The sequence below is a fragment of the Thermobia domestica genome, chromosome 3, assembly GCF_964235325.1.
Source record: "Thermobia domestica chromosome 3, izTheDome1.hap1.1, whole genome shotgun sequence".
Taxonomy (NCBI): Eukaryota; Metazoa; Arthropoda; class Insecta; order Zygentoma; family Lepismatidae; genus Thermobia; species Thermobia domestica.
In genome coordinates this window covers 273,354,871-273,499,049 of record NC_137456.1, presented here as the reverse complement: position 1 = coordinate 273,499,049, position 144,179 = coordinate 273,354,871, and the positions used below count along the sequence as shown (strand labels likewise).

The following is a 144,179-nucleotide window of genomic DNA, read 5'->3' as shown; positions in this document are numbered from 1 at the left end:
TTTGTGCCCGAAGTTTAATGTTCAGTTGATATTCAAATTTGTAGAGAATGAAACGTAATATCCCATTACCGGGTTCTGTTCGTGCGTGTTTGCTATTTTCTTTATCATTGAAAGAGTTTTATTGTTAAATGTATAAGGAGGCATTTCATACGAATTCACCAGAGGCATGTTGCTTCATAGTCACAGATTTGGCTGATATTTATTTTACTAAAAGCTAGCGTTACATAGGTAACAGTAATGCAATATGAAGTTATCCTACCACATACTGCAGAAAATACAGGGTGCTTAAAAAAGTGATTAATCTTCCCAAATTGGTCGTTTCTGAAACACACCCAAGAACAGGAAAAGAAGCACATTTCAAAAACTATATTTGGACAATTATACAATGATCTTTTTTATTTGAAAGCGAAAAACTTCCAGTTTTACGTCCCACGCTTATACCGGATAGGCTAAAGAAGACGACATATTTGAAAGCGAATGATCTGTGTAAACTAAAAATGGAGTTTTTGCATGTCAAATCCCAAAAATCCGAGAAAAATATTGGGCAGTATACTAAAAATATTGCCCCAAATTACATCCGAAGTGAGACCTTTTTTAATGGTGAATCCCGTGTGGTAGAACAAAATTTAGTACATCACATTATCTAGACATACACAATAACATACACAAAACATAACAGATAAAAAAAATTAAAAAGGTAATCTCTCTAATAACTGTTCTTAAAATTTCTAAATGCGAAAGCAAACCACGGGTTAAATATAGTGAGTAAATTTACATCCTAAAACAAGATATCATGAGCCGTAAAGAAAAATGTGTATCAAACCGTGAAAATATAGGGCAAAAACGAAGTCTGGGGTCCGTCCGGACTCCAGGTATATGCTATAAAGTTAAAAAGTACCTTTTAAAATATTCAAGGTCAAACATTATGTTACATGGCACGGATAACAAAATCCTGTTTAATATCATTATGTTTATTTTTTATTGAAAGAGTAATGTTTTGGCTTTAAAATAAGCCCTACACGCCGTTTGTGACGTACCTATAGCCAAAGTTATGCAAGGTTTCCTTCGACCTTGCATGTTAAAATTTACTTTACCTTTCAAGGTTGGCAACTCTCCAACATGAAAACTGTACGTTACAGGGAGCTGTTATTTTGGAAACACTCTTCTCTCATCAAGTAATTATTATATCCGAATTTCATGAAATTCGGAGATGGTGAGGTTTAAATATATATATATATATATATATATATATATATATATATATATATATATATATATATATTTGTGATTTGTAATGGTAGTTCAAGCCGTGGAATGCACTCTGTCTGTGTATGTAAATGCCATCAAAAACTCAAGTTGATGCCAAAAGCCACCCACATATAAGATTATATTGGTATCTCGACATATTAGTCCCAGAGAGACGAGAAAAAATTGTCTTTGCTGAAATATGGACAAATCTTGTGCTTCAGACTGCAACTACGTAAGGGTATAGTAAAATTATAATAATTTCATTCTCAGAAATAATACCCTTTTAATTTCTTGATATGTTATTGTGTAAGTCTTTATAATGTAATGTACTAAATTATTTTGTTCTATCACCTGAGATTCACCATTAAAAAAGTTCTCTCTTCGAATGTATTTTCGGGTACTATTTTTTGTATAATGCTGAAAATTTTTCTCGGATTTTTGGGATTGGTTTACGCAGATCATTCGCTTTCAAATAAAACCCAAATCATTACCGGTATAATTGTCCAAAGAGTTTTTGAGATCTGCTTCTTTTCCTGTTCTTGGGTGTGTTTCAGAAACGACCAATTTGGTAAGATTCATCACTTTTTAAACACCCTGTATTTTCTGCAGTATCTGTTAAAATAATTTCATATTGCATTTCTTTTACCTATATAACAGTACCTTTCAGTACTATAAATATCAGCCAAATCTATGACTATGAAGCAAGATGCCTCTGGCGAGTTCGTATGGAATGCCTCCTATATATTTAACAATAAAATTCTTTCAATACTCTGTGATTACTGTAGATATTCAAGGTATAAGTGAAGCGATTTCCACAAAGTAGAAAAAAATCGTAACGGATACAATTGTTCAAACTTATGGAATTGAAAACTCTTGCTGGATGGAAAAATGAATGTATATTGTCTCAGCTAATACTTAGAGTAAAAGCATATTCCTATACGTCACATTAAATTGGCTATTTTTCGATTTTAATTAAGTTTCCAGTCGAGTATAATAAGGAATTATACCCGTTTCAATTAATTGTTTTGCGTAAAAATTCGTTTAGTCAGGATGAGCGGGCAAAATGTAGATAAAACAAGCCTTGTCTCCTTGTATGTCTTGGAAACTTACGTTAGTGTGTGTGTTTTTTTCCTTACGTTATATATATGAATTGTTGCTTTCTTTGCTTTTTTACTTTTTCTTTCAATCGAAGTTTCTGGTGTCCCGTTTCAAAACGTCCACAACTTTCTGTAGCCGTAGACTCTGTTTGAAAAGTGTCAATGTTCTTCCTCATGAACAAAGCCTTAAATTCACAATCACAGTGTATGTGGGGTGGGTGGGGGGAATTTCACCTAAGAATGGTATCACTCACCGTATCGACTTGTCTGAGTGATACCATCCTTCGGCGAACCTTCCCCCATACACGATGATTGTGAAAGAACATTGACATTTTATAAAGAGAGTCTACGGCTGCAGAAAGTCGTAGACGTGTTTTAAAAGGGGACACTAGAAAGTCCGATAGAAAGAAAAAGTACAAAGCAAAGAAAGCAAGATGTGTGTAAAGGAACAGCCGCAATGTTAGATGGCTGCACTAGTCTCGTATACAACTAATGTGTTTTGGGTTTTCTGGTGCTTCCACAATAGTGCACACCCCTTATGTAGCAGTGGCTTCCGCTTAAATTGTCTGATTTTCACATACGTTGTAGCCCATGACGACTACATCAAAAGTTGTCATGGGCGCAAGCTCTGGAAAACTCATATGCGCGCGCTACAGCGATTCAAGTTTACATATGGCCGAAATATGGTTTAGGTCAAATCGCTTTGTTTTTTATTGGCCTTCGCCGGTCAGGTTGGCTTTCTTGTTAAATGGTTTTTAAACTGGACAAGCTCTACAACATATGTGAAAACAATCTTATTCCAACTGAAGATTACATGAACACGAGCGCGCTGTAGCGCGCGCATATGAGTTTTCAGAGCTTCCAGGTGTCGATCGCTACAACATATATGAAAATCAAGTGATTTACACTTCAGCCACATGTAAACTCGAGCGCGATGTAGCGCGCACATATGAGTTTTCAGAGCTTGCGCCAGTGACTTTTAATGTACTCGTCATTGTCTACATTTGTAAAAATGAAGCGATTTGACCGATGCCACATTTCGGCCATGTGTAAGCTTTAAGCGCACTGTAGTGCTCCCAGGTCATATGTAAACTTGAGCGCAAATGAGAGTTTTTCAGAGCTTGCGCCCATGACAATTGTTAATGTACTCGTCATGGACACCAACATATGGGAAAATCAGCAAATATAACCGAAAACCAGTGCACCACAGAGGGTGTGCGGACTACTGACGGATTTCAAACATTCAACAAAACCATTTCAAGGTGTCAATTTGTGCCGAATGTTTACTTTATTTTTTCTTCACAAGTAAAATTGCTTTATTGTTATACAGAGAAGCTCCAGCTTGTTATCAAACTTAATCTAACCTTTTAAAGAAGTCGAATATCCAAATTCGGCAGCGATCGACACCTGAATTTAGACTCCCAGCTCTGAAAATATGAACACTGTAGTATTATATTTGTTCTGATAACGAAACACTTGAAAGTATTTCAAACGTTTTTCACACCTCTGAATTTCATTACCGTCTTCATACCGTTTTGGGTCTTTTGACTCAGATTTATTTTTCACATGACCTACTGAAGGCAAGAAGAAAGCTGGTACAGGCCCAGGATGAATCGAATCTGGAAACTGATAACGAAATTACAGGGCGACCGCAGAGGAAGAAAAAGCGTCCGAGTAGATTAATTAGTGATGATGATGATGATGATAGTGAGGATGAATTTTATGTAAGAGGGCATTGTCGTAAGAATTGCAGGAATTCATCACTAAGTTTACCTTCACCGCCTCGTTCATTACCATCAGAACCAGCTTCATGTGATGCAGGTGTGTATTTTTTATATTCTCTTAATTAGTACCGGCCATTGTGTTGTTTGTCTGTGTGTTCTGCCGAATGCATAAACTGAGTCGAATGAAATTTTCACAGATTGTTTATTGTTCAAAGTACAGGTCAGGCTCGTTGGGGAAGTAAATCTGACAGTAGGGTGAAACCCTGGTCTGAAAGGACAAAAATGTATGAAAAACAATATTTTTTATTAAACACAAACTTAATACATTGTCTTCTATTAGAACAACCTTATAAATGTGCACACATACTTTGGAGATTCCAGGCTATCTGTGTGGACGGGAGGGGGCTAAGTCAAAGAAGGGGAGGGGTGGAACCCCCTTAAAGGGCAAAAATGTAGAAAAGGAAGAAAAAATAATTTAAAACGAATTTAATGGACTGTTCCAGGGACCTTTGGGTCAAAGACCTGCCTTCGGCAGAACACCAATCATCATCTTCGTTATAGGAGCCTTATAAATGTGCAAATATACTTTGGAGATTCCACCCTGCTGGTTGGGATGGGGGTGGAGGGTGCAAAGGAATACTCGATAAATGAATTCGAATAACATTTTTACAGATTTATCGCGAGGTCAACTGTTAGAATAACCTTCATACTAGTTAGATTTGAGCACAGTTGCAGACAGGGTGCAGTTTCCTGCCGTTTGTGATCAAATATTCGATTTTGACGATAAGTCTTTCTTTTTCTACCTGTGCAGCGTGACTGATTTGTGCAGTTGGAAGTGCAATGTAAGGGCATCTAAAATGTACCAAGGTTTATCCCCGGTCCTGTCACATAGTTTTCAATCTTTAAAATAAATAACTGCACCATACAGAGTATTGGAACAAAAAAAAAAAAAAAAAACACCAAAGCAATTCTATTTAAAAAAACGCACACCCTTATGTGACAAGTCAGTGCGTCTGAGGAAGGTCTTGTTACAAATTGCATCTTGTCAAGTAAGGCATTTTTGGAAATAAATAAAATTGCTTTGGTCATATATGTTTGTTTTTAGTGAATAATATTCCAAAGTGGTATACAAGTTCACTCAGAGTCGTTCCGTGCAGAGTCCACACTTTATTATTGTTAAAATTCGATTTGTTTCCCTATTTGCATACATTGGCGAAACGAATCCTTGTGTCATTTCAAAGTGCGTTAACGTAGATACAACTATAGAAAAGCAGAGTGGAACTGAAATTTAAAGCTGCTGAAATTTTAAACATTATTCATTGTATGCCAATAGGCAGATTTCTTCAGGAATATACATATTGCAGATACCCTCATGTCTGAAATTCCAGAAAATTTCTAGACAGTTTTTCTGATCACATCCGGACACGAAAACTTTCCTTGTGAACGATATAGCTGTCACAATTTTGAAACGGCTTAAAACCAAACTTGGCTCAAAAGTCGGTTTGTAAAATATTACAGATAATGGTGCGTTGGCCAAACAAACGCAAAGCGGACATGCCCAACCATCGTTTCAGCGGTTGATAATTGGTGATGTCAACCAAAAATCAATATTGGGCCAACCATTTTTGGCAACATAGGTAACGGAACGCTTCCCACATTGCTCTACCCGTTTTTAAATTTGCGTACACCTATTATGGGCAATTATGTGTCAATAGAATTACCTGCCGGTTTGTTTACAATCCTAGAGAGCACAACACGGGAATTTATGTACGCCGAAAGTTTTGATTGCGAATTGAACTGCAACCACTTATTATATATATAAGTTAGGCATGCTACTGAACATATCTACAATGACATGAAATAATTATAAAATTGCATGAAAACTTACCTAAATCCAGCAAACGGAATCCACTGCTGGGCGGATGTCTGGCGGTTCACCTGATGCACTCTGGGTAGGAATCACTCCTGCCTCCTACCGTCCACAGTATGAACTAGACGTGAAAATCTGGTAATTTCAACATGAAAAATATCATATCTAAATTACGTAATTGTGTTTACTTCTGTTTTAATATTTGTTTTACTTTCAATTAATACATATTTTATATATAAAAAAAATACACCTAAAAATCAACAATGACCTACTGTTGCAAAAAGGTTGATTGAATTCAACTATTATTTCAACGTAAAATGATGTTGGGCCAACAATGGGACTTGGTTGGTTGCAAATAACGGCGTAAACAACACTGGACCAACGTTGCTTTTGTCACCAAAAATCAACGCAACCATACTTTAACGTTGGCCTAGCCATCTTGGTTACTTGTGTGTCGGCATGGTCTTTTCACTATTGTTACATCTAGGAAGTTTATTCGAGTTTCGTCTGTTTCCATGGTGAATTCTAGTCCTCCTTTGTTTCTTTGTAGGTTTTCAATATATGTTTCAAGTTGCTTTTTGTTACCTGGGAAGATTCCCATAATGTCATCTAGAAATCTACATTCGTGTAGAGGTTTTATGGGGCCCGTTTCTGTCTGGGTTAGCTACATGTGAACATAGATTTTCGCACACGCCACCGACACTGAGGCTCCCGTGGCTGTGGCCTTGCGTTGGAGAAACATTTGGTCACCAAACCTGATGTAGTTGTTACACATAAAAATTAACAGTCCTCTACTAGACCGGGGGCTGGTCCTTCTAAGGTTTTTCTTTTTTTTTTTAGCCATACATATCTTGAAGCGTGATACGAGTTCTATGTCTCTTTTGCTTTCTATGCTTGGGTATAGGTTTTTTATGCTTGTGGTGTATATGGAGTTCGTGGGATTCGTTTCTCCGATTTGTCTGATTCTCTGGAGGAAATCTGTGGTGTCTTTTAGCCATTCTGGTAGTATTGGTATGAGTTTGATAAGAAAGTGTGTTATATATTCGTCTAGGCTTTTTATGGGACTGTTTCAGGTTGATACTATTGATCTCCCTGGGGGAGATTCGTTTCTGGTCTTGGTTGTTTATGTATTTTTGGTGGTAGGTAAAAGCTTGGTAGGTTAGACCCTCTGTTTATTAGTCTTCCTGCATGAAAGTGTTTTAGTGCTCCTGTTTTAACAGTAGGTTCTCAAAGAAGGTGTATTTCTTTTCTATCATTTTGCTGATTGCTTCTTTGATTGTTTCCTCTGAATGTGGTTTTATCTTCCAATTGGAGGAGTGCTCCTTTTTCATAGTCTCTTGTGTTCATTATTACTAGGCCTCCTGATTTCCCAGTGGGTTTTTATATCTTTTTGTGTTCTGAGTTGGTATAGTGCGTGTCTGTGGCGTAGAGATAGATTTGATTTGTTTCTTTTTTGTAAAAGTTTCATAATTTATTCTTGTAGCTGACCTATGTGTTCCTGAATGCAGTGTATGGTCATGTCTGGTTCTTTGTGCTCTCTTTTTTAGCACGGGGGGTTTGGTTTGTTTTCTGTTCTGGCTCTTTCTTTTCTTATTGATGTCTCGTAGAGCTTGTTTAGTTTCTGTGTGAATTTTTTCAGGTCCTTTCTCAGGCCCATTGCATTTGTTATATTTGTTGGGCCATCGCCGGCTACGATCTCTTAGCGCCTTCCCAAATAGCACAGACAAGCGAACAGGGTCTAGTTCCTTTAGGAGCCACAGTGGCGCTAGTTATGTGTACCAATATTTTCTCTGTGTAGCAGGGAAATGATATAGCTAGCTATAACAGGAAAATAATTCTTAAGTCCCCCCGCATAGTATCACAAAAACTAAACTGTTTTTAAAATTGAATACAATTAGTACCGATTAATTAAGAATAAAAGATAATACAAACAAACCGGGAAGAAATCTTACAAATTACATACGAAGTACTACCCCAGATAATAGCTTGGCATTTAGAAATTTTGCATGTTCAAAACATTCTCTTTCAACATCTGCTATGTCCTTGAGCAATACTGGAACTATTACATCGCAAATTTTTACACTTAATTTGAATGAATGATTGTCCGAAAAGAGGCACTGCAAATACTAAACGTGTTGCAGAAAGGAAACAATATAAACGGAAAGAGTTTCCGAAATTCGGGTGTTCACTTACCGATGGGCCTTTTCACAACGTGAATCACCCATACTAGTTCTTTTGTAGGATAGCACATTACGTTTCTACTGTCTTGTTTATATATCAAGTTCATAAGCGTGGAATTGCATTTGTCCTGAATGAAAAGTTGGTGATATGAGGCGCAATCTATACCTGTGTCAAGTTGGCCCGCAAAATCGAGATAAAATTTAAAGCTCTATATAGAACGATTGCCCATCGTTTGCCCATGTTTGCCTACCCAAAAGTTTTGTTTGCCCACAAACAGAACCTAAGTTATATGCACAAAATAATTTTAGGGCCAACTTCACACTGGCACAACAAAGTGTGAAAATAATATATTGCAACATGCAAATCGATTGCCCATCAATTGCCCATGTTTGCCCAACAAAAATTTTTGTTTGCTCACAAACAAACGAAAAGTTATAAACAAAAACATTTTTACGCCTAATAAACTTTACAAGCAAAATAAAAGATTTCTAAATATTTATATTCTTTCTACATTTGGGTACTTTACAATATTAATTGCTCATATTTCTCTATCAAAACCAACAAATTTGTGCTACATAAACGGAAAATTATGGAACGGACTATGCATCCAATAGTAACAATGACACAATCATGGTACTGCATTTGTAGTATGCAAATTGAAATATTGCGGAATCTAACTTTTTCTATATGTTTAAATACAAGAACTATTATTAAACAAACAAAAACATTTCCTGGGTAAACGCAATCATTTGCTGGACAAACTAAGGTAATCGTTGGGCAAGTCAAACAAGGGCAAACATAGGGCAATCAATATTTGTGATTAGAAACATAGACCGATTGAATTATCACATGTAGTCTCAAAAACATACGAAATTAGGTTCCAGCTTCTTTTCAATCGTTGGGCAAACAAAAACAAATGCTGGGCAAACGAAAAGAAGTGCTGGGTAAACAAGGGCAAACATAGGACAATCAATATTTGTGATTAGAAACAGCCCGCTTAAGTCTCAAAAACGTACGAAATTAGGTTCCAGCTTCTTTTCTATCGTTGGGCAAACAAAAACTAATGCTGGGCAAATGAAATCAAGTGCTGGGCAAACAAGGGCAAATATAGGACAATCAATATTTGTGATTAGAAACATAGCCCGCTTAAATTTTTACATGTATTCTAGTCTCGAAAGCGTACGATTTAAGGCTTTTCTATCGCTGGACAAACAAAAACTAATGCGGGGCAAACGAAATTAAGTGTTGAGCAAAAAAGGGCAAACATAGGACAATCAATATTTGTGATTAGAAACATAGCCCGCTTAAATTTTCACATGTAGTCTAGTCTCGAAAACGTACGATTTAAGGCTTTACTATCGCTGGGCAAACAAAAACTTATGCTGGGAAAACGAAGTTAAGTGCTTGGCAAACAAGAGCAAAGATAGGGCAATCAATATTTGTGATTAGAAACGTAGCCCGTTTAAGTCTCAAAAACGTACGAAATTAGGTTCCAGCTTCTTTTCTATCGTTGGGCAAACAAAAACTAATGCTGGCAAACGAAATCAAGTGTTGGGCAAACAAGGCCAAACATAGGGCAATTAATATTTGTAATTAGAAACATAGCCCGCTTAAATTTCCACATGTAGTCTAGTCTCGAAAACGTACGATTTAAGGCTTTTCTATCGCTGGGCAAACGAAATCAAGTCCTGGGCAAACAAGGGAAAACATAGGACAATAAATATTTGTGATTAGAAACATAGCCCGCTTAAATTTTTACCTGTAGTCTAGTCTCGAAAACATTCGAGTTAACGCTTTTCTATCGCTGGGCAAACAAAAACTAATGCTGGGCAAACGAAAACAAGTGCTGGGCAAACAAGGGCACATATAGGGCAATCAATATTTGTGATTAGAAACATAGCCCGATTGAATTATGACATGTAGTCTCAAAAAGGTACGAAATTAGGCTCCAGCTTCTTTTCGATCGTTGGGCAAACAAAAACTAATGCTGGGCAAACGAAATCAAGTGCTCGGCAAACAAGGGCAAACATAGGGCAATCAATATTTGTGATTAGAAACATAGCCCGCTTAAGTCTTAAAAACGTACGAAAATAGGTTCCAGTTTCTTTTCTATCGTTGGGCAAACAAAAACTAATGCTGGCAAACCAAATCAAGTGTTGGGCAAACAAGGCCAAACATAGTGCAATCAATATTTGTAATTAGAAACATAGCCCGCTTAAATTTTCACATGTAGTCTAGTCTCGAAAACGTACGATTTAAGACTTTTCTATCGCTGGGCAAACAAAAACTAATGCTAGGCGAACGAAATCAAGTGCTTGGCAAACAAAGGGCAATCAATATTTGTGACTAGAAACATAGCCCGCTTAAATCTCAAAAACGTACAAAATTAGGTTCCAGCTTCTTTTCTATCGTTGGGCAAACAAAAAGTAATGCTGGGTAAACGAAATCAAGTGCTGGGCAAACAAGGGCAAACATAGGGCAATCAATATTTGTGATTAGAAACATAGCCCGCTTAAATTTTCTCATCTAGTCCACCTCTATACATTTACGAGTATTTGCTATATTTTTTCTCCGCGCGGTTGTCTCTAATCACAAATATTGATTGCCGTATGTTTGCCCTTGTTTGCTCAGAGCTTGATTTTGTTTCCCCAGCATTAATTTTTGTTTGCCCAATGATAGGAAAGAAGCTCGAACCTAATTTCGTACGCTTTTGAGACTTAAGCCGGCTATGTTTCTAATCACAAATATTGATTGCCCTATGTTTACCTATGTATGCCCAGCATTTGATTTCGTTTGCCCAGCATTAGTTTTTGTTTGCCCAACGATAGACAAGAAGCTGGAACTGAATTTCGTAAGTTTTTGAGACTTAAGCTGGCTATGTTCCTAATAACAAATATTGATTGCCCGATTTTTGCCCTTGTTTGCCCAGCACTTGATTTCGTTTGCCCAGCATTAATTTTTGTTTGCCCAACGATAGAAAAGAAGCTGGAACCGAACTTCGCATCTTTTGAGACTTAAGTGGGCTATGTTTCTAATCAGAAATAGTGATTGCCCGATTTTTGCCCTTGTTTGCCCAGAACTTGATTTCATTTGCCCAGCATTAGTTTTTGTTTGCCCAGCGATAGAAAAGCCTTAAACCGTACGTTTTCTAGACTAGACTATATGTGAACATTTAAGCGGGCTATATTTCTAATCACAAATATTGATTGCCCAATGTTTGCCCTTGTTTGCCCAGCGCTTGATTTCGTTTGCCCAGCATTAGTTTTTGTTTGCCCAACGATAGAAAAGAAGCTGGAACCTAATTTCGTACGTTTGTGAGACTTAAGCGGGCTGTTTCTAATCACAAATATTGATTGCCCAACGTTTGGCCTTGTTTGTCCAGCACTAGATTTCGTTTGTCCTGCAATCTTTTTGTTTGCCCAGCGATAGAAAACCTTGAATCGTACGTTTTCGAGACTAGACTACATGTAAAGATTTAAGCGGGCTATGTTTCTAATCACAAATATTGATTGCCCTATGTTTGCCCTTGTTTGCCCAGCACTTCTTTTCGTTTGCCTAGCATTAGTTTTTGTTTGCCCAACGATAGAAAAGAAACTGGAACCTAATTTCGTACGTTTTTGAGACTACATGTGATAATTCAAGCGGACTATGTTTCTAATCACAAATATTGATTGCCCTATGTTTGCCCTTGTTTGACTTGCCCAACGATTGCCTTATTTTGTCCAGCAAATGATTTTGTTTACCCAGGAAGTGTTTTTGTTTGTTTAATGATAGTTCTTGTATTTACACATATAGAAAAAAGTTAGATTCCGCAATATTTCAATTTGCATTCTATAAATGTAGTAATATGATTGTGTCATTGTTACTATTGGATGCAAAGTCCGATTCATAATTTTCCGTTTATGTAGCACAAATTTGTTGGTTTTGATAGAGAAATATGAGCAATTAATATTGTAAAGTACCCAAATGTAGAAAGAATATAAATATTTAGAAATCTTTTATTTTGCTTTTAAAGTTTATTAGGCGTAAAAATGTTTTTGTTTACAACTTTTTGTTTGTTTGTGAGCAAACGAAATTTTTGTTGGGGAAACATGGGCAAACGATGGGCAATCGATTTGCATATTGCAATATTTTATTTTCACACTTTGTTGTGCCAGTGTGAAGTTGGCCCTAAAATTGTTTTTTGACTAATTGAATTGACTAATTCTTAAAAATATTATGAGTTGACTAATTTCTTATTCTGCATATAGTGTGTACAAACTGAACTGTTAAGGATTGGAATTCATTAGCGTTATGATTTAACTGGATTTCACTTTTAGTTTACACTTTAATGAATATGTCTATTTTTCTCCTAGTGCAAAATGGTTATATTTTCTTTCTTAGCATTATCATATTAGTAGGTTTCATATGGTAGATTGTCAGAAATACATAAATATCTTTCTAAAACATGGGATTTTTGTATATTATTATTATCTGTTTTAACAAGGTGTAAATAGAAGTCTACTAATATATTACTATGATATTTCACAAAATAAATAAAATCATTTTATCTATTGTAGATAAATAGGAAAATTTGGGGTTACCACTGGCACACCAAATACTGGGATAGTATCTGAAATGCAGGCTCTGGGTTGTTCTTCTATTCCATTAGCAAGGGCATCAATTTTGGGAAGCTTTGTAGGCCGAGCCCACGAAGTTGAAATTGGCTCTCCTAATGGTGGGGAATTCTAATTTGAAGTAGGTTCTCCAGTTTCTACAGTACATGGTAATTCGTTTTCCTATTCTACTAAAGTGTATCTGCCTTAGGGCTCCCCAAAAGTTACACAGAAATCGGCACTCTTGCCAATTAGTTAGAGGTTTTACGTCTGTTTTTTCTTTAGAAAAGAACTATCCTACGCACAGATCCCATTACTAATCAGAAACATAAATAAATAAAATTAATTATACAAGCAAAAAAACAACACTTACTAGGATCAGTATGAAGACCAGTTAACAATTCTGTTACTGTATGTGGATATATGCTTCAGAATCAGGAAAGTGATCGGTAATATTTTCCTTTGAAATAGTAGTAGACGTAGAATTTGCAGTGAAAGGCAGCGATAGTAATCCGGTTTTCAAAATTTGATTTATTGTATATACAATGTCTCTGCTAACCAACATATCATTGCTCCCAGACAAAATGATACACAATAATATACCATAATTAAAACAATAAAAGAACATTTTTGTGTTGTTAATTTTACCACATAAAGATACTGCAAGTATTATACAACTATAGTGCCTACACACGCCACGTGACTTCTTTTTTTTTAACAAGGAGAAAAATCACGTAAAACACCACACTAAGGGTTCCCAAATGTCCCGGATTTTAAGGGACAGTACCTTATTTTATGATTTTGTCTTGCGTCCCGGGGAGCTTCGATACGGAGCAGCAAAAGTCCCATAGCCCTATTTTGCCCAAATGACAAATTTACCTTAGACAACGACTTTAAAGCCCGCAATTTTTAATGAGTCGTCATGAGTGTGGCCAGTAAATGGCAAATGCTATTTCAGAAAAGCTCCGAGTTGCCAAATTTATTTAAAGTCGTCTCCTTTTGCCTAAGGATCCCCCCGTCAAATTCATTTGTGTAAAGAGTTTTGTTGGAAGTAAAACACTGCGTAAGTGCGTTTCGAATCTCAATTATTTTTTGTTAGTGCTGCTCTCTATTAGCAAAAAAAAAAAAAACTGCTGTGTTCGCATATTACAGAAGTGTGTGTGTGTGCTTGTTGCATCAGTACTGCTCATATATTTTTGTGGTTATTTCTGGTGTAAAATACCTCACGCTGAGGTTTCCTGTGTTAATAAATATTCATGTAACAAAGACTGTATTCTGCCATAATTTTGTTTTTAGAGGTTATGGGCCCAGGCCACGAAGTACATTGCGCTTAGTTAACTGTTAACATCTTTGTGCTTTTGTTAACGTGAAAAATGGCTTCTTCTAGTGAATTTAAAGTAACGTTGGACAAACTTGAAGGACCTGATGATTGGGCTAAGTGGAAATGGCAGATGAATATCGTGTTACGTGCACACGGACTAGAATCCACTGTTGATGGCACAAGGAAATGTATAGAATTAACAAATAATGCAACTCAAGCACAAAAGCTAGCGTTCACCGAGTGGCAGAAGGACGATGCAAGGGCAGCAAGCATTATCGCGAGTGCATTAAGTAAACCTGTCGCGGAGCTCTTGTTAACGTGCAATCATTCAAAAGAACCATGGGACAAATTGTGTGCCCGTTTCGAGCGCACAAGTAAACAAATGTTAAATATGCTTATTGAGTCATTTTTTCGGGTTCGGCGGGATGACAAAAAATATATCAGCATGCATGTGGCAAAACTGCAAAAACTTTTTGTCGATTTCAATGATGAACTGACAAAACACGGTGAGAATACGTTATCAGAACGCATGCTAAACGATCGGATCTTATCCACGTTGCGTAACGAATATGACAATTTTAATGATTTGTGGGATGCTATTCCAGCTGATGAACAAAAACTTAATTTGCTGATTCAAAAGTCGTGTGCGATCGTGTAGCTGGTCGACCTGTAGCTCTTGAAGAAAGACAAAGTAGTGATGTTGAACTGTGTACAAAATGTAGAAATAACAGTGTGTCAGCTATATTAGATGTTTGTGCAGCATGTATCATAAAAATTCAAAACAAAAATACCAGAATAACAAGATCAAGAGCCAAAAACAATATAAGTGCTACGAAAACAAATGACGATCAAAATATATTGAAATCGAGCTATTCTATTGGGGTTGACAATATTGAAGCGTGTTTTAAACTGATAATAGAAGACTTTAGTGAGCTTAAGAAACAGGTAGACGTGCTTAGACATGAACAAATAGAGCTTACAACTCAACTTTTAAAGTTGGCTGAAGTACGTGTAGGGCCTACAAGATACAAGTTGTTTGGAAAACGCGAAACAAATCCAGGGTAAGGAACACAAACGGCAGGTTTCACACTGTAACAGCAAAACGTACAGTGATGTCTTAAAGATCAATAAAACACATACAAACAGTAGGCTTACTTCCGGGAACAAATATGGTGTAAAAAAAACGATAGTGCAAGTGGGAAATACACGATACAGAACGCGCAAGTTCAAGTACAAGGAACAATGGTAAGTTCTGAGAGTTCTCACAATAAAATAACTAGTACAGAACGGTCCCCTACGGAAAGTAAACACATAACCAGTGAACAAGGTGATAAGTGGACCGTAGTTGTGAAAAATACAAACAAGTGTAGTGCGAAGAAAATCAATGCAAGGAATAAAGTAGAAGACGAAGTAGTACTGGCAAACAGATTTGGTGTTCTAAGTGAGGTAAATGATAAGTGCAAAGAAAGTGTCGAAATAACCGGCACAAAATGTGACATTAGTATGGTAAAGAAAAAGGGTCAGTGGCAGTCATACTGTAAAAGTAAAAAAACAAGAAAAATACATCTTTACGCGGACAGTCAAGGAAGAAATGTAGGCTTGCATCTCAACAACTCAAGTAATTGTGAAGTAAAAAGCACTATAAAACCAGCTGCAACTTTCGATAAAGTTAGTGAGGGAATTGATTCCAAATCGGTATCAATGGGCGATAATGATGTAGTAGTTTTCTTGGCTGGCACGATTGACATTTCAAAAAATCAAGTAAATGCATTTTTACGGTGTCTAAAACAAAGGCTTCAGGCCTTGTTACATACAAAGGTTATAGTTTTCACTGTGCCATACAGACATGATTTAGCCACGTGGTCATGTGTGAATAAAAAAGTGGAACGTGTGAACAAAGAAATATATAAAATAACAAAATACTTCAGAAACGTTCGTGTAGTAGACATAAGTGCGCTAGATAGGAAACTATACACATCACATGGTCTACACCTAAACAGGTACGGCAAAAAACACGTGTGCGCAGAAATAATTAACAATGTATACGAGATGGTAAATAGTAAAGGACATAACGCAATACCTCTGTACTGGAACACATTAGTTCCTTCCAAGGAAATTACAGTAGGAAATGAACATTTTTTAGCATTGAATACAGGAATAACATTGAAAACATAAAACCCGATAGAGAAAGCAATTCTGATGGAGATGTGAGAATCTGTTACTTGAATGTACAAGGGTTAAGTGACAAAAACAGTGTACTATTAGATTTTGCAATTGAAAATTCAGCAAACATACTATGTATCAGTGAGCACTGGGCGACAGAAAACGAACTTGAATTTTATAAATTGGATGGGTACATTTTGGCTAATTTTTATAGTAGGAAACAACATAAAAGGGGAGGGGTAGCTATCTTTTTGCGGTCTGACATAGAGTATAGTAAACTAGATTTGGATTTTTTATGCGTAGAAATAGATTTTGAGGCAACTGCGATATGTTTAGAAGATCTGAGGATAATAATCGTATCACTGTATAGATCGCCTGATGGAAATCCTGACATATTTTTGGAAAAATTGGAAGGTTTATTGACATATTTAAGTTATAAGAAAAAGTACAAGGTAATAATAGGGGGCGATATAAATCCTCATTTTGATGTAAATACGAGCAAAAAAAAAGTGTAACGGAATTTTTAAATCTACTAAGACAATTTGACTATTGTATACAAAATTATAAACCAACAAGACTAAACGCATGTCTAGATAAAATTTTACTAATTTAAGTAGAAATAATGTGAGTAGCGAGGTAATACCTTTTCATTTTTCTGATCATTGTTCGGTTTGGATTGTATTGAGAAACAATATATATAAAAACTGTCTCAGGAAGGCTCCTGATGACAATTGAAAAAATGAATAACTTCATTATGTCACTGTTACAGGAAGATTGGGAGGGACTAAATAGAGATATGAACATAAATGCGAATGATACATTTAACTATTTTTTCAAGACTTTCATAAGTAAATTTCAAATGTCATTTCCGGAAAGAAAAATGGTCATGAACAAAAACACTGGTAAATTAAGCAAAGGGCATAAAGAAATTCCGTGGTACAGTATGCAATTAGCAGATATGAAGAAGAAAGTAATGACTTACTATAATTTATATAAAAATGAGAGGACAGAGCGTAATAAAAGAAATTATACTACTACACGTAAAAGATATAAAAAGGCTGTAATAGAAGGAAAAAATTAATTTAACCAAATAAGCATCGAAAACTCTCATAATAAATGTCAAATGGTTTGGAAATTAATAAATAAAGTAGCAAAAGGTAATACGATAGATAAAATGAATATTGCACCTGATGAATTAAATAAATACTTTATAAACTCTATAGATATTTTGAAAAATAATATGAATAAAATAGGATCTGATAACCATGAAAATAACCTTAATAAATACTCACACATATTTGATTTTAAATTGGTAACACCGGAAGATATCATACGCATAGTTAATAGATTTAAGCCATCAAATAGCAAAGATATATATGACATATCGAATAAGTTCATTAAAAATGTAATTAACTATATTGCTGAGCCGCTTACATTTTGTATTAATAAATGTTTAAGTGAAGGGATTTTCCCAGATGTTCTAAAAATAAGTAAGGTAATACCAATCTTTAAAAAGGGAGACAGATTATGTCTAGCCAACTATCGACCAATATCTTTAGTACCCATATTCTCTAAAATTATTGAAACGGTGGCGAAGGAACAGGCATATCATTATCTAAATGAACACACAATGCTTAATAATTCACAGTTTGGATTCAGAAGCGGTAGCTCAACGATAGATGCCATTGACAATCTAGTGAAATTTATTCATGAAGTGTTTGAGAACAAGGGTTTTGCATTGGCTACCTTTTGTGATCTAAGAAAGGCATTTGACTGTATAGAACATTATACATTGTTAAGAAAATTAGAATGTTATGGTTTTCAAGGTAAGGGTCTGAACTTTTTTAAAACATACCTAGAAGGTCGTACTCAGATTGTTAGTGTTAATGGAATGAAATCTGATAGTATTCAAATAAAACATGGGGTTCCTCAAGGTTCTGTACTGGGGCCGCTATTGTTTATATTAATGATAAATGATCTACCAATAAATATGTCAGCTAAATCCTTTCTCTATGCTGATGACACAACCTTTCTAAACACTAGCAATAACTCTATAGATCTAATGCAAATGAATGAGAAAACTTTTATAGAAACTAAGGAATGGTTCAAGGCAAACGGATTTCTTCTCAATGAAGATAAGACTACCCAGCAAGTATTTTCATTAAATGAATGTCCGGAAATGTCAAGTAATGTGAAATTTCTTGGCATTATTCTCGACAGGCAGTTAACATGGAAGGCACATGTAGAATATGTATGTGTAAAACTTTCAAGAACAATAAGTTTAATACGAAATTTAAGAGATATTGTACCGAACAACTATATAAGATCAGCCTATTTTGCCTTTTTTCAGAGTAACTTAGAATATGGAATATTGTTTTGGGGGAGTAGTAACTACATAAATGAGGTTCTGTTACTACAAAAAAAGGTCATCAGAGTAATCAACATACAAGGAACACTGTAAACCATTATTTTGTAAGTTGAAAATTATGACTGTTGTAAATTTGTATATATATAAAGTTTTAGTTTATGTAAAAGAAAACATTTCAGATGTTAAACGTAGACAGAATAATCATTCATACAACAGAAGATATGCTAAACAAGTTGATGTATCATACAGCAGGCTAACAAAAATTAAAAATAGCTATGCAATACAGGGTACAAAATTTATAAATAGGGTACCAATAGACATCCAAAAGTTACCGCTCACTCATTTTAAAAGCAAACTGTATGATTGGTTAATTACTGTACCATATTATAATATTAAGGAATTGGAAGAAGATAAGAGTATATTGAAATAGGGATTAAAAAACATAGTTGTAAACTTGCATTTGACGTTGTCTATTGTCTGTATACAGACTTAACGACAATAAAAATATTCTATTCTATTCTAATAGTAACTGTATTTCTTGACGAAGCCATGAACGCTAAGTTCTTACGGTGGGTGAGCAGTGAACGCGGTAAAACTAAGTTCTCAAACTCTAAGAAGGACAACTCGAAGAAAACCGGTAAAAGTGACCTCAGTCGTGCAAAAAATAAGTTCCCTTGTAAAAAGTGCACGGAACTAGGGCACTGGGCAGACGAATGTCCACAGAAGAAAACTGTACCTAGTAACATCGCTTTCCTATGTGCTATGGGTGCGTCAGAGACAAATTACGTCAGTGCAGATAAGTGGGTTTGTGACAGCGGTGCATCAAAACATCTGACATCTAATAAACAACATTTTTCGTCATACACAAACTTTTCAGTTCCTGAAATAATTTCGTTGGGAAAACAAAATGTTGTTATGAAGGCTTATGGAAAAAGGACACTCAAGATTCAAATACTTAATCATGATGTGTGGTATGATGCTGAAATGACTGATGTGTTGTATGTTCCTGATGCTAGTGCGCATATATTTTCTGTGAAAGCAGCTGCACAAAATGGGTATAGTACGACAATGGAGAACAAAGGTGTTACTATCCGTGATGTAAACACTGGCAATATTGTGATGAATGGATGTGTTGGCAACGGGCTGTGTTTTATAAATGTGCGTGTTGTAAAGCCAGAACAAGCTGTTGAACTGCATTTGGTTACCCCTAGTGACACACTACAGGTGTATCATGAGCGTTTTGCTCACCAAAATAAAAAAACATATGAAACAAGTATTAAAACAAGTGAACATTGATGTGGATGAGGGCAGTGAACTATTTTGTAATGGGTGTGCTTTAGGTAAAATGCATCGGTTGCCATTTAAAACAAGAGTCTACAGAGCCGAAAAGGTTGGTGAAATTATTCATGCAGATGTTAATGGACCCATGAACATTACATCTATGGGCGGAGCACGGTATTATGTTTGTTTTAAAGATTACTTTAGTCGATTTCGTAGACTGTTTTTTCTAAAGCATAAAAACGAAGTTTCTGATGTTCTTGAAATTTTTTAAAACGAAGCACGTACAAAAGGTCATGTCGTAAAATATTTCAGGTGTGATGGGGGAAAAGAGTTTGACAACAAAAAGGTAGCAGATTTATTCGCAAGTCGTGGTATTGAGTGTCAGATTACTCCACCTTATACGCCTGAACAATATGGAGCTGCTGAACGGGAGAACCGTACAATTGTCGAAGCAGCTCGTTCTATGCTTAATCCTACGAATCTACCGAAAGCACTATGGGCTGAAGCTTGTAATACTGCAGCGTACATTTTAAATCGTACCGGTAAATCATTCATTGATGGTAAGGCATCGTACGAGTTGTGGTACGGAAGAGAAGTTGGCATGCTTAACTATTTGCGAATTTTTGGAACACAGTGTTATGTTCATGTACCAAAAACCTTTCGTTCTAAATTTGATAATAAAAGTATTTCCGGTTATCTCGTTGGCTATTTCAATGACAAGGATGGTTATCGTATTTGGGTACCGTCACAAAAGAAGGTAGTTCTTAGTCATGACGTGAAATTTAAATCCGAGGTTGTGTGTAACCTGCGCAATGATCTAGTACTAGGAGGAACAATCGAAGCTGATAGCCATCAATTCAAGAAAAGCATCGATGTTACAGTAACAGAGAATGTGGAAATGAGAGGTCTGCAAACAAATATTGATCAAGATAATGAAGAGGACGAGAAGCAAACAATCCTGCATCCACATTCGAAGAAAGAGGAGACACCAGCACAGAACAATGAAGACAATCAACGGCGCAGAAGCCAGCGAGAGAAGAGAAAACCGAAGTGGTTTGGAAAGTGGCAAGTTTGTGTGAGAAAATGACGAACTTGTGTGCATGGCTGATTTTCAAACTAAGTATTGTTCAGATCCACAATCGTATTGTAATGCCATTCGATCTAGTGACAAACAAAAGTGGATGGAAGCTATGCGTGAGGAATTAGAATTACTGCAAGAAAATGAAACTTGGGACTTGATTGATCGTCCATCTGGTGTACAAGTGTTGAAAAAATGTTGGGTTTTCCGTCGGAAGACGTCAAACGACGGTACGATTCCAATCAAAGCTAGGTTAGTAGCGAAAGGCTTCGTGCAGAAGGAAGGAATAGATTGCGGTGAAACCTTTCGTCCCGTTGTTCGCTATGACACAATCAGAATGTTGTTAGCATTGGCCGCAACAAGACAAATGAAATTAAAACAGTTCGATGTAAAAACTGCATTTTTGAACGGTACTCTTGAAGAAGATGTGTATTTGAAGCAACCGAAAGGTTTTGATGATGGTAGTGGTCGTGTATGTCACTTAAAAAGAAGCCTGTATGGGTTAAAACAAGCCCCACGCTGCTGGAATAAACGGTTTATTAAATTCATGACGGACGCTGGTTTCCAGAATAGTTCAGCTGATCTGTGACTTTTTACCGGAAACAAGATGGATGAGAGTTGTATGTTGCGCTTTACGTTGATGACGGACTTGTAGTAGGAAGTAACGACAAGGATATTGACGGTTTCATCAATTAGTTACAACTTGAGTTCAGAATCTCGATTGGTTCCCTCGAGAATTTTCTGGGAATGGAAATAAAATGTGCGGATGACGGATCAATCACTGTAAGTCAAGAAGCATATACCAACCGAATTTTGGCACAGTTTGGAATGTCTGACTGTAATCCTATTTCAACACCAGTTGGTCGGGAGGAAGGTAACAGCTCTGAAGATTTTACAGGAAAGGTTCCTTACCGTGAAGCGGTAGGTTGTCTCATTTACTTATCAATGGCAACTCGTCCCGACATTACATTTGCTGTTGGTAAGGTCGCACGAAAAATGAACAAGCCATCGGGATGTGATTGGGGCAATGTAAAACGAATTTTCAGATATTTGAAAGGTACTACGGGTTTCGGTTTTAAGTACAAGAAAGAACCTGCGGAACTGAAAGTTTTCAGTGATGCCGATTTTGCTGGGGATAAAAACACAAGACGTTCAACTACGGGTGTTATTGCTACATTTGCTAATGGAGCCGTAAGTTGGACAAGTCAGCTTCAGAAGGTAGTTGCGCTCTCTACTACAGAAGCAGAAATAACTGCTGCTAGTGAATGGGCTAAAGAGCTGGTGTGGTTGAATAAACTTTTTAGAGAACTGTCGCAGCTTTCAAATTTGAAATCTTCGCCTATACTCTATGTGGACAATGCAAGTGCTGTGAAGTAGTCGAAAAATCCTGAATATCACAAACGATTAAAGCATATTGAAGTCCGGCATTTTTATGTACGTGAACGAGTTTTGAATAATGATATTCAAGTCGAACACATTAGTGGGAATGATCAGTTTGCTGATCTTCTTACAAAACCTTTTGAACGTGTGCGATTTAACAAGTTGCGTGTAAATATTGGTGTTCATTACATTAAATGTTTATAAATGCAGTGTTTTGAAGGAAGTGTTGGAAGTAAAACACTGCATAAGTGCGTTTCGGATCTCAATTGTTTTTTGTTAGTGCTGCTCTCTATTAGCAAAAAAAACTGCTGTGTTCGCATAATACAGAAGTGTGTGTGTGTGTGCTTGCTGCATCAGTACTGCTCACATATTTTTGTGGTTATTTCTAGTGTAAAATACCTCACGTGAGGTTTCCTGTGTTAATAAATATTCATGTAACAAAGACTGTATTCTGCCATAATTTTGTTTTTAGAACTTTTCTCACATGAATTTGAAATGGACTGACACAGAAATATGTGTTTCTGTCCAGTTGATGACAGCTGAGCTTTTCCACAGCCTAAAGACAAAACCAAACTTGAAAAAGATTATAAGTATAATTAAGTCAAGCGTGAAGTAGAATTTTGGAAATAGTTTAGATTACGTAAATCCAATCTTTTAAAAGTAAGATTTACGTATTTTTTTCTTAGATCTCTATTAACTCTTAGTATTACTTCATACTTTTGTATTTCTTTCAGTCTAAAATGATTACTTTTTTATGTGATGCCCGGTTCATTTTCTACCACTAGATCAGGTTTATTAAAATCTTCTCGTTAATACTCATTGAAACTCGTCAACCCATCCCTTGTTTAGACTATTTTTTTGGCAATCCTGATCACACTACACGTGTCTAAATGCACTCAGACTTACGTGACAGACAACCTGTCCTTCTGTTTAGTGCACATTAGTGGCGCCACAACGGTCGAAATGTCAACTATCCCCTGTACGCTAAATCTCATGTTACGAGAGGGATATGGTAAGGCGCTAAGGGAACGTAGCCGGCGATGGTTAGGCAGAAGGATAGTCCTTTCCCAAGCACTTCAATTTGTCGGGGTTTATAGTTTTATTTGAGAGGTTGTGTATGAGTGATTCTTTCGTTTTCATGTTTTTTTTTCTGAGTTTGCTCTTTTCTTTCTTCTTATTTGGTCATTACTTTTGTTGAGCTGTTTTGTGGGTTTCACAGGTCTGTTAGGGTTTGGTATGTTTCTTTTGACTCTTTCCTGAGATTTTTGTGGTCCTAAAAACCTTTGGTTTATGTTGGGGTCTAGCATATTCAGTTTTTCTCTTTCCTGAGCTTTTGGTGCCCCTAACGAGGATCAATGGTTTGTGTTCAGGGTGGCATATCAGGGTGGCATCAATGGTTTGTGGCATATTCACCTTAACTCTTTTCTGAGGTTTTGGTGGTCCTAAAAGAGACCTTTGTTTCGTGGCGGATTTGTATTTTTCTACTTTTGGAAGTTCTTCAAGAACTCTTTCAGTTTCTCTATTGAGTTCCTTCTTTTGTGGGATGTTTCGTCCTCCACTTTGGTCCTCTTCTGTTGTTCGTTTGTCTGCTCTTCGCTTTTTTTGGGTTGGATCTTCCTCTTGGAAAAGTCCAGAGTTTCTTTTTTTTTTTTTTTTGCTCTCTGCACTAACTCTTTTGTTTCTTGTGGCCTAAACAGGATTTGCATTCTTCTAGGGCAAACTCTCGTTCGTCTTCTAATTTTGCTCCTAGTTGCTTGTAGTGTTTTATCAATTGTTTGTTTATTTCACTTTCTGCTTCTTCTCAATAATAATAATAATAATAATAAAGGGAAAGGAAAAAGAACGATATACAAGGGAGAACTAAAGCCCCTCCTTGATATTATATAAATCACACACACACACACACACACATATATATATATATATATATATATATATATATATATATATATGGTGCCTTCCATTTCAATTCAGGCAGAGCATGTACCATCACCATCTCAGATATTGTTGAAACTTTTTTTATAGCAACTAGACATGTTTTTAAGAGACCCATATTTTTTTGTTTTGTCGAAAAAAATTTTCCCGCCAAGTAATGGGCCATCAAAGACGGGGAGTACAATTTATGAATTGTGGAAGACATGGAAAATGGTCAAGTTCAGAACCTCACCATTCGGCTATGGAGACAGGTAGAGTTATAATTCTTGTTGTGGTGTGTACATAGGGATATAAATAAACTATATTTTATTATAGTTTGGTTTGCGCATGCGTATCTTTTTGTACATAAATTAACAAATTAACGTCATTTTATCTGAAAAGTCGAAGTTTGCGAATTTTTTTCGAGCACTTCTGGTTCGAATTTTAAAATTCTGTTTTCACGGTTGGTAAGACCTAGTTACCCACTTACCGAAAATGAATTTTTATCGCTTCTGTGTGCAACCGTTTTGTCGCAAAAAATTCGAGAAATTGTAAAATTTTCAAAAATTGCCATTTTTCGGCGCCATATTCTCGAAAACACTATCTTTTAAAATTCTGAAATTTTGTCAGATGGTTCAACTTTACATGAATAATAAACACACCAAATACCATTCTCGACCAATGCTTCATGAATTAACTGCAGCCTTTTAAAGTTAGCGAAGTTTCGTTAACTTTGATGTCACAGTTAGCAACACTGGAAACAATGAACGTGCAATGATTTGATGATGTTTGTGGTTCACATTCATTAAATGAAGAATAAAAGGTTTCCTTGACTGGCTTTTTATTATTTTGATCAAAAAGGCTCTCTGAAATAGTAAAATGAGCCTCCCCCTACTCCTCCGTTTTCTTAAACCGAAATAATCTGAGGTGGAAATTACGATTACGAAACCACAAATTTTAAGTTTACTTGAAATGGCCATCCAATGAATCCTGATGATCTATAAAAAGCCTGAACTATTACCTCAGTATGATTTGGAATGCTCCAGACAAAGTCTCAATTAAGTGCGATGTCATTACAGTGATCGAAAAGGGACAAAAAGTTAAAAAAAATCTAAACGTTTTCTTACGCGTTCCAAAGAAATTTACTGACTTTTTAAACAGAACAATCTCAGCATAAGAATGGGTCACTCGGAATTTTATAGTATTCGACTAAAGTGTGTCAGTCCGCAACCTGCGAGGGAAGTGTGTGTGTGTGTGAGTGCATTGTGCAAATTTTAAGTTAGCTGCTACAAATCAAAGGTGCAGCCTGTATTGAAGCTGTCATAAGTGACCTATTTCCTTTAGTAGTATGATCCACAGAAAATGACTGCTGTCTCCAAGAATGTGGTGAATGTCCTGGAGTGGAAGGAATAAGTGTGGAGTCTTTAATTATTGATCCTGATGAAAATGAGTGTTACTTATGCCATATGGGAAAACAATAATCTCGTTAAAAAACTGTGCCACTTTCTGTTTCCGTATCGTACATTGCTGATTTACCTGTAAGAATTGTAATTCATGACATCAAGAAAATCCAAAGAGAATTAATTGCTACCGAAAAGCACCGTATAAAATTTCAAGATAAAAATTCTATTTTACTTTATGTGGACTTCGTTGAAAACTGGACTGTTATTCTGCAAAGTGAAATTCAGAGTTATCACCGGAATATGAAACAGCTGACAGTTTTGTTGTAATGAACGACGATAAAACACACGATTCGGCTCATGTACTCATAGTCATAGACAAGATTCTAAAAATACTCGAAGAAAAGCGAAAATATATTTTATAGAAAAAGGTTTGAATACGTGAAAATATGTGTCTACAATTTCCCAAACCGTGTCAGTGATTTCTGATGGTGCTGCATCCCACTTTAAAAATCGCGTTCAGATGTTCGAGATGCAGACAGGTTCAATAAAGCAGTGGTTTTGCAGTGAAACCGGCCATGCAAGGGTCTCTGCGACGGTATTGGGAAGGGGTAAAGAATGTGGCAAAGCGGCATAGCCTTAGGCTAAAACAGATACACAGTATTAAAACCGCAGAAGAAAAAGTGAAATGAAATATTTAAGTTTTACGTCCCACGATAATGCCGGTTAGGCTAAAGGAGACTGTGATTATGAGAAATGAATAAAATGGTGGAATGCAGAAAGTGGGAGGAAACAGAATAACACCGAGAAAACCCACGAGCACGGTGTTTGTCCACCACAAATCCCACACGGCGCGAGCTGGGATCGAACCAGGAACCCCAAGCACCGGAAGTGAACGCTCTACCACTGAGCCACCGCTTCCCCACTAAAACCGCAGAAGAATTCGTGAGTATAGTGCAAGTACAAACTCCGGGTATTACTCTCGTTTTGTTGCCTGGAACTGAATTCGACGACTTCCGGAACAAAAAAAGGGAAAGTATGCGACCGGTAACTGGTATTCAACGAAGTCATCTTCGGAAAATTGCGAAGTTTTTATGGCAGTAACGGGTCACCATGAACTAACTTCATGCTTCCCCCAAAATCGAACTTCTGAAATTCAAAGTGTAGATTTAAGAAATCTGCAAGAAGGAACTTTTGTTACATAGATATATGTATGGTAACCAGTGGTGCGTAGCAGAAATGTGAATAAATCATGAATTATTTGAAGTTGAAGTGCTGTTTATGCTTCCACATGGACCTTCAACAGGATACAGGTTTCCAGAAGAGCATAAGAGAAGTGAAAATAAGTATTTTGTGACTATCGACAATGTGCTACGCAGGGGCGGATCCAGGACGGACTTCTGGGGGGTTGCAATACTGCTACTTAGAGCTACTTTTAAGAGCTCCAAACTCTGGGATGAGTTTTATTTATATATAAAATAAGAAAGTTTCTTCTTCTGCGGGGGGAGGGGCAATCTTCCCCCTAGATCCACTCCTGGATGAGCTGTGAGTGAACCAACACGTATTGAAGCACCTGCACGGTTACATGCTATTAGCGAAGAAGACACCAACCAAGCAAATGATTGGTCCATGTAAAGAAAAAAGTAAGTGAACTTGAAATTTGTGTGTTTCGTAATCGTAATTTCCACCTCAGATTATTTCGGTTTAAGAAAACGGAGGAGTAGGGGGAGGCTCATTTTACTATTTCAGAGAGCCTTTTTGATCAAAATAATAAAAAAACAGTCAAGAAAACCTTTGAACCACAAACATCATCAAATCATTGCACTTTCATTGTTTCCAGTGTTGCTAACTGTGACATCAAAATTAACGAAACTTCGCTAACTTGAAAAGGGTGCAGTTAATTCATGAAGCATTGGTCGAGAATGGTGTTTGGTGTGTTTATTATTCATGTAAAGTTGAACCATCTGACAAAATTTCAGAATTTTAAAAGACGGTGTTTTCGAGAAAATGGCGCCCAAAAATGGCGATTTTTGAAAATTTTACAATTTCTCGAATTTTTTGCGACAAAACGGTTGCACACAGAAGCGATAAAAATTTCTTTTCGGTAAGTGGGTAACTAGGTCTTACCAACCGTGAAAACAGAATTTTAAAATTCGAACCAGAAGTGCTCGAAAAAAATTCGCAAACTTCGACTTTTCAGATAAAATGACGTTAATTTGTTAATTTATGTACAAAAAGATACGCATGCGCAAACCAAACTATAATAAAATATAGTTTATCTATATCCCTATGTACATACCACAACAAGAATTATAGCTCTACCTGTCTCCATAGCCGAATGGTGAGGCTCCGAAGTTCACCATTTTTCATGTCTTCTACAATTCATAAATTGTACTCCCCGTCTTTGATGGTCCATTACTTGGCGGGAAAATTTTTTTCGACAAAACAAAAAAATATGGGTCTCTTAAAAACATGTCTAGTTGCTATAAAAAAAGTTTCAACAATATCTGAGATGGTAATGGTACAATTTTATATTTTTTTGCCTGAGTTGAAATGGAAGGCACCATATATATATATACAAACGCTGGTAAAAACAAGAAACCGAGCTCTAGTAACAAAGGAAAAGGATGGTTGGTGTACACGGAGAAATCTGACTTCAAGTCCCGCATGCACACTTGTATATATAAAGAATAGTATATTAAATATTCAAATGGGAATATAAAAGCTATGGTAGTTATATTGGTTTAGATCCTGTGAAAGTATATGTTAGAACATTACAAAAAACGTTATTGAAATAAAAAGGATTTATGGTAAAAAGTTGAAATGAATCTATTTACCAATGAAGTAGAAATTTATAGAAGCTTGAATACTTGTAAAAAGTGAGAGAAACTTCAATGATTTACCACCAGCAGTTGGGAAACAAACATATTGAAGTGAAATTTTCCAAGGATAAAACTGATGTGAAAGATAAGTTAGAAGTGAAAGATGAGTTAAGAAAATATTTGCAAGAGGTATAAAGACAGACGTGCAGTACTACATGTTATGGAATGTTGCAAACCAAAGATGACGTAGTATCTCATTAATCAAATGCCGTTCACAGCAAGTTAATGTCTTAGTGCATTCGGTAGAAATGAGAAAACACTGCATTTTTTCTTTTTTTTAAAAAAGGGACATGTTTGTAAAACCTTTTCAAATAATTTTTGATTTACCTTGCCTTTTTGACATTACTACATTGATAAGCGTACTTACAATAAATTCTCGGAGGTACACTAATCTCCAGAATTATTGTCGCATGTCTATAAATACGTTGTTGAAGGAATATAATTTGATAACGAATTCTCTCGGTATTTCTTATGTCAGTATGTGTATAATCGGCAGACATGTATGTCGCAAATTTCATGTCAAAAGAGCATTAAATAAGAACAATAGAACGAAAATAAAACTTTCTTCTCCATTTAGCAACATTTTGTTTTACTCATTCTAATTTTCGTATTTATAATTCTTTTCCTATGAAATTTACTACAAATATACATTTCCCAATTATACACATAGTATTAGTATTAAAAGTACCGAAAAATCATTATCAAATTATATTCTTACAAGAGGACAGTCATAGATATGCGACAATCATTTTGGACATGAGTGTACATAATTTTAATGTGTTGAAAATTTTTAACAATATTCTCCAGAATGGTATGAGATATTAAATTACTGTAAAGGGTTTTGTTAGCTTCACACTCATAGAAAGCCATCTATGCAATAGAATGTCGTGTTTATCGTAATAAGGATATTTGAAAAAAGACAAATATTTTACCCACTGTAACTTCCATCTTTATTCTAAATCCATCATATCATGATCGTAGTATTAGACAATAAATTACTTTGGATGTTCATTGTCTCCTCTGTGTAATTTGCGTTCACTCCTGTAGAGTTCATCATAATTTTGATGATTATGATTTTTTCCTGACTTTGCAACACTGTATGGCAAATTTATTGTTGAATTTTGTATATATAAATTTGTAATATGCAATAACACTACGTAGTTACATTTCATATAAATTTGTGTTTGGAAAGAAACAATGTTGTATTATAGAGTTTGGTAAAAGAAAATATCTGCTGGCTGATCTCCATGCTACAAAATTTCAGCGACTTTTTAAAGTTCAGTTTCTTAATTTAAGAATTAGAAGTGCATATAAACTGTCTATCCTATACTGTATTGCATGTCGTGTGAAAGTTTCAGTTCGCTACTTCCTCTTGGATATTTTTTCGTCATTCGAGAGGTTGAGAAATCGTTATCCAATGTTAAATATGATTTGAAGGTTACGAATTGAAAGCAGAATAAAGATGTATAGTAGCTGTAATTTACATAAAATTCGTCCTGAAATGTGATTAATAATTCACGATTGGATATATGTGAATTTGCCCGTATATTCAGCTGTTACCAATCTATTTCTACCCAAGTTTTATAATTGGAAGAGAAAATATAAAATTTGAAGGTTGACATTATCCTTCCGATCTATTCATTCTTGCAAAATTTAAATTGAATGTTCCGTAATCTTACAAATCTTTATTCAATGAGAGGCTTATTTCTTCACTTTCAAATTTGATTTTCTGAAATATTGTACAGTGGTTCTTTCAGATATGTTTTTGGGGCCACTTCACTTCCAGACCAAAATAATACTTTTATAATGTAATAATAAATACCAGCAGTGGGAGACGTGCCCCTGCGAATACAAAGTTTGCCCCCTGGAAATTTTTTTTCTGAAAGACATTGATACAGTATTACCTAGTAAGTGCAATTATGGTAAATTGAACTGCCGCAATAAATAGGATGTGAATATCAATATTAATAGGTAAGACAATAGGATTATCTACGTCTTTCTACATTCATATATATAGCTTCGCGTTATACAGTCGCATGCAAATGGTGATAGTGAAATTATATCACAGCAACAGTAATATTTGCGTGCCGCAGAAATATCTTAACATAAATAAACATAAGAAAGGTGTATACAATTATCGTAATGTGTTGCGTAATGATTCGATTATTAGATCTTTCCTTTCCATTGCCATCACATTTTTAGTGTTTCTTAATGTTTACATTGTAAGAAGTGTATAGCATCCTACAAAAAGACACACTAATACGTACTTTGTTTCTACGAAGGAAGCTCAAGTCGTCTTCAAATGGATACAATTTATTGATGGTAAAATATGTTAAAAAGTCTATATTTCCCAGTACATGAAATATATTGGTTATATATATTTGCAACAACTTAACATTCTAATTGTCAAATATTTATACCAAGTAGATTTGATTTAGATTAAATGCTAGATATAAAACAAAAAAGAAGATAATCCTCAACCTATTGTTGTGATCCTTCAAATAAATACATTATCATCGGGTGAAATGTTGCTATGTAAATAATTAGGGCCTACTAGCCTGGAACATTCTTGACAATAACGAAGTCACTGGTAGTCGCCTGTTATCCAACATAATTTACACAATAAATTTCTCTCTCCCAAAATTTTACAATTCACTGGTGTTTGCGCGTGAAAGGTATATCTATGTTAATATCCAGAACAAAATTTGCAATATCTGAGCACTCTAGTTCTTCCTGCTTGAATAAAGTTTTGCATCCAAGTGAGTGTTGACATGACGATTTAAAATTGCCTTTTGATGGAACATTGCTCCACAATCCACACATTTATGAGGTCTTTTACATGTTGTATTAAAAAATGTACCTGCAGAACAATATTTTGAATTGAACTGTTACCACATTCTTAGCAGCGAAGGGATTTCTCATTTGTGTGGGTTAAACTATGGATGTTTATTTGTGATTTCTGAATGAACCCCTTTCCACACACTTCGCAATAATGACACTTTTCCTCCGTGTGGGTAAGCAGATGCGATTCTAAGTGATGTTTCCGAATGAATCCTTTTCCACATTTTTCACAAAAATAACCCTTTGTTCCTGTATGAGTTAGCATATGTATGTTCAAACTTGATTTTTGAGTGAAGCTCTTCCCGCAGATTTCGCACTTCTGTGACTTTTCACCTGAATGAGAAATCATGTGGAAATTCAAACTTATCTTTTGAGTATAACCCTTACCACACATTTCACAATAGAATGGCTTCTCATCCATATGCATGTACAAGTGACGTTGCAAGGTAGATTTGCGACTAAATCCCTTTTTACAATTTTCACAGTGATAAGATTTAACTTTCGTATGTGTTCTCATGTGATTCAGTAGCCCTGATACTTGTCTAAACTTTTTGCTACATTGTTCACATTTATGAGGCTTTGCTTCAGTATGAGTAAAAACGTGTATTTTTAAACCTGATTTAGAAATGTATCCTTTCCCGCAATGATGGCAATAATGAAGATCTTGCTTCTTCTGCGCCTCTAGGTCCGACTTATGATTTAACTCCTTACCACAGTTAACACAGTATTGATATTTGTCCCTAGAATGAACAAAGTTGCAGGTTTTCAAATTTGAGTTAGATCTGAAAGTTTCGCAGCAGTTCTGGCAGTAATATTTCTCATCCATTTGAGTGGCAAGGTGATTATTCAAATATAATTTTTTACTGAAGCTTCTGTTACATTTTTTGCATACGTAACGTTTCTGCTCTGTATGTGTAAAGGAGTGAGATAATAATTGTGCTCTTGAAGCGAATCTTTTTTCACACTTGTCGCAAGAATAATGCTTTTCGCCCGTATGACTAAAGATGTGTCTTCGCAAACTTGAACTCTGAGTGAAACCTTTTCCACACTCTTTACATTTATGAGACCTTTCACCTGTATGCGTATTCATGTGTTTTTCCAAACATGTTTTAAAATTGAAACATTTGCCACATTCATTGCAGCGATAGGACCTTTCATTTAAATGGATTCGTAAGTGACTTTTCAAGTTTGAACTGAAAGTGAACTTTTTACCGCAGATGTGACAATGAGCTTTCTTCTTACTATGTGTAAATAGGTGAGCTCTTAAGTTTGATTTGCGACTGAACCTTTGTCCATACTCTACGCAGTTATGAGAGACGACATCCGTATTCACTGACATGTGACTTCCATCTGTAGGTGAAGTAGTTGTTCTGAAGAAAGAGAAAAAAGAATTCATGTTATTTGCTGTATCTTACATGATGCTTTTACCTAGTTTTCTTTCATCTCTAGAAACATTTTTCTATACTCAAAAAAACTCTAGAACTATTATATATTAGTCTATTGTGATTCGCCGTCTTTTACAAGCTGTGTGTTAAGGAATCTCACAGTGTGTGTAAGCAGACTGTAACTTAAGGCAGTGGAACATTTTCAAGCATAATTCTCCACAACATATACTAGTAGAACAAAATCAGATAACAGAATCATATCAGAAAGCAAACTGCGGGAATCAAATTTAGTGCTGGTATACAGACACGAAGTTAAACATGTTTATATCTGAAGCATGAAATAAGGGACTCGTGAACTCTGAAAGTAATTGCTTGGTCGATATTACAGTAGATATCCCCCTGTTCATGAGCGTGGGAAAATTTTGGCCGTCGGAACGTTCACACGGGGCTTAAACCGGTGTAAACCAGTATGTTGCTATGCTAGTATAAGGAAGAATACTCTTGGACGCCTACGAGATGTAGAAACAAGATGAAACATGCCGTTTTCGTGTTCTTGTCGTGTATTGGCTAGTAATTTAAATCCGCAAACCCCCACCTCTCCTGCGAAGAGCGTAAGCGGAACGTATGTGCTTGTGTAGATAATTCTGTTAGCAGCTGTTGTAAAGGAAGAACGTCAAATTTAAAGATGTCATCGTCAATGAGTTTATTAGATAAGCTTGATAAGCCATCAATGGTACCCTTTACAAAAATGCAAGATTTGGAGATCGGAGTAACATTTCGTATTGTAAACTGTGAGATAAATGCAACGGTATATGGTAGGAAGGCATGTGTGACATTTGAAGGAGGCGAAAATGCGATTTTACCAGGACGATGTACTGAAAAATTGGAAGCAGATAATGGTGCATTATTAACGCATTTACAAAGTGGGAATGTCTGTTTAATATATAAAGGAATGAACATTAATGTATCTGGGCGTAACATGCACGATCTTGAATTTACTGAACTGGTATACTCATCGTAAGTGTATGGTAGCATGTACAAACAAGACGAAACAAGAATTTTCCTCTTCGCCCCCCTTCCTCTTCATGCAGGCACAGTCATCTGTATGCATAGTGTCGTTATTCTGTGTTGGCCAGCGACTAGAGTAACATGTCTTTGAGTGCTTGTGCATCAACTATGGATACCAAAAAGAGTACTTGTTAAATGTTGAATATGGACTTAATTCAATGAAAACCAAATTCATTTGTATTGGACTGGATAGTGATACATTTGAGCCAGTGATTCGTGTTGGCAAAGGACTATTGTTTGGAGTGGAGTTAAATTTCGCCGAGTGAGAGAAACTTGTAAATTTGACCCCATTTGTTACGGACTATTTAAATTCTCAAGTGGAAATTACATTTATAAAATCTCTTGGTCGAAAAAACGAACTGGTGGTGCGAAAACTAATGGGTGAAAAATTAGTGATGTTAGAGAAAAAAGGAACACTTCATGCTCCTCGAAACACTGTGTACTTAACTTCAAGTGATTGGCTTTATTTCTTGGAAATATTACCGTGTATTGAACATGCTGTGAAAAACAGTAAAGTTTGAAGTGTTGTGCTACGTGAATATTTTAACTTGTGTACAGATACTATTCGTAATCATGTACAATCGCAGTGTCTTACATGCAGAGGACTTGCCGGAATCCATACCTGTGTAGATGAACAGAGTATTATTAGTGGTATCAACATCAGTTTTCCAAGTGTCTCTCTTGATAAGAACAGTGATGTGAACATTGATGGTGAAAGATTAAAATTGGAAATGAAAGTATTTTGCAAACAAAAACTCATAGATTCAATTATGGCTGATTTATTTGATAGTGTACAGACACAGCCATGGTGGAGGAAAACCGATACTCAACCTTCGGAAGGTATCAACGAAGTGAACGTCTTTTCATAAAGAAGAAGATTGATTTGTTTTTTTTATGTATACTAAACAACGTAATATCAAATGTAATAAAAATATATAGAGTGAAAGTGAAATGTTTTATTTGTGTGTGTGTTTTGTGTTCGTTTAATACACCTCAATATGATAGGATTTTTAATTTTTATGATAAGAAAAAAATGCTAACATTTTTTCCTCGTATACTATTACTGATACGTATAATAATAATAATAATAATAATAATTATAAAAATGAATTCAAATTTTTGAAACTAATGTTAAAATAAAAGTTAGTATTTGAAATTATTATAATTATTATTATTATTATACAACTTTGTCTTAAGTATGATAGGACTTTTTTATTTTTTTAAAAAAAAGGAACTAAAATAATTAATATTTAATTCTTAAAAAACAAAAGTCCTATCATAATAATATTGAATTCACATAGTTGGTTTAATTTACGAAAGAATAACTGATTAAGTATTTGAATTCATTATTATTCTTATTATTATTATTATTATTAATATGTAGTTATGTGATTACATCGTTGAATTAAAAAATCAGATTTAGAATCTTTTTTAAAAAAACAGTATGAAATTCTTCAATTCAATGAATTAAAAACGTTTTGTGATGTGTGTATTTAATTACACAATTCATCACAAAACATATTTATTTATTTATTAGAACATGAAGAAAATAAGAAACAAAACATTTGTTTTCAAAGAGAAAACAGAATACAAAGTATTTTTTGATGTTGATTATGTTATTTACAAAATTAAAACGAGATTTTTTCATTGTTCAGGTGGTGATAAATTCACAGTTGCCATATAGTATTCACTGATGCTGTCCATACACATGTACACAGTTGTGTTGTCTTTTTTTTTACACAGTTGAATTAATGATAAATTCACAGATGATACTACTGCTGTTGATGGTGATGAAACGTAGATAGAAGTCATACTGTACAATGATGATGTCCATACACACGATGAGGATCTTTTATTCTCTGAAATGAAAAAAAAAATGAAAAACATAATTTAAAATTTATTTTATCTATAATCATGAACAAATAAAACAACAAATGATAATACATACAAACACATTATAATAAAGAAGAAATGACTACCTGCAATAACAATAGCTAGAATTTTATCTATAATGAAAAAAGTAATCAAAACAAACGAAGAAGAAGAAGAATGAAGACATGATATGTATACAAGAGAAATGATTACCTGTAAAAGTAAATACAGCAAGCGACGATAATTTTTTTCTGGAGTTGATGAGAAAGTGTAATGAAATTCATTTAAAGACTTTCCTTTAGCTTTGAAGCATAGGAGAAGATATGAATAATGTCCACATAGGGACGATTTGACACTTTGAATTTGTTTATTATTAAATGTATAAAAATAAAATTTCTACGTAGAAATTGAATATATTGCATTACATATGGAGCAAATCCAAATGTATCGAAGTAGTGGGCACGTCCATCAATATGAATATATACGGAAATCCAGTGTGTGCCAAGTTTGTTCGAGGGATTTGTGTTTATGATGATACCTGCAGGTAGTGGAACATGTGTTGGTAATTGATTGGCTGCATATACGCCAACGAAATGATTGTGAAATAAAGAATTTGTTTGAAAGCATTCAATAAATCTAGTGTAGAGGACATCATGTATAAAAATGGAGACATGTACATATATGGTATGGTATTTAAATAACGTACCTTTAAAAATTCATGATGATGTTCCTTTGATGATCCACTTCTAAGAGAGATTGGAACTCGCCATACGTGATGCATGAGATAATTGCTGGTAGAGGATTCTTAAAATGAACTTTCAGACGAACACATCCATGTTTCATTAGATTCCAATGCTGCACAGCGCTGGCTTCTCTATCTTCAGTAATGTCGAAAACAAAGATAGTGTATCCTTGAGGAAAGGCAAGGCGAGGAATATTGTTGCCATGATTGGAAAAGTGAATACCTGATCCACAGAATAAGGTATGATATGAGGAAACATAAAAGTTGTTTTCGAAAATTGGTTGTAATGGTTTTGAATGTACAAGTGTTCCATCAATGTATAGAGAGAAGAAATTGATGTCAAAATGTTTGAAATGAAATGGATTTGAAGTTATTGTTCCTGCATAGGCATCATTTTGTGTAAACGCCACAATCACTCGAGTTGGTAATACTCCCATAAATAAATTATAAATTGTTTTTGATTGAAGATCCTTTGGAATGACGAATGACTTCATTTGCACTCCTGTGAGAGGATATTTGGCTGTTGTTGATTGTAGAAGCTCGTTATGTGCTAGTTTTATTGTAGGACTAACATTAATATTTTTAATATGTAAAGCAGCGTCTAAAATATTCACTTTAGCCTCAACAGACGAATCACTAGCAATGAGACAAAAGTTTGGCTTTGCAGGAATTAACTTGAGACGTAATTCTACTCCTTGGATTAAAAATTTATCTTGATTAAAAATATCACAATGAAGATGTTCAAGCATGTCGAATTTTGCACTTTTTTTTGTTAATTCATAACGTTGTTGAAATCCTCTATTACCACTAGATGTTGCATCCATATGTCCAGCAGTATCTTGAAACCAGAATGCATATTGAAGATGAGTATTTTTAGCAGAATCATCATTAATTTAACAGTTTTTCAATGTATGATCGATATAGATGATTATGAGATGGAAATGAAATCAGTTTGTTATTTAAATACACTTCCACTTCCCTGAATATAGAATTTAAAAAGTCTTTAATAGGAGCCACAGCTTTATCACTTTCAACAAATGCTGATCCATCAGGCTTAACGATTTGAGCGTCGATTGAAAGAAGAGTATGTGGTAGATCTATGTATTCATCACTTGTTCCTGGGATGACAAATTCTATAAGAGCATTATCAGCTAGTGAACTGATTGGTTTGTATGTAACCACATGATTATCCAATACACTGGTTTACGTTGGTTTTGTAGAAAAAATATCCAGTTCACTTTTTCACACTCGCAGGATTGATGCTGTAAGAAAGCCATGATGGTGATGATTTAATCAAAGATATCGTGTGATAAATTCCTCTTCTTACAAGACTGACTTTTCTTTGTTTTCTGTGTACGTTTCCTCTTTCCCTTCTTCTTGGGCTTGATGATGTGTAATGATGAAGGGTTAAAGATGGAATGATGTGTAATTCTTCTTTTCCTTCGTTGATATCCAGATCCTAGCATAGATTTCAGTTTATTTTTTGCTTTGTCTTGCAAAACGGATCTTGCTTCACCTATTCGTTGATGAAAGGATTCGTTAATAGGTTGTTTATCGACGATCACATCAGTAATAACGTTTGCTCCAGATTTTAATAATTTCTTTCCTACAGATTTAGCTCCTTGTTTTACTAATGGCATGACAGAAGGAAATAATCCACCAAGAAAACTTCCAATACCATGTCCAACTTGATAAGGGGATCCAACAGAAACGTTTAAAGTTCCAGAAAGAGCTTGTTTTTGTTAATATTGTAAATATGGATTATTCATATTTGTTTATGTTGACGCACTGGTCGAAAATGTAGTTTAACGCATACAGTTCCGAAAGTGAATGCCAGTAGAGAGCCTGTACTATCTCTTATATCCATTTTGATGTGTTCAAAATGCATCGTTTCTATAGGCACATGATGTGGAGGATTAAAGAATTGTATAACACTACTTCCAAATGTATGATTCACAGGATTCATATTTATGATACGTAATAATGGTGCTACTGTATCTCCAATAAATACAGATTGAATAATATCACAATACACATACATTGTAGATGGAAGTCCTAAACGTAAATTTGGAACGCTTTGGCCTTGCTGCATATCCTTTAAATCAACGTTTGGATCAAACCCCAACATCGCACTAACACTTGGTGATAATGCAACGTCTACATCTATGTCTTTATGAAGACGTCGTATAAAACAAGTATTACTCTCATGAGTATAGGAAATATGTAAATTTGTGAATCTGTTGTACGTATTAATTAATGTCAGTTAATTCTGATATGTCAGTGTAATGTACAGGAATAGTTATAAATTTCCATTCATCAATTTTTGCAGGTTTGTAAAAAAAATATTATTTTCTTTATTAATATTTAATATTGAATGAAAATAATGAATATCAACAATAGCCACTTCCCATTTTTCACGGAATTCCATTCTTTGATGAAGTTTCGTAGTGTATGATGTTAAGGTATTGTCAGGAAAATATTCCATAGCACTATTACTGGGAAGCGCAACGTAAAAATTTCCATCAGGTTCCATTGTACTTCTCGATCTTGCAGGTATCCTGATGCAAGTATCCAGGAATCGAAAGAGGAAGAATATCCTTTCCAATGAACAAGATATTTTTTTCTGCTGCCTTTTCTTCTTTTACGTATGATTTTATCTATGTAAAACGTCTTTGATAACGTCACAGGTTGTAATTCCTCTTTGTAAAATAATCCATCCAGTGGTTCCTTGTTTAAATCTTCAATTTCATAAACAGGCGGATCTCTTGGTGTTATCTTCTTCACTTTAAATATTTCCCAAGTCCAATTTTGCATATATCCTTTATCAAATGTACGTTTAGTTTTACTAATTCGTACTGTATCACCAATCTTAAGATGTTTTGAGAAATTTGGATTCTTCTTCATCTTCTTTATTTTATTATCATACTGATTTTGCCATACTTGCAATAGGTTATTTTGAGAAACATTTGCAAGTGGTATCTTTATGCTTGAATGGTAACCTTCATTGTATGATTTCACTAGAAGAGGTAATACATTTAAATATTTATACGTTTGATACTTTGTGAAATACTTCCACATTTCTCCTTTTAGAGTTCTGTTAAAACGTTCTACAATACCAGCTTTTATATCAGGATTTTTAGTTGTAATATGTTTTTTTTTGTTCTCCTCTAAGTACTTCTGTATTGTTTTATTAGTAAACTCACTTCCTATATCTGTTCGGAACGTAATTGGTTTTCTGTCTTTGAACACAATTTTCAATGCTTTTAAGACATTATTTGTACCTTTAGATTTTATATGGTACAGCCCATGCATATCGACTTAACACATTTATCACTAAGAATATAACGATATCCATCATTAAATTTATGAAGAGATTGAAGATCATTAATATCACTTTCCCTCTCATCATCAATGTTATTCACTACATAGAAAGCTCTTTTAAAACGACGACGTACAGGTTTGTGTAACGTATATGTTGTTTGTTGCAGTAACCATCTTCTTATACAATGTATAGGAATTTTCTTCTTTGTAGCTATCCACAATTTTTTAACAGTTGAAAACGAGGCAGCATGTGAAGGGTTGTAGTAAATCTTGCTTAAATGTTTGTTTACGGTTTCCACCTTGACCATACTGGACGTTTCCTTTTCCTTATAGGAGATACTACTTTTTCCTTTTTTTCTTCTTCTGCTTCTTCTTCGTCGTCTTCTCGAAACGATTTCAGAGATATTTTTTCCCTTGACGATGATGCTGTTGGTGATGCTTTAGTTCGTCGTAAAATATAAGACAAACGTTTTGGATTTCCAATAAATTCTTGAGGTGTGTTATTAGAAGATAAATAATTACAAAATTTCTCCCATCCCGGAGGATTTGTGTTTCCGGGATCGCGACACATCAGAAATTAAATCTACAATGTGAGATCCTTCTTGTTTATCACCTCTAATGTAAACAGTTCCTTTATTATCCCACATGATATTATCACCATGTTTCATTCTATGTAGTAGTAATTCAGCTCTTTTACGAAACATTTTGGGTATAGATAATAATATTTCTTATTCTACTTCAGGCTTCTCTGATTTAGTTGACGTAATCGAAAGTGTCGCAGGTTCTTGTTTTCGTATTAAATGTAAATATTTTTGAAGATTATTATTATATTGATTCCACTTTTCTTCATCACTAAGCGATGATAACTGTAAAATCTCTTGCATTTCTTGATCCAATTAGATTCACGGTTCTCCAGGGCTGATGATGCTGGTGTTTGTATACGATTAAGAACAACAGGTGGAACTAAAATCATCTCCTTTGCGTGTTCCATTGCACTAACAGAATAGTAAACTTGATAATGCACCAGTTAAAATAGGAGCTAATAATGCCGGTAGGAATCCACCCTGCTGCTGCACTAATAAATGCTTCTTTTCTTTTGGATGGAGTTTCCTTTCTTCACAAGATATCGAAGCGTCCTCTGGTATCGCTTTAATCTTTGCTTTCTATGTCTTTGTAAGAGGTACATTCCCTTTTAATACATTATAACAACATTCGCAAATATTACGAATCACTGAAGAGTCTGCATTGGCCACTATAGCTTTACGTAATTTAGGATTTGCTTTGCTCAGCGTACGAAGATCTCCGTGTTTTACTCTTGGAGACATATTGTCAGAATGAAGAAAGACAGTTTAAAACTATCATTATAAACATATCTTCTTCTATTTCGTTGGAACATAAACGTAATGATAAATATCATCAGGAAAGATATTTGTTTGAAAACGAAGTTCATCTGGCGTATCCTGTTTTAAATCAATAAACAAATATCCATATGGTAACTTTGTTGCGTCGTTAAAACTTTCTTGAAGAAATTTTGGATTCTCAGGAGTTAGTTGATAACTCAAATGTTTAATTTGTGATTTATCTCTTGGATTTTTAAATAATACGAGATAAGAACAATACAAGCTCATATCTCTGCTTCGTTTTCCCTGATGAAATATGTTTTGTGTAATAAATAGTATACTAAGATTTCTATGATGAGTACCCTTTGTAAAGAAATCAACTATATTGCGGTTCACTTCACACATGTGATCATCAATAATAATATGTGGTCCAGTTTCGGGTAAAAAGTCTTTTGTTCGAGGTAATCCTTCAATAAATTGTACTTTTGTCGAAATTTCTCTGTATGCATTTTGCCATTTTGCATAGTACTAATAAATATGACGAAACGATGTGTTAACCATATGTGATAAATTGGACAGGAATCGTATTACAAAAGAAGTTTTTCCACATCCACTTGGTCCGGCAACAATACATGAAAAGAGATGTTTTCACGTCGTATCCATGTTAAAGAGTATGATCATTCTTTCTTCATACGTATATTTATAAGGGCCTTATTACATTTCTTTTCTTTTGTTGGAAGTAGTGTAGCCATATGGAAGAGTATCATATGAATTTGGTATTCTACGTCGTTTAATATAATTTATCTTATAAATTTTTGTTTCTGGCATGCTGACGATAGTATGGTCTTTCCTGCGGCATTTTTTTTTCTCATTGGTAATTTTGACTTCAGTGGGACGAGATGATTCTTCATCTTCGGCCTCCTCTTCACTATCTATCATTTTCTTCATTACATCAAAATTTACGTGTTTTGAAGATTCATAGTTTAATGAAAAGCCCCGTATCTTGCATACTTGAAACTCCTTCTTCGTGCTGGGATCAAAAATACGTAACCCATAGTTCTTGGGTTCAGCCGAGACGTATTCTGAAATATAGGCCTCTTTACTATACTCGAGTACTTCGTTTGTTAAATAGCTTAAAAAGTCACCAGTTGGGATTGTAGTTTCACAAGGTTTTTGCGTATAAATGACTGAATCTGTATCAAAATACAATACTCTTTCTTGCAGTTCTTCTAAATACTTATACAATTCTAATTTTTCTTGTGCTGTTGTGTACGCGGCTATGACGAAGTTTACTGTTGGTAGTGAAACAGGAACTTTATCTGTTTATTGCCAATATACGTATATCATCATTTACTGGAAATATTTGATGAACGTCTATATCATGAAATGTTAATTTCTCATATAATTCCTTTGGATTATTAATAATGCTTACATGACCCATGTTCTCACGTTGTCCAAATTTTCCCCAAAATGAATTTAGCATTAATTTAGCTAAACTTCTAAGTGCTGGCTTATGTTGAATTTTATTTTCATCAAGACGTATTCCTTCCTTTTCATAAAATTGCTGAATGTACTTCTGCTTTAGTTCATGTTTCACACCATGGTGGCCATCCACTAGCTTCCGTTTTTGCTCTCAAGAAGATGTTTATGTACTCTGCAAATAAGACTCCACTTTTTGTTTCTTCATCATATTGAACATCATCATATGCCCAAATTTCATGAATATCTTTTATTTTGTATCCTTACTCTAATGTTTTTCTTACTTTATCTGCTACCCATGTACCATGTAGAACTCGGTCTTCATCGCTGTGATTACAAGATGACTGGCTTAATTCATCACAACATGTACGACAAAGTGGAAACATCAATCTATCACTTGTTTTCTGAGTGTAAGATGTTTTTTGGAGGTAGAATACTTAGTTTAACTAATCCTTATACTTCTTCAATGTTGGGAGTATTTGAATCTCCAGGCAATAGATAGTAAGATGACGAATTGGAAATTTCTTAGTCTTACAGATATACGGAAAAAGGGATATAACATCTTTGTATTGGATTGTTTCTCTTTCAGATTCTTGTGCTTTATGATACAAACGTATGGCATTTACACGTCCTCCATAAAAAGCGTCACGAGGATTTAATGGTGATTTCTTTGTATACGGATGATTACTAACATACTTCTTCATCTCTTCATTTCCTGCCAATTTTTTTTTTTTAAATTCACAGCCCCATATTTCATGCACTTCACAGCCAAAATGTTTTAATTTTTGAATTTTCTTCTTTGTTGCTTCATATCGAAATTCTATGGTATCTAGCATTGATATAGATGAGTTTATCTTTGTCGTTAGGGTAACAGTAGATACATCCATGGACATCCATCGCCCTCATATTCCCACACGTGTATTCTTCCTGTGTTGGGATCTGTCCATACACCATTTACTTTCATTGATGCAATTCGTTTTTCCTTACTACGAGCAGCATTGGTAATTTGTACGTTTCTTGTTTTTTTCTTCCCTAGCTATTCATTGCATTGCTTCAACTGATTGGACATCTCTCCACGATACCCTTTCTTTGGTCTGATACCAATCGTATTTTCCTTTAAGAAATTTCTTCGATACACCAAATTACATGCACTGGCGATTGTAATGCATTCAAGTAAGGGATTTACATTTGTTTCCGATTCAAATGTATTCATAAAGGAAATACATGCTTGGCGCAATACTTCAACATCCTGTACACAATATTTGATGAGTTCTTTCATTTTAAAGGTATCATTTCGATGTTCAGTATACCATTGGAGAAACTTGCGTCTTTCTTCTACTTTCATGGTATCTGCTCCATAATATTAAATGTCTGGAAGTGTACCTTCATATGTTTGGTTCTCACGTCGATTGAAAAAGTGTGGGAAATATCTTTTGCACTATTGAAGACCAAATGCACCACTTAATTTAGTTAAGGGCATAGGAAGAAAGCTTAGTGAATCAATGAATGTTACGTTCCCTATTTTAAGAGATAGAATTTTCGCTCCATTCATGATTACTTCTGAAGTCCAATTCATCTTTTCAACCATGGTTTTAATGATGAAATGTGCATCATAGCCCTTAGAATTATGGGCTACACATGTTACTGATTTAATGTTTGGACGTCGCTATTGAAGGTGTTTTAGAAAGTCTTCTATTACATTTTCTCCGTCAAATATATTTTCTCGTTTTCCACAAACGATACAATTATTTTTGATGTTATCTTCATAACAACGGTAACATGAATGTTGACTAAACAAGACATTAGGTATATGTTCATATATGTTTGCGTCCTCTTCTATTTTCGTGTATTGTGTACATTCAATATCATAAAATACAATCATAGTTTTCTTCTCCATGATAATTTTTTTATTGGCTTTTTTGATTTTCTTCTTTCTTTCACTTTCATTTAACATTCATGATTGGGTGGTACTATAGCATAGTAAATGTTGCAATAAGTTTCTCCACATACGTGAGAACCTTTTTCTTTTACTACATAAATTTTCAAACACTGGGCACAACATCTAACAATGGAACATAAAAGGCTTTCCATTTTGATACGGCGCTGACTTGTGATAATCATAGCATGACTGGCCATAAAATTCTCGATTACAATCATTGCAAGTAATATGGGATTCTTTAAAGTCACATGGTGGCTTCTAATGACGATTACATACAGCTGTACAATGTTTCAAATGTTCACGCTTTTTTTCATATTTCTTATGACAGCTTTCGCAATAAAACTTACAGCTAAAACATGCTGTCAAGCATTCAATAACGTTGTAATGGTTATCTATGAAGAGTAAGTAAAGGTGTTCTTTCATTATCGCTTGGTGGTGCTTCAAACATAACATCCCTTCCTGAAAATCCCCTATACACTGTAATTTTATAATTCTTTATGTATTCCTGAAATTTACGAATTTCACGAATTCACCACCATGACTGAGATCTACATCAGATTCACATAGGTGTTCTGGTTCTTTTTCAATTATATATTTATATTGTTTCACAAATCTGCTGTATTCAGCTTGATTTCTTCCCTTGTATTTTTTAATCCAATGGCAACGACGACTGCATGTGCTAAACACCTTGTACCTTTGTTCTGAAAAAGTACCTTGTAACAATACCACGTTTTGCCTTTACATATTCCTCGGTATTCATAACATGTTGTTTGAATCCACCTTGTCCTCTAGTCATGCGTACATGATGAAAATTCACGATGCAATCTTCATTTATAAGAAAAGCCGCATTACTTTGCAGTACTTTTTCTTAACTTGTCCATAGAACTTCTGCTGATAGATTTCTTGCTCCTCTGAACCTGCTTTTCTGAACGACAACCAAAAAGGGCGATGTCCTTCTCTCTCATTTGTAATTGTTATTCCTACGTAATCATGCTGGTCCACATTACGTAGCAAATAATCTATTAAAGCTCGTAGACTTGTTTCAATTGCAGTAAAAGGAATTTCACCTGCACGCACGGGGGCTAGCCGGAATCTTAACATTGTACCCTCCATATTGTATCTTATGTATTGTCTTCTCCGTTCTTCTATTATATGAAATCTATTGTTTCCATCATTACATCTGTTATTTCCAAATCCTACTTGCACATTTAAGTTTCGTTCTGCTACAAATACGGATAGCAACTCGTCCATTCTTTATTCTATTTCCTCTAAATCGATTTGTATTTCTGTATGTTCTGTATTAGCCTCTGCTAATATTTCCATAATTGATGGATATATTACTTCTTGTTGTTGTTGTTCTTCTTTTTCAGGATTAGGAAATAAATTGGTAATCCATTTTTCTAGCTCAGTTTCGTAGAACTCATCTTCTTCTGTCTTCTTCTCTTCCTCATTGTAAGTCTCCCCTATTATTTGGGAGAACGTTAGATTTAGCAATTCCTCTTTTTCTTCTTCTTCTTTTGTTCTTTCTTCGACGTCTTATTCTTGTTTTTGCTCCTTGTAACCATTTTTTAATTTGGGCAAAACGGTCGGATGCTTCCTCTTCTTCTTCTACTGTTATCATTCTATTACCTGCACTCTCCAATATTTCTAATAGTTCTTTTTCTTCATATTATTCTTTTTCTTCTGCAATTTGAATTTCACTAGCTGCATCTGTTTCTTCTTCGGTATTGTTGATCATCTCTTCTTCTTTTTCTTCTTCTTCTTCTATGAGTTCTTTTTCCTTTTGTGTACCTTTCTTCATTTCATCTTCTTCTTCCTTCCTTTCATGATGATCTTCTTCTATTCCGATTACGGCATCTATTTTTTTTAAAACTTGCGTCTATTTATTACGATCTCCTCTTCTTCTTCTTCTTCTATGTCATTAATAAATGCAGTAATCTCTTTTAATAACTCTTGCGTACACTTATTTTCCATTTTTACTCCCCAGATGTATATACGTAATGCAAAAAAATTTCCAATATGTATATGTAAATAGTGAATAGAGAATATAAGTATTATTTAAAATGGAATATAAATAAATAAAAGTGCTTTAAAAGAATATATGAATAAATAAAAAAGGGCTCTATATAAGTAATTAACAAAGAAATAATAATATCAGGAAGGATAAGGAAAGTCTAAGACACGTATTTTTATTTCTATTCAACCTAAAATAAAAAACGAAATGCATCTGGTTACTTATAACCATATTCCAAATAAATATAAACAGTATATATACATAGATTTCAATTTGTTATATGCAAAAAGCAGAAGGTTCAAGGGAAAAATAGCATACCTTTTAAGTAGTTAAAATGAATTGTAAGTTTTTTTCGTATTCCCTGGGAGTGAAACAAATGTATGTTCACAGTTTTCTTCAAGTGTGTTGTCTAATGTATAAAAGTTCTGTACGTGAATTTTATACTTATTCTTTCAGAGTTTCAGCGACCACGAAAAATATGTATTTGACACTAATATCGTCCGTTTTACAACGTAAGGAGCATATTTGTGGGAGGGTATGATTTGAATGATTACGAAAGCTATCACTTAACTCAGTATGATATTTTTATTCCGTAGCAAATACGGAAACTAAATTTAAAGGGCCATCCAATTCCCTTATATGATGTGTTATTGAGTTCAGAGTGTCATCATTGAACACAGAGGCCCCGAAAACTATTTATTTGACACTAATATCAACCATTTTAAATTATTTTTACGTGTCTCGATACCAACCCTGGAGACCCCCCAACTTCAACCCCCTTAAATGATGTGTTATAAAAGTTCAGAGTATCATCATTGAACACAGCGGCCCCGAAAACTATGTATTTGACACTAATATCGATCATTTTAAATTATTTTTACGTGTCTCGATATCAACCCTGGAGACCCCCAACATCAACCCCCTTAGATGATATGTTATTGAGTTCAGAGAGTATCATCATTGAACAGAGCGACCCTGAATGAGTGTTGTGGTTTGACCTCTCTCTCTTGTTTTATGGATCTCGGTTGTTCGGTGATAGAGCGTGGGGGTCAGAGGCTTAAAACCCTGTTCCCAACAAGTGAACTTTGTGATGAACAAACACCGTGTACGTGAATTTCCTTGCACTTTCTCCGTTCCAACATTTCATTCATTTCTCATCATCACCGTTTCCATTAGCATAACCGACATAACTGTGGGACGTAAAACTCAAAAATTTCCAATCGTGGAACGCAAAACTCAAAGATTTCCCATTAACCTTGTTGGCATAACCGTGGAACGTAAACTCAAAGATTTCATTTCATTGTTCAAAGATTTCATTTACAGACAGGTATGATTGATATTATCATAATTAAAACACATAATATACCTCGGCTTTTTATTATATTTTAACGTTAAATTATAAGTGATACGGCTTTAACAGTACATTCACTATCTGCTTTCCAGACATTTCGTACGTAAGCTGTAATCTAATTGCAATGCGAGTCAGAAAACATTCAAGAATTCCATCTTATCATTTTCTCATAATTCAACGTGGAAGGAGCAGAATCAACATACAGCTCTAGACATCCAACGGATCAAGCACGCACAAAGACACACTCACTATTACAAATATGAAGTGAAAAACAACGGACTAATACAACTTCTCTCTTTGTTCACAGCTTACACTCAAGTTTTAGCGTTGAACACCAACGTTTTTACCCGGGAGAGGATCCACACACGTTTACTCTTCTAACTCTGAATCACAAATGTTCTCTGTATAAAACACACACACACACACACAACACACACACACACACACACACACACACACACACACACACACACACACGTGTTTGTCTCAGAGAAATATGTGACAACAAGTTCGATCATGCCTACCATAATCGAAAACATATCTCGTTACGGTTTCAATTTATAAGATAATATCTTTCACATCAAGACTTGGGAAAGTCATGTTTCATTTTGTTTATAGAGGTATCTCTATGGGACTGTATTTCAATTCTAAATTTCGATGACGTAGTTTTTTGTACTATGGGAATATGTTATAGAGCAATATCTCATCACGGGTTTAACATAAGCAGCAAATTCATTTGGCATAATTTGATCTTTGATTTCTCTACATAAGTGATTTTAATTACTTGTCATAACAGACATCATCATGTGAATATCCATATAACACTTTTCACATGCAATACAACCGACCCTGCTGATTTGAGTATACAAATTTTTCATCCTACCTTTTTAAAACATTATGATATGCTATGAGAAGCTTCCGCTACTAGAACATGCTCAATCAATGCAATCCAATACGTTTTAAAACAATCTTGAATTGCACTATTTGTCTTATCAACTCAATTTCCTGAGAAGGTTCCAGACGAAAATTTTTCTACAGGCGTTTCGTGAGAATAAGACCAGGGCTAAATCCTCACGCTTTTGTGTATGAGTTTGTGTTTCGTTATGACACTCATATATTGTTTCTTATCCCACGTTTTTTAAAAAATGGTGAAATACAATATTTACCTTAGCAACTAAGGCCAATTTCGTACAATCTGCTGAGAAGCTTTGATCATTTGAATATCACGTATTCAGTTCATAACCTACAGGCACTTCGTGGGAATAGGACCAAGGGGCTAAGCAACACGATTTTGTATGGGTATGTGTTTCGTTATGAAACTTATATATTGTTTCTAATCCCACGTTTTTTTAAAAAAAATCATGAAATATAATATTTACCTTAGCAACTAAGACCAATTTCATACAATCTGCTGAGAAGCTTCGATCATTTGGATATCATGCCTTCAGTTCATAACCTACAGTCATTTCGTGGGAATAGGACCAAGGGGCTAAATCGCTTATGCTCTTCGGCTTTCCAGGAGGAGCAGGGGTGGCTGGTGGTCAAGTAACTAGACAATATAAGACAAGAAGACGAAAAAGTCATGTTTTATCTTGTTTCTACATCTGGTAGGCGTCCAAGAGTATACTTCCTTATTCTAGCATAGCAACATACTGGTTTAGGCCGGGTTAGGGCCAAAATTTGGCCAAAATTTTTCCACGCTCATGAACAGGGGGATATCTACTATTACAGGGAGGTAACGTAAAAATTAGGAATTAACATATAACATAAAATCTGAGAATTAACACAATCTAACCGAATATTAAGAAAATATAACTTTCCAAATCAACATAAACCACATGTCCGGTACATCTTACACTTTCGTTTGTAGCTTATAAGGTATATCTATTGTATAACTAACAATAATCACCTTTATAGTTCTCTGAAATTTAATGTAGGTAATACTGTATGCAAATATGTTGTCAGAGAACAGAAAAAAATTACTGGAAAATAAATTTTACTGAGAGGAATTAACATGAAAATTCTAACATGACTAAGTGCCGTCATAAATTATTATTGGTAGGTAGCTCTAAATCCAATTATTATTAGAAATTGGGAGAAGAAATGTTTTCGGCTCTTATGAAGTATTTACAGCAAAGCATAGGGAAGTACGCGCCGCCGATTTTGTTCATCAATTTCTCCCGTTCAACCTAATTTTCAATTATAAAATGATTATTGAAAAAGTGTGATATTCAAAGTCGAAATTTCGGAATATTAACTCACCGGAAAACCACCACCGATTAGCAATATTATAGACGATTAATTAAATCTTCCCCGTCTCATATAGCCTCCATGCCGAAAAGGACATTAACCTCAAAATCAGATGAAGATAAATATTCATTTAAAGAAAAATAACGCACGAAAAGGCGTGGGAAAGTGTGGCGATGAAATGTTCGGATTTCAAAGTGCTACAAACGATTTGAAAAACGTCTGTTGAAATGTAAAAACCTAAAATTAAAGATGATATTCTACAACAAAAGGAATAAGTTCCAAAGTTTTTAAACTTATAAGACTTCATATATAAAGGAAAGTGATGAACTTGTTACACATACTGAAGAATCAATCTGATTGTGTCTGCAAGTTTTCGCGTGTTTTCGGTTTTGACAAACTCGAAATCGTTCGTGCCGAGATCAATAAGTAAGTTGAAAGAGGCGCCACTTTTTCAACAAGAACAGTTCTTCTAACGTGGTCGTGTTTAAGATCGAACATGGACTTAGAACACAGGAGGATGCATTGGGAACAGGAAGTTATGAATAAATACAGAACCAAACCTGTGCACAGGACTGTATCTGCAACAAATAGGTCAGGAGTGAAAGAACCTTTTAAAGAAGATAGAAGACCGAGAAATATCTATGCAGATAAAATTCAGTATGAACAATATAAGATTTTTCTTTTACCGTAAGTAGAACATTAATGTTGGTATCGGTACAAATGTGCTATAATACCGTGGATACTCTGCTAACATTGAACATTGATCAGCCGTAAATGAACACGTGCACCAACTGAAATATTTACAACCTACACTGGTTATGGGCCCATTAAGCTTACTTTGGACGGTTTCAATAGTGAGTTTATTCTTCACATATACAATGTTCAACGTTATGTAATTAGCTAAAGATTTATGCGAAGTGCAAGTTTATATCCAGTATTCGAAGTAAACTGATTTTTTTTTCTTTTGGTGATGGTAAAATTGTACCGAACAGGAATATGTGTTGTAGGTAAGACGATCATTATATTTAGTAATTTGCAATGTTTAGTTGTAGGCGCGGAAATGGATTTATTGAAGAATATAAAGCAGTGAACAAGTGATAAAGACGCCCTTGTGAAAACGGAAAATTCGGGATCTGTTAGAATGTTATGAAGGAACTCTTGAAGTAATTGATGGTATATTACGGAAACCAAAAGCATTAGAAGAGGGTGCTTCAGAGGCTCCTAAGAAGAAATACAGGGGAAAAGCCGACATTTATCGGAAAGCCAATAGTTATGTGAAAAATATGATCACAAGTGCAGTGACTGCTGAGGTTTATGAGAAAATTACGGAAAAGGAGACCGCTGAAGAGATGTGGTTGTCACTGAAACAGTTATTTGATGCTACTTCTAAAGATCAGCTAATTAAAATAAGTATGGATTTATTGGCTTTTTCGTGGAACGAAAGTGAAGATGTTTCTATATATGTTGCATAATTAAATACTTCTGGATGGAACTTAATAGTATTTGGGGAACTTCAGTGTATGTATACGATAAGAGCAATTGCGCAAAAGACACTAATCGACTCTTGCTAGATCGTCACTAAAAGGATGAATGCTATCTAAGCAAGTTACGGTAGGAGCGCAGATCAGTGATCCGATCGGTAGCGAGGGTGTGTGTTAGCGAAGGTGGGTATAGAGATAAACGAGGATAGTGCAAACACTATATATGGCATCAAATTACCTTACATGTTGAATAATGTATTTGTTTGTTACTAAAAACGTTATAGGTAATATCCTGTTTTTTATTGCTTGTATATTTGTGTTCCAAATTTAGGGTTAATTGCTGTATCGCCGGACCAGTTTTAGGAATTTACCGGGTAAATTGGTTAATTTATTTTGATTTCTGACGAAGAATTATTGAAAGTCATATGACGGGAAAAGTTAGAATTAAGGAAGTGTCTATTATTGGTTGTTTTCGATGTGAGCGGCATTGCATATGGAGGCGGAAGGGACTATTTGGCGGAGAGATACACTTAAAATGATTTAGTGCCAGATAAGGCAGTGTGGAAATGGAGTGTATGTGTCAAAGTTCAGACACTCGTATCGAATCACAGAGTTCAGACACTCGTATCAGAGTTTTATCGAATTATATCCTAACTAAATGTAAGTTAACCAACCTAACCTGCTAGGTGGCCACTACGACAATGTGTTTCTGCAAACAGTGCAGACAAAGTATTTTATGCTAACTAGTGGATAGTTATTAGTATCAATCCATGTTTTCACTACAGTCGCTTGCGCGCATACACGCCGTCGCTGACGCGCCTGCTCCTTTCAGATGCACTTGTGCAATATCGTGTGGGTCCACTAACTTCGCCCTTTCCCGCCTCTGGTAGCATTTGTGCTTTATAGTGGCCACCTAGCACAAGTTATTTATGTTTATTGCACTGTAATTTTTACGCCTTACCTATATCCGGACTCCATATTTATACGAGTATACTGGTTTTTTATTCTAAAGTGTAAAAGTTTACACGTATCTGTTTTCAAGATAAATGACTTGTAACTTATCCTAACCTAAGCCCCCTCAAGTTTCATACCTACAAAAAAGCAGTAAAAACATCAAAACGTGAGTTTTACTATCCGAATCCATAGTATAACTAGCAACAGTAGTAAGAGTAGAAGTAGGAACGGGTTAGAAGCCCCGCAGGGGTTCATTGGGTTATGTTTTTGACATAAAAATGGGCACGCTGCTGAATCATCGAACCTTCTGCGTCTTGGAAATAGTACCCACTTCCACATATCTTTTCTCGTATTAAACATAACTTCACTGCCAAAGTTACACACCTAAACAACACATAAGAACTCCAAATTATCATTTCTTACCTCATTTCCCTGTAAATTTTCCTAATTTTTATATAAAAAAACGGAGGGGTAACTCTAAACTTAATATAATGTTATCTAATCTAATGTAACGAAATGTATTTTTTTCTTATGATTTTCGTGTGGTCCGACGATACAGAACAAATGCTCAAATTAACATAATACATTACTAATGTAAATTTCACAATTATGTGAACCTCTTAACGCTCAGACATTTGTCGTTGCGCAGCATGAATTATCACATTGACTTCAGATACTTTACTTCATATACTATGGTTAATAGCTACCTTATAGTAAAGTCCGCGGAAAAGGTTCTAGATTCCTGGTCAACCATGTAGGTTAGTAGCTGGGTTGATTTTTTCTGTACTAAAGTTTATACATTTAATTTACACAGTACTGCTGAGCGAGCGTTAGCGAGTTAAGAAGGGTTAGAGTCCTGCAGGGCAGGTTGATTTCTGTCTTTATTACTGATCAATGGGAAGGTGACCAGTAATCTAGAACCTTGCCAAGTCCGCGCATAACAGGTTCGACTTTCATTAATATATTTTTACGTATCTATGTATTTGGGATGTCTTCAGGTAAGAAGAAATCATATTTCGATTAGTAACACATTAGTCTGTTAAAATATTATTAAAAATTTGTTCTGTAAATTTTACAAATCTATGAATGTGTGCAGTAAATGTGCACCGGAAATTCTAGTGAAAATTCGCTTACATTTTTTAAAAATATATACACATCAAGTAATTACTTACGGTGGTTACTGCATGACTTATTGGTAGAAGCACGATAGCAGCAATCAATTCATATCATCATGCCTGGTTTTGTAAAACACATGATTTCATTGTTTCCGAGTTTCGATCAAGACAGGGGCCGCGGTGGCTCAGTGGTAGAGCGTTCACCTCTGGTGCTTGAGGTCCTGGGTTCGATCCCCGCCCCCGCCAAGTGAACTTTGTGGTGGACAAACACCGTGTGCGTGGGTTTTCTCGGGGTTCTCCCGTTTCCTCCCACTTTCTTCATTCCACCATTTCATTCATTACTCATGATCACCGTCTCCTTTAGCCTAACCGGCATAATCGTGGGACGTAAAACAAAGATTTCATTTCATTTTTTCGATCAAGACAATGAAGAAAATAGACATGCTCAAACCTTGTCTTCTGGGCGCTGCAGTTCCTTTCCGGAAATAATTAAGCGTGTTTATTTCGCAAATTGATAAGTATAAATGAAGATTGAGAGGGAGGAGTTCACTAAACCAGTTATTATCACTAATAGTTGAGTTACAGAATATTTTTTTTTTTTTTTTTTTTTGTGAATACACCTCATTTTATTTTGAACATTAACCTAAGTAAAAGTTCCTGGCGTACGTATTGATTCCCTTCTTAGTGGGAGGGTGCGCTTTTAGTATATGACGAGTTTGTAGCGGGTTTATATGTAAAAATATTCGAAAGCGATTGATATTAGTGTCGAATTCATAGTTTGGGGCTTTCCCACTTTTGTGCTGTTTATGAAGCGATTTTTATGAAGATAGTGCTGAGTGCATGTATTTGTTGTTCATAAGCCATTAAGCTTGCTTTTAAAGTAAAATATATATTGTTTTTCTGTGTGTTAATAGTGAAATATGCCGAAGAATACACGAAGCGAGAACACCGGCACTCCAAATGCACGGTCATCCCAAAATGTAAAAGATGATCTTGTGAAACAGATTTGTAGTGAAGTGAAATCGGCCGTTCAGTCTCCAGAGGTAACGAAGGTCATTGTAGATTCCATTATTGAAACTGTAATAAAGGTGGTTATTGAACGTTTGGAGGAAACTATGAAATTTAATTGTGATGAGGTTAGCGATCTGAAAACAAATATGCACAACATGAAGACTGAACTTAAAAAACGTGACAAAACAATTGCCGATCTAAGTGACAAAATTGTAGAACTGGTGCAGTACCAACGGAGGAATAGCATTCGAATTTTCGGTTTACCGGAACGTGAAGGAGAAGATACGGATGCAATTGCTTCGTCTCTGTTTGCAGATCGTCTTGGAGTCAAACTTCAGAATTCTGACCTGTGTCGAACACACAGAATTGGCCCAGTGGTTGCCGGTAAGAACAGACCTATCATAGGGAAATTTACAAATTACAGAATCAGATCATTGGTATTTAGAAACAAAAGGAAGTTAAAGAATTCAGGTATTACAATCAGAGAAGATCTTTGTAAGGCTCGGCTGCAACTACTCAAAAACGCAACACAGAAGTTTGGTACAAGGGACGTTTTTACTCAAGACGGTAAAATAGTTGTTGTGAAAGGGAAGCAGAAGCACTTCATAACCACTGTAAGTGAGCTAGAAGCCATTTAAACTCAGCGTAGTGTACTCTGTCAACAGCAAATGTGGGACGAGTTTCGTCTATTTGTGTTATGTTGATTAGTCTACTGAACACTTCTCTTAGTGACTGCTTCATTATGCTTTGTACAATACAGTCTTACGATATATTTGTTAGTGTCCATTGTGTTTTTGTATATGTCAATATTCAGGGGTGTACTTGTAGAGAAATTTCTGTTTTTGCAAAACGTAGGTTACTTATTCTCTATGGAGGTGATGGATCAGATTTATATTTCTGTTTTTCAAAGCCTGAGACAAAGGTGGGTACCACTCTAACTTTAAAGGGTTTACTAGTTGGTACATTATCGCTATATTGTAGTTGTATTGTAAGAAAAGTGTTTAACAATAATTATGAGTAACGTAGATATAGTACAAGGGAGCATTCATGACCACTGGCATGGTGCAAGGGAATATTTAAAAACTAGTATCAACAAAACTTTTCAGGAAAGGTTTGAGTTTACGTCAGGACAACAGTCTCAATTTTTAATTATGCATGCTAATGTTCGTTCCATTTTACCTAAAATAGATGAAATACGTTTATTAATGTTAGAATCACAGTGTGCTATTTTTATAGTTAGTGAAACGTGGCTTGACAATTCAACTGATACAAGGCTCATTAATATACCTGGCTACTCCATTCTTCGGCAAGACAGAGAACATCTTGCTGGAGGAATTTTAATGTATTATCTTGAAAATTTGGATGTAAAACTGTTTGAAACACCTAACACAGATCAAGTAGAATGCCTTACGGTAATGGTGAAAATAAATTCGCTACGCATAGGTATCGTATCAATGTATAGACCACCAAATATCCCCTACACCAAACTGTCTATTCTTGAGGATCTGATTACATATGTATATCCACAAGTTGATTGTCTTTATATAATAGGTGACCTCAATTGTGATCAGCTCTGTCTTGACAAAGCCGAAACAAAATATTTGAACCGTATCCTGAATATGTTTGGTTTTGTCCAACTCATTAAAGAACAAACCAGAATAACAGAGTTCGGTGAATCATTACTCGACCTCATTATTACCGATAAAATTGACATGATAGCATCAAGTGGCGTTAGTCCACCCATTGGATCATCCGATCACTGGGTGACACATGCTATCTTAAACATTAAAAAACCGCCAAGAAAGTCATTTGATATTATTCGTTATCGCAACTTTAATATATTTAATCAAGACGCATTTCTACAAAATGCTGAAGCCTTGAACTGGAAACAAATTGAATCTCAGGAATCTATAAATGCTAAAGTTAATTTTCTTCAGACTTCTTTAAAACATCTGTTTGATCAGCACGCGCCAATAAAAACAGCTAAAGTTTCGAATAGCAAATTGCCTTATGTGTCTAGTAATACGAAGCTGCTAATGAAAATACGCGACCGTGCGCTCCGCAGGTTCAAACGCACTAAGTTGAAGCAACACTGGGATGAGTATAAAGAGCTTCGTAATTTTACTACGGCAGTTATTCGACAAGAAAAGATTGCGTATTTTTCCTTTCGTGTAAATAACGCTAAAAACAATAAAGACACTTGGCGTACGTTACGTAATTTGGGAATAGGTGGAAAAAATTCATCGTTGAACCTCCCTGAAGAACTAAATTGTCCTGATGTCATAAATCGTCATTTTGCTAAGGTTTCCGACATCTCAGTAACAAGTGACGATACATTTGATAAACAAATAAATCGGTACAGTTCACTGAAACACACTGCTTATGGAACTCCTTTCATGTTAAGGCCTGTTCATGAACATGAAGTTAGAAGAGCAATTGTTAACATTAAATCCAATGCAGCGGGTTTTGATGAAATAACCCCACATATGCTTAAAATAGCTTTACCTGTTATCACATCTCCCTTAACTAATATTGTGAACTACTTACTCCTTATCGAATGGTAAATTCCCTGATCCCTGGAAACTAGCTAAAATTCTGCCATTACCAAAGAAACCTTGTATTAAATCAACTAGTGACCTTCGGCCAATAAGTATATTGCCAGTTCTTTCAAAGGTAATTGAAAAGTTAGTGCTTCAGCAAATGATTTCATATATTGATAGCTCTGGCATACTTCCATGCGAACAATCTGGGTTTCGTAAATTTCACAGCACTTCTACTGCTTTGTTAGGTATTAAAGATAATGTGCTTCATGCACTAAATGACAAAAATGTGGTCATACTAGTTTTATTAGACCTCTCAAAGGCATTTGACCTTGTACAGCATGGTGTTCTCTTAGTAAAAATGAAATACTATAACTTTTCAGTAAATACCATAAAATGGTTCGAATCTTATCTACATAAGAGAAAACAGCAAGTTACTTTACGGAGTTCCTCTCATTATATAATTTCTGAAGCTGCTGTACTTGACAGAGGTGTTCCACAAGGCTCAATTTTAGGGCCAGTTTTGTTCACCTTATACACTGCAGATCTGGTATATGTTGTACAGCATTCAAAGATGTACTGTTACGCAGACGACACTCAATTGTTTATAAAAGCCTTGCCTCAGGACTTACCACAAGTTGTTCGACTCCTTAACCAAGATCTTAAGGCTATCAGTGACTGGTGTATTGATAACGGTCTTATTATTAATCCCTTAAAATGTACTTATACTGTTCTAGGTTCCGCTAATCAACTTAATAAAATTGCTCCGGACAAATTAGAATTACAAATAATGGACTCAAACATTAGCTATTCACCTTGTGTAAAAAGTCTTGGAGTACAAATTGATGATAAACTTTCTATGAATAATCACATCTCTACTCAGTGTTCAAAAGCTCTAGGAATACTAAGAAACTTGTACAAAATACAAGACTGTCTGTCCAAAGATACCAAGCTACTCCTGACACAAACGCTGATACTGTCTTTGTTTGATTATTGTGATGTTGTGTATGGCCCGCTTCTAACAAAAAGCAATGCCATTCTGATCCAAAACGTACAAAATTCATGCATCCGCTTCTGTTACAACATACGAAAATTCGATCATAGTTTGCCTATTCTGAACAGCAATAGCATGCTGACAATGTCCAGAAGACGACATTTGCATTATTGCTCTCTCATTTATAAAATTCTTAAAACAACACGTCCCGCGTATTTATACAAGAAACTGCTAGGTCAACTATTCACACTCACTTAACACGCAAAAGAAATACGTTTGATATTCCACATCATAGACTCAAGCAAACCACTGCGGCATTTTCAGTATTAGCACCAAGGTCATGGAATGCTCTACCAAATGTAGTAAAAGAAGCTAACACATTTAATTCTTTCAAGAAAATGTTAAAAATTTATTTACTCGGCCAACAAAATTTAAGTTCAGGTACATATGATTTGTATTCTATCACTTGAACCACGTAAATGAAATCAGACTTGACTTTGTACATATTCTTTATTAAATAATCATGCATTGTAAAAATATTTCATCACCCTCCTCCCTGCATTGTGAATCACAAGCATAGCTTATTTTGTCTCTATGTTATTGATTGGTATGTTTTTGTTTTCATGTTTGTATTTGTATGCTTTTTTTTCTTTCTTCACTTGTACTTGTGCGTGTGTGTGTGTTTTGTTAAAAGTACCACTTTTCTCTTTTTTTTTTATCATCTTACTGTATACCTGTATTTTTCTTGCATGTAACCGTATCTTTTGTACTCAGTTGATTGTATGTTTTTTGTATAACACAATGTACTTCCTTGACAAGGGTTAGGTGGTAGAGCAGCAATATGCTGAACCTCGCCCGCTTGAATAAAGCCTTTTTCAATTCAATTCAATTCAATACTGAAGTGAATAGGAACTGTCCCGAACCTGTTCAAGTCTAAGCTTAGCCCCCATCCATGTGTTGGCGATGAAAATTAAAATATGCAAACTCACTAAGATTAGCGTATAACTCATACTTTTCGGGGTCTCTAGATGATAAGTGACAATCTCCAATCTGTCAAAATAGTGTTGCTTACAAGACGAGAAACAAAGTTTCTTCGCCTCGTCTCGACTATGGAGGACTTATTTCTCGTCTGAATTATCGAAGAATTAGTTTTCGTGTAATCTCAAGATTTATTCGGATTGTTTTGCGAATTTATTTATACCCTGATTTTTCTTAATTTCATCCACAATTTACGAGATTCCCTCCTCATCACGAGAGGTTTATGAAAAGTGTAATATAACGAAAGTTTAAACTATCTTAATTTTTGTAGCAGTAGTGTGGCCAGGGAGGCTTCGGGCTGTACATCCCTTTCAATTCCTGCATTATTTTTTTTTGTCAAAGTTATACGTAGCCACCTTAAAATTGTCACAGATAATACCCTATTGTATTCTTATTATCAGTGCACTGCAATTTTTATGTATTTTATTGTTATTTATGATGTAAAACCTGTCTAAATGCGCTTGCCCTTTCTCTATTGAAAGTATTTTAGCAAAACTAAGTTTGCTTGAACAAGTCATTGAAGCGGTGAAGGAATATAAAGGCTAAAATTTGTAAAAAAAAAAAAAAAAAAAAAAAAAAAGAATTCCGAAACAACGTTTACGGAGAAGGGTGCCGGACCACCCATTGTCTTGCGTGGTATTCTATACTACTGGTGCGAAAAGAAATAACAGTTTTCAGTTTTTAACACTAGAACTACCAGAAAATTAATTATACAAGAACTACCAAAGGGTTCAGTTTGACCCCTTGTGTTTTAGAGGTTTTTAGGTTGAAATTTAGTGTTCCTTTGGCAATCAAGACTTGATGTGACTTGATATAAAAATTAATGTGCTTTATAGAATCCACATTAGATTTAACCATGCTCTCCCACGCCCAAAATGTTGGACAATATGTGAATAAATGTACACTTGAATCTTTTAAAAATACAAACTCAGGAACATTTACTATACAATAATTTACGCATTTATTTTAAAGTATTAGATGAGAACATATAAACGAGTACAAGTTTCAAGAGTAAATCAAAATTTTGATAATAGTATTATTTTGAGGCATATAGGTATTAATTTCAATGCATTGATTTCACTACATGTCAGGATTTAGCACTTCTTCCTTTCTCCGGTGGAAGCTGTTGATGCTGCTGGCAAGTCTTTCAAAGCACGCTTTTGTCTCACTTTCTCAGAATGTTCCATTCTCAACTTGAAAAGACAGAACTGCTCCAAATTTCTGTCTACCATTATGCCTATTTGTAATAAACTTGTATAAGATATAAGATTTTCTGGCGGCCAAACCAAGTAGGTTATAAAGGAGCTATACCGGCCATTTAGTTCTAACAGCCCTCACAGAATATTTACTATCCATCTGGTCTACAATGTCTACACCAATTTATTGTTGATTGTAAAACAAAACTTTCAGTTTTCTTATTTTCGTGACCACTCATTACATGTACGTTATTGTGAAGGGTGCTAAATATCAGTACTATTTTGTTTTTCTTGCATTGATATGTGGTGAGTGTGATATCATCCACGGTTTTGAGTAGTCTGGTATACAGATCTTTATTATGAAAACGTACGGAAGCTAGAACTTTTCTCCTGTTGCTTGGGACAGTACGAAGCAAATTTATTGCGATAATTTTTAGTTCCCTTGCAACATGTAGAGACGTAAAAATGTTGTCTCAAGTTACCTGCAATCCCACGTTTCAAAAGATGTAAAACTACATGTTTGGGAAGAAGGATGTTCGTTGGCCTCTTTTAATCTTTTCCTACATATGGAAACCTATTTACTATATATTTGTTCTTCACTTCAATAAGCATCCAAAATTTGTCGTCATAATTATTCGGCTTGCTATCCATGAACTGAAGAAATGGACCGCGAGATTTCATTGGAAGGAGCAGGTCACCAATAGTGCAATAAGTATAAAGATTTAGCTTCTTTGGGCAGGAAATATACAAAACCTGTTAGTTTTAAGTCTTTGGCTTCTCTTAGATTGAAGATAAATTTTATAAAACTCATTATTTCTTCAAACCTGTTTCTGAGCCTAACATTCCGAAAAAAAGCTGTAGCCCAAGCTTTCCAGACAGAAACACTTTACACTTAACGCTTTTCATCCTCATTGCTCCACGGAAATACAGGAAGACAATAATTGTATCAAACTCGACAGAAACTGACCAGTTGGGATCATCTAAAACTCGACGGGCCTCAACTTCTGTATACTTATTTATATTTCGCAGTAGAGTATTGGTTACAATCAGTCTAAATGCACTTACACAAGCATCATCCATATTACGCGTAACGAGTGATGTGGGTTCTGGTTTGATACGAACTATATAATGTTTTTGTAATCTTCCGCATGTCTTATTTACATTAACTATCGTCCACACAGTCGGATTCGGAGTTCACTAGGTCTACCAGTAATTTCTGTTGAATTCCCTTGCTCAGAATCTTCACTTGTATCATTATTACTAGAATCAGAATCAGTATATTTGACTTCTTTGTCATAACTACTGGAAATCACTACCAAAAATCTAATTTTTTAAGGTTTGTAACATCTTCCTTTAGAACCCAGCTCTTACTGTCCTCATCATCAGAAGTACTATCGTCAATATCCTGTACCTATGCTCGAAACTCTGTTGTGCATGTCGTTTACCACTTGAAGACTCAATCATTCGCAAAAAGTGAAACACGTTCTTCAAAATAACCACCACAATTCAATGGTTGTTCACAATTGTTTCGGGGACATAAATATTACACCTTGATAAAAAGTAAAAACAAGAATCAAAAAATGCATTTTTTTATCCATGTAAAATAAATCGGAAGTGAACTTTGTGGTGGACAAACACCGTTTGCGTGGGTTTTTTCGAGGTTCACCCATTTCCTCCCACTTTGTTCATTGCACCATTTCATTTATTTCTCATCATCACCGTCTACTTTAGCCTACCCGGTAAAATCGTGGGACATAAAACTTAAGGATTTCATTTTCATTTCCAAAGTAAATAGGTATGTGTCAAAATGACCCCTCTGGTGTCAAAATGACCCCTATGTGACTATTTTTGGTTTTTAAAGAAAACCAAAAATAATTGAACTATGGTATTTAGGATATAATCACACTGGTTACAGAGAAGAAAAGTGGTGCCATATGTTTTGCATATACTAATTAAGGTTCAAATTATAGAATGATCAATTACAGTGAGGGGTCAAAATGACTCCTTTGGTACTTCGGCAGAGATTTTTGAAAAACAGCGAAAATTAGAGAAAATTAGTTTCGTTTTTTAGAGAAAATTGTTTCGAATTTAAAAACTGTTGCGTTTGTAACTGAAGCCGATTTTTAATAGAAAACCAAACTGTTTTTAGTAGCAAAACGAGCCGGTTTAAAACCAAAAAGGTTTTGGTGAATTCGGTTAGTGTTGAAGATTGTGGTAAAAAAAAAAAAAAAAAACCCTTCAGAGTAGACTTGCACGGCAGTTCAGAGTTGTTCATGTGCCCAGCGTAGCTGATATGTTGATTTAGCATATTAACATAAGTACTTGCAACCCTTGTCAGATTTACTCTCACTCAAATATTAGTGTATCGAAAACCTTTTTATAATGAAGCTACTTTTGCAGTAGATACACAAAGAAAGTAAGACTGACTGTTATAATAACAATAGAGGTATGCAAACTTATTCTTTATCAGTTAAACTTCTTACGATAAGGTAAGTTTTGGCAACATGAGCTCAGTTGTTGCCACATCGCCAGAAGCGGGATGACAGTTTTGATTCATTGTGTTCTGTGATAGTTCAATGGATTTTGTTGCGGGCGTATTTCCGTTTTGTTTTATTTTATTATTTTCTTGTTGTAGTTATTCCGTGTGTTGTCTGTTATTGTTAGTGCTGCTATTAGTTATTTTTTTGTTTAACTGCTATAGTGCTATCTTTTTGAGAAAGTGGCTGAAAATTCCCACATTGTTATAAGAAGCAAAGAAGGGAAAATTCTTTACACTGGTAAAAAATCATGCTATTAAATGTTTATTCATATTTTCCAAAGCAGGCAGTGAAGCTGGAGACAGAGTTTTTCCTTAGGTGTCAGGGCACCTCTGGAAAGAGGGGGGGGGAGTATAGTCATTTATACCATGACTGAGAGTGGGTTAATTCCTGAAGCTAACCCCGTCTTTCGCAGAACAAAAACACGTGATTACCACGTAGAATTAGATGCAGAAGAGACATTTCCAAGAAATGCCCTTCCAAATGTACCATCAAGTTCCGTGGTTGTTATAGATAATGACCCCGCACACTCAATTAAAGACGAAAAAATCCCTACGAAATCATGTACTAAAAAATAAATTGTAGAGTGGTTAAAACATAAAGGTGTTGAATGTGATTTAAGCTGGAACAGATTTGAAATAATAGAAATGTTAAATAAAGTTGCTTCTAACATAGAAGACTTCTACAGAATAGACAGCATTGCAAAGGAAGCTAGATATTAAATTTCTCGTCTCCCCCTTATCATTGCGAACTCCCTCCCACTGAACTTGCGTGGAGTAAGACTTGGGTGTTTCTTGCCTCCGGAAGTTGATTACGTATGGTAAATAATTACACTTCCTTTCGTATTATTATTATTTTTAAATTTGCTTACCGCTGCACTGTTTGGTTTGTGTTCTCGTTGTTTTATTTTCTGAAATTGGCGTCATACTCATAATAAGTGGCAACATCGAGCTCGTTGAACGTCATTTCCGTTTTATAATCTTCCTAGGGGGGGGGGGCAGAGAGTAGAATTTGTAATCTTTTCCCAGTTCTAGGGATGTTTCTAGATAAGATATGTTTTTAGTTTTGATGATTGAGTTTAAAATTATTTCACCTATCATTAATTTATTGTGTGGGAAAGAAATTCAATACGTATTCAAAGAACATACCAATTTATTTTTCTTTCTTCACGTTGATTTGATTTTCAGTTTAGAGTCTCTTATCAGGAGCAAGGCTATATGAAACGTGAATTTCCAGCTTAACATGGGATCCGAACCACACAAACAGCAGCAAAAGGGATTTCTACTTACAGATGGAGATTCCATCTATATTTCGCATTTGTGTTTATCCCTGTAGAACCTCAAAGCCTTCCTCTCCATCTTTTCATTATTATATTTGTTGAGTTCATATGTGCCAATTCTGATCCGATTGCGATAAATTTCAGCATTAAGGGCCTTCATTCTTTTTTGAATGTGTATCACGCGAAAATAATACCGCTTTCGTTCCTGTTTCATTTGATTTGTTTGTCTTAATTTCATGTCTTTTACTACCTACTACATTGTGTCGTTTTATTGTCATACCACCCCTTGTAGTTTCTTCACAATACAGTTCTAGGAATAATGAAATTAGAAGTAAATTAAAACGGTAAATCAACTGATACAGTGTATAGAGAAAGATTCAAGTCGTCGCAGAAGGAAGCTGCTTTACAATTACGATATTTCTTTAGATCTTAGTATGAACTGTCGTAAACACAACACGAAATGCATACTAAAAATGTATGTTAATACATATATTAGCAAGCTTTACATACCAACGGAAAAAGATAATAGAATCTCACGGTACAACAAATTACTACAATTTGTGAACTCCTATAAAATTATTTTTTAAGTTGAAGAAAATATAAATAATGATTTCTACATAGTTTGGTTCAACATAGTTCATTTAACAACAACAAAATACCACCTAATATAGTTGCAACTAATTTAACTCTCATTACTAAATTTCGTAATTTATTTAGAAATAAATTACAATTCGAAAATAAATAAATATTATAACATTTTAAGGTATAGGACAATTTCTGACTGAAGTTTACAGAGATATCTAAGTAAAATTAGTGTATCGCGAAATGTTTACTTAACGTCGCACGGAAAAAAAAATTACATTATGTAAACAGCGAGAAGAATATCCAAAGAATACTTTCACTCGTATATATTGCATTATTCTATTACACGATTTTCAATTCGTAGATACTTAGCACTGTCATTGACTCTCATTACATTCGATATATCAGTAATCTTGAGTGATGGTTGTGTGTGTTGAAAAACAACATAGTCCTGATATTTTAATTAACTGTTCGTATTTTACCAACATTGTAAATGTTGTTATCTTAATTTTCGGCGTAGAAATTGGATATGTGTCACTAAAGAACTAAGTGTATTTACTTTATGATGTATTTAGTTTCACAGCGTCTTAACATAAATTTTATAATACGTGAACTTCAATTATGGAAGGTTATTCAGACGATTAGTTCAGTTATACGGATACACTTTAATTAAACAAAGACTCTTAATATTTAACTTAAATTATTACTGGCTTTATTTACTTAATTTTAAATTTAAAAAAAAAATACTTAGTAGTTAAATCTAGTTGCACATTTTAGAAGGATCACATGTATTAGTAAATTTGCTTTATACGGTTACTGAGATGGATAAATGGAAATAAGACTTTTTCTTCTTTTTTTGGTCTACCTATATATGAATGAAAATTTATTTAATAACCAATAATACCGGATAAAAAATTGTAGTAAATTGATTGGAGTTGTGTTGAAAAGCTACCAGTCCGATCGTTCTGCGTAAAGTTTGGACTCAAACTTGAAAGGGGAACAAAGGATTACCGTTAAGCTCCTTGTGAAACAAGATAACAATAATCATAATAATAACAAAAATTGAAAGCATAGTGAGAAATGCACATGGACATACTTGCATGTACATAGTACAAGTTTTTAGCGACATACACGTTTCTAGAAGGTGAGATCGATTAGGGACACAGCTATCTTTGGTTACTGACACACACACAGAGTATCAGATGTGATCACAAGTGACCAAAGAATGTGTGTGTATACAGTGATTGAAATGGGTTGACTAGATTAAAGTTATAACATCAATGATACAGGAGACGTGGATCTACAACTTCTGTCAACCTCACGCCGCGAATAGAACCCGGCTTTTCGCTCCGAGTATTTGTGACTAACAATATAGCTACGAGGGGGCTTGTGTTGGTACGATTATCGGAGATCTGAACGTTGAAACACCTGTGATGAACTTGTGAGGAAAAAATCTCTCGGAGCACCAAAAATATAACAGTCAGAATTATATGTGCTCATGTTAAAACGCATCGAAAATAAAACGAACTCGTAAAAAATTGTAATAATCTGCAAGGAACATTCTTTTTTACCCACGACCCTAATATTAAACAGCAATCTATCCAGGATAATACACAGACTTTACCAATTAAAAAAAAATACACGAATTACGTTAAAATTTTAAGGAAATGCGGTTTCCTTTCTCTGACATGCATGAATGTGTCATATATCATTCGGTTCCTAATAGAGGTACAGTCAATCAGCACAATTTGAAAATTTGACAAGACTTAAGGAAAAATATGAAGAAAAGATGCTTCGATGGTGTTAAAATGAATGGTTTTCTCATCAACACATTGGAGAAACTCCTAAAGTTATGCTTCTCAGGCAATTTTTCATGCGTGAAACCATCACCCACATGGAAGTTCCCGTCTCCAGCAACTTTTGCATTATCTTACTTTCTGCTTCTCCAGAGACAAAGGAACTCAAGGGGATTTGATTTGCCTCAGTTAAATATTCCAGAGCATAAAGAGTAGATTCTGTATCTCAACTCCCATAAGGAGTGCTCTTACTAACAGTAGAAGAAACAAACGTAGAAATATGTGAATGACAATGAGGACTCTTTGGGACCTGATGATCCGGCGATATAGGAATCCAACAAGAAAGATAAATTATGAGTCTTCCCTTTGTTTGGGAGGGAGAGTTTGCGACTTCTCTAATTTCAGTGGTATTAAAATAACAAGGATGGCAGGTATCTCTCCAAATAACAATAGCGAGTATAAGACTGTAATAGAAAAAAGTAATCGGTAAAACACGACTTCTGTAATATACTTGTCCCGCTTAAGTCTAAGGAAAGACCTCATTAGAAACAGGAAGCATTTTTGAAACTTAGAAGTGCGTAACAAAAAGAACCAGGGAAATAAAATTAAAAGTACTTAGAAATAAACTTTCCCACATACACACGCATAGTGATGGGCAGTGGGAATATTCCCGGTGGGAAGGAATTTAAAAAATGGGAATATTTCCGGGTTTTTTCCCTGGCCTATAAATTCCCGGAAAGGAATTTATTTTCATTTGTTTATCTTCCAAATTATAAGAACCATATGACAAATTACTTTATTTTAATATAATATGATTTACTTCTAGATTTCAAAGAATTTGGAGGTTAAAAACTTAAAAATTCTTTGACTGTACTTTATATAACTACTATTATGATTTTTTGTTTCATTTTCATTTGCACTAAAAAGTAAGATAATTGTAATAATAATACTAATATTGGGGGGCCAAAACTAGCAAAAAGTAGGATGATTTACGGAAGAAATTAGTTGATAGTGGTCTTCAAGTAGTCAAGAAAGAATCGAACACATTTTTTTAGGGCAGTAAGGGATTTATACAAACCGTAAATGTAAGTGGAAGTGATTTATGTGAGAAAAAAAAGTGAATTGTTGGTAACGAAGATAGAAAACAACGTGCAATGCTGGGCTCTAACCGATTTCACTTGCTAACGCTAGCTCTGCAGTGCTGTCTGAATTTAATGTTTGTAACGTAATTTAACGTATGAAACCATAAAACAACCGCATCGGAAAAGAATATTGCAAAAAAAAATAGGTGCAAAAGCTAGCCCCCCAATGCTAAACAATAGCCAAAATTAGCAAAGTGCTAATTTACAAATGATGAAAAGGAACCATTTTGTATAGTAACGTAGAATTATGTAGGAATAGAGACGAAGTACTATTAATAAACCCTGAACCACCGTTAGTAATAGACGTCGGTCTGTCACCTATCTCTGACTCGAATTTCTGAAGAGGTACTCGGACTTCTCTTACATGTGAATTAATGCATGAAATTTTGGGAAATAGGTAGGAAGAAAGGTCGTGTATGCAATGTTACGTGCTAAATTATAAAGATAAATCAGTATCTTGCAAACTTTGTGAACATAAATGCGTATGCACAAATGTTGATAAGTTAGTGAGATATGTATCTTACAGCAGTTACCCAATCTAATTTGTTTCTAACATTTAAAAATTTAATATGTTTATAATATCAGTAGTAGAGTCGAGTGTAGAAAATCCACTTACTTATAAATTTAAACCGTTTAGCGGTGTAAGAATATGTGGACTTACTATACCATTTTTTCCACATATTTACTTTCATAGAGTATATTGTAAGTAAATATACATTTATGCGTATTATCTAAACATAATAAAATATTAATAAAGCAACATAGTACCGTTCAGAATATACATTTTAAGGAATCCCCTGGAGACAAGTATAATAATATACTGTAATAAAAAACGAATTTAACTTCGAAATCTTAATATAGTAATAGAATGCACTTTTCTTTGTGATTGAACATAAATTCCCGGAGATCCCAGCCCTCGCCAAGTGAACTTTGTGGTGGACAAACACCGTGTGCGTGGGTTTTCTCGGGGTTCTCCCGTTTCCTCCCACTTCCTTCATTCCACCATTTCATTCATTACTCATCATCACCGTCTCCTTTAGCCTAACCGGCATAACCGTGGGACGTAAAACAAATATTTCATTTCATTTCATAAATTCCCGGAAAAATTCCCATTTTGGGAATCTTCCCGGGTATATTCCCAAAAAATATCTTCCCGGGAATTTACCCATCACTACACACGCACGCATAACACGTACAGGTGAAGACACACTGAAAGACATTATGCTATCTTGTTTCTCGAAGAAAAGTAGTTTAGACGAACATATTTGTTCAAAATTTCAATGAGTATGTTAAAAATAGATTATGCTCTAACCCACTGTATTACTATGGTGTGATTTGAACTTCCATATTCAAGCTTTTTTTAAAGAAAAACAATTACTCGAAGCAATTTTCATCGAAATGAAAACCAAAGATTTAAATCTAAAATTACTCGAGTTACAGATTTGCGGTACGGGAAGAAGACAATACAGAATCACACTGGAATATCTACACGGCATGCTTCAATCTTGCAACACTACAAACGATTTCAAGAAAATAAAACTGAAATTTGCTAATAGGGAATAGAACGAAAAACTATGTAAGTAGATTTCTCGTACGAACAGGACAAATAACCTCAAGAATTGTGTGTGTGTAAACTTTACAACGAACGAATAACGAATAAAATCCGTGGGTTTTATAATAATTTTGGGAAACAATGATGTTTGTCTTTGACACGTATATTATACCTCAATCTATGTAGTGGAAGTACAAGATTTAACCAGAGCAAGAGAAAGAAACTTATCACGCTTAACGTTGAGGAAATGGAGCTTTAGCAACCCGATATAGAGAGAAACGTAATCTATGAGAAGTTCTTTTATTTATTTATTTATTTATTTTTTAAGTACAGTCAATCAGTACAATTATCTTGAAATATTAAAAATACTTCGCAAAAATTTGGGAAAAAGATGTCTCGACGTTGGGAAAATTAATAATTTTTGAGCAGAATACTGTATAAGCACATAAAGATCTGTTTGTCATGCAATTTGTGGCTCATAAACGAATGACAGCCTTGCAATTCTGCTTTGTTGCTGGATCCAGCACCATAGAACTCTTTTTTTCGTTTCCTGACACTAAGGGCTGGCTTCAAAAGAAAATCTCCTGTCTCAATTCAAGATGTCAAGTTGGTGCACACAAATCCTTTAGGTGAATTCAAAAGAAACTACTATTTCTTTTAATAACGGTGAAAGCATCTAACACACAAATCTGCACATATCGCAAAGAACAGTTTCGAAGTTGGTATTATATCAGACAAAAAAGGGGTAACTAACAAAAGTACTAAGTTAAGCACTGTATATGTGACTTGTATATATGATTTGTGTATGTGTTACACCCCAACATTGAAGTCAGTATTAATTGATATAGTATAAAAGCGCAAGGAAAACAGGTGTATCAAAAAGACACCGAATACAATTCAGCAAATAAACAAATCGAAGATACACGACTAATGGAATAGAATCCCTATCCGTGCAATTCCCATTTCATTCAGAAAATAATAACATGATACTATAAGGAAAAAGAAACACTCGCAAATAACATGGAATGTTAATTTAATAAAAGGATGAAAACTGTGACCTAAAACTAAAAATGCTTTCAATTGTAAGGCAATACTTTATATATACACACACAGAGGTAGGGACACTTCATCAAATATTACTTCTTTCTTCATACCGTCTTGAAAAAATAAGTGATCCAATACGACCTTTTCTCTTTGAAACGTGTATTACTAGGAAGTGCTTATTCGAATCAGAAAGGAGAAAAATAATTGTTTTTATTATTATATGCTTCTTACTATAAAAACATAGACCGTCTTTAAGAGTAAATGCCACACAACTCTCTTTCCACAGATCTGCGTTTTTAAAAAAAATGAATTTTCACTAGATTTTTTCCATATAATAACATGCACGGTATATAGGAAGACGATTATCTAGATGGTAATACCACAAAATGGATATATGATTCGCACATAAAGAATAGTAGGATATGGAATAACAAGAAACGTGATAAGTCAAGAACTAACAAGATTATTTACAGACTGTCGAATTCGATGTATCTCAAGTAATCAAGAAAGGAAGAGAAAGAAACATAAGGTGTATAGCGTAGGGTATACGGGAGTAGATACTATATATTGACGTATTTCTTCGCATAGCTTCAAATGCAATCTATTCGAAATTATATAATTTTCTGTTAAGAATCTGTGTTTGACAAAGAGGACCATGTATAAATAATAATTAAACAGAGCACGATAAAATGTGTGCCAAATATATCTAATGTAATGTATTAGAACACAATATTAACTAAATTGAAACTTCTAGGTGGTACAGTAAACAATGAAATACACCAGCATCTTGGTCATCTAAACAAAAATTCTGGACTTTCATGCAACAGAGACGAAGCAAAAAAAGAATTCACTATCTATCTTTATAATCACTCACCAACTTCTGACTATGAATATGTTCAAAAGACCTTATATTTAATAATTTAATAAACGGTCCATTATAGGCAGTTATACCATGTTCTTACATATTTCAGGGTACAATTTACGAATTAGCATTTATAAAGTTTCTTTCTCGCTCTTGTCCCGTGTATCATTGTTAAATGTTGTATGCATAAAAACACACGAAAACGTAACATTAGACTGCATTCTATTATTTATTCAAATTCCTTGCAATTAAAATACTACAAATTTACCCAAAGAAAGAAAATGCAAATAACGTAATATTACAAGTAGATGAATGTCTAAAGTAGATTTACATCACGATAACCCTAAATGTGATAAATGTAATCGTACCTGAATTCCTCAGAATTTTCCTCCAGTTGTCGAGAATCATGTTCTTGAACGTCCTCTTCGTTCTTGTCACTACTACGGCAAGACCAGTGATTACTTACATCTTCATCCCTACAACAAAAATCTCAGAATATTAAAAAATTGATTTTACAGTGAGATGTTTAACACTTTACAATCAATTATCTATTTATATACTTCTCATTAAACATATAGCTATTAAACTCTCTTTGCAAACTGCTATTATCATTTTTATTATCTTCTAGACGATAGCCTAAATCACTTAACTCGGAAAATTTAACATTATTATATCCATCTTTTAAATTTTACTGATCTTCAATATTCCAAAATATCGATACACATATCTGAAATTGATTACGTTCCAGGTCCTTAGTTATATATGACATAATTTGGAATCGCAAAGGTAAATAGTCTCCTTTATTAATTTCCTGTGCTGAATCCGGCGAAATCAAATGGCATCGAGTTCTGAAATTTTGTAAACGAATTTCCGAAATGAAAAATGAAATCTTTACATCGAGAATTAAACGAAATACCGGTAATCACATACATGAACACCAACATTTCAGATAGAAAAGTGCATTTAATTCAAGCTGTATCTTTCAAAGTTTCAAGGACACAAATCACAACACATTAAAGCTAATTGCAACAGAAGAAATTAAGGAACAAAAATTTTCTCTATTTCAAAATCATATAAGCTGTTCTTACTGTGAATAACTTGTATAGAGCTTTCGAAATAACAAGTAACATGGTCTTGAGCAGGATTTCTGCTCTGTGTAATTGCAGTTATCCAGTATTTTGAATTTCCAGCCGGCGATTGTATGAAGTGATTTTTTTCCACTAATATGAATGTTGTCAATACTACACGTGCTAGCTGAAAATATTATATTACTGCAATAATTCCTATGTTTGGCGAATAGGAAGATGAATTATGCATAGAGATGTGCAATTCAGATGTTTCTATGCCAACTAGTTGTATTAATGCAGACTTTTAAATGTTTCTATATGAAACAATTGTACCAATCTTTAAAAGAAGCTGTTTCGGCTGTAAATTTGGACTCAAGCTTCTGCTTAATATTTTCTTATAAGAAATCGAACTCATACAATATCACACAATAGTTAATGAAGTAACTTATTAACTGTACTTCGGTTCATTTTCCTGCTAGATATACTTAGAATTGCATTTTTCTAAAACAGATTTCTATAGTATAATACGAGACAGAAAGTAATAACATTATCTCTCTTTCGTAAAACATTTTCAAAACAAACATGTTTACAAACTACAGACTATTTTCTTTTTTTGGCTCGGTGTTCAGACTGACTACTTATTAATACATTCCCCCTTCCTTTTAACTTGACTATCTATTAAAGATTGATGAACAAATGTGTAGACATTAAAATAATACAGTGAGTCGTTTGTTTCGAGGTAAGTACGAACCAAATTGATTTTACATAATTGGACTGTGGCGTACTCAGTGTTTCGTTAATAAGGGGGTTCAAGATCCGAAGTTCATAAAATTCATATATATATATATAGACAGATAGATAGATAGATAGATAGATAGATACCATGATATGTTGAATGATTATTAGTGCATAATATATTGCATAAGTTGGGAGGTAAAACAACGAGTCCCCTTAATATGCGACTGTAATCCGGCGGGAACATGTCTTCTTGCCTTTACTCGTACAACTCGAACTCTTCTTCAGTATATAGAGTTCGAATTTGTTAGCTGTATAAAATGTATTTTAAAAAAATATCAGGAGGCTTCAGAACTAATTTCATTTTTATCAAGCATTTGTGCTAAATGAAAGAAGTCTTCAAGGAGGGAGCCTGTCACTGTTACAACAATAAGCTAACAACGTAGTAAGAGTATAGTGTGTGATCCTGTGCAGGCACGCGTGCAAGAAATTTAGAAAAGTTTAAAATTTCTGGGGATTCAAAATTAAATATAATGTTTAATTACATTAAAATTTGTAACGTAAGCATAACTTTACAGTTAAGACAAGAATTTTGGGGGAAGTTACATCCTCAGGACCCACTCCTGCATACATCCCTTATCCTTTGCATACCATGTAGAAAAGTTACAAGAGAAAGGTTTCAAGGAAATGTGAATAAAATCTATAACGTTATAATTAATTTAGAACAGACTGAGGCAGAGACAAAATATAAAGTAGACGGTAGTCATAGTAGGATAAAACAAATGACGGGCTTCCAGCAGTCCTAGTGGAATAAAATAAAATGTAATTAATTAAGCTGTTATTTATACTTCTACCATGCACATAGTATATTCTAAATTTATTGCATTATGATTTTTGAATAATCCTGCCAATTTTATCTGCAATAACGCTAGATAGAGAAACACTAAGAAGGGAAAGGGGAGTCTCCAGTCCGGCAAGTGCGCTAAATATGGTGTACCATTGACTACTGCTCACGTTCATTCTCATGTGAATAAGAGCTATAGGACCATACAATTAATTATTTAATAAAATGACCATAATAGGCGTAAGGGAAACATTTTTTCCCATCTCAAGATACAATTCATGAAATAGTTTTTATACAGTCTGTAATTCAAAGTTTTTGCCGCGTGTAAGTATTAAATGTTATATACAGAAAACACTACGAAAACATTATAGGCAATGTATTATTATTTATTCATATTCCCTCCTGTCGCATTAGTTCCTATTTACACTGAAAGTAAGAAAAGAGATTAGAAAGTATCTTATGGAGTTGAATATCCAAATGTTAGTGTCATGCATGATCCTGAGAACTAGCATAAATATAGATATACCTGAATTTCTCAGATTTGTTCTCCAATTATGAAAAATCATCATTTCCTGGAGTATCTTCTTCGCTTTTATAACCAATCTGTTTAGATGAGTGATCACTTGACTTTTCATCCCTACGACTAAAGTCTCTAACTATTCTATCAAGAAAACCTACTTTACTGTGAAATGGTTCCATATAAAAATAAACTACGAATTCATGAATAACTATTTAAGTATATGGTACTTAAACTTAGTAAAATTGCTATAACATCATTTCTGTTGCCAAGTAAAGTGATTCCAAACTGAAGGTAAAAAAAATTGCTTAAAAAAGAAACTTTAATGCAATTATATTCAACGGTATATTTTTTACTGATTTTTTACATTTCAAAATTTTAATGAACATGTTAAGAGATTATTTTTATTTTCCATTCCATTAATATTACTATGACAGAGTTTGTATGTGCAATGTTCTACAGGTTTGTTTATAGTTATTGTATAATGTTAAGCAAAGTAATTCTCATAGTATCGAAGGCAAATTATGTAGCTCCAAAATTGTTTAAGCTGTAGATTCGAGGTATGAGGACAATATAGTGAAGAATGTGGCGTGACGAGCTTTCTATATTTAGTAGTGCAATTTAAACTTTTATTTAAATTTCATTTTTGTTTATCGTATATAGGAATTTAAATTGCACTATTAAATAAAAAAAATGAATTTCCCCACAGAAAATTAAACGAGAATCTATTGTATCAAATATATGAGATCCAATGTCTGTGTTAGAAAAGCGCTTCATTCCTGCTATATTTTTCGAAGTGAAAAGAACTCAAAATTAAAGGTATACCTATAGACAACGGTCATTTGTTGATATAGTTTAAAAATTGTAATTTAAGTGCACTGTAATTACATGCTGCGTCTGAAAGCGTAAAACGATATTTTCAGTGTTCATTTTCCCCAAAAGAGTAATCTGATCAATTGAAAATAATTATTTTCTTTGTGCATTTGATTTGGGAGCTTGGAAAATTAAGTATTTTAATATTCCATTGGAATATTTATTGTGTTACTTTCAACACTAAAGGTCTAGTTTATGAACTCTATTGTTTCCTACTACGCGGTTAGCGTATGCGCCTTTGGCGTGGGAGACCCTGGTTCGATTCTCTGTGGGAGCTAATATATTTCGGATTCCAAGTTAATCAGTAGGACCCGTGTCACATAGCCTCGCAATAGTTCGGCACATGACGCAGAAATGCGTGCAAAAGGAGAGTATTTCGTAATCGATAAAACCACTAGAAAGGAATGCATTAAGAAACGGAAGTTTGGCATTGTTTTCTTTTTTCATCTGTTTTACTCCATGCATAAAACTAAAGATGAATCAACACTCTATGACAGTTTTCATTCTAAACAGCAAAGACGAATACAACACAATAGTAGAAAAAGTCATCAAATCAAACACGGCTTGTGAAATATAATCATTATTCATGTAATCTTTGTCTTAATTAAGGAAAAGGAAAACATTCATAAGGTGATTTCACAATGCACTGGAAGTTTGTTTCCAACTAGGGAAAAGAGTATTATAAACGGCGAATAAGGAGGATGAAAAAGTCAGTAAAATTGAAGCAGTTGCATTAGCAAGATGACTTTTTCCACATATGCGTACATGGAAAGGTATATTCGTTTACCCAAATGTTATTTTATTTCATATTTTTGACAACAAAAAAGAGGTTGTTATGAAGATCGTTGTTGTTGTTTGGAAAGTAGACAAATAGCAAGTGTTGAGTCGTACGAGAAAATACAAATACATTTGTTATTGATCTTGTACGCTCCTTATCACGATACCCAAAACATTATCAAGAGTACATAGTATGTCAGAAGGATAACGGAACTTATTAAATTAAACATAGCAAGTTAGGTATTTTACGAACTGTACTTCCCTTTATTGAAAAATACATCCCTTCCGCATCAATATACCGGTGGACACGTTCAGTCAATTCTAGCAGAGACTGTTTAATGTCCTTTTTCAAAATCGCCTTAATAACCGTCGTTACGAAAAACTTGACGTGTGTAACAGTCACAAAATGTTCCTTTCATGGCCAATTTTAATTTCGGGGATGGAAAATTGTCACACGGTGTTAAATCAGGTTAATACAGAGGATGTGGAAGCACACCGATTAGGCTTTTAGTCAAAAAGTTACGAACTGCGACGGTTGTGAGACATTATGCATTGTCGTGCAATAAAGACAAATGTATGCTGGTTGATACTCGGGATTTTACGCGAACGATTGCTTCCACAAACGTTCCATAACATCCAGATAATATTCACCATTAACAGTTTGACCTTGTGGAATTCCTGAAGTCGTATAATACTTTTGGAATCGTAAAAACAAATTATATTTGTTATCTCATGTGACTTTTAAAAAAGCAATTTTCCGCTTTCGGAAAACTTGGGAACTCCCACGTACTATTTTGGCGTTTCGTTTGCGGGTTGTACTTGAAGCATCAAGTCTCATCACCAGTTACAATCGATTCCAAGAATGTTTTGTTTCGTCTAGCTGTTTTAATCAGGTATTTGCAATGTTAAACTCGAGCAAGTTTTTGGTCGTCAGTTAACCTGTGCAAAACAAACCAAGCAAAAATTTTCCGTTTCTTTAAATCGTTTGTCAAAATTTCGTGAATTATGTCTTTCGTCGTATTTAATTCCTCTGCTAACAATCTCATAGTCGAATTCGCATCGTGGGCGATCATTTCATACACTTGTTCCACCAACTCATTGCGATTTTTGTTTTTTGGTCTGCCTGACTTTGAGTTGTCTCAAAAGGACTCACCACCGCCCCGGAATCGCGTATACTATTGGAACCCACGTATGCGAGATAAGCACTCATCACCATACATTTGTTTCATCATTTCCAATGTTTGTGTAAATGTCTTACCTAGCTTGAAACAGAATTTAAAATTGGCTCAACTAGGTTAAAACAGAATTTAAAATTGGCTCTTTGCTCCATCGTGTTTTTGTGACAAAGTGATGCCAGATACAATCATTTTCCCTTATATAACTTGACACTCTTTTAATCGATTCTCATGACTGTGATCTCGTTTTGTTGAGCAGATATCGAGCTTTCCGATGATATGTTGCTTCAATACATGGAGCTAATAGTTATCTATAAAAAAAAGCTCCGTTACCTTTCCGACATATTGTGTATAAGTCGCAGAACTGGGCACAGCTAAACCTCTACTTCCACAAATCTGCATAAAGGAAACGAATTTTTACCAGATTTTTCCTTAAACAATAACATACACTGTATATAAACGAAGATAATTATCTGAAGGTTCCTACCAAACGGTAGATTAAGAATAGTCCCACTTAACAAAAACAATCATGAAAAGTCTAAAACTATTAATTAAAAGAAAATCAAAACAGACTGTACGGTTCAAGAGATTTCGTGAAATCAAGAAAGGAAAACGTAATATGACTAAGCATATACTGTGTTGTAACTATCTTGCATAGACACTATATACTAACGTATTTCTTGATATTGATTGTAATGGAATCTCCGAAAAATTATTCAGTTTTGCTTCAACAATCTGCACTTAGCAATGACACTCTCTTCCAAATGTTAAAAAGACAATAAGTCGTCCATCATGTGCCCTTAACGTACTACATTAGAACATAATATTTTGGCTAAATTGAAACTTCTCTCTTGTCTATAAGCTAGAAACGTGAATACAAAAAGTGTAAGATTACTTTCATAGAACAGGAGGTAAAAAAACTTACCTCTATGTTTTATAATCATCTCTTGCCCATTGTCAAATGCAATTTACAAAATGATATTTACATAAACTTCAATGGGCATAATCATTTTATATCGTCGAAAGCAAAAAGTGGAAAATGCACTTTCTTATACCAATATACTCCCTGGACATAAGAAAAGAATCACTATGAAACAAGCACACAGGTTCTAGGGATGATGATTAATATTTATGCGTCACACTGCATTTGTGCTAAATGTGTAGCTAAGTGTTTTATTTCTTTTCTGACTTCTTTGTGAGGTACTATCCTAGTATGTAGTTGACATTTTTTATAGGAATGTTAAAGCATCTTCAGCCACAACGAATGGTTGTTGAATCTTGAGTATAAAAGGGGATTTTAATCTTATTTTATAATATAGAGAACTACCCACTTCTTTGTTACTCTACAAAATTGACTAATTTCTCCTTTCTACAAATCAAAATATAAACGGATATAAGTACAAACCGAAACGCGATGGATCCTCACGGATTTACTTTGTGCGAGAAGGGATTTTCAACATTTTACTTCGAATGTGTAAAATAGAACAATGATGATTAAAGATACTTTATGTAGAAACACGGCTTTGAATGTAGTACACAATTTATTTAAACCCAATTGTCCAATAAAACTCACTGGGTTAGCATAAAAAAAATTGAGTTTCTCACAACAATGGAATGTTACAAATAAAAACGTACCTCAATTCCAGATCATCATCCTCTGGTCTTCGATATTCACTTCCTTGAATGTCCTCTTCCTTCTTATTTCTGCGAAGACTAGATACAGGACTGCTTGATTCTTCAGCACTAGGAGTATAGTGAACGAGTTCTTTATCTACAAATTTCAAGTTACTGCGAAGTGATGCGCTATTTCTAACCAAATTAGATATCGATAAAGGCTTTACTAAACATATGGCTCTTGAAGTTAGTTTGAAATCTGATTCCGCATAATTTTTATTATATTCTGAAGTAGCTTTAAATTTGGGCTCCAAAGAATATCTAACCATGGAAAGTCTAATGTCATTATATCCGGAACTTCTGTTTTCTCCTGAACCAGACTGTTGAACGTTCTTTTCTTTCTTGTCCCTAATAAGTCTCGAAAAATGATTACTTGAATCTTCAGCCCTACCACAGGAATCACTCAATTCTGAATCCGCGAACTTTATTATATTGTGAAATGGTTCGTATTTTGTAGACAAATTAGGTATTGATAAACGTTTGACTAAACATATGGCTCTCGAAGCTAGCTTCCAATCCGATACTATATCATTTTTATTATGTTCTGAAGCGGTTTCGAATTTAGGCACCGCAGAAACTAGAATATTATTACATCCATCCGTTGCACTTTCGGTTGATTCTTTACATTTCAAGAAGTTCACAGAACATTTTGAAATATGATTATGTTTCAGCTGATAATCATTACTACGATATAATTCGTAATCACAATTTTCAGTCGTTTCACTGTCTATTTTCGTTTTAACTGTAGTCAATGGAATGTTCATTCTACCAGAAGCCACTTATTTAACGCAAAAACTATTTTGTAGGTTGTTGATTTGTAAAAGCTCTCACCGTTGCAGCAAAGTGAAAACTTCTGAAATGTGATTAAAAATATTATTACTACATAACACACATGTATCTATTAATATATAAAATAACACAAACACACTTTTGAGGTGAGTGTAGCAATCTGGTAAGTACTGGTCATAAACTTAAATTCATGTCAGTTTCTTTTTAAGTGAGCTAGTGGAATTCTGCCATACAACCAAACCAGATTTTCTGTGTCCTTCTGTCTCACTGTCTGTTCGTTAATATATCCCATAAATTTATCCGATTTTCATGAAACAACAAATATATATATAATAATAAATATGATAAAAATAATAATGTAATTAAATTAAATTTTATTATTAGGCAGGAAATAGCATTCACAACTCATATGTTATATATATATATATATATATATATATATATATATATATACAAAGACAGAGAGGGAAAGAGATAAAGCGGGACATCTAAAATTTGCTTTGAAAATAGGTAGGTACTAGAAGATATCTGATGCGATGTTTTCACAGACGTGAAATACATAAAAATGCTGATATTTCTACTCTATTAAAATAAACTACAAACTAGTCGAATGAAGTTTAGTAGGCTACAACTTCATGCATTTAGATGGAACAATGTCTTGGAATGTCGTATTGAAATTTTCAACATTATATGTATTCCATTTTCTCATTATTGATCGACTGCAATCCCACACAACGCGGTTATCTAGGAACGTTGCAGAATCTCTCTCTCTCTCTCTCGCTCTATATATATATATATATATATATATATATATATATATATATATATATATATATATATATATATATATATATATATATACAGAGTTAGCCTAAAAGAAATAGACAAGTTGTACTATGTATAAAATGTTATGTATTTTTTGAACAAAAAGATTCTATCTATGGTACATAAGTACATACTTGAAGATTGCGGCTGGCAGTTTTCGTTTTGTTTCAGTGATGGGTGTGTGACGTAAGCAGCCTTGCTCTCAAAGTTGACCTTGAAATGGCTTTAAGGAATATGTCGAGTCAAATAGAAAAGCGTTCTGTGTTCTGGAATATGGCAAGAAAAATTGAGTTACTGTAGTGCAACGTCATTTTAGGACAAAGTATGGGAAACAACTACCGCACGGCAGTACATTTATGACTGGGTGCATAAATTTGAAGAAACAGGTTGTCTCTGTAAGAAGAAATGCACGGGAAGACCTCCAGTGTCAAGGAAAGAGCTGAGCGCGTTCGTGCGAGCTATGATCGCAGCCCGAGGAAATAAACGACACTTGCAGCAGTGAACTTGATATCCCTCAAAAGACTGTCTGGAACATTCTACGTAAACGTCTCAAATTGTATCTATATCGATTGCAATTACTGCAAAGTTTGAGTGAAAGTGACAAATAACTATGTTTAGAGTTTTGTGTGTTCATACAAAATATTTGTGAAGAAAACTATGACTTCCTTCAGCTGCTTACATTTGAGGACGAATCAACCTTTGACATTAGTGGTGTCGTAAACAAACATAACATGCGCATATGAGGAAGTGAAAACACTCACAAGATTGTGGAACAGATTAGGGACTCCCCGAAGGGTAATGTGTTTTGTGCTGTATCACCCAGAAAGGTGTATGGACCGTTCTTTTTCCAAGAAGAAATCATTACTAGAAGATGTACATGTACCTGAACACGTTGCAACTTTGGTTGATGCCACAACTTGAAGAAGGTAGTGACAGTTTCATATTTGTGAAGGATGCAGCCCCATCACACTGGCATTCCGATGTAAAGGGTTACCTTGACGAAGTTCTTTCTAGGCAGTAGGTTAGCCGTTCAACAGATGAGAACATGGCTATGACTTAATGGCCACCACGAAGTCCAGACCTCATACCGTATGATTACTTTCTGTGGGGCTTCATAAGAGATAAAGTGTATGTTCCCCCCTATCCTCAGAGTCTGAGGCAACTGAAAGGACGAATCAGAGATTCTGTTGCATTGGTTGACAGTCAGACCTTCATGCACGTTTGGGAAGAATTGGACTACAGACTAGATGTTTCCCGTGAAACCAAAGGATGTTTCTGTGTAGCTGTACCACAAAAACTTCCAAATGTACCCTAAAAGTTGTATAAGTTATGTCACCATGTCATTAAAACTTTACATTTGGTGGACTACTAAATTTGTCTATTTCTTTTAGGCTAACACCATATATATATATATATATATATATATATATATATATATATCAAAGAACAATGAGACTTACACAAAGATGCCAGTTGGGGTATATGGCAGGTTACTAGTACGTTTAAAAAGAAACTTTATGAAGCGAAGTATATGAACAGTACTTTAGTTGATTTTCTTTTCTGTGGACATTAAAAAACGTATAAAACGCAATACTTTCACACTTTAATCTCCTGTAAGTGTAGTACTACATAACAAACTTTGCTCACATGTAGAGCTTACAAGAAAAATTATGAATACATTAACATGCTCAGAATTGATTTGGTGTGAGGGGAAAAGAAAACGGTGATATTGAAAACTAACACATCTAAAACATAATAATTTTCTGTTAATATTCCTCTTGTCGACGATTGAGAAACCCCAGGCACCAGATAACAATAGCAACTGAAAATACGTGTCTGGAGTCTAGACACTTTAAATCTAAAATATGTAAGCTCATATATCAAATTATTTTTATATTATGATGTCTAGCTCTGACAACTGGAGTCTGAGTAAAAAGAAAAGTTTTTGAGCACTGTTCTTGCTCATGATATTCTTTCGATAGGCTAACCATCTGTATTAACCAGCCTTTGTTTACTATAACTTTCTCCGCAGTGATCACGAAAGCATTTTTCTTGAGGAAATATTGTAAAGCAGAAAAGATGCTATATAATAGGAGTTGTTTTAATATGAAGATATGAATAGTTGTAATAGTGTGATCAAATGCTAATTGTACAGTAGATGATAATAACAATGTAAAGGATGAAGCAAAACACAAGTTTTCTAAGCCATTAAGAGCTTTTTGGGGCAGAAAGGACTATATTTGTAGCAGTGATAAAATTGCATGGAGATACACTAACTTTGTAATATCTATGCCAACAAGTTGTCAATTTCTACAACTAAGAGTGGGAAAGATGTATAGGCGAAAACAGAACTTGAATTTTCAAGACATTAAAAGCCAAATTTGGAAAATAAAGCTGTATTTTTAACAATAATACGAAGACTTCAATGTTCTCGATCTGCGCGCGATTTATTTTTAATTTCAATTGATGTAGTAACTCGACTCCTAATTTTTGTGGTCTTATTATAATCCTGCTGATATGTATTAAAATATTTTAAAAAGCAGAACATTACAAATAACTTTTAGTGTAGAAGGACTGGTTTTATAAACAGCTTATTTTAATATACAATAAGTATTTTACTAATTTTGTCATCTTCTTTCGCTATTCCACTACATTAATTTGCAGTCTACAGTAAGAGGCTGCAAATAAAAGCACTCACTGAAGCTGTGAATACGGCTCAGAAAGAGGAACAGATATGTGAAGTCTAAAGGCAGTTTCTTTTCGCTGCCGTGGCGTAAGCAGCACATTTTTGTATATCATATTTCATTTTATTTCGACTTTATAATCATACAGATTTTACGAATTTGTGCGTCTGAATAAAACTTGAAAATGAAAATGAAATGAAATCTTTGAGTTTTAGGTCCCATGGTTATGCCGGTTAGGCTAAAGGAGACGGTGAAGATGAGAAATGAATGAAAATGAAATGAAATCATTAAGTTTTATGTTTCACGGTTATGCCGATTAGGCTAAAGGAGATGGTGATAATGAGAGATGAGTGAAATGAAGAAAGTGGGAGGAAACAGGAGAACCCCCAGAAAACCCACGAGCACGGTGTTTGTCCACCACAAAGTTCACTTGGCGGGGGCTGGGATCGAACCCGGGACCCCAAGCACCAGAGGTGAACGCTCTACCACTGAGCCACCGCGCCCCCCTGAGAAATGAATGAAATGGTGGAATGAAGAAAGTGGGAGGAAACGGGAGAACCCCGAGAAAACCCACGCACACAGTGTGTTTCCACCACGAAGTTCACTTGGCGGGGGATGGGATCGAACCCGGAACCCCAAGCACCAGAGGTGAACGCTCTACTACTGAGCCACCGCGGCCCCAGTGAATAAGACTTGTCAAGATATAAAGATACATATATCCGCCATACATATATATGGTGGTGACATAAATCTGATTACTTTAAAATACCAAGCTCCGATACAAAAGAAACACAAAAATGGATATTTTTTTTTATATATCAGAAACAAAGTTCATTTACACATCTAGGAATTCATTTGCGGAATAACTGCAAGATAGCTTTTCAGTAAACTCTTGTATTCTCCGCTGTGTTCCGTCATTCAAAAATATTGGGTAAGTTTATTATAAAATATGGTACCCATAAATGTTGTATTACTTTACGCGATGCTGTTTCCTGGGATTTTATCCTTACGCCCGGTATCGTATTTATGGCTTGGTGGTGTGTTAGTAATGTTGTTTTAACAAAAAGCAACATGCGAAATATGTATAGAGAAAGTAGGGGCAATGTTTCAAATTCAGCTAATATTGGACCACACAAGTCATTTATTTTGGCCCCTGTTGTGCTTCTTAACTTTTTTATTTTTTTAAAAAACGAACAACATGCCACTTTCTTGGGAACTTCCCATAAGACTATGCTATATGTTAGTAAAACTGAAAAAGTCCAAAATAAATGTTACGGAGTGATCTAAATTTAAAACCTGTTTGATAGTTTCCTTTTTAGAACATTTTATTGACGTTTTGGGCCAATGAAAATATGTTTCCTAAATAAAGACTGAAATTTACACAAAATCTCAGAAATTTAGTTGAGTTTGAATATTTTATTTGGTTATTTAACAGTATATCGATATCTACGCAATGCTTATTTTGAACTGATTGAAATTTAGGGCTGTATATTTGTCTATGTTTAATTTTAGTTTGTTTTGGGTAAACGAGTTTTCTAAACTACTGGCTGTATCGTCAATTTTATTGTAGATAATATCATAGCTTGTGTCAGTTAGTTAGACTTGTGACAAGAGCGTACATAGTTGTATTTGCTAGCGTTGCGCCACTTGGTAAATCATTTACCTATAACAGAAATAATATGGGTCCTAATATTGATCCTTGCGGAACACCAGTAGAAATGCTTTTAAATTTATATTGAAAATTAGCTGATTCTGAGACAAATGATATTTCCATAGCTTGGGCATGAATTTTCAAATAAGATTTAATTCATGAGTTGACAAGTCCTCTTAAACCGTAACTATTAAGTTTATGTATAAGAATGTTACGACGGATAGAATCGAAAGCATTGTATAAATACCAAAACATTCCCACGAATTTTCCGCTTTTGCCCAGGTCTTCCATGATCCTATTCCTGTAATTATAAATAGCAATTTCAGTTTGTTTGTGTTTTTGAAAACCAAACTGTGTGGGTGAAATTACATGTTTAGATAACAAAAAATATATAACGGTTTGACCTTGGAGTATTCAGTACTTCTCTTGTTCAGATGGGGCGTAATAACAAGGTACCGATTGGCGTATTACAGATGTTCGGGTGGGATACATCATTAGGAATGTGCATGTTATGAATAGCTCTGTAATAATGATTCAAGACGTTTACAAAATGTGCTGCATTTATAAATTTGTTTCCAGTAACGTTTAATTCAGTAATTTCATTTTTCGTTTTGGTGCTTTTTTAACTATGTGTTTACTACCTTCCACACAGTTGCGGGTATGCTTTCACTATTGTCTCTATAGTTTGAGCAATATGATTTCTTGGCAAATTTAAGCAGCTTTCTATAAATGCTTTTGTAGTGATATAGTATTCTTGCATTACTTGAGACAAATTTCCTTGTTTATACGTTATATTTAGAGATTTTAGTGTCTTACGTGAAGTCTTAGTACCGTTTGTTACCCAAGTTTTTTTTAATATTATATGTAGAAGTAGATATACATTATTTTGGAAACGCTTCGTTGAAATAAATTACGAAGATATTGTAAAAACTATCCCATGCATCATTCAAGTTATTAGCCGTGAATGCCTGCTCTCAGGTTTCGTGAAGTAAAGGAGAATACAGATGTTGTACGCTGGAGTCATTAAAATACCTTTTCGCTACTAATCTATTACCGGGTTTATGCATTATTCCATTAATAATCTCATCTTTTAATAATACTGTAAAATTCTACGCCTTATGGACTGAAAACGCATTATGGTCACTCAGCTCATCTGGATTCAACCAGTCTTCAGTTAAACATAATAAATTTACATTACGCGGCATGTCACTTATTACTTCCACTTATTAACACATTTCTTTTATCAATTATGAGCTCTTGTACGTTCTGATGGTATATCACTAACTCACTCGGGTTTTGATTTACCATTTAAAAAAATCGTCTTTAAAAATATTTGGTTTTTTACACCTTCTCGATTTTCTAGTTCCCAAATTTAATTAATCGTTTTGACTTAAAACAATTTTTAATTTCATTCTCCAAATCTGGCGCCTGTTGATTTTCCACAGCATTCGCTTCAATACTCGAGACCTTACCAGAAACAATGGCACTCTATGGAAATTTTCCATTATTGTCACTAATTCCTAAGTCGGTGATTTTCAGATGTTCCTTCGTTGAAGCTGTTTATATTTCTTCCTCTAAATTTTTGCCTCTAAGGCTTTTAACAGGGAACCATTCCGAATTCTATTTTAGTTATCACTGTCATGGTTCTTATTGTTGTTTACCACACACATATTGTTACTACTCCGAAAAGTCAGTTTAGTTGATCTCTTTCAGAAATATTTATACTAAACAGTAAAGCTATAGGAGCATTCATGGGCTCTAGTATTATTAGATCAGCTAGTTCGTCGGCCAGGAATTTTTTACAGGTACTATTTAGATGCTAACTATGTCTTGTATGATAGTGTCTTGGGTATCTGCTAATATCGAAAAATTTGAGAGTTCAAAATCGCTTAAAAATATTCTGAATTTTAGTGTTTGGTGCATGTACCTCACTGCTCAGTATGGGAGATTCAGCGAGATCGTGACGATGCTGCAGCATAGTAACTACTACATTTGTACTGTCCGGGTTTGAATAAACCGAGCTTTTTGTAAAAAAAAAAAAAAAAAAAAAAAAAAAAAAAAAAAAAACTCGCCTTATATTTTTTTTCGAAATATTTCAATGTTTTTGGGGTAAAAGTGTTAAAATGTTATTTATATTTAAAGATTGTGATTGCAACAATTGCATTTGTTGCACAACATGCAAAAACTTTCCACTCAATGCTGTTTGAGAAAAAAAAAATATCCGCAATTTTTAAATTTTTAATTGAATTGCCGAGAAAATCTATATAGCAAATTTAGAATGTCTCATGCTTATACTCATAAAATTTAAACATAAAAGACAAAAAATTTGCGTCCTTTAATGTGTGTGTGGTACAGGCAGAAAAACGAACAAATGTAAATCGAGTCATCCCAGGAGCCTCAGTGACTTTCGCCAAATATGAATACCAAATATATTAATTTAAACAAAGATATAATTCATGTTTTATAAAATAAATGTTTCAAGATGTCTTATATGAAACAAGTATTTTCCAGTGTAAAATAAATGGTTCTATTGTTGAAGATCACATCGGATACATTGTGCGATCAATTACGGGAATTTTCTGTGCAGTTACTGCAAGACTGCTTTTCCCAAAATGCACCTTTCTTTACTGTACATCGAAACTTCCACTAGTACGGAAGATGGAATACAGCACTTGAAATAGTAGCGATACGTAGTATTCGAAACTCCGAGCATAAAGCATTTTAAATTTGACCAGAATTTTTTACGCTATTCCTGGTGTTTTTTGATGAATAGCAACAAATGACTCTACTAAACTGTTGTTGTTGGAAAACCAAATTTTACTGAAAAATAATTGTGTTACCATCACAGATAAATAATACTAACAGTTTTACTAATGTATTTACCTATTAACTGGTAGTACCCGTATCTATGGACTTAAACCCGTCAAACGTATAAAGGACAACGTCTATAGGCTTCGCCGAATCAGCAAGCACACTATTCATAGAAAGTATTTTCTAAAATATAAAATTGCATACTTAGTTCAAAAGGCTATAAGAATAATCCTTTCATTAATTTGTTTAAATATCTCAAGCTAAGGTATCTTCTTCTTCTTATTATTATTATTATTATTAGTTCCGTACATTTAGAAATTTTGTAAAGGTGTCATCTTGAATGTTGTTCTATACCTTAACATGCAAGCATCTAATTCGCCCAAGGAAGGTAAAAAATGTTATAAAAATCACATTCAATGTGATCACCTTAGTTGTATCAATAATATACTAACAAAAAGCTGAAAAGGCCTGGTGGGTTTTAAGATGTGCTTTTTCAGGTGTCCAACCCGCAGGTTTTTTTTCAGATAGGTTTACTTGGACAAACCCTGGTCTGTGTGAGTGTCAGTAAGGTGGTTCCTAGTGTGCTCAAGTTCCTATTATGATAATAGTGTCTTTGTCACACATGTGTTTCCGTTACTAAAGCTTTTTTTTTTTTTTTTTTTGTTCTTTCTGATGCTGGCACCAGGCATCACAATACCAAATATATTTTTTAAATCTTGCTTTGTTTGATTCCTTCTGATTTCCACGATGCAGGCTGTTTGCCACTATTAAAATTTTGTTGTCAGTCCTGATATTAATTGTAGATTTTATCTTAACAAGTTAAATCACATTCTGTGGATTCACATTGAAATTAATGTTTTTCCATTCCATTTGTTAATAATGGGAGATACCAATTGAAAATTTAAATGCCCTGATTCTAGGAGGACGATTACTTTTTGTGCTCATAGGATCTGTCGTCATTTTTACATGACACCACTCATTCCCATGAGGGGTACTACTAGATTTTCCCATTCCCAGTATGTTTTACCACTCTGACTAATTACATCCAATATGCCTTGTACTGAAGTAGTGCATGCCGCTTTATGGTTTGTTTTGATTTGATAGTTACACTTATTATCAAGTGCATTTTGAGTAACGGCAAAAAATAAAAAAGTAAATAAATAAATAAAATAAAATAAAATAACACCCATTCAGAAAATTAATCCAATAGTATGTGTTCGTGATACGATCCACTTCAACTACGCATCAATAAAAAATCGGTGCAAGTATAGTTTCCGCGCACCACAGTTTGGAAAATTCAATACTTTGCATGAAAAGACACATTTATAACGAAAACATTTCTGCAAACGAAAGCATTAAACACAAACTAATCAGTTGTATTTTAGGTTTATAAGTGCAGGATTAATAGAGTAATATCATTACAACAGATAATTAAGCGAGTGCATATGAAAGATCACTTAATTAGACGTTACTATCCACCGACAAAATATTTCTGCACAGTGCACAGACCCCATATTTTATGGTCACAAGTGGAGTGTTACTAGTATGAAATGGCAATTGGTATTGAAACTTGTATCATTGCCTAAGCCCACATCATTTGAACTACCCTCGCTTGCGCGCATATCCACGATCGTTGACTTGCCCGCTCCCTTCGGACGTACTTCCACGCTCCCACAAGTTTCGCCCTGCCTTGATTGAGATATAGCATTCATGCTTTTTAGTCACTATCTAGCACAGGTCAATTTGTTGTTTGCATTGTAATTTGGCTAAACTCCCGAAGGCCCAGGATAAAGCCCACACGAATATCTTTTCAACGTTGTATTAGATCTTACCTCTTCTTACTTTCGTAAATCTTACTTACAATTACCCTTGTTTCATTTCTGGCCTTTATTATTCACTATTAATCACAAATATTTCTTATGTTCAGCTTGTTTCCTACATCCGTATGCATCAGGGTAGTATTACTACGGATAATTAGTACCTTGGAACTGTTAAGTCTTGCGAACTACATATTACTTTGTACAGTCCGCAGCAAAAAAATGCAACATGAGCATGTAAGTTTATAGTGAAACAACGAAGTCTTTTGCTCCAAAATAAGTGTGCAGGGGAGGATGCCGAGGTTTCCCCTGGCATGATTCGTGCCACTTAGACGTTATGTTGATTCCCTGTTCTGTTAGGCGTAGATTCACAATAAACTTACATCCTCATGTTGCAGGTTTTTTTTTACTGTGGACTGTACAGTCCGCGGCTTAGAAATTGATAGAAAAATTCTAAGTCCAAATTAATAATAAACTCTTGCCCCGTTTTCTTATGCAATCCAGAAATAGATGTCTCGATCCATTAGTTATTTCTTGTCTTCAATCCAACTCCCTGCCTCCTCCACCTCTCCTTGTCTAAAGCAGCGTGTGCGGAGTAATACACTCTTTCCCCTCAGACAAAAAAAAATCAGGAATCAAAATTACAATGTTATAGCTCGAAAACAGTCTTTTTCATTCGTTTGTTCTGAAAAATTTTTAAGAGCCTATTTTAAAAAAAAGGTCACACAATCTTCCCATGGCTTCATTAATACCTTTAGTTTCATTCTTTCCCTTCTTTAAAGACTGCAAGCTAGTAAGATGCTCCCTAAGAAATCTATGGAAATTGCCAATAACGGCAGTAAGTTTTGTGCTTCCTTTTGTGCACGCACAAAGCTCGAGAATAACGACTGACAGAAATGAATGTTATTCAATGACCCATTTAATTTATTTTCAGTAATTGCAAGCAAATGTTCCAAGAGCGTCATGTGGGCAGGACAGGAGGGTGTAATTTCTCCTCCCTTGAGCTTCATAAATACATATCGTTTGAGCAAATGTATAGTAATACACTAATAAAAAAGTGAAAAATTTTTCTCGGCGGGGACTCTCCCTCCCCCCTCCAAAATGAAAAATGACACTGCTTTTAGCAACAAACCTATAGAGTTACGATAGCATATTGTTAGAAAGCTTACATTTGGTTCCAAGAGTCGAAGGTTTGATCTCAAGCCATATGAGTTCCTGGGCGACATTAAGAGAGAGAGATTGAAATATGGAGACAGAGAGGAATGAATTATATACACAGATTTAGAACTGCGAAAAAATGATCGGAGAGCATTCGTATTATGACGAAAATTGTGGTTTTGTGATACAGAAGAAGAGAAGGTTTCGAACTGCGAGGATCACATTAGGCAGTTGTCGAAATAAGGTGGAGATCACTTTTGAGAGCATCAGATGATTACGAATGGAGAGAAAGATCTTGAGAACTGAGGAATAAAGAATTTTAAAAATCTGAAGCTTCCGAAACGGGTTTCGAACTGCGAATCATGTAATTATCGACCCATGACTTTATCCACTCTGCTACGGAGAACTCTGTACTCATGCACATACGTTTCCTTTAGCTACGTTGAAAGCTAACTTAATGGAATATTCCAAAAGTTAACTTGGTGGATGTGCCGTTCTGATAGGATATAAATCTCTTTTAACCTAGTTACAATGTGCATAATGAACTTCTCCTTGTTCAGAACACATTTTAAGGCAGTAAAATTTGTTACCACTGTGTTAATTAGGTTACATTTTATAGAACCATCGGATAAAGTAGTGCCAAACCCTGTGCGTCATCGTCTGTTAGGTGAATGGATAATGTAAGTTACTCCTACTTGTATGGTCCGAGCTTCGAATCAAGACCATTCATATTGATTATTTTCTTTGAACTACGCTCATACTGTGCATTCCACAAATTCAATTTCGAAATAATGTATTCACAGCTAGTTCAATTCGAAATTATTTTCAAATATGATATTTGTTATTACATGCGTTTCTTTAACTTGAGATGTTTCAAACTTGATATTAAATCTTACAACCTTAGTGTAACTCATTTCCCTACGGCATATCATCATGAATGTTTGCACAACGACGACAGGCAGGCGTTACTACAAAATTCAGTTCCTACTGTAATGCATGTATATAAATTTAGAAAGTTGAATCAGAAAAGAACGTACAGTGCAATATTGACTCTCGGAGAAATTGAAACGAATTTACTATACGTATAAATTACCATCTCAACAATCTACTCTAGGGGCTAAGACACTGAGACCATTCCAGGGGGGAAAGAGGTTATAAGTAAAAAAAAATAAATAAATAAAAAATAATAGAACACAAAAAATATTGGTGTCAAATTCATAGTTTTCTGGTTCGAAGAGATGAATAGTGGCTACCAGATAGCACTCCTCACTTGTTTGGAGCCTTGCATAAATGGAAAATTAATTTAAAGGTATATTTTACATCCAAGTATGAATGTTTTTTTAAAAAAGCTTGTCCTTCAACATTATGTTTTATAATTATTTTCTACTGTATTTTTTATTTATAATGACATATTTTCTCTATAGGTTGTATTCTATGTTATACGTTTCTTAATTACATTTTACGTCTTATATTTGAAGAGGAGCTTATGACAATTCAGAGCAGCAGGGACATACACAGAACGCAGGCCTTGCCAATCCAGACTTCCTGCCCCACGAAATCACTACTTTTCTGTAAATTATATCTAATTTTAGAGATGATAGACAGTTTAGTAAAACATGCCCTCAAAAAGCCTTGTCTACGCCCCTGCATAGCAGTGAAAATTTTAGAGTGTGAGCAGTTAGTAATGTTTCCCCAGAAGTTATATCTCGGATAATTCCGAGTGTGATATCAGTATCTGTGCATTATCACTTTTCACCCGCAGTGTGTTGAAACGTACTAAAAAGAAACTGTTCTGTATTCTTCACTGGTTCCCCCCATGACCTCATGCCAATAAGGTAAACCTTGCACATATCACATCGAAAATATCACCTTTTATGTCAGAGATCACAAAAACTATCCATTTGATACAAATATAGGTGTTACTGTCTATAAAGCAATTTGTGTTTAAGAATCAAAACACAACTTTCTATCTTTTGTCTATTTTCCATTAAACGTCACACATTACTATATCATTCTACAAACCAGAACAAAACCATACAAAATGACTGAATGTCCTCAAAAATTACAAATGTTACCGGTACACACGACTTCCATCTTTTCTCTAGCTTCTGCAGAACTACTACGTCTCATTACAGTCAAATGTTTTTAAACTTTTCACAATGTTGCCAGATACAAACTCCAAATCCTCCCACCTTTTGATTTATGACAAAAAAATCAAAACAAAATCACACCAAGTATCGTACAGGTATCCTCAACTTTCGATCTTTTCTTGTTGTGACAACACGTTCACCCTTTTCTTCAATTTTACCTAAAGTCAAGTTTTTAGACGGACATTCCTCTTCATCTTTCGCTTGCACAACATTTTCTTCGATTTGAACAAACCTCACTTCCAAGGGTTACAACCGCTGAACAAGTCTTATAATTTGTCCTCTCTCAGTCTTAATCCTAGCTACTCTTACAACATCATCCTTCCCAGAGAACACCTTTGTAACTTTTCTTAAAGGCCAGTCTAGTCTTCTCTTATTGTCACTTCCAACAAGTACAACGTCTCCTTCTTTTATTTCTCGACAAGTTTTCTTTCCGGTTTGCTTCAGTACTAACTGACTTAAACACTCACTACGAAATCTATTTCTCAATTGTGTTCTAATGTGTTGCAATCTTCTAAATCTTTTTGACTCTTCAACTGTCTCTATATGATCCAGATGAGATACTCCTATCTCCAAATTATCTTGTAAAAACATAGCTGGGGTAATGGGTGTGAGATCGTTTGAATCTTCTGACAAATAAGTCAACGGACGTGCATTGATAACTCTTGTATGTCACACAACACTGTACTAAATTCTTCATAACTTAAAGACGCTCTACCCAACGTTCTACGAAGAAGCTTCCTGATCGTTTGTATAATTCGCTCCCACCATCCACCCTACCAGGCAGCGGTAGGTGGAATAAATTTCCACTGAATTCTTTCTACTGATGAGTACAAAGAAATTTGTTCCCAGTCGATTGACTTAAAGGGATTATCTGCACCGACAAAATTCGTTCCATTATCAGAATAAATGACCTTCGGCCTTCCGCGCCTGTCAATAAATCTCCTAAAAGCTAACAAAAAACTAGAGGTCGATAAAGACAGTACCAGTTCTAAATGCACTGCACGATAAACGGCACAAGTAAACAAGACAATCCAACATCTTTTCCCGTCTTGAAGGAAGAGAGGCCCAGCTAAATCCACTCCAGTTATTTCGAAAACTAATACATCTTTAACTCTCTCTTCTGGCAAGGAAGCTGGTGTAACATTAATATTTTTTGCATCGTACCGTTCACATTTAACACATCTTCGAACAACAGAACTTATAATTTTTCTCCCACGAGGAATCCAAAGCCTTTCACGCAACTTTGTCAATAATACTTGAACTCCAGCATGAGATGATTTCAAATGTTCCTTCAATATCAACATCTTCACAACTTCATGCTCAGGTGGTAATAAAATAGGACTCCGAAAAACATCTTCGTCGAGTCTACGTGCAATTTTAGTCTTTAACCTAATCGAACCTTCACCATCAACAAAAGTACACAATTGTTTCAAACGATCCGGTTCACTAACAAAACATTCTTTCTGAATAGTTCTCATTATAACCTCAGCTAATTCTATTTCAAATACCAATAGCTCACCCATTAATCTTTCACTTTCCTTTGAACGACAATTATGGATAAAACGCAAGATCCATGCAACCAGTTTGAAGTTGTTTCATTAATTTCTCATAATTTGAAAAATATTGGATATAACACTTTGGCTCATTTGCAACACTTAATGAAACAACTGTTTTCAGTTTTTCATTTTTTGCTTCAAGCGCATTTGGTTTCATATCAGTTTTCGGCCAGAATTCTTCCGTCTGCCGTAACCAGTCAGGTCATTCCCACCATTTACTCTTCAGTAACGCTGCAGCATTGCAGCCTCGCGGGTAGGTCAACTGCGTTAAAATTTCCCGGTACATGTCTCCAACACTTTACATCTGAGAGAGCTCGAATTTCTTTCACTGTATTCATTACAAACACTCCCCAAGGTTCATAATTTTTTATCCAATAAAGCGCCACCAAAGAATCTGTCCAATAGAACACAGGAATGTTTAAATTTAAACTCTCAATCAAAGACACAGCAAGTCTAACTCCGATACAACAGACCATTAATTCTAAACATGGAATAGTTGACTTTTTCAATGGCGCAACACGTGCTTTGCTGAATAACAACTGGACATTAACTTCTCCATTGAATTCACTTCTCAAAAACACGACAGAAGCATATGCATTTTTACTAGAATCACAAAAAACATGTAACGTCCAAGAGTTCCTTGTACCATCTTGCGCAAACTGTCTAGGAATCTTTATTTCGTCCAACATCGCCAGTTCTTTATACCACCTGTCGAATTTTCTGGAAATATCTGAAGAAACTGGTGTGTCACAAGAGTTGTTATTTTCCCAGCTTTCTTCAAGTAACAATTTTGGAATCGACGTCACTGGTGACAGAAATCCTAGAGGGTCAAATAACCTATGAGCAGTGGATAAAATAACTCGTTTTGACACTGGTCCTTCTACTCTGCCTAAATTCTTTGTATCACACAATAAAGTGTCTGTACATGTGTCCCATAACATACTTAGAACTGGAGTGTAAAAATCATTACTGCCTATAGAAGAACCACTATATACCCATTCTCGTAAATCGAATTTACCTTCACTGAGCAGCGACTTTCATTTTTCGATCAAAGCAAACATTTCGTCTTCATTGTCAACAGACGTGACACAATTATCGACATAAAGGGATTGTTTCAATTTACTAGCTATTTCTTCATATTCACGGGGAGTATTTTCTAAATTGTAATTAAGCACGGCCCCCAACAGAAAGGGACTGCAATTCACACCAAAAACAACTCGCATATGTCTAAAAGTTTTAAACTTCCTTTCGTCAAAATTCTGCCACCAAAGAAATCCTAAATAATCACGATCGTTTTTATTTACCGAAATTTGCAGGAAAGCTTTTCTAATGTCTGATATAATCCCTATCTTTTTCTCTCTAAACCTATGCATAAGTGACGGAATTTCTTCAATTAAGTTTGAACCCTTCTCTAAACAGTCATTCAATGAATATGCACCCTTTGTTTTCGAAGACGCATCAAAAATTGGCCTGATTGGGGTAATGGAATTCTCTTTTATCACTGCCCTATGTGGTAAATAGTAACTTCGATTGCCCATCTCCTCCTCCGGTACTTCTTCTATGATTCCTTCTTCTAACCAATTTCGAAAGACGTTATCATAGTCTTCGTATCTTCCTTCTTGCCACAGCTTCTCGGTCATCTTCACACATCTCTTTTCAGCTATTTCCTTGTTGTCATGTAGTTCCATAGGTTCTTCCTTACACGGCAATTTAACTTCGTAACGACCATCTGAATTCACGCACAAAGTTTCTTCAAAATGTCTCAAAATTACTTCATGGTTTTCGTTCTTAGTCTTAACTTCTATTGGATCAGTGATGCCTAACGTATCTAATTATCACAAATCCGCAATACGGTCACTGATTGACAATAAGTGATTACAACATTGGCAGACATACCATAACATCTTTTGGACGGTAACATACCCATTATCGTCCATCCAAACATTGTTCTAACAGCAAATAGTCCTAACCCTAGCTTTAACATATCTACTGCTAAAAATTTACTAGCCTTATCCGCACCGATTAACAGTTTTATTTCTCCCGTACTATCTAAATCAGACAACCAAATTTTTCTCTTCTTCATTTCTTTTAACCAAGGTCCACGTTTAAGAGAAGGTATCTCAGCGCAAATTACTGGTTCCTCTAAAACTTCCATCCTACACGAATGATTGTCATTAACATCAGCTACAAGTATACTATATTTGTTAAGGGACTCCTTATGCGTTTTGACACCACCAAACAAACTATGTTCTAAAATTTCAGTACATATTGGTTGAGAACTTAGTACTTCCACTACTCGCTTAGAGACATATGATCTCTGTGAACCACTGTCATAAAGTGCACGCACTACACATTCTTTCTCGTTTGTTTTCAATTTTAACTTAAGTGTTTGTTGGAGAAACTCATTCCTACCATTTTGATTCGATAGCGTTACGTCATGCTGTTCTGAATTTTGTTTTGTTTTGTTTTCTAATTTTTCCGAACACAAAACCGAAAAATGTTTTCCCTTACACAAAAAACAAACAACATTAAACGTACAGTTCTTAGCAGTGTGTTTTTGAGGTTCCAAACACCGAAAACAACACTTTTGCTGCATTTAAAGTTTCTTTTTCTCTTCCAGGTTCATACTTTTGGCCTTTTCACACTTTTGTGGTAAATGATAAACTTCACAAAGAACACACTGTTTGTCCTCTTTTACCTGATTTTGTCCAGAAAACATATTATTAACAGTAGGTACCCTTTTTTCTTCTTTATTCTTTTTAAAATTCACCATGGAAGTTTTTTTCACTTCAAATCCTGCTTGTGCTAAGGCAATGCGTTCTTCTTTCTCCACTTCATTTCTCAGAAACTGTAACAACTGTTTTAGTTTCTCACCATACGTATTTGCATTAATATCACTTACACTGGCAATCGCTGTATGCTTTAACCAAACCCTCAAAATTTCATCAGGCAAACAAGATTCTATCAAGGGGAATAACATAGCTGCATATTTTTCACTAGTCACATACCTATTGATTCTAGCGCACGTAAATACGACTCAAGTTTATAATATAAGGAATACCATTTTAACTTATTTTTGTCATTCGAAACATTCTGTATAACAATTCCTAACAGTTCACGTATGTAGTACTCTATCAACAATTCTTCTTGACCAAAACGATTGCATAAACTTTCTATAGCTTTATCGTAATTATCGGCTGTGGGTGGACAGCTGTTCACTACGTCCCATGCTCTGTTACCGGTACTAATTGCTTGTAGCAGGTATTGGAACTTGTCCTCTTTCTCGATTTCATCATGATTATGAATTCGTTTGAACTGGCTCCAGAAACTTATCCACTCACTTATTTCCCCACAGAAAGTTTTCAACTCAACTTTCGGTAATTTAAGTTTCTTTTTACCTGTATGACCACCTGAACTGCTAGAAGGAGCTACTGTTTTCAAAATGTTCTCATGTTATACACGCGCTTCGTCGAACATTTCCCGGTAACTTTCCACGTTGTTATAATCTTCCATGTAACGTGCTTCACTTTTTTTGCTTGTATCACTAAGCAACAGTTCAAGTATATTTTCATCATAGGTTGACAACTCGGTTATAAGTCTCTCCAACTTCGTAAAATAAAACCTGACACTTTCCACATTTACATTGTCCTTTTCAAATTCAGCCACTAAGCTATTATAAGCCTTTGGAAACGATATCTGCACCAATTTCCTAGCCTTTACTAATTTATCCATGATTCGTCCTTCTTTCCCGCCTCTCGCTGGTGTGCCAGAATGTCACAGTCTATAAAAGCAATCTGTGTTTAAGAATCAAAACACAACTTTCTATCTTTTGTCTATTTTCCATTAAACGTCACACATTATTATATCATTCTACAAACAAGACCAAAACCATACAAATTGACTGAATGTCCTCAAAAATTACAAATGTTACCGGTACACATGACTTCCACCTATCCTCTAGCTTCTGCAGAACTACTAAGTCTCATTACAGTCAAATGCTTTTAAACTTTTCACAATGTTGCCAGATACAAACTCCACAATACGATTTTTTCGATTGTTTTTGCCTGTCACTCTCCCATTGTCAACTCCATGCCAACCAAGGCTTAATTTAGACTTACGCAGCATCCACAGTGTCACAATTCATCTTTGCACATGAATTCGACACTAATATTGTTCGTATTTGAAGTCTTTTACATGTCATATTTACCTCTTGGTAGGGGTGGTTTCAGTGTCTCGCCCCCATAACTATGGAGAAATTTTGAACCAACGTAAGTATAATTATAAATTACCATTTGAAAAATAAGTGTACAGGTGATCTTTTTCGGAGAGGAATTCGTTAACTACTTTTTCGATATCAATGTATTGCCTTTTTTTAAGTAAGATCCTACACTCAAACACAAATCATGTCTTTCAAAGCTCTAATGGAAAACGAATCGTCGTAGACATGTTACGTTTTTGAAGAGAAAAAGAGCAAAACATTGATTGCACAAACGTATAATGGTATCATTAGCATGAAAATCTATAACTTATAAAACGTGTTGGCTTGATAGATGAGGCGTTAGTGAATGGGTCTTCTGCTCGTGGTCCTGCGTTCGAACCTCGCCCATTCTTGTTGCGTTTTTCTTTCAGCTACACTGAGTTTGTGCATTCCAGATCTTCAAGCTTGAACCAAATCTAATACCAGTTAGTGAATTAAAAGTAGCCGACATTATATTCAAATACGAGACGTTATTAGATGCTTTTCATTAGCTTACAGTACTCAACTTTGATATCAACTCTTCCACCCTTCATTTAACTCATTTCTTGACGTGTTTTGTTACAAAATTCATTAATCAAGACGGAAAAAATTGCTTTACCAGTTATTGGTGACTGCTTTGGAAGCAAGTGCGAAGTATGAGAATTAGATTTGTCATATCTGTAGTTTCGTGTCTAGAAGAAACAAACTTGTGAACCAAAGGTTTAAGAACAACTCAAGTTAATAAAAAATTTGCCGGAGATTATCCACTTATATCATCATAAAAGGAATACGAAAGACGTTCTGAAACGAACAAATATAACACAACTTTGCAAGCGGAGGCAAAGAAACCTAACGTAACAAGACTAAAGACGATTTATTTATGGCGTAGTGATCGTGGTTGAGTGTGCAAGGCACTGGATCAGCAATCTAGAGGTTCGTGGTTCGAATCCGCATCGGGCATTTTTTTACTTTAGGATTTTTGACGGCGATTCATCGACGATGATATTTTATTATATTGAGATTTTTCAATACTCGGATGTTTCAATACTTGAACTATCAAATCTTCAGGGATAATAATAGTAATAATAATACTTATAATTATCTCGTAGAAGATTAAAAGCTAGGAGCTAATTATCGCTCCGGTTATGCCGTTACAAGCAGAAACGTGACATTTGAAAGAATATTTCTGTTTTGTTTAATGTTGTCCACGAGAAGAGAAATTTCTCGTCTTGTTTCTAAAACAAAACAAAAAAAATAATAATAACATGAGAATTAACATTTTACATTCGAGACGGGATAAGGGTAACTCAAATTATCATGTCGTTTTGTGTGTAGTTTTTTCCGGATTTTGCTTCCTCCCAGTTTCTTTATTTCAATATTTCTTTCATTCTCATCATGGACTTGTTCTGTAGCTTAGCCGGCATAACCATTACTTAAAAACAAATTTTTGTATGGCTCTTCTGAGTTCAGTATCCCTACTTTCTATACGAAATTGGCCTGGAAACTTTTCGTTTAACATTTTGCTAGTTGTAGGGACGTATGCAGAGGTATGTCATGATGGTCCTTACAAATGTCTCCAATCCCGACTATTTTCTAACTTTTGCCTAACACTGGGGGCGATTTTACAGATTTTAATATAATCTGTCCTCATACGGAATTTGTCTTCCATATTATTATTATTATTATTACTGAATATTTGAGACATAAATATTACGTCCTATTCCAATGCAAATAAGAATACTGAAGTTAAGAAAAATCAAAAGAAGTTTCTTGGACTCTCTATAAGGATGAATTGCCTTAGAAGAGATACTTTGGAAGGAAAACAGGGGGAAAAAAAGGTGTCAGCTAGTGGACAATATAAAAATCGAACCTTCAATTGCCTTAACAGAAACTAAGTAGGATTTGTCTTCATCACGATACATAGTAACGCCCTTTCTTTGGGTAAAAAACATTCGATTACGTTTGCCTTATATTGACATTTTAACAAAATATATATACAAAAAATAGTTCGTATTTACCAATTTTGGTTGAACGAATATATGGAACGTGTTGAAAATGACGAATGGAAATATTATTACTTTTAGTAAGAGTGGAAGAACGTAGAAACAAGTCCACAAAGTCGTTTCAGACAAATTTATGACTTATACTAGACCTTAAGGATGACCGTTTTGTTTTCATGAATTATTTGCGAAACACGCCAACTTTTCAGACAGTAGGAATCGAGAGTGTAGACTGTGACGTCATGTTAGTTTTCCCCCTGTGAAGGAAGTAGTTTCAACTCTAACTTGTAAGAACGAGAGAAATTGACTGGTTTATGATATTATACATCAAAAATATCAATTTTCTAAATTATAAAATATTTCTGAATTTCGTCGGGGAGACTCGAACTGCAGACCCCTGACTCACGAAACGACTACTCAAGCCACTACCCTAAAACTGCTCTTCAAAGTAAGAGTGAAGAAACACTCATCTATATAACAAATTGCAAACATTTACGATTGCAATATTTTATTAACAATGAAGCACTGATTTCTGTCATGATAAAATACTATAGTCCAGAGAATTTGTTTATTTTTCTTAAAAAGAGCGAAAGTATCTCCGTAACTTATCTCTATTGTATTCGGTTATTCACGTTTTACATTTATTTCCAGTAACGTTGAACGACAGGGACACGAACACAGATGCATCGAGGACATTTAATATTTCAAAGGCTTTCCCATCGGGAATCGTAACTGAGAACCCCCTACTGAATTATCTGATGGGTGAGGTCTCTAGTTCGTTCCTAAGACAAGTAAGTTTGAGACGAACAACATTTTGCTCGTGGGTTTTCCCGGGACACTCCTACTTTTTCATTCGACCAATTCGTCCATCATAATTCACTTGCTTTAATCATAGTCTTCCTCAACCTAACAGGCATAATCGTCGGACATTAAACGTAAAGAATATATTTTCAAGCTGTTAACCCAAACCAATCCGAATCGAGAAACAGTTGCATATCATTCTTCATTAAGGTATTTTCACAAAAAGATATGTAGAAAAGAAACGGGGAATCGTAATTCCATTCAAAAGTGAAACAGTAGACTCATAATACCTTCATCTAAAACGAAACACGATTACGATTCCCCGTTTTCTACATATTTTTTGTGAAAACATTTTAATGAGCAATAATATCCAACTGCTTTTTGATTGCCCGACGCAGATTCGAACCACGAACCTCAAGATTACTAATCCAGTGTCTTGACCACTCAACCACGATCACTACGCCGTAAATAAATCGTCTTCAGTCTTGTTACGTTAGGTTTCTTTGCCTCCGCTTGCAAAGTTGTATGTTGTATTTCTTCGTTTTAGAACGTCTTTCGTATTCCTTTTATGATGATATAAGTGGATAATCTCCGGCAAATTTTTTATTAACTTGAGTTGTTCTTAAACCTTTGGTTCACAAGTTTGTTTCTTCTAGACACGAAACTACAGATGTGACAAATTTAATTCTCATACTTTGCACTTGCTTCCAAAGCAGTCAACAATTTACTGGTAAGGTAATTTTTTTCCGTCTTGATTAATGAATTTTGTAACAAAACACGTCAAGAAATGAGTTAAATGAAGGGTGGAAGAGTTGATATCAAAGTTGAGTACTGTAAGCTAATGAAAAGCATCTAATAACGTCTCGTATTTGAATATAATGTCGGCTACTTTTAATTCACTAACTGGTATTAGATTTGGTTCAAGCTTGAAGATCTGGAATGCACAAACTCAGTGTAGCTGAAAGAAAAACGCAACAAGAATAGGCGAGGTTCGAACGCAGGACCACCAGCAGAAGAATCCCGTTTACTAACCCCTCATCTAACAAGCCAACACGTTTTATAAGTTATAAATTTGCATGGAAATACCATTAACGTTTGTGCAATCAATGTTTTGCTCTTTTACTATTCAAAAACGTGACATGTATACGATGATTCGTTTCGTTTTCCATTAGACCTTTGAAAGACATGATTTGTGTTTGAGTATAGGATCTTTAGCCTCCTTTAAAAAACAGTTTTAACAAACACAACTCAGTTCACACAGCAGTAAAAAAAAACTCGTGTTGCCTTAGAAAATATTCCTAAAAGGGCGAAACTGTATCATGCACCTGGCGTAACTAACATGAGTGTGGTGAGGGAGTCCAACAGCGAAAAGGGGCCCACTGAAATTTCGTAATTCCACTTTGGAGGTTTTATATAATTTCACGTTTTTTTCAATGTCTAAAATGAAACTACTTTAGCCTTAGATGAAAAAGAAGTTGTGAAGGAGCTATAGACTGTGAAGTCAACTGAAAACATTTATCACGTGCTTGCGGCAACAACTTTAAGTTTTCGAACAGTAATGAAGAACAACATTGATTGAAAGTTTACCTTAGAATGAAATAGCTAAAGAACTAATCCTATATAACTCTCATTCATAGTAATGATACGTATTTGTTTAGACGCCTATTCTTTTATAACTTTACATATGGTGCATGGGTTCCTTGGTTCGATCCCCTCTAGGGCCGAATGAACTTTATTAAGGACAAGCACTGTGCGCATGAGTTTTCTCGACTTTCTGCCGTTACCTCCCACTTCTTCATTCATTTCTCACCATCAATGTCACCATTAGCGTACTCGCTATAAACGTGGGACGTAAAACTTAAATATTTCATTTCATTTTTCTTTTATAACTGTATCTCACTTTTCCTGTGACGAGAGCAACATCTAAGCGAGCATTCAGTGAATTAAATCGCTAAAACCTATATTTATAGCACAATTGTGCAGATGAAATTGAGCCCTTTGGCAATTTTTACCGTGGAAAGCAAAAAAAGACAATACATTGATATCGAAAAAGTAGTTAACGAATTCCTCTCCGAAAAAGATTACCCATGCACTTATTTTTGCAAATGGTAATTTATAATTATACGTACGTGACGAAATTTCTCCATAGTTACGGGGGCGAGACACTGAAACCGCCCCTACCAAAAGGTGAAGATGACATGTAAAAGACGTCAAATACGAACAATATTAGTGTCGAATTCTTGTGCAAAGATGAATAGTGACACTGTGAATGCTGTGTAAGTCCAAATCAAGCCCTTGTTGGCATAGACATGACAATGGGAGAGAGACAGGAAAAAAGAATCGAAAATATCCTATATTTGTGTCGAATGGATAGTTCTCGGAATCACTGAAATAAAACGTGATATTTCAGATGCGGATATGTCCAAGGTTGACCCTATTGGCGTGAGGTCATAGGGGGAAACAGTGAAGACTTCAGAACTGTTCCTTTTTAGTGCGTTTCAATACACTGTGGGTGAAAATTGATAATCCACAATACTGATATCACACTCGGAATTATCCGAGATATAACTTCTGGGGAAACATTACTACTGCAAGCACTGTAAAATTTTCTCTGCTGTGCAGGGCCCTAGACAAGGCTCTTTGACGGCATGTTTTACTAAAATGTCTATCATCATCTCGAAAATTAGATACAATTTACAGAAAAAGTAGTGATTTCGTGGGGCAAGAGCTCTGGATTGCCAAGGCCTGCGTTCTGTGTATGTCCCTGCTGCTCTGAATTGTCATAAGCTCCTCTTCAAATGTAAGACGTATAATGTAATTAAGAAACGTACAGCATAGAATACAATATATATAGAAAATATGTTATTATAAATAAAAAATACAGTAGAAAATAATTATAAAACATAATGTTGAAGGACAAGCATTTTTTAACAATAATACTTGAATGTAAAATATACTTTTAAAACAATTTTCCATTTACGCAAGGCTACAAACAGGTGAGGAGTGCCATCTGGTAGCCACTATTCATCTCTTCGAATCAGAAAACTATGAATTTCAAATAAACATTTCTCGTATTCTATTACTTTTTTAATACTTATATCCCTTTCCCTCCATGGAATGGTTTCAGTGTCTTAGCTATCACAGTACATTCTTGCGATGGTAATTTATACGTATAGTAAATTCGTTTGAAATTCCTCTAAGGGTCAATGTTGCACTGTACGTTCTCTTCTGAGTCAAACTCTCTAAATATATATACATATATTACAGTAGGAACTGAATTTTGTATTAGCGCCTGACTGTCGTCGTTGTGCAAACATTCATGATGATATGCCGTAGGGAAATGAGTTACACTAAGGTTGTAAGATTTAATATCAAGTTTGAAACATCGCAAGTTAAAGAAACGCATGTAATAACAAATATCGTATTTGAAAATAATTTCGAATTAAAGTAGCTGTGACTACATTACTTCAAAATTGGACTTGTGCAATGCACAATATGAGCGTAGCCCAAAGAAAATAATCAATAAGAATGGTCTTTATTTGAAGCTCGGACCATTCAAGTAGGAGTAACTTACATTAACCATTCACCTAACAGACGATGACGCACAGGGTATGGGACTACTTTATCAGATGGTTCTATAAAATGTAACCTAATTAATACAATAGTAACAAATTTTACTGCCCTAAAGTGTGTTCTGGACAAGAAGTTCATTATGCACATTGTAACTAAGTTAAAAGAGATTTATATCCTATCAGAACGGCGCATCCACTAAGTCAACTTTTGGAATATTCCATTAAGTAAACTTTCAATGTAGTTAAAAGAAATGTATGTGCATGAGTACAGAGTTCTCCGTAGCTGAATGGATAAAGTCATGGTTCGATAACTACAAGCTTTGCGGTTCGAAACCCGTCTCGGAAGCTGCAGATTTTTTTAAAATTCTTAATTCCCCTGTTCTCAAGATCTTTCTCTCCATTCGTAATTATCTGATGCTCTCAAAAGCTTTGTCCACCTTAATTCGACAACTGCCTAATGTGATCATCGCAGTTCAAAAAGAACTTTCCCTTCTTCTGTGTCACAAAATCACAATTTTCGTCATAATACGAATGCTGTCCGATCAATTTTCCGCAGTTCTAAATCTGTGTATATAAATCATTCCTCTTTGTCTCCATATTTCAATCTGTCTCTCTCAATATCGCCCAGAAACTCATATGGCTTGAGATCAAACCTTCGACTCTTGAAACCAAATGTAAGCTCTCTAGCAATGTGCTATCGTAACACGATAGGTTTGTTGCTAAAAGCAGCGTCATTTCAGATTTTATTCGGGGGGGAAGCGCCTCTGCCGACAAAAATTTTTCACTTTTTTATTAGTGTATTACTATACATTTGCTCAAACAATATGTATTTATGAAGCTCAAGGGAGGGGAAATTACACCCTCCTGTCCTGCCCAAATGACGCTCTTGGAACATTTGCTTGCAATTACTGAAAAGAAATAAAATGAATCATTGAATAACTCTCATTTCTGTCAGTAGATAATCTCGAGCTCTGTGCGTGCATTACAGACTTTAGGAAGCACAAAACTTACTGCCGTTATTGGCAATTTCCTAGATTTCTTAGGGAGCATCTTACTAGCTTGCAGTCTTTAAAGAAGGGAAAGAATGAAACTAAAGGTATTAATGAGCTATGGGAAGATTGTGTGACGTTTTTTTAAAATAGGCTCTTAAAAGATATTTCAGAACAAACGAATGAAAAAGGCTCTCTTAGAGCTATAACGTTGTAAACTTGATTCTTGTTTTTTTTTTTTTTTTTTTTTGTCTGAATGGCAAGAGTGTACTACGTCACAAACTGCTTTGACAAGGAGAGGTGGAGGAGGGAGGGAGTTGGATTGAAGACAAGAAATAACTAATCGATCGAGACATGTATTTCGGGATTGCATAAGAAACCGGGACAGAAGTTTGTTATTAATTTGCACTTAGAATTTTTGTAACAATTTCTAAGCCGCGGACTGTACAAATAACTTTATTTACTTAGGTTAAAAAACGTGATTTACTTACGTTACAAAACATAGTTAAGCGAGCTTGATCGTATTGAAGGGGTTAGAAGTCCCACAGAGGTCGTTTTGTTCCACATTGACCCTCATAACTTAACTAATACATGGTACAGTCCGCGGCATAAAATTTGTTACAAAAATTCTAAGTCCAAATGAATAACAAACTCTTGCCAAGTTTTCTTATGCATTCCCGCAATACATGTACATTAGTTGCTTCTAGTATTTATTCCAACTCCTCCCCGTTCCCCACCTCTCCTTGTCTAAAGCAGTGTGTGTGACGTAGTACACTCTTTCCATTCAGCTGAAAAAGAAACAGGAATCAAGTTTACAACGTTATAGCTTTAAAACAGTCTTTTCCATTAGTTTGTTCTGAAATATTTTTAAGAGCCTAAATTAAAGGAAAGTCACACAATCTTCCCAGAGCTTCATAGATATCTTTAGTTTCATTCTTTTCTTTCTTTAAAGAGTGCAAGCTAGTAAGATGCTCCCTAAGAAATCTATGGAAATTGCCAAGAGCTCTACAATATCTACGGACAGAAACGAGTTTTATTTAATGATTCATTGAATTTCTTTTCAGTAAGTGCAAGCAAATGTTTAAGGGGCGTCATTTGGGCAGGACAGGAGGGTGTAATTCCCCCTCTCTTGAGCTTCATAAATACGTATTTTTTGATCAAATGTATAGTAATCTTTATCCATTCTGCTACGGAGGATTCTATTACTCGTTCACATACGTTTCCCTTAGCTGCGTTGAAAGCTACCTTAAGGGGATATTCCAAAAGTTGACTCGGTGGATGCGCCGTTCAGTTAGGACGTGAACCTCTTGTAACTTAGTTACAATGTGCAAAATGAACTTCCTCTTCTTCAGGACACTTTTTAAAGCTTTAAAATTTGTTACTATTGTTTTAATTAAGTTACATTTGATAGAACCATTTGATAAAGTAGTGCCAAGCCCTGTGCGTCATTGTCTGTTAGGTGAATGGTTAATGTAAGTTACTATTAAGTGCATGGTCCGACCTTCCAATCAAGACCATTCTTCTTGATTATTTTATTTGAGCTACGCTCATACTGTATATTACACAAGTTCAAGTTTGAAGTAGTGTAGTCACAGCTAGTTTAATTAGAAATAATTTTCCAATATTATATTTGTTACTAAATTTACATGGCACTCCTCACTGTTTGTAGCCCTGCATTCATGCAAAATTGTTTTAAAAGTATATTTTACTTTCAAGTTTTATTGTTTTTTTTAATTGTCCTTCAACTTTATTTTATAATTATTTTCTATTTCTTAATTATAACATATTTTCTATTTATATTGTATTCTATGTTCCACGTTTATTATTTACTAGCAGCGTTCACCCCGCTTCGCTGCGGTCACCCCGGAACGCAATAAACTTTGTTACTTAGATAATTTTTACTTTTTCGCTTTCAAGTGATATGATGAAAACCATAGAAGATTGCACTAATGTTAACATTATATCGCCTGTCATTTATGTTAACCCGCCCCGCTTCGCTGCGGTCACCCCAACCCGCCCCGCTTCGCTGCGGTCATCCCGGAACGCAATAAACTTTGTTACTTAGATAATTTTTACTTTTTCGCTTTCAAGTGATTTATAGCGCCTCTCATGTATGTTAACCCGCCGAGTCACAGGGTCATGCGGGTTGCATATAAATACGTTTATTTTTATACCTATGATGAACTAATAACAAAGGATTTGTACGTATGGACACCTGAATGGTCAATTATCTCAAGACACTGGTAATTGAAAATTAAAGTGATATGATAAAAACCATCTAGGGTCCAAATCCTAACAACCCCCCAAAAATGAAAGAAATCGGTTCAGCCGTATTAGCGTGATGAGCGGACAAAGGATTTTTTCTACGTATGGACACCTGATTGGTCAATTATCTCAAGACACTGGTAATTGAAAATTAAAGTGATATGATAAAAACCATCTAGGGTCCAAATCCTAACAACCCCCCAAAAATGAAAGAAATCGGTTCAGCCGTATTAGCGTGATGAGCGGACAAAGGATTTTGTGCGTTCTCTTTTATATATATAGATATTTTATGTCTTACCTTTGAAGAGGAGCTTTTGACAATTCAAACCAGCAGGGACATACACAGGATGCAGGCCTTTGCAATCAAGAGCTTTTGCCCCCACGAAATCACTACTTTGGTTTGTAAATTATATCTAATTTTAGTGATGATGATAGCAGGGGCGCATTCAGGAGAGTGCGTTCGGGCGATCACATTCCCCAGAATAGGGAACTTTTTATACTATTTATTTTAAAAATAAAACATATCCTAAGTATTTTTCATCTTTGTATTATAAACTTAAATTAAAACCTAAAGTAGATAGGCCTTACTTTCTTAAGAAAGTTAATTCTGCAGAAGAGCTACTTCTACTTCTCTAAATTTGTTTTTTTTTCTTTCTTTCTTTTTTTTTTTTGCAATCCGCTCTTACCTTGATTCGAACGACCGCCAATCCCAAACAATCATCCTGGATCCGCCCCTGGATGATAGACATTTTAGTAAAATACGCCCTCAATCGCTGAAATAAATTCCTGTCAAGCTTTCGATCGCTGAAATAAACTTCTGTCTACGGCCCTGCAAAACAGTGACGATTTTAGGGAGTGATCAGTTAGTAATGCCTCCCAGGAGCAACGACACTTCCCCAGAAGTTATATCTCCGATAATTCAGAATGTGATTTGTGCATTATCACTTTTCACTCTCAGTGTCTTGAAACGCACCAAAAAGGAACTGTTCTGAAGTATTTACTGGTTCTCCCTATGACCCCATTTCAATATGGCCAACCTTGGACATATACACATCTGAAATATCACCTTTTATGTCAGTGATCCCGAAAACTATCCATTCGACACAAATGTAGGATATTTTCGATTCTTTATTCCTGTCACCCTCCCACTGTCAACTCGAAGCCAACCAAGGCTTATTTTGCACTTACGCAGCATCCACAGTGTCACTTTTCATCTTTGCACATGAATTCGACACTAATTTCGTTCGTATTTGACTACTTTTACATGTCACCTTCAACTCTTGGTAGGGATTTTTTCAATGAAATGAAATGAAATCTTTAGTTTTACGTCCCACGGTTATGCCGGTTAGGCTAAAGGAGACGGTGATGATGAGTAATGAATGAAATGGTGTAATGAAGAAAGTGGGAGGAAACGGGGGAACCATGAGAAAACCCACGCACACGGTGTTTGTCCATAATAAAGTTCATTCAGCGCGAGCTGGGATCTAACCAACAATTCCATGCACCATAGGTAAAGTTATAAAAGAATAGGCGTCTAAACAAATACGGAACACTACTATCAATGAGAGTTGTATAAGATTAGATTTTTATTTATTTCATTCTAAGTTGAAATTTCAATCAATCTTGATCTTCATTACTGGTCGAAATCCGGACCAACCAGTATTCCCTACTAGGGTAAAGATTAATTAATCGCCAACAGAAATCCAAAATCCTCTGTATAACACCACGTTCCATTATTCCATATACACAATTAACAGTCCAGCGTAACCTACCAGTTAATAAGTTTTCTTCTTCTTATTATTATTTTTAACACCTCAAAAATATAGGCTCATAATTGAACCACTGATTGGAAAAAGGGAATAAGTACATAAAAATATTTTTTTCCACTTTTTACCTTTACACGACGAAGTTGGTCGTTTTCGACCAATAGCGATTTTGGCTGAAAATACGGTTTGGTCCTTTTCGACCAAAAAAATTATTCAGACCAATAACTAATGTAGCACTGGCTATCCTGCATCAAACTTTCCGCTGCTAGCATCTGTGTGTTCTAAAACGATCAAAGGAATACGTGACTGAAAAATGGTTCACCAGTTGTAACCCAAACAAACCAAAAAATTGGTTACTTTTCCTCCCTTTATTTTTTTTTCATTTCTTCACGTTGACTTTTGTGACCGCTTGTTTATCAATTATTTCTGCTGACACGAGGAGATTGTTTTTCTTGTGAGGAACTCAGCTTACACTTCGAGGTGTTTATTACCAATGATGTTGATGAGATAAGGGAAAATGTGTGTGCGTGAATGCGTTTGTGTGTGTGTGAGAGTGTTTCTGTCCAGACAGTCCACACTCTATCCCTTTGGGTGTTTCATGGTACATTGCGTTATAACTCTCCTATTTGAGCTTTTTCGTCCGGGTTATTTTTGTTTTTCAAGTCCAGAGGCATTGTAGAAGACCTTACGTATGGTTTCACACCTTCCTGCGTCGAGACATAGGAGGTGATGACGTCATAATTCTCAAATATATATATATTTTCTTTTATTAAGCCTATGTTCATTATTTTTTGGCGGGCTTATTTTTGCACGTAGAAGATTGAAATTTTGCACAAACATTCACTCCATCGAGTAGTATTTAACAGATTTTTTTTAGATTTCTGCGTTAAAACAGGGGGGGATCCAGAGAGGGAAAAAGTTGAAAAAAGGGATATTTTTATCAAAAAATCCTTTTCTTCGGGATTTTCCCGTCTTAGATACATGGTGGAGACATGTGAATGGTACTGCCTGAAAGGCAGTTCTATTCTGAAGAAAACGATGTGCAAACCATGATTCTAGGGTAATTAGGGATGTCTCAGGGAATTTTCAAAAATATCCCTCTGTATACGGGAATATGGTACATTGTCAGTATATATATTTTTTGGCAGGCTTACTTTTGCACCTAGAAGATTGAAATTGTGCATAAACATTCAGTCCACCTAGTAGTATTTATCAGATTTTTTTTCAGATCTCTGCGTTAAAACAGGGGGGTCCAGAGGGGCTAAAAGTTGAAAAAAGGGATATTTAGACCCAAAAAATCCCTTTCTTCGGGATTTTCCCGCCTTAGATACATGATGGAGACACGTGAGTCCTACCGTCTGAAAGGCAGTTCTATTCTGAAGAGAATGATGGGCGAAACATGACCCTAGGGTAATTAGGGATGTGTCAGGGAATTTTTATCAAAATATACTTCTGTATAGGGGAATATGGGACGTTGTCGGTATATATAATTTTTTGCGGGCCTATTTTTGCACCTAGAAGATTGAAATTGTGCACAAACATTCAGTCCACCGAGTAGTATTTAACAGATTTTTTTTCAGATTTCTGCGTTAAAACAGGGGGGAGCCAGAGGGGCTAAAAGTTGAAAAAAGGGATATTTAGACCCAAAAAATCCCTTTTTTCGGGATTTTCCCGCCTTAGATACATGATGGCGACATGTGAATGGTACCGCCTGAAAGGCAGTCCTATTCTGAAGAGAATGATTGGCGGATTATAGTCCTAGGGTAAATAGAGATGTCTCAGGAAATTTTTTACCTGAGATCATGGTGTTTTGCGGTAATTTGGGGCATTGTGGGAATTCTTGATAAAATTTCTCCCGCCCTTAGTATTCAAGATATAAACTTGAAATTTAGCACACACATTCAGTATACCAAGTACTATTTACCAGATTTTTTTTGAGATCTCTACGTTCACACAGGGCCGTTCCAGAGGGGCCCAAAGTGTGGAAAAAAATTCCCCCCCTACGAAATTTTATATTTAAAATCATTTTCCCCTCTCCTGGTATATGATACGAGCATGCAAGTGGTACCATTTGAAAGCCAGCTCCATTCTGAAGAGAATGAGGTATGAACCATGATCCTAGGATAAATAGGGGTGAAGATATGGATTTGTTTGTAAACTCTTACGAAAACGCTTTAAATGGCGCCGTATAAAAGGGGCTGCGGCATTTAAATCCCTCCGTCGTTTAAAGGTAGCATTTCTCACCAATTGCAGTGCTACAATACAAGATTCTTCTTTTTGTCTTAGAGTTTGTCAGTTCTTTTGCTACAATTAATCAGTTATATACGTGTTGAAACAAATACAAATACGCCTCCGGAAGGTTTTTTAGCGTTTCTGAAAACTTAGGTCTGATGTACTTATTCCCTTTTGCTGGAAATAGTTGTTGCAACGACGTGATAAATCTTTTCGGTAGACTTCACAGTCTATAGCTCCTTCACAACTTCCTTTTCATCTAAGGCTAAGTAGTTACATTTTAGACATTGAGGAAAAAGTGTGAAATTAATTAAAACCCTTCAAAGTGGAGTTACGAATCTTCAATTGACCCCATTTTGCTGTTGGCCTCGCTCAACGCACTCTCGTCACTGTTCAGGGTGCACGATGGAGTTTCTCCCTTTTAGGAATACTTTCTAAGACAGTACTAGTTTTTTTTTTTTTTTTTTTTTTTTACAGCTGTTTCAATTGAGTTGTATTTGCTAGAACTGTCAGTTAAAGGAAACAAAAGATCCTATACTCAAACACAAATCATCTCTCTAGAAGCTCTAGTGGAAAACGAAACGAATCCTCGTAAACATGTTACGTTCTTGAAGAGGAAAACAGCAAAACATTGATTGCACAAACGTATCATGGTATCATTTGCTTGCAAAATTAAAACTTATAGAAGTTGATGGCTTGTTAGGTGAGGGGTTAGTGAACAGGATTTTTGTACTGGTGGTCCAGGGTTCGAATCTCGTCCGTTCTTCTTACGTTTTGTTTCTTTAAGGTACACTGAGTTTGTTCATTCCAATTCTTTAAGCTTGAATTAAATCTAATACCAGTTAGTGAATTAAAAGTAGCTAACATTATTTTCAAATACGAGACGTTATTACATGCTTATCACTAGCTCACAATACTCAACTTTGATATAAACTCTTGCAGCCTTCATTTAACTCATTTCTTGACGTGTTTTGTTACAAAACTCATGAATCGTGGCGAAGAAAATTGCTTTACCAGATAATGGTGACTGCTTTGAAACCAAATGACAAGTATGAGAATTAAACGTATCATATCTGTTGTTTGGTGTGGAGAAGAAACCAAATAGCGAACGAAAGGTTTAAGAACAACCACGTTATTAATATTAACTATGCCAAAGATTATTGACTTATATGATTAAAAAAAAATCGAAAGAAATTTTGAAAGAACGAAAAATACTAACTTAGAATTTTGTAACTGGAGGCAAGGAATTATAATTTAAACATACTAAAACATACCATTTAGCGCATATAGAGCGTGGATCTGTGCTCAAGGCGCTAGCTAATAATCTGGAGGTTCTCAAGTCGGAACCATGTGTGAATATTTTGTTTAAATTTAGAATTTTTGGTGATCATTAGTCGGCGATGACACACGTTTAATTGTCTTAAGGTATTTGAATATTTTGATCTTTCAATATTTGAATGATCAAATCTTCAATAATAATAATAATAATAATAATAATAATAATAATAATAATAATAATAATAATAATAGTTATTATTATTATTAATATTATTATTATTATTAATATTATTATTATTATTAGCAATGTAATTCAATAACACGTTAATATCTTTAATTATTTCTCGATAACTACTCGAACTTAAGAAGTCCTCGAATCTAAGTCGCACCCCGATTTCGCTGGGCTAAATTAAAGAAAAATAGTAATATGTTATGGTTTTACTATTACTAAAGCACTCTTTGATATTGGTAATTTTCGATGATTTTATGTATCCCTCTCCCCTCTCCATGTTGGGGGCACGGTATGAAAAAAAAAATCCCACGCCCGAATGTCATGTACTTTGAAAATTTGATCGAAATCTGTTGGATGGTTCAAGAGTTTTTCTATTTATTTTTATATATTAATCTCCCCTTCACTTATCCTCTCCTATGTTCTACCGTCAAAGTGAAAATATTAAAACAAAAGTTTCTAGGGCCGAACGTCGTCTATGTTGAAAATTAGATCGAGATCGGTCAGTTGGTTCAAGAGTTGTTAAGTTTTATTCATTTTTATATATATATCCCCTCCCCTCCACCTGACCCCTACGTTCTACCATCAAAGCGATATGATAAAAATTACCCCAGGTTTGAACCTCATCTATGTTGACAATTTGATTAAGATCAGTTCGGTGGTTTAAGCGTGATGAAGTCACCAAGACAGTATTTTTATTTTTATTTTTTTACATAGTCCCCCCTTCCCCTCCCCTACATTGTGCCGTCAAGGCAAAAAATGAAAACACCCCAAGTCCAAACCTTATCTATACTGAATGTTTGATTGATTGGGATCAGTCGAATTGTTCAAGAGTTATTAAGTTTTATTCATTTCCATATATTTACCCTCCCCTCCTTTTCCGCAAGTTCTAATATCAAAATGAAATAACAAAAAGCTTCCCAGGTTCGAATTTCATCTATGTTCACAATGTGATTGAGAACGATCGGGTAGTTCAAGAGCTATTCACCACCGAACATTGTCACTTTTATTTTTATATTTATAGCTGTTATGTATCTTCCCCCTTCTCTTTATCCTCTACGTTATTCCGTCAAAGTTAAATGGTAAAATCCATCCCTCGCGTTAATCGAGACGGGGACATATAGCCTCATTGCTGACGTCCCCATTAATTCCCCTACTCATACCCTTTAGTGTGTTTAAGTTAGTTTTTTTTTTTTTTTTTTTTTTTTTTGTCTTCAGTTGCAAATTTCTAAGTTATTTTTCTTTGTTTCAAAATTCTCGCATTTCTTGTATGGTAATACAAGTTAATAATCTTTGACTTGTTTTATATTAATAATCTGAGTTGTTCTTAAACCTTTGGTTTCCAATTTTGTTTTGTCTCTACACCAAACTACAGATATGACAAATTTAATTCTCATACTTTACATTTGCTTTCAAAGCGGTCGCCATGAACTGCTTAAAAGCACTTTTTCCGTCACGAAACACCCAGCAGAGGGAGTACGATATCGTCTACAGCAATGAGAGGAAACTCCGCCTTGTTACGTTACGTCACATGAAGCACGTTCCGTTCAAACACCTAAGCAAAGCTATCATTTTGCTCCTGGTGTGAAAATGGCTCACTACGAAGCTTCTGTTAAAAGCAGCGTGACTGCTTTAATTGAGCATGCGGGCATGAACTATAGCGAGGCAGGCGCGAGATTTGGCGTTAACCGTGCTACAGCACGGAGGTGGTGGAGGAAATATGAGGAAACAGATGTAAGACGTAAAAGAGGAAGTGGGCGACAAAGAGTTTCCTCTGCCGAAGAAGACCAGAGTGTAATTGCCCAATGCCGTGAGCACCCTTTCATGTCTGCCCGACAGTTACGAGAGGAAACCAATTTCCCAGGCGATCTTACGACTGTCCGTCGTAGACTCAAATCCTTTGGTTTGAGATCATACAGGGCAGCTGTTAAGGAGCGACTAACAGAAGACCATATGGTTGACCGTCTGGCGTTTGCACAGTTAAATATTGCACGTGTGTGGGACGAGGTCGTTTTCACAGACGAAAAAATATTTTCCAGTGCAAACTTCGGGCCGAAGCGTGTTTATCGCCCCCCTGGAAAAAGGTATGCCTCTGAATACGTTTCCCGTTCTGGTCGAATGGGACATGTAACTGTCCCCTGTTAAGCATGGATATGCAAGGCTGCAAATTTCGGAGGAATCTACAGGATTCCTGGTCGCCTAAACGCCCACAAGTATGTGGAACATCTGGATGAAACGCTTCCGGAAATAAAAGCTCATGTAGGTGATGGCATATTATATTTGCAACAGGACAATAGCTCGATACATAATTCAAATGTGGTTCAGACATGGTTGCAGAGGCAACCTGATGTCGAAATAGTTGACTGGGTTCCTCATGGAGCAGATCTGAATCCTATTGAAAATGAGTGGGCCTATGTTGCAAGAACATTGCGGGAAACCTGGTCGAACAATCCTCCACGAACATCTATGATCTTTGGGAGCGTGTTGAAGATGCGTGGTCGATCTGTTGCACGCAACGCTATATCTCTCGCCTGGTGGATTCAATGCCACGGCGTATGGCAGCTGTAATCGAGTCCCAAGCGGACTATACACACTATTAATAAATGCTCGCCCACAACACCATCAGCCCTCACTAGGGCTACCTAATTCGACCCACTTATTAACAAAATTTTATGAAATACATTACGCGACACCAGTGAATGTAAGTGTCTCAGTATGTTCTGCGTTAATAAAGAGGCTAACGTGCGAGACTTGGTGGCCGAGTGGTATTATGCTTGCTATGTAAACCAAAACCGCCTGTAACAGTGGTTCGAATCTAGTGAAGAAGATCCCTAATTTTTATCACCAGGGATATTTGCAATACGCCTTTTGCTATGTCCGCCTTCGTACGGTCTATTATATGACACATAATGTGGACCGCCAAAGTTTTTACTTAGTAAACAATTTATAAATATATGAAGAAATACCTAGGTATATTAGAGTAACAACAGAATATAGTACTTTCGTCCGACTGACGTCGCTCTGCAAATGTTCATTGTATTACACCGGAAGATGAATTAAATAAAGACTGGAAAATTTGATATAAAAATTGATACGTAATAAGTTAAAGACAAAATATGTAATTATAATCTCATATTTCAAAAACTAATTTCGACTAATATTAATTCTCTACCTGCTTTCATAAATAATCCAAACCAAACTTCGAGGTTTGGAATGCACAAACTAAGTGTAGCTAAGAGAAAAAAGTAACAAAAAGAGCAGATTCGAACCCACGACCACCAGCGTAAGAATTCCTTTTATTAACCCTTCATCTATCAAACCATGACGTGAACATGACTTTTGTAAGTTATAAATTTGTATCCAAGAAACACCATTAAGCGTATGTGCAACTACTGCTTTGCTCTTTTTCTCTTCAAAAGCGTACCATGTTTAGGGCGATTCGTTTCGTTTTCCATTAGAGTTTCGAAGGAGATTATTTGTGTTTGAGTGTAGGATCTTTAGTTTCCTTTAACCGACACTTCTAGCAAATACAATTTAATTCGCACAGCAGTTAGAAAAAAACTCGTACTGCCTTAGAAAGTATTCCTAAAAGCAGAAGCTGCATCATGCATCCTGAACAGTGACGTAACTAACGGCACTGCGTTGAGGGAGCCACGAGTAAAACGGGGACCATTGAAAATTCGTAATTCCACTATTTTTCCTCGATGTCTAAAATAAGACTACTTTAGCCTTACATGAAAAAGAAGCTGTGGAGGGGACTGTGAAGTCTACTGAAAAGATTTATCACGTCCTTGCAGCAACAACTTTAAGTTTTCGAACAGTAATGAAGAACAAGATTGATTGAAAGTTTAACTTAGAATGAAATAACTAAAAATCTAATCTTATATAAATATCATTGACAGTAGTGTTCCGTATTTGTTTAGACGCCTATTCTTTTATAACTTTACCTGTGGAGCATGGGGTACTTCGTACGATCCCAGCTCACGCCGAATTAACTTTATTATGGACAAACACGGTGTGCATGAGTGTCCTCGGGTTTCTCCAGTTTCCTGCCACTTTTTTCATTAAACAATTTCATTCATTTCTCACCATTACTCTCTCCATTAGCATAGTCGGCATAATCGTGGGACGTAAAAATTAGATATTTCATTTCATTTTCCTTTTATAACTGTATATCACTTTTTCTGTGACGAGAGCATCATCTAAGCGAGTATACAGTAAATGAAACCACTAAAACCTATATTCATTGCACAATAGTGCAGATGAAGTCTAGCCCTTTGGCAATCTTCAGCATGGACAGCAAAAATAGCCAATACATTGATATTGAAACAGTAGTTAATGAATTCCTCTGCGAAAAAGATTACCCGTACTGTTGTGTTTCAGATGATAATTTATAATTATACTTAGTTGGTTGAAATTTCTCCATAGTTGTGGGGGTGAGATACTGAAAAAATCCCTACCAAGAGCTGAAGGTGACATGTAAAAGTAGTCAAATACGAACGAAATTAGTGTCGAATTCATATGGAAAGATGAAAAGTGACACTGTGGATGCTGCGTAAGTCCAAAATAAGCCTTGGTTGGCTTCGAGTTGACAACGGGAGGGTGACAGGGATAAAGAATCGAAAATATCCTACATTTGTGTCGAATGGATAGTTTTCGGGATCACTGACATAAAAGGTGATATTTCAGATATGTATATGTCCAAGGTTGGCCATATTGAAATGGGGTCATAGGGAGAACCAGTAAATACTTCAGAACAGTTCCTTTTTGGTGCGTTTCAAGACACTGAGAGTGAAAAGTGATAATGCACAAATCACATTCTGAATTATCGGAGATATGACTTCTGGGGAAGTGTCGTTGCTCCAGGGAGGCATTACTAACTGATCACTCCCTAAAATCGTCACTGTTTTGCAGGGCTGTAGAAAGAAGTTTATTTCAGCGATCGAAAGCTTGACAGGAATTTATTTCAGCGATTGGGGGCGTATTTTACTAAAATGTCTATCATCCAGGGGCGGATCCAGGATGATTGTTTGGGAGGGGCGGTCGTTCGAAGTCAAATCAAGGTAAGAGCGGATTGCAAAAAACAGAAAGAAAGAAAAGAAACAAAATTAAAAAGGGAGAAGTAGCTCTTCTACAGAATTAACTTTCTTAAGAAAGTAAGGCCTATCTACTTTAGGTTTTAATTTAAGTTTATAATACAAAGATGAAAAATACTTAGGATATGTTTTATTTTTAAAATAAATAGTATAAAAAGTTCCCTATTCTGGGGGATGTGATCGCCCGAACGCACTCTCCTGAATCCGCCCCTGCTATCATCATCACTAAAATTAGATATAATTTACAAAACAAAGTAGTGATTTCGTGGGGGCAAAAGCTCTTGATTGCAAAGGCCTGCATCCTGTGTATATCCCTGCTGCTCTGAATTTTCAAAAGCTCCTCTTCAAAGGTAAGACATAAAATATAAATAATAAACGTGGAACATAGAATACAATATAAATAGAAAATATGTTATAATTATGAAATAGAAAATAATTATAAAATATAGTTGAAGGACAATTAAAAAAAACAATAATACTTGAAAGTAAAATATACTTTTAAAACAATTTTGCATTTATGCAGGGCTACAAACAGTGAGGAGTGCCATGTAAATTTAGTAACAAATATAATATTGGAAAATTATTTCGAATTAAACTAGCTGTGACTACATTACTTCAAACTTGAACTTGTGGAATATATAGTATGAGCGTAGCTCAAATAAAATAATCAATAAGAATGGTCTTGATTGGAAGCTCGGACCATCCACGTAAAAGTAACTTACATTAACCATTCACCTAACAGACAATGACGCACAGGGCTTGGCACTACTTTATCAAATGGTTCTATCAAATGTAACTTAATTAAAACAATAGTAACAATTTTTAAAGCTTTAAAAAGTGTCCTGAAGAAGAGGAAGTTCATTTTGCACATTGTAACTAAGTTACAAGAGGTTTACGTCCTAACTGAACGGCGTATCAACCGAGTCAACTTTTGGAATATCCCCTTAAGGTAGTTTTCAACGCAGCTAAGGGAAACGTATGTGAACGAGTAATAGAATCCTCCGTAGCAGAATGGATAAAGTCATGGTTCGATGACCACAAGGTTCGTGGTTCGAAACCCGTCGCCGAAATCAGATTTTTTAAAATCTTTATTCCTCAGTTCTGAAGATCTTTCTCTCCTTTCGTAATCATCTGATGCTCTAAAAAGAGTTCTCCACATTAATTCGACAACTGCCTAATGTGATCCTCGTAATTCGAAAACTTCCCTTTTTATCTTACACAAAATCAGAATTTTCGTCATAATACGAATGCTGTCCGATCATTTTTTCCCCAATTCTAAATCTGTGTATACAAATCATCCCTCTCTGTCTCCATACTTGAATCCCTCTCTCTCTCTCTCTCTCAATGTCACCCAGAAAGTCATATGGCTTGAGATCAAACCTTCGACTCTTCAAACCAAATGTAAGCTCTTTAGCAATGTGCTATCGTAACTCTATAGGTTTGTTGTTAAAACCAGTGTGTTTTAGACTTTATTCGGGGGGGGGGAGGGGAAGGAAGAGATTCTCCGGCGACATAAGATTTTCACTTTTTATTAGTGTATTACTATAGATTTGATCAAAAAATACGTATTTATGAAGCTTAAGAGAGGGGGAATTACACCCTCCTGTCCTGCCAAATGACGCCCCTGAAACATTTGCTTGCACTTACTGAAAAGAAATTCAATGAATCATTGAATAAAACTCGTTTCTGTCCGTAGATATTTTGGAGCTCTTGGCAATTTCCATAGATTTCTTAGGGAGCATCTTACTAGCTTGCACTCTTTAAAGAAAGAAAAGAATGAAACTAAAGATATTTATGAAGCTCTGGGAAGATTGTGTGACTTTCCTTTAATTTAGGCTCTTAAAAATATTTCAGAACAAATTAGTGGAAAAGACTGTTTTAAAGCTGTAACTTTGTAAACTTGATTCCTGTTTCTTTTTCAGCTGAATGGAAAGAGTGTACTACGTCACACACACTGCTTTAGACAAGGAGAGGTGGAGGACGGGGAGGAGTTGGAATAAATACTAGAACAACTAATCGATTAATACATGTATTGCGGGAATGCATAAGAAAACTGGGCAAGAGTTTGTTATTCATTTGGACTTAGAATTTTTGTAACAAATTTTATGCCGCGGACTGTACATATCCTAAATTAGTTAATAACACAAGGGTTTAGAACAGTGTCAAATTATCCTCTACAGCAATCTCACATCATATCTCATCAATCCGCGAACACAAATTTAATACAGTCCACAATTCAACTTTTCCCTCCTATTACTCTATCTACAGTGATGAACTTTCTAACGTTTGTTACTCTTAAAATCACAATTAATATGATTCTGTTTATTTCTCTATAAATTATGTATTTAGGGACCACCATCTGACCCACTTAGCCCTTTACTTTTTATGCTACACGGCCGGAAGCCGTATTTATATGCAAATCATAAAAGAATTTAAATTTTTCGCCAATTACATCCTGTGGCTCCAGTGAATTTCATCTACGCCAAGTGAGATATTCTCATGTCGCCGAGCGGAAAACTTTTAGAGGACAAAAAGAAGGAAATTATGGAAGAATTATAATTTTACAACAATTCTTTCTAGTGGTGCACCAAAAGGGATCCTCTACGAAAGAGCTAATAGCAGTTATGGTGCTGGTGTAGTCGCATCACATTATGGAAAGTTTACAGGAGAAATTGAAGTGGAACAATTATAATTTTTTACAATACTTTCTAACGGTGTTCCAAAAGTAAACCTGTAAGACATATTCTACCATATAAATCTCGCAAGGTATAAATGTCTTAATCATATAAATCTTGTCAGCGTATATAGCAAAATTATTTATAATAAAGTCAGAACCAACGTAAAGCTCACAGTAGAATACCCTTTTCTGTATCACTGCTATTAGCTATAATAGTCGACAATGAGGTCACCTGTTCTACACTAATATCAAATAGTTTGCGATACACAAGAGCAAGTGTAAATACTTACCGGGTAACTGAAATAAGTGTTGATAGATCATATACTACAAGCTTTATCACAACAAACACATTATAAGTATAGTAACATTTGAACCATTTATTTAAAAAATTTACATAATTTAAAAACATAATTATTATCAGGCACTCCCTTCCTATATATATTCCATAGCAAATGCAGGCCTTTAGATCCACATAATTCAGAAATCAATGTCAACAGATGGCTTACGCTCAAATGGTGGATTGTCTTCAATTATAGCATTTTTTAGCGTTACACATTTAGGTCTATCTGGATAATGTTCTATAATTATCAGAATAAATTTTATTTTAATTGGTAAACACCAGTACGCCTATAGGCAAAAATTTAATTTCGGCGAATTCTTAAGTAATATACTAAAAGTTTATAATTAATTCGTGCAGGATTACTTTTGGCGTACCGCTCGAAATAATAAGCTGAACGACACAAAAATATCTCACTTGGCATAAATGAAATTAAAAAGGGCCACCAGAAGTAAATTCTTGAAAAATTACAATTCTTTTTCGATTTGCTTACTAATACGGCTTTCGGATGTATGGCATATGAACTACGGTACAAAAACACAAACCACCTTCTGCCACTGAAAAGCAAGAATGCTACCTAACAGAGTCGGGGCGGGGAGAAGCTGATAGGCCGTGGCGGGGAAGCATCCGAAGAGAACAGGCAGGTCAGCGATGCTGGGTATACGCCCAAATGAGGACAGTAAAAGGAAATGAGGTTTGAGAAAGGTACGAGTTTCAACAGCAGTTGTCATGGGTTAAGTTCCAAAGTTGGACGTCCGTTCCCAGCAAAATTTTAAAAATTTACAAGAAAGATATGGATAATTAATTGATTGTTTGCTTGATAATATTTAAGGATTACGAGAGTATGTTTATTTCTTATATATAAGCGGTTATAAACATGGGACTATTCGGCGAACGGAGCAAACTACATCGCGCAACGTAACCGAATAGTTCCATTGTGGTAAAATAACGAGCATTTATATTATATTATAACATGGCGGCAAATATACAGAAACGTTGCACAGGATGTGAACTAAAAATTTTTAAAATTTGTGAACCAATACGTTGATAACGACCAAAGTATTTGAAAACTTTGTGAAGACCATGGATTAATAAATCTACTAACAAATTACAGACAATTTCTGCTGGAGATGGAGGAGCTGTACAAACCGAAATACTAAGATAAGTGAAAAAAAAAAAAAAAAAGCTATATTAACTACTTTAATGAAGACTGGAAAACAACGTGCCCTGCGGGACACTAACCCCCGGCATTAGTGTGTGAATTAAATAGTAAACCTTGATTTCTAAAAAAAATGGATCTAGCTACTAACAGATTTGAGGTACATCATGTCCAAAATTAATCTCGCATGTCTATAAATATGTTGTAGGAATATAATTTGATAACGAATTCGCCAGGTATTTCTTATAATATTAGTATGTGTATAATCGGCAAAGACATGTATGTGTATAATCGGCTTCAGCAAATGTTAAAAGCAAAGGCAATGTGGGGAACTAATGGGTTTATATATCACTATTTACAAATATTAAGTTTCGCCAATATCAAAATTTCAGAACAGAAAATTGCAAACAAATATGGGAAGATATGCCAATCCGTTCATTTTCCCGCAAACTAGACGAAAATTTGCATCGTTCTTGTACCGTTAAACTCTTGGACCTTCCTCCATGTTAACTGGGTCATGTGAAAAGAATGATCTTTTTTAAGAGCTATTGAAAGAAGAATGTTATATTTCAACTCTAATTAAACATTGGCAAATTGTTATTGGATATATATGTGAAGAAAACATTTATATAAAGGAAGAAAAACATAAATATTTCTAACAGTTTCCTTTAAATATACCCTTATGTAGCTATTGAGAAGTGAAACATGGATGGTGGACATAAACTTTTCAATGGCTCCTTTAAAAAATGACGTAGGCCTTATACGCTATTTGAGGTGAGAATTCCCTAATGCAGAGCAAAACACAAAATTCATATGAAGAACTTTCGTGCGGTGGTGCATCAATGCAGTGAATTTAGTGAATACCCGGACCCCGTAACTGTGATTATGGATTTCAAGATAGCGGAAATGCAGACTGTAAAAGCGACTTTTGGAAACTCAACTCTTGTACAACATTGCTTGTTTTCACCTGACTCACTTAATGTGGAAAAAGGTTCAAGAGATTGGATTCACAGAACGGTACAAGAGCAATGAAAATTTTCGTCTATTATGCGAGAAAATGAATGGATTGGCATTTCTTCCCGCAGCAGATGTGCATCAGGAATACAAGAGGCTTCGGAGGAAGAGCTGGAACTTCTGGACTATTTTGATAGTACTTAATTCAACACGTTGAAGAAACGGTTTCAACTGTGCTACATCAAGATGCTGTGGGTCAACCACCAAAAAAACTAGAGGAGTGTTTAAGATTTTGCAGAAACGACTCCAGTATTTGTGCATAACGTATAACACTGGAACTAAATGTATAAAAAAAATTTTGCTTGTTGCTTCCTATCATGTTATGAATAGTAGAAAATCAACATCTAAAACACTTATTGCATTATAACACGTTATATTTTTCCTATTTTCTGTTCTGAAATTTTGAAAACTTAATATTTGTAAATAGTGATATATAAATCCATTAGCGGCCCATTTTGCCTATGCTTTTAACAATTGCTGAAGCTGACATTATGTTCTTTTATTATTGTTTGTTCTTGCGTCGACTATCCGAAACTTAGATTTTCCAGAGTCGAACACCAACTGAATTGTTTTCCAACTTTGACTAAGACAAGATAAGCTGTTTTGGTCGTTTACCTTGTCTCTAGTTAGTTCAACAAAGGTAAAAAACTAACCATGACAAAATTTCCTACAATCTAATATTTTGGTGACAAAATTACAGGTGACGAAATTACTATGTCAAAATTTCACGTGACGAAATAACCTACATGCTAATATTTTGGTGAAGAAAGTTCCGCTGGCGAAATTACCCAAGTTCTCCTTACGTTACATCGCGATGTGGGAATAAGGTTAGGGTAAGTTAGGTTATGATCTAGAACAAAGGTTTACTCACGTCCGAAATGATTTTCGCATATCTATAACTGTCTTTTTGTAAGAATATAATTTGATAATGATTTTGTACGGTACATTAGTACCAATACTATGTGTATAATCGGGAAATGTATATTTGTATTAAATTTCATAGAAAAAGAAATACAAATACGAAAATTAGAAGTATTAAAATAAAATGTTCCTAAATGGACAAGAAAGTTTTATTTTTGTTTTATTGTTCTTATTTACTGCTCTTTTGACACGAAATTTACCACATAGCTGAAGCTGGCACTATTTTCTTGTATTTGCTCCTGCGTCAAGTACCTGAAACTTAAATTTTGCAGAGTTCAATACCAACCGAATTGTTTTCCAAGTTCGATTAAAATAACTTAAGCTATTAAGTCATTTGCTTTGCTTCTACTTAGTTCAAGAAAGGTGAAAAAATATCCGTGACAAAATTTTCTATATGATAATATTTCAATGATAGCATTACTGGAAACTTTTCTCTCATCTCAGATACTATATCTAGAATATGTAACTATTTATTTAATAATAATAATAATAATAATAATAATAATAATAATAATAATAATAATAATAATAATAATAATAATAATAATAATTATTATTATTATTATTATTATTATTGTTATTATTATATTTCGATTTGCTTCAGTTGAAGATTAAAGAAAGCCATTTCAGCAACTTTTCTCGATTCAATCGTTGTACTTGTATTATGTTCTAAAAAACACTGGTGATAAAATTATCGTGACAATACTTTCGGTGACGAACTTTCCGGTGACAAAATTACCGCCGCCCACGTAAGGAAGCCTAAAGTCAGTTAAGACCGTGCAAAATGAAAAATTTTAAATTTTAATAGGTTTTATTAGATTTTGGTAGAAACCTTCGGAAAAATGCCCTTGTCATCATTTCGTATTAGTAAAGCTCCACTAGTAAACATAAAATACAGATCCTCTGCAGAAACACACCGCCGGGGGAAAGTAGCATCTAATAGAGCACACCATATGCACTCACTTAATTTATCCTTCGTAAAGCCTCGTAATAATTTTACACTAGTAACCACATACTTGTAAACCTAAAATAAAGCTGTATTACTTTGTATAAAATTCTGTCGCTTGCAGAAATTTGTTCTTTATAAATGTTTTCTCTGACAAAGTATCTTATTTTATTGTATTATATTGTATTTATTTCGTACTTTTCTCATACATTTAGCACTGTATTACAACTCATATGAAGTGGGCACGTCATTTATATATAAAGACAAAAGTAAAAGAAACAACAATAGTGAAATTTCAACTTTACCTGTAAATCTTCCAAACTGTGGTGCGTCAAAACTACACCAGCACCAATGAATTTATCATTCAATAGAAATCTTATAATAATAATAATAATAATAATAATAATAATAATAATAATAATAATAATAATAATAATAATAATACGGGGGAAGGTTCTAGATTACTGGTCCCCCATGTAGGTTAGTAGCTGGGTTGGTTTGTTTCTGTACTAAAGTATATACATTTAATTGACATTCTCATTAGTGGTGAATTCAAGTATGCTTCGGTTTTAGCTCTTTTAAGATGGAATGGCACCCTGTTACGAAGATAGGTATTTTTTACATTAAAATGTAATTTACTCAGTAACTCCTGATTACCTACAGTGCATATATTACCTGTAAGTTCTGAAAATTTCATTACTCAACACGTAGTAATTTTCTTGTTATTCAGTAAAAAGTGAGACATCATTATCTCTGAATTGCTGCGGTGTATTAACAATCTGTAAAACCTTTTTAGAAAGATCTTAAAGTACCTTTTTCAACCAAACTGTTTTGACTTGTTTTAAAAGATAAACAATCACAAATATGACGACATCACTTTCTCTGCTTTGCGCCCTTCGCTATCGCAGTTTATACGGAGTGCTACGTTGCCACATTTTCCTGGCGCTATACACTCTCAGCCGGACGGGTATTTAAACTTGTCATGCACACTGTCCGGCACTTATTAGATATATTTTTTTAAAATGTAATGTCTCCACAGGTTTTAAACTAATTTCTTAGAAATTAACCGAATATAGAGTAAATGTGCCAAATGTTCAAAATTAAAAAAGCGAACTTTTATCTTGTTTGGATTTGCATGTGATGGTCCTCGAAAATTTGTTGTTTTTTGTCAGTTTTTCACTTATTGCACGCAGTACAAAATACACTTGCACAGCAACAAATACACGCACAAAGTTTATTATATGACACAACCTTAGTTGATATGTAATATTGAATTTACACTTCACAGAAAATCTGTTTTCAGATCTAAGAGTCCCAGTACTTTTTCTCAATCTGCTGTTTTGCGTATTGATTCATTTCTTTTTCTACTATTCCCGGCGGGAGCTCATGTAGTTTGGATTCCAGGTTAATCAGTAGGTCCATGTCTCATATAGTCTCGCTGCTGAACAGGACGTTAAACACAAAATTAAATCAACTTTTCTTTTTACTATAAAACTTCATCGGTAAAAACAGCTGAAACACTTTATGTGCGGAATACTCTGTAAATAGCCCAGCAATTTGATCAATTCCCGGGACACCACTAAACAGGGGTTTTGCATTTACTTGAATTTTATCGCTCCAATCTACATCAGAATCTGCCTTTGAATAGGAACGACGTGTTTTTTTCTTTCTCTTTCCCGGCGCAGCCTTAGGTTTACTTGAAACAAGGTTCACTCTCGGATACGCCAGTGAGCACAGAAAATCATGTCCTTACTATTAATTACTAACTCATAACCGTCTGAGTCGGAGTCATTCATCAGTTCTCCAATTTCATTATCGCTAAACATTTTGCCTCTTCTCTTTGTAATACCGCTGCTCGTAGAGGAATATCCATATTTTTTTTTAATCAAAAAGCACAAGATATACTCAGGAAAATATAAATGCCAATTAGTCCGTCTCATTAATTCAATGAACCCATATGATGTGAGTGCGTGTGTAACTTTTTGACGCCTACGAACCGAAGGGAAGCGTTGAAGACTTAATCAGTGCGACGTGATTAGATGCAAATACAGCCCTCGTCACCTACTCATAGAATTGTTTACTTTCGTTGAAAGTAAACAAAGGACCCATTCTGTGTAACTTCGGCAGGGGAATTGATCGCAGAACTTGGGTGAACACATGATTGCCAAGGCTACAGTACATTTCTTTTTACCCTTTAACATGTTCGTAAGCTGGAAAGTGTGTATACTGATAGATCTTGAGGGAGAAATGGAGCCATTGTTAATAAGTATTCAGGAAGATAGCAGGAGCAGCGATGAGTCAACAAAGCCACGACGAAAGTGAATGAAGTAATTAGATTAAGAGATGAGTTTTTGGATGCGTTACTTTAACGTTTTATTTCGATTATATTGAGATGTCTACACTCATGTCCAAAATTATTGTCGCATATCTATAACTGTCTTATTGTAAGAATATAATTTGATAATGATTTTGCAGGGTACTTTTAATACTAATACTATATGTAGAGTCGGGAAATGTATATTTGTGGTAAATTTCATAGGAAAAGAATACGAAAATTAGCATGAGTAAAACAAAAATGTTGCTAAATGGATAAGAAAATTTTATTTTCGTTTTATTCTCCTTATTTACTGCTCTTTTGACATGAAATTTGCTACATAGCTTACATCTTTCCGATTATACACACACTAACATTATATGAAATACCAGGCAAATTCGTTATCAAATTATATTCCTACAATAACATATTTATAGACATGCGACAACAATTTTGGACATGAGTGTACATGCATTATTATTTTTATTATGTGAGAGGTTATAATAAATATTTTTTCCTATTACTAAATATTTTCGTATGAAGTAGGTTTCCCGCTACAAGCTTCCTGAACGCGACTACACTGCACGACAGCGTTGCCGCATTTCTATTACTATGTGCTGTTTCTTCATATAAGCGCGGGGAATTTAAAGATTGGGTTGCAACATGGCTCGCCGATTAACGCAGAGAATATGTTGAAGTATTTTTAAAAAATACTCTACCAACTAAACCCTTTTTTGTTAATAGTTCCAAATATTTGGAACACTAGACTTCCAAATTTTCGAACAGTGTTTTGTACGTTTCTCTACCTACCATGGTAAAGGAGATGAGAGCGTCGTACATTTTTTTAATCACACAAAAAATATCAAGTGATGAAAATTGAACTTTTTACAACTTACAATTAATGGATGCATCTACATATTGTACACAGGAAATTATTTCAATTGATCTCTTTTCTGAGTTATAGTCCTATAAACATTGATCTACCAAAAAAGTACGAAAAAATACGCACTTTTTCATAAATTTTTATTTTTTCTTACTACATAGTACAAACAAAATTTTTATGTCTTAAGTATTGAAAAGACAACATTCCAGCAATTCCAACTAGGTACGACAACGCAATATGAGTTTTGACTAGGGATGGGACTTGGGTATTTACCCACTGGGTAGGTAAATAAAAATTGGGTAAATACCCGGTAAATACCCAAATTTTATTTACCTACCCAAAAAATGGGTATTTATTACAAACTGCAAGATTACATAATAAGAAGACACCTGGGTTCTAAAATAGCAGAATAAAATCTTCCAGATACAAATGTGGCTAAAGAAAGATGCAAACATGATTTATATCTCGTAACATTGCTTCGAACAATTCCTTTTCTAATTAAGTTCAGTACTGGTACTGATTTCAGAGTTGTTGAGAGTAGACGTGCCTCTTATCTTAGTTGAATTTTTTGTTTTCCTTTATTCAGGGAGAGAAAAAAACTGAAAATGGATAAAAGAAAAGTAATGTTTGGAGCGCATATAATGTACGAAGTAATAAATCAGTAAACTGCAAGTACTGTGGTAAAAACTATAAACACGCAAATGTAAATGAAATGTCACATCATATGTTTTAGGTGTCCTGAAAGTCTAAAGAAAACAATTGTAAAAGATTTACAAGGGAGAAGTTTGTTTGATTGTTGACAAAATACTGACACAGAAGTAGTGAATGAAAGTGAACAACCTACATCAAGTTGTAGTAACCATAAAAGCATTGATGACTCTTTAGTGACCAGGGTGGCTGATACAACTTTGATGGAATTTCATATATGAAGAGTTCCTCCATCAATGTACAAAGTTCATGTAGTAGCATTACCACTTTTATGGATACAATGACAGCTGATGAAAATGCAAGTAGCCTATATATGTATGCATACCGTAACACATGTAAATTAATGAGTTAATGAGCTCTCACACACATCACATATCAAGTTACGTTTTGGGTTGAGCGATAAGGGAGTACTTTGCTGGCTTGCAGTGTCTATAAGTTGTCTCAAAGTTTAGATAAAAATTTCAAATGGGAAAGGACAGTTAACTACTTATGTAATAAATTCAACAATTGGTTCCTTATATATATATGACATTGCATTTACTCTAGCCCAGTGCAAGTGTTTCCTATTAATATAAGTAATTTTATTTCATATAATTCAAGGACTTACCATATAACCTTGCAAATCGAGTAAAAAAACAATGTTTGAAAAGGGATTGGTAAAACAATTTACAAGTATTTGCAAAATAATGGCCACATGGTCAAATCAGTTAAAACTTTTAGGGACAACTTGATGCCTAGTGTAGTGAAATGCAAACACAGCTGTTTGTAGAGTTACAAGATTCGAAGTATCTAAATCTTCAATGTGACAGTTGGAGTAATGTTCGTAATGAAGGAATAATCAACTTCAATATTACAAACCCCCATCCAATATTTGTTCATTTTATTAACACCAAAGATAACCGTCACACTGCTCAGTGCATTAGAGATCAAGAATTTGAGGTCATTAAAAATACGACCCCAGCAAGTTCTTTGTTCTGGTGATAATGCAGTAAATATGCAGAAGGCTTTTGCTCTTGTCCAAGAAAAGCGTATCTCCATTTGCAACCATTGTCATGTAAAACACATACGTTGAACCTAGTCTGCAGTGATATTCTGAAGTGTTCTTCCATTTTATCATTTATGGGAAATGTTTTAGACGTCATTAAAATGGTCAGAAATACTCAGGTACTGAATGCACTTTTCATGCAATTAACAATGAGAAAAAACATTCACATTTCTCTTACTCTTCCATATAAATCCCGCTGGGGAAGCTATTTACAATCTCCTGAAAGTCTGAAAGCATCAAACGTCACTCTACAGAACCGAGCTGTTCATGAAACCACTGCAAGATATACAGCATTTATCAAAGACCACAAAGCAAAGCTGCTTGATGATGAGATTTTCTGCGTGACAATCGAAAAGCTATTATTTATGTTCTTAAGCCAATAGTGTCCTGGATAAATATATTAGAATCTGATGAATGTAACATACATCGAGTTTTTCCTGTTATCGAAGAAATTGAAGAGCAACTAAGAAAGGCTCTTCCCGAATGCACGTTGTCCAAAGTAGAAGAAAGAAATATTCTTAATAATTTCGAAAGCAGAAAAGCTCCAGCACTGCAACCGATTCACTATGCCGAAGCATTGCTAGGTCCATCATCACAGGGGTTTGACTTGACTCCAGAACAATATGCCGATGGATTGGAGTTCATACACAAGGTTGCAGAGAACATGAAAGCAGATCTTGTAAATGTTATAAAGGATTTCGCACATTACAAGATAAAATAAAGTTTGTGAGGCAAGAAGTTCATTTGAACAAGTTCTGGTGAAATGAACCCAGTAATTTGGTGGCAAGTTTTGTGTGGAAGTACCCATTATCTGAAGTCGTACAGAAGATATTAACAGCATCGATATCATAAGCCGCCACAGAACCTTTTCAAAAATTCACACTAAGTCAAGGAATAGACTGACTGCTTCCAGAGCCGGAAAAATTACGTATATAGCTTATAACTGGAAGTTGCATCACCGAGAACAGAAGCCAAAAGTATCAACACAGCGTAAAGAGACAGAAATGACTGTGGAGTCAGAGCACCAGAAAAAACTTAGAAAATAAGTTATCGGGAGATACAAGTTCATCACACTTGAAATGCACCATGGTAGCAAGAAAAAGGAGAATCCTTGAAGGAGACAGTGACAGTGACACTTCTTCCGTGTGAGAGATAGATGGAGACATTACTAGCGATGATTCCATATATTCATTTCATGTTTCCCATGAATCTAATGAGTAATCTTGCTAGAAATGCCATCTCATAATGAGATAACGTTTTGCCCTTATGTGTATAGAATATTTCGTGAACGTTACTAAGTCCTGAATGTTCTGTAATTCTTTTGTACTTTTCTTAGCTTGATGCTGCCAATTGAGGTGTTTGAAACCATAGAAAACTAACTGAATTTTGCCCAATTCTAATTAAAGCATGAAATCATTTGAATTAGGCATATGACTCTGATACCACCCAATCAGAAACTAATTAAAGAAACTGACGTAACCGTCATGTGAAGCCCATTATCCAATGGCATTTTATCTATTTTGTTTCCAAAAATGCTAATTTCTCCAAAACATGAAAATGCAGTTAGTTCATTCTGGCTTCAGACAGCTCAATTGTTTATTATATGTTGATGCCTAGCTAGCAAGTGTAGTGAAGTGTGGAAGTCCTCGCATATACTCCTACTCCTACTGTGTTCCATTTGTAGCTATTAAAGCATGTATGACGTAACAGAATGTATATTTCAAGTCATGTCAGTTGTAATGACTTGTCGCCAATAGTCACTTACAGAATGTAAATTAAAAGAAAAGCCCGTAGTCGCGTTCCATGTACTTGTTTAATTTCTTTACTTGTAGAAAAAATAAATGTAGTCATTTTCAGTCATCAGTTCTTAAAAATATGCTCTGTGAAGAAATATCAAAACAGGAACGACCACATAACTCATATCTATTAATGAAAATAATAAATTTAATGTCTTCTTACATTTGTTGTACCTTCTACTCGATCAACTGTTACTTTTTAATTATTTTTATGTACTGCTCAAGAACATCTGTATCACATATATGATTGAAAAGGAAAAAAACCCTTATATTTACCCAATTTGAGTGAATACCTGGGTATTTACCCAAGGTAAATACCTAAAAAATATTTACCGGTAAAAATCCCATCACTAGTTTTGACTGGACTCCACGGCAGCACCGCGAAGTCAGGGGCCTATCTTTATGAAATGGATAGTAGTTCGAACTTCCCCCAAGTAAGTTCTTGTTGTTGTTGTTTTCTTTGCTGCCCTGGCTCCAAGTCTTTTGGGCAATTCGGTTGGTTTTGTTTATGATGGTTTAGATGTACATACTGTACTTAGTCCTTCCTAGAAGACGTATTCTGCTTATTGGATTTGCCGTGGGCTGTAGTGCAAAGTCTAGTTAAAGCGTAATGTTATTGATTATTATGTACTGGAGGAGGTGATAAACTATGGTGTGTGTATTGTTCGCTAAGATAAAGGAGACAGTCACTGGTGTAGTATGGTGGAAATAATGGATTAGAGTGTAAAGAGTAGAACGATAGATTAAAGTCAACTTACACTGAAAGATGAAATGAGATAATCTTCCTTCGTGTTCCCCGCAATAACGGAGAGAAATATGACGGTATCCTTGCTGATATAATCGGTACGGCGTTTGAGCTAGACCTAAATATAGCCGAAAAATTAAACATACATGTCTTCTCGTCCAACCTTGAGGAGAAATCCACTTTTTGGTCGTAGGCCGCGGGAATAAAGCCCAGAAATGGTTACCTTCACGGTGCCTGTTTTGCTCTTGATAACGTCTCCATTGATGCTGTCTTCGCTGTTGAAGTTGGGTATGTAGATTCTCCGACGGAAGCGGTATGTTGCTAATATTGTCTTGTTCTTGTTCTTGTTAACTTGCTTGCCCCGGCTTTCACCTTTGGACAGTTTATGAACTGATGAGTGTGACGGTATAGGTATACTTTATACGGGCCATTAAGATAAACGTAGCATATTAATTATGTTCACTGAATGGCTGTAAAAAATATTATTAGAGCAAAATGTTGTTCACTATTATGTACTGGAGAAGATGATAAACTACGGTGCGTATATTATTCGCTAAGATAAACGACACATTCACTGGTGTTGTGTTGTGGTACCGGTGCAGAACCATATAAAGGATATCACGATAAGCTGGTGTTAACTTACACTGAAAGATGAGATGAGTAGTCTTCCTTCTGATTCACCACAGTAACATATAGGTGTATTGCGGTATCCTCGCTGATATAATCTATACGGCGTTTGAGCTATGCCTAGATATAACCTAAAAAGTAAACAGACGTGTCTCCTCGTCCAACCTTCGGGTGAAATCCACTTTTTGGTCGTAGGAATATATTCGCCGTGTCTTGTTTGCTCTTGATAGCATCTCCATTTTTCTTGTCTTTGATGATGTAGGAAAGCGTGTAGACTCTGCGTTAGAAGAGAGATGTTGATGATATGTTCTTGTTCTTGTTCCTGTGAACTGGTTTTGCCCTGACGCTAAGTCTTCTGGACAGTTCAGCTCGATTGATCTATATTGGTTTAGGTGTACTTTTAGCAGTCCTTGCAAGAGGATATATCCCACTGAAGATTTGTACGGAGCTGTAGTGCAAGAGCTAATTAAGGCGTAATGTTGTTGATTATTATGTATTGGAGGAGGGGATACACTACTGTTCGTATATTGTTCGCTAAGATGAAGGAAACAGTCACTAGTGTGGTATGGTGAAAATGATTAATACAGGGTGGCATGGTGGGCTGGAGTAACTTACACTGAAATATGAGATGAGATAATCTCCCTTCTTGTTCGGCACAATAACACAGAGGTGTGTTGCGATGTCCTTGTCGGTATAATCTATACGGTGTTTGAGTAACTCCTAAGTATAATCTAAAAAGTATACACACATGTCGTCGTGACCAACCTACAGGCGTAATCCACTGCTTCGTCGTGGGTCTTGGAAATAGTGCCCAAAAGTATTTACCTTCTCGATGTCTATGTTGTTCTTGATATCGTCTCCATTTTTTCAGGCCTTGTTTTTGGAGTTGGGCGTGGAGGCTCTCCGTGGGAATCGAGATGTCAGTGATGTGAGCCAAATGTGTGCTTTCCTTTGCAAGAGAGTCGACTACCATATTGCCATGTGTGCCAGTGTGAGCAAATACATGGAAAAAGAGGACACTGTGTCCTTTGTCCTTGATGGTTGAGATCTGTTGTTTGGTATTACCGTTGATCCATGTCATGCGGTTACAGAGGCTCGTGGTTTGGAGGCTTGTTAAGGCGCTAAGACTGTCGTTACAGATTCCTAAATTGGGATAGTTATGTTCTAGGGCGTGTTGCAATCCCATACTATTGCCCATAGTTCAGCGTGAAAAATTGACATCTGATTTGGTAATCGTTGTCTTTCTACTTGCCGGGAATGAGGTATGTATATACTCGCACCTGTGTATTACACCAGCTTGCATTCTTTTGGATGCATCTGTATAGATGAGGATGCGATGAGAATGGTTTGCTGCCATGTAAGATTCCCATCTGGGAGCCACGCTCTGGGGGCATAGTATGTTCGTTCGTTTGTTAGTAGAAATCGGTAATTCCAGTGTAGCTGATTGCAATGTAGTTCGATATTGAAGGTTATAACAAGGTAGACGAGGATTCCGGTAAATTGTTTGTTTCCAGCGTCGTAGGCTGGCATATGCGTGATATAACCACGGAAGTTCTGTTGATACGGTAATGCTCTCTGTCTGTTGTGTGTGTAGAGGAGTTCGAGTTTCGAAAGCACTGTGGATGTTGTTGTTCCTAACCTTCTCATGATGAATCTCGAGACATAGTATTCCATTTGAACTGCGAATGGAAGTGTCCCGGCAGCCTCTAATAATGCGATAGTAGGAGCGGTTTGCGGTAAAGAAAAAAATGTACGGAGTGTGGTCGCTTGAAGCAGCAGTGGTATTTGGCAAAGTCCCACAGGCGTAGGTGCAAACAGACAACCTCCGTAATGAAGAAAGGCGTCCACACATTGTTGAGAGATGCGAAGTAATGGGCTTACGTCCGTCCCCATTTTTTATTACTAACACTTCGTATGATGTTGATATAAGGTCGTATCTTCTCGTGCCAATTTAATCGTTGGTCAAAGGTGATTCCCAAATAAGTAACCTGCGGCTGTTGTGTCAATTTGAGATTGTCAATCTGCAGGTGAATGTGACCTATCTGTCTTTTCCGTGTGAATATGGTATAGGTTGTTTTGGCCCAATTTACATGCATGCCCTTCGAGAAGTTTCATTGTTGTACAAAGTTCAGAGCGCTTCTAATCGTCTTTGTATTTATGTTAAGGAGGAACCGCGAACATATAACAGATAATCATCAAAATAACTGAGAATGCGGACGTGTTCCCTCAGTGCGTTGTGAAATTCCAACATATACAATTTGAAGAGGAGTGGACTGAGACAAGATCCTTGAGGAGGTCCCTCAGAAGTGGTACGTTCTGCTGTGATTTTTCCTTGATATTTAATGCGGATCCTGCGGTTTACTAACATATTATGGACGTATGTGATAAATATGGACGGCATGTTGGCCTTGGCACGGTGGTGAACCAGTCTATCTAAGTCTATACGGTCATATGCTCGACCAAAATCCAATTTGATAGCTGCTAAGTATTGTTGGTGTTGGTATGCTTGCCAAATTTCGAGCAGAAATGTAGCTAGGGCGTCTAATGTAGCTTTACCTTTCCGCGCTCCGATGATATGTTCTTCCGATGTTCCGGCCTTTGCCAAGGCATCTGAGACAGTGTCGCCAGGTATGTCAAGAAGTGCAGAACTGTAGAAAAAGGATACAGATTGACCTGTTTCCCTAAGAATCGAGAGTTGTTTAATATTACTATAAAACTATGATACGCGATTCGATAGAGCCGTTGTATGTAAACTTTGTAAGGCACTAAGGCTATCACTACAGATGCCGAAACAACGATATTTATGCTGTATGGCATGTCTTAATCCTGTGCGAATAGCCCATAATTCTGCGTGAAATATAGACATTTCATTTGGTAATCGTTGAATTACAAACTGAGATGTGTGAGGTATGTATATGCCCACTCCTGTATATTCCAAACCTCCTTGCGTTCCTTTCGAAGCATCTGTATGTATTAGGGTGCGGTGATGATGATGTTGGGCCATATAATATTCCCATCTCGGACATAGTAGATTCGTTCGTTTGGTAGTGGTGATCGGAAATTCCAGTTCCACTGATTGAAGAGTGGTATTATATTGAATATTATAACATGGCAGGCGAGGATTGCGATATATAGCATGTGTCAAACGGCGTAGGTTAACATAGGCCTGATACAGCCAGGGAAGTCTTTGGCGATACGGTAAAGAACCGGTTCGATTTTGTGTATGTAGCAGTTCCAGTGTGGGAATAACTGTAGATGAAGAAGTTCCTAATCTGCTCATGATATAACGGGCAGCCGTACACTGTGTTTGTATCTGAAACGGTATTGTGCCTGTTACTTCTAAGAGAGCATTCGTCGGGGCAGATCAGTGTTGAATTCAGACATTTTCACCCGGGGGGGATGTCAACTCCTCGGGGGGAGGGTTGTTTTTCTGTATTTTTGCAAGAATGCAGCATATTTAACAATTTCATTCACATACATATCTTACCTAATATTGAGACTAATTGCTGATAAATATTCAATGTGAAATTATAGTTTAAAAAAAAACAATCGTTTGATTTCATCTAAAGCATTAAATAAAGACTGGCAAAAATATTTTACACTAAACGTTAACTGCTATTTACAGTAGCTATTTTTGTTATTATTTCCTATATTCAGTAGTTACTGTTTGTTACTAATGTAAAAGTTTTTAAAAAGGTTTAAATTAACTCAAATATTTTTTGTCCTAAAACACACTCATAGAAATATCTTAACAAAAAGTTATCATTCTTTCTCACACTTCTGATTCTAAATCAAGCATATTAGCCTTGGTTTCTTCACTGCACACACATCACTAGTTTAGTTTACAAAATCTTCAGTAGGATTAGTGCCGCGTCGTTGAAAATCAGCGCTTGGCGCGAGAGTATACGACGGCACCCCCGTATATATGAGTGAGGTCGACAGACCAGCCACGAAAGGTGAGAAAATTTTAAAAAGTAAACCATGCTTTTCCTTGATTTTGAGCAATTTTCATTAATTTTTTCCTTTCATTTTATATAATATGTGCACATATGTTTTATTCCTCTGTTTTTCTTTCCTTCTTTTCTTTTCTCTTCCCCTCCCGAATTTTGCATCCCTTACTTCGGCGCCCGGGGCCGTCGCCCCGCTTGCCGCTCCCCCATGGCACGGCTCTGAGCAGGATCTTCATCACCTTCAATAGCAATCTTTCACTTATATACTACTATCATATCGATAAATTCTATATAAGTCTCTAATACAGGAGGGATAACTGTTCCTCCCTGATCCCTCTAAATGACGCCCTCTGAATCTCTCCCTTTAACTGAATTATTTTTAATTAAAGAAAGGTGTATTTACTTTAACAATCGTAAAACTCATTTACGTCTGTTACTTCCGATGCGAGAAATGGGATTTAGGTGCCCTATTTCAAATAATGCAAGAACTGTACATTTTCAAGAAGTGAAGTCTGTTGACATCAGAGATCATATGGAATGATCGAAAGATCTTCCCTATCTTTCCTTTCCTATCTCAATCTGTGCTAGTGCTACCTACTAATATATAGTATAGGGCGAGAGTAAAAGTACCTACTAAAATACAAACCTTTCTTCAACAGTTGACAATTTCATGTTCTGCCAAACTCGGTCATAGCGTTAAGAAATACAAGTTTTGTTGGCTATTTGGTATTCTATCTTAGATGTTACATGTTTAATATTTATATAGAATGGGTCTGCGTCATTTATATGTATATTGAGAGATTGGATTTCGTCTGCACGTGCACGGAAAGAAAGCAAATAATTATGTGAAGTAATTTCTACATTTTGTGACTGAAATTTTTTAGTTTCTCCGGGGGGGAATGAATTTTCTTCGGGGGGGATATTCCCCCCGGGCTACCCCCTGAATTCAACCCTGGTGCAGATTGAGGTAATGAGAATATTGTGCGGTGAGTAATAACTTGAAGACGGAGAGGTATAGTACTGAGTCTCGCTGGAATCGGAGATAGGAGATATTCTCCATAATTCAATATGGATTCGATACATTGTTGAGACATTCGAAAAAGTGGTCCTATGTCCGTCCCCCACTTTTTGTTGATGACACTGAATAGGAGTGGACTGAGACATGATCCTTGAGGTAGACCTTGAGATGTGATGCGCGGATCCCATATTTTCATTTGATATTTTATACTAATACGTCTATTAACTAGCCAGTTATGTACATACCTGATAAAATGAGACGGCATTTTTGCATTTGAGAGATGCTGTACCAGTCTATCTAGGTTGATCTGATCATATCCTCTGTCAAAGTCCAGCCTAAGAGCCACTACATATTGGCGATGTTGAAATGCTTGCCATATGTCTATGAGAAAGGTGGAGAGCGCATCGTGAGTAGCCTTACCTTTACGAGGTCCTATGATTGTAGATGGAAGAATATTATGGTATTCAATGTACCATTCCATTTTCATTAAGATATTTTTTTCAAGTACTTTGCTGGGGCAGGGAAGCAATGTGATAGGTCGGTAACTGTTGGCGTGACCCACTGTTTTTTTCGGTTTCAGAATCGGTATTACTAAATGATGGTTCCAATTCGGCGGTACATGTCCCGTAGACCAGACATATTGATAGCACTGCGTTAATAGCTGGTGAACTGTAGCTGGGAGGTCAAGGTGCTGATAGGTGCTGGTCTGCGCCCGGGCTCGTGTGTCTTCCATCTCATAAGGCTTCTGCAAATTCTTCATAGTAGACGGTTGCGAGGACAGGAGATAGTGGTGTAGTAGTAAGGTTTGACATCAATGCTCTGCGTGAAGACAAGGCTGTTGGGGTCATTAAATTGCAGTGAAATTTCTCTAACCAGGTGGGATTGAGCTGTGGCGCGGCCTGGAGGGGACGTGTTGTCAAATTGTTCCTTATGAATTTCCAGATAGAGTTGGCGATGCTTCCTGCTTGGAGAGTATTGCAAAATTGTTGCCAATGTGATTTACGACATCTTTGTATGTATTGTTTTAGTTTCGGGAGTTCTATGAAAGTATGTTTCGGGAGTTCTATCTTCAAAATATTGTTTCTGAGCCTTTTTACTATTATTCAGTAATTTTTGACAATAACTATCCCACCACGGATATTTAAAGCGTCGAAGTCTTTCCCTTCGGGTTTCCCTTCCTCGTTCCGCCTGATGAGCGCCGGCGACGATGTAATCCGTCAAGTGTTGTAGTGAATTGATTCCGTCCGTAGTCTGTAAAGAAGTGATAGCATGGTCTATGTATACCTGGTATTGTTCCTTGTCATAAATGTTGGTGACATGTGGAATCGGTGTAGAAGCGTAGCCGGGTTGAGATGTTGTTCGAGCTCCTTGCAGATGTGCCAAGGTTGTGATAATGGAAAAGTGATCGCTGCCTCCCATGTAGCCGTACACTTGCCAGGTGTGTTGTAGGAAGATGTCCACACTAAGCAACGTTGTGTCTGGTGCAGAAGGAGGTGAATTCAAATTGGGAAGGCGAGTAGCCGTTCCATCGTTTGCTATCAATAATGTTTGTCCTTCCAGAGCCTCGATAAGGTGGTCCGACGCCCTATCTTTTCTCGATGATCCCCATAGTACACTTTTGGTATTCGGGTCGCCTGCGATGATACATGGTGACCGGCATTGCGTAAAGAGGTATGTCCATAGATTCTTCGGAATTTCCTGGTCAGGAGGAGAATATACGTTTAGAATATGTAGCTGTTTGTATCGGAAACCTTGTGCTTGTATTGGCGGTTTCAACAGAGGATGTTTAAGAGCTATTTGTTTGATTTCCTCGGTTGGTGTCTGTTTATGGAAACCAAATGCTACTCCTCCATATCCGTCTATTCTATGCTGCTTGTACAATCGATAATCCGCAATCCTTGGAGCGTAGTCTACTGAAGTCCATGTTTCTTGTAAAAGTAGTATATTGGGTGTGAAGAAGCGGCATAGATGCCATAGAAATGGTTCCCTTCCTCTTAGTTGTCTGCAGTTCCATTGTAATATGTTGAAGCACTGGCGTCTCTGGCATGTAAACTTTGGGGGGACATCAAAGAAAGTGATTTAAATAGTAGTACCTAGCCGAACTTGTTTATTTATCTGTGATTCCATTTGTAACCTTTTTGCTTACCTTCACAGACTCTTTGTTATAATCGTTTCATAGCCTGAATATTATATTCCAAATAAATATAATAATTATTGTTTATATGTTATTCTGTCGTTAGTAAATAAATTAAATTAAATAGAATATTGAACATTTTGTACTTCAAAATATTGGGGGACGCTTCCCCCCGTTCCCCCGCCAGAGACGTCCATGAGTTGAAGGCAGAATTAATGACAATTCTCTAGGGTTCTGAAGTATTCGTGTAAAAGTTTATAGATCGGCTTTTCTTCTGTGGGTTGCGTTGAGGATTGAATACCATAATTGATAGCAGCATACTTTTCTACACTAGCTAATAAATTGTGTAAAAAAGTTTTAATGGGTCTTTAGATTGACCAGTTTCAGCGGATTGCCCCGAATGGAATGACGTCCTTTGGCGATGTATGGGTGTGCGCTCTCCTGGTTGTTTATTTAAATCTTCCTGAGTCCTACGTTGTTTATTGTTTATAGATCCTATAAAACACGTGTGTATTGTATCTTCTGACGTCCCCTTCTCTTCGTCTCACCAAGGCGTTCTGCGTTTTTTGCTTTGGTCCTGCGTCCTTCCCACAGGCCGAGTGGGAATGTGATTTGTTGATGGAGGGTTGGTAATATTGAAGCGGGAGGGTGTGGGTTGGAAGGAAATAGCTGACGTGGATGGCCCCCTTGAAAATAAAGGGTAGATCAGGTGTGTGAGAGGGAGAGGATGTATTGTTAACCGGGTTGGAGGAGGGTATAGGAGAGGATGGTTTTGTCGGGCGAATAAGTTTCAGGGCTTCGTTGTATGTGATATTCTCTGTCGCCATAAGTTGGTTGATGCGTTGGTGACGTTTTCTTTCTGGGTACTGTGGATCAGTGGCCATATGCCCCCTCCCACAATTGATACATTTGGGATCTTGAGTACATGCATTGGAGTCATGTGGAGCTCCGCAGTGGTATTTAAAGTTTTTGTTTAGATCGGTATGACCTCTGTAGGTGGCCAAGACAGTAACATCCCTCAGATGAGTCAAAAGTTATTACAACGGACTGAGTAGCTCGGATGTCCAAATCCACACGCTTTTTGATGCGTCTTACGTGTATCACTTGGGCACGACAAACTAGGCTGTCTTGTATTTCGTCTTCTGAAAAGTCCGGGTATACACCGTGGATAATGCTCACAGAGCGGGTTGTGTAGTATGGAACGAAGGCCGACCATCCATGGGTTTTCAGGAGTTCATGCTGAAGGAACTCGTTCGCCTGTTGGTCTGTATGAAATTCTATCTTAATAAGGTTTCTTCCCGTGGGGTGAAACGATTTAACTCCCGTCACTTTCGATTGGAAGAGAATTTTACCTAGAACTTGCGGGTGTTTTCGCACCGTAGTTGTATTAGTGTCTGAAGTAGAGGCTGGTACAACATGTACCACATATGGTGGTGCATGATGGGACTAATATAAGTTAATCGCCGGAGTGGAATTGACTGTAACTTCGGTAGCTATCGGAATAGTCTCGTCCATGTGCACCTCGTTTCCACTACGAGTAATTGGTACAGTCATTATCGATGCGGGAAGGGAAGTACCTCCTGATACCTCCGCCATGAGGCAGGGTAATTGCTCACCAATATTATTTTGAGTCAACCACCTCACCACAAATATTACACACACAAAACTTTAGTTTTGGCTACGGTATGAGAATCGAACTAGCACTTGTACACTGGTAATTTAGAGCGACACTATCTTCAAAGTTGTCACTTCCGTATCCTGTACACAAGTCCTAATAGTAGATATGAGGCACTATAGCTGAAATTTGATCCCTCCCGTTCTTAGAATTCGGTATCATTTCCTGGAATTGGGAGGCAAGTTTCGACAAGCCTTTGGTTGCTATGTTCATAGCCTTTTATGGGTAGTACAGAAGCGCGTGGGAAAATTTTGGTTTATCTGAACCTGTATGAGAACAGTTTGTTGTTATGGTGATAGTCTTGGATGGCTTCATCGTCTTGGATGGTCATACTCTTGGAGAGATCATAGTCCTATCAGTTATCATGATCGAAGCTTCATGATTGATTGATTGATTTTTGCTTTTCGTTATGTATTGAATAGCTAGATGCTCTTGGCCTTCATAGTCTTGGATGCTCATACTGATGGACGGATCAGAGTCCTATCAGTTATCATGATCGAAGCTTCGCAATTGATTGATTGATTTTTGCTTTTCGTTATGTATTGAATAGCTAAATGCTCTTGGAGGGATGAGAGTTCTATTAGTTATCATGATCGAAGCTTCCAAAATGATTGATTGATTTTTGTCTTTTCATTATGGATTTGAACCTCCCAAACCCCTCCACACCACTCCCTCCTGCGAAGAACGTAAGCGAACGTTGTTACTATGCTTATACTCTTGGCCGGCTATCGAATCTTGATGAGAGTCCTTCCAGTTATCACGTTCGAAGCTTCCCAATTGATTGAATATCAAGTTCAAAGTTTCCCATTTGATTGATTGATTTTCGTCTTTTCGTTATGTATTGAATAGCGAAGAGCATACTTAATGTCTTAAAATATTCAATGCTTTCTCATCGAGAATCGAACCTGTACACTAAACGCAAGATCAGTGCTTCACGATTTAGAGTTGAATTAATTCTTGCATGAAAAAAAAAAGAATTTCATGTATTGGTTTTAGCGTAGCATATGATATGTACATTGTTCGAAGCTCTTCATTTCGAAGCACTATAATGTTTTCAAGTGTTCAATGCCCCCTTTCTCTCTCTTTTTATCATCGAGAATCGAACCCGGACCAAAGTGGTATTAAAACATAAATAACAACCATAAAAATAAATTTAAAAAATACAGCATCATATTATTATTATTATTATTTTGGAAGTGAAAGTGAAGCAGACAACTAACCTTGATTGTAGCTTCGCTAACTTATGAAATAAAGACTTTACACAAAATTCTACTTTGGTAGGGAGCTGGGATCGAATTTGGTACTTCATGATTTTAAAGTTGAACTAGTCCTTGCATGAAAAAAAAAGAATTTCACTTCGTTTTCACGACAGAAAGGATCGAATTAATTTCATGTCTTAAAATGTGTAATGTTTTCTCATCGAGGATCGAACCAG

At 35.4% G+C, this 144,179-nt stretch overlaps 5 protein-coding genes and 1 pseudogene across 7 annotated transcripts in view; 2 read left to right on the top strand and 4 right to left on the bottom strand.

Annotated features, from left to right (window-relative positions):
* The window catches only part of LOC145682218 (uncharacterized), a 20,961-nt gene extending 13,213 nt beyond the window's left edge, over nt 1-7,748 (top strand). Inside the window, exons 2-3 of the mRNA XM_081753801.1 lie at nt 3,926-4,166; nt 7,579-7,748. Of these exons, the coding sequence (XP_081609927.1) occupies nt 3,926-4,166; nt 7,579-7,748 (411 nt within the window). The remainder of the gene's footprint in view (nt 1-3,925; nt 4,167-7,578) is intronic.
* A 13,925-nt stretch (nt 7,749-21,673) lies between these two features.
* Nucleotides 21,674-22,303, top strand: LOC145682217 (uncharacterized; annotated as a pseudogene).
* Nucleotides 22,304-29,429: 7,126 nt separating this feature from the next.
* On the bottom strand, nt 29,430-126,812 carry LOC145681051 (uncharacterized). Of its 3 annotated transcripts, XM_081752389.1 has the most exons (5): nt 126,525-126,790; nt 78,851-79,742; nt 71,596-71,703; nt 35,421-35,655; nt 32,579-32,713 (listed from the first exon to the last, which is right to left on the bottom strand). In XM_081752389.1, the coding sequence occupies exons 2-4, from the start codon at nt 79,651-79,653 to the stop codon at nt 35,649-35,651; spliced, it is 918 nt and encodes a 305-aa protein (XP_081608515.1). In that variant the 5' UTR covers nt 79,654-79,742; nt 126,525-126,790; the 3' UTR covers nt 32,579-32,713; nt 35,421-35,648. The 3 variants fall into 3 exon arrangements, with proteins under 3 accessions (XP_081608514.1, XP_081608513.1, XP_081608515.1); XM_081752388.1 differs by lacking the exon at nt 35,421-35,655 and having other exon boundaries at nt 29,430-32,713; nt 126,662-126,812; XM_081752387.1 differs by lacking the exon at nt 35,421-35,655 and having other exon boundaries at nt 29,430-32,713; nt 126,525-126,786.
* LOC145682216 (uncharacterized) lies at nt 93,548-94,297 on the bottom strand. The gene has a single exon (XM_081753800.1). It carries the CDS (start codon nt 94,295-94,297, stop codon nt 93,548-93,550), a length of 750 nt encoding a protein of 249 aa, XP_081609926.1.
* On the bottom strand, nt 94,546-95,271 carry LOC145682215 (uncharacterized). The gene has a single exon (XM_081753799.1). It carries the CDS (start codon nt 95,269-95,271, stop codon nt 94,546-94,548), a length of 726 nt encoding a protein of 241 aa, XP_081609925.1.
* On the bottom strand, nt 95,368-96,018 carry LOC145682214 (uncharacterized). The gene has a single exon (XM_081753798.1). The coding sequence runs from the start codon at nt 96,016-96,018 to the stop codon at nt 95,368-95,370; it is 651 nt and encodes a 216-aa protein (XP_081609924.1).
* Nucleotides 126,813-144,179: the final 17,367 nt, after the last annotated feature.

What these genes read in the sequence shown, in the direction of transcription:
- LOC145681051 (XM_081752388.1), bottom strand. Translation starts at nt 79,653, where the DNA reads ATGAACATTCCATTGACTACAGTTAAAACGAAAATAGACAGTGAAACG. An exon ending in GATGATGATCTGGAATTGAG is followed by an intron (nt 71,704 to 78,850) that starts GTACGTTTTTAT and finishes TTTTTGTTGTAG; the next exon opens with GGATGAAGATGTAAGTAATC. An exon ending in GAAAATTCTGAGGAATTCAG is followed by an intron (nt 32,714 to 71,595) that starts GTACGATTACAT and finishes CTCTTTCTTCAG; the next exon opens with AACAACTACTTCACCTACAG.
- LOC145682216 (XM_081753800.1), bottom strand. Translation starts at nt 94,297, where the DNA reads ATGGGTGAGCTATTGGTATTTGAAATAGAATTAGCTGAGGTTATAATG.
- LOC145682215 (XM_081753799.1), bottom strand. Translation starts at nt 95,271, where the DNA reads ATGTTATGGGACACATGTACAGACACTTTATTGTGTGATACAAAGAAT.
- LOC145682214 (XM_081753798.1), bottom strand. Translation starts at nt 96,018, where the DNA reads ATGGAACTACATGACAACAAGGAAATAGCTGAAAAGAGATGTGTGAAG.